General features: G+C 42.4%; 2 protein-coding genes across 7 annotated transcripts; both read left to right on the top strand.

Annotated features, from left to right (window-relative positions):
• The first annotated feature begins 358 nt into the window (after positions 1-358).
• SPI1 (Spi-1 proto-oncogene) lies at positions 359-29,193 on the top strand. 4 transcript variants are annotated; one of them, XM_083458058.1, is made up of 6 exons: positions 473-523; positions 666-756; positions 15,883-15,976; positions 22,099-22,319; positions 25,758-25,911; positions 28,384-29,193. In XM_083458058.1, exons 2-6 carry the CDS (start codon positions 712-714, stop codon positions 28,698-28,700), a joined length of 831 nt encoding a protein of 276 aa, XP_083314184.1. In that variant the 5' UTR covers positions 473-523; positions 666-711; the 3' UTR covers positions 28,701-29,193. The 4 variants fall into 4 exon arrangements, with proteins under 4 accessions (XP_083314185.1, XP_083314186.1, XP_083314187.1 ...); XM_083458059.1 differs by having other exon boundaries at positions 359-756; XM_083458060.1 differs by having other exon boundaries at positions 413-756; positions 22,102-22,319.
• Positions 29,194-35,088: 5,895 nt separating this feature from the next.
• MYBPC3 (myosin binding protein C3) lies at positions 35,089-102,085 on the top strand. Of its 3 annotated transcripts, none has more exons than XM_083456640.1 (33): positions 35,089-35,275; positions 44,100-44,366; positions 45,526-45,657; positions 47,557-47,643; positions 47,763-47,911; positions 48,492-48,609; positions 51,456-51,504; positions 52,738-52,782; positions 54,906-54,962; positions 59,774-59,797; positions 60,514-60,680; positions 62,688-62,820; positions 63,433-63,557; positions 64,085-64,190; positions 67,423-67,589; positions 67,967-68,132; positions 69,233-69,339; positions 73,951-73,980; positions 74,104-74,240; positions 76,394-76,471; positions 77,269-77,428; positions 78,765-78,869; positions 84,258-84,446; positions 88,665-88,799; positions 89,937-90,104; positions 91,462-91,550; positions 92,773-92,968; positions 95,819-95,958; positions 96,699-96,858; positions 98,880-99,016; positions 99,848-100,034; positions 101,330-101,384; positions 102,011-102,085. In XM_083456640.1, exons 1-32 carry the CDS (start codon positions 35,251-35,253, stop codon positions 101,338-101,340), a joined length of 3,846 nt encoding a protein of 1,281 aa, XP_083312766.1. In that variant the 5' UTR covers positions 35,089-35,250; the 3' UTR covers positions 101,341-101,384; positions 102,011-102,085. The 3 variants fall into 3 exon arrangements, with proteins under 3 accessions (XP_083312766.1, XP_083312764.1, XP_083312765.1); XM_083456638.1 differs by having other exon boundaries at positions 76,325-76,471; XM_083456639.1 differs by having other exon boundaries at positions 101,330-102,085.
• Positions 102,086-102,433: the final 348 nt, after the last annotated feature.

Raw genomic sequence — 102,433 nt, 5'->3', positions numbered from 1 at the left:
AGTATGATAAATGTTAATTACCCATTCACCAAGTTTCTTTCTAAATTCTTGCACAATTTTAGATCACATTTTCTGTCTTTTATCACCCTGGCAGAACAGAATCACAAAAAATGGGTTCATGTTCCTGAATGCGTCCTATAGACAGTTGTCACAAATGACAGCCTGCCTAACTTGGTTATTCTGGAGAGAAGTGCAAATATCACAACATAAACTCATCATGGTTTTCATCTAGAAATGTTATCTATCTGTACCAAGTTGCTAGTTGTTGCCGGGACTGGGCAATAATGTTTGCTGTTGGTTATGAAGCAAGTACCCGATCAGGCTGGCGACAGACTTCCTGTTAACAACACCACAACTCCTTAAATGTAATTTATGCAAACTGGTTGAAAGGCCGGGTTTTGTTCTGATGTCACACTGGGCTACAACAGCTCAAGGGCTATCTCCATCCTACAGATATGTAGTGAAATCAGGAACTTCAGATACGTCGAAGGGAAGAACTCACCTCCAGACCTTTTGAGGGAAAGTATGAAAACTAATTAGGGTCCTTCCTGTCCTGAGGTCAATCACTGCAAAGGGCCTTCAAGGAGTTCTGTTTTAATTTTAAAAACAGGATCGGTGTTTTAATTTTTATTTATTTTTATTTTGTTTGATGTCTTTTCACAAAGCTGGATAACTGAAATTAGAAAATTAGTTCACAAAGAAGTTGACTGAATGTTGCAAACTTGCAAGATGGAAGGATTTTCCCTCATTTCCCCTGTGAGTATATGGCATTAATTCCAGTTTTGTGTCTTTGGCTTTGCCAACAGACTGCAAAACAAAATATGTATGATCTGTTGTTGAAAAAATGCCGTTCTTTTGTTATTTATAATACCAGAAAGTTTTCTGCTGGCTCGTGGGTGTATAAAATTAGTGATTTGTTATTTAATGAATGGATGGGAAGTTAGCATTTCCCCTCTGCTTCTTTTATCTCTTCTGCCTTTCACTGATAGGACCCCATACAGTATTATTTTATGGGTATAATAAGCCAGCAGGCATCTAGGGGGGGAAACGTGGCTTTGTGGTTGACTGTTGGGTTTTGTGTGATACTGTAGGTATATTGTAATCTATAGCTAAATATAGGTTTTGGTGTTCATGCTATATAGTTTTAGGCGACAAGGGAGAAAACAAAATACAAAAGAAAGAGAGTTGTGTTCTATGCGTTTTAGGATTGTCCTCTCTTTTTAGGGACTGTATTTTCTTGTCAGTATCCGGATATTTCAGAGGAATTTCACATCTTTGTTTAGAACTCTTAGCTGTTACATTAAACAGAATCAAAATCTGTTGAGCTCATCTGGTTTTCCCAACTCCTCCATCTTAAATGAGACAAAGGGGCAAGACTTTCCGGCTTAGGTTGATCAGATGGAATGTTCAGGGAATAAAAACGATTCTCTCTCTTTCCCCTCCTGCAGACTGAAGCATTTATTAATATTTTACTATATGCTTGTTCCAATATTCTTGGTTGTTTTTATTTTTATTTATGTTAATTAGTATCAAATTAATAATTAATTTGGTTGGTATTTATAGTTTTCTAAGCACACAAATGCTGTCTTATATATTTGGAGTAGATGTTATCCGTGCTTGGAAAACTGGCAGGCCAGAGTTCCATTGAAATACGACCCATTGCTAAACATGTTTTCTCAGAAATACGTCTTTCTTGATCAAGTGGGACTTCCTTGTAAAAATATTTAGGTTTGTAAAATTTAAACAAAGGCATATTTAATTTCAAAGGTGCCAATGAATCTTGCTTCACTGTGTAGGAGTACATATTAGGAAAAACAAGATAAGCAAATTTGATTTTTTTCTTATCACCTGACATATGGCTGTGTGGTTGAGTAGGGCAGGCACATTTTCAGTTGCACTTGCAGTGAAAGTAAGTAGAATACTAAATAATTTTGGATGTATCTTCATCAACATCACCATCACCACTGTAAAGTAGTTAGACTATGTAGAATACTAAATCATTTGGCATATAGTTAAATGCATTTGCAAAACCACCCCTTAAAAAGTCAATATGAACTACTTTGCATTATCTCAGGCTACAATTTTTGCACACTTAGAAGAAAGCCTTACTAAAATAAGTGGGCTTAACTTCTGAATAACCATGTGTAGGTTTGCACTGTAAATTACTTTTATTGCAGAAGATTCTACAAGTTAATATATCTCATTGCACTATTTGCCAGGATGGGAATACTCCATGAATACCGAGAGCCAACAAAACATATACCTATTACTCTGTGTTGCTGGTTTACTTGCCTACTTGGTCTTCAATCTTCAGTCTCTTCCTGGCAACTTTTTAAATCAAGCATTCACTCCGATTTGTTTGGACAAATTTTGCATTGAAGTTATAACGCACCACTGTAGTTGTTTGTAAACTTATTTTATTTAACTTTGCTGTTCATGGAGCATTCATTAAGACTTGCTTGTGCACTGCAATTATTCCACTCTTTTCGGTGCATTTTCCTATCACTTTTCTCATCACAAAAGTTCATGTTTGTTTTTGGTTTGGGTTTTTTAAAAAGCAGTTACATACACCATATTTGTGCAGCATCTGATTTAATCATACCCACAAAATAGTGGTAGTTTGGAAGTGGCCTTTGAGTATTTTCACAAATGATGCTTGGACTGCAATTGCATGTACACTTATTTGGGAGTAGGTTCTATTCTATTCAGTGTTATCAGGTTGCAGTAACTGCTTTGTAATGCGGCATGTGCCGCTTATGAATGGTACACAAAATACGTATCATGACTTTTGAAAATAAAATGTACATTCTAGTCAACGTAGAGATCTCATGGGCAAATGGACTCCTCCTTTGGAAGGGTTTGATATAAATTTGATAAATAGTAATTTTTAAAAGTTCAAGCCATTCCTTGCTAAAAAGAAAAAAGTTACAGAATGTTGAAAAATAATGCTTACTCAGTTTAAAAATGCCAAATTGTGGATAGTCACGAGTGCCAATTGTGACAGCTTCCCATGGAATGACAATTGCATATTGGGATTTTCCTGATTTAAAGATGATTGGAGGTATATTCTGATGAGAAGTTATCTATAATTCATAATCCCCAGCATCTTGTAGCCTTGCGTGTATTTACCCTAGGTTGGGGTTGCAAATACTTCTGTGTGTGTTTGTGTCCACGTAGGATAAGGCAATATCCTGTTTAACAGGATGTAACCAGAAGCAGTCATGGGAGTATATGATATAACTCTTTCCAGTTAAGTGTTACCAAAGTGGCAGCCCTATGGACACTTACCAGAAAGCCGGGCCAGCTCAAAGCATGTCACCACTAGAGGCAGGACAGCAAATTACACTCCCCCCCAAGTCAAAGAAGTTAATAATACAGAAAGTTAAGAACATAAAACAAACCTGCTGGATCAGGCCAATGGCCCATCCAGTCCAGCATCATATTATCACAGTGGAAACAGCACTCAGCTCACCTGCGATTCCCAGCAACTGGTCTTCAGAGGCATTACGCCTCTGACAGTGGAGGTCAAGCATAGGCATTGATCCCCTTATACAGTGGTATCTCTGTTACGAACTTAATTCGTTCCGGAGGTCCATTCTTAACCTGAAACCATTCTTACCCTGAGGTACCACTTTAGCTAATGGGGCCTCCCACTGCCGCCGTGCTGCCGCCGCGTGATTTCTGTTCTCATCCTGAGGTAAAGTTCTTAACCTGAGGTACTATTTCCGGGTTAGTGGAGTCTGTAACCCGAAGTGTTTGTAACCCGAGGTACCACTGTACTGCATGAATTTTTATAATCCTTTTTTTAAGCCATCCAAAATGGTGGCCATTACTGTCTTCTGGGGGAGGAAGTTCCATAGTAATTGCATGCTATATGAAGAAGAGCTTTCTTTTATCTGTCGTGAATCGTCCTACATTCAGCATCATTGGATGTCTATGACTTCTAGTGTTGTGAGAAAGGGAGAAAAAGCTTCTTGACCCACTTTTTCAGTGCTATGGGTGGCAATTTATTTTTCATCTGAGGCAGAGAATTCCACAAGCACCTTTGCCTGGCAATAAAAATGAACATGTCTGAAATCTTAAAAATTGCTATCCTTTCATGATATCCAGAAGGTAGCTGCCCAACTTTGATATTTGGTAGGTTTAACCCTGCTGGAAAGTAAGTTCCACTGAAGTCACTGTAACTTACTTCTGAGTAAAAATGCATACACTTGGACTGAGAGAGCTGTATGGCTGCCAAGACAGGTTTCATGATGTGCCATTACAATTTTTTAGCTCCCTCTAAAGATTAAGTGTGTTTCTGCGCACTTCTTTAAATGTATTTTTTGTTGTTGTTGTCATAGGGGCATTTAAGTGGCTCTATGTGCACATACATGTAGAAATGTTATGAGAGAATTGTCAGTTTGCATAACTTCTCCTGGGCAGATACATTTTTAGAACCCTAAATATATGTTGAAACCTGTTCACAGATTTGTCACTGGAAATGGGACGTGGGCAACCAATTTCCATGTAGCGCCACTTTGGCTAAAAGTTGGGAAACAAATGTAACCAACAAATAAAACAAAGCGTCTGAAAAAGCAAGCCATAGAGCTTGTTTCTGATTTTGCAATGAAACTCCTGTTTTGGTGCTAGTTGAGGGAACAAAAGTCTTTTTCTTTTTATAACCGTTTCAGTCTTTAAAAAAGGGATGCATAAGAGAGCGAGGGCAAGGGAAGGCCCATAAATTGTTCTCCACAATTCCTAGGGTATCTTTTTTGACGTAGATAAAGTACTACAGAAAAGGAAACTTTGTGGGGGGGTGTATGAATTTGACTCTTGCACCTTTAACAATTGAATGACAAGCTATACCTGCTGAAATCCCATCTTTTACACAACTATTAAAAGTGCAGGACCTCTGTCCTCTTTTTTACCTGGCCACCCTAGTCGCCAGTAACACATAGGTGCAAACCCTGCCTTTTCAAATTGTTGCAGCCCCAATAAAATGATAAGCTCCAAGCTTTCTGCCATAGAAATGCTAGGTTAATCCTACAGCCCTAGTGTAAAGCAACCCCATGGTATATGAGGGCAAGAGTGGTTCTGCGTATTCCACTGCCAGTTGGCCGACATGGGTGACAGAACAGATACCCTTGTTGAAGTAGCGTAGATAATATAGTTGACAGGAGTCTTCTGGGGTGGGTTCCTGCCTTTTCCAGGGATATTCCCCACGCTCCCACTTTTATTAGGACACGAATATCTTCATTTCCCCAGGGCAGCCCATCTATTTGTCATTAGCCCCTACGAGGGTCCTTTGCCACCCTACCTGTCAATGATTAGGGCCAGACTGAGTAAGTAAGGTGACTGGCCACAAGCCACACATTTTGAGGTACCATTAAATAGCAGTGACTAGTCAATAGGAACACAGGAAACTGCCTTGTACTGAGTGAGTCCACTGGTCCACCTAGCTCACTAGTGGCTACACTGACTGGTAGCACCTCCAGGACTTCAGGAAGGAGTCTTGCCCAGCCCTACCTTGGAGATGATGGGCTGGTAAAGGTAAAGGACCCCTGACAGTTAAGTCCAGTCATGAACGACTCTGGGGTTGCGGCACTCATCTTGCTTTACTGGCAAAGTAAACCGCAGACAGTTTTTCCAGGTCATGTGGCCAGCATGACTAAGCCGCTTCTGGCAAAACCAGAGCAGTGCACGGAAACACCGTTTACCTTCCCGCCGGAGCGGTACCTATTTATCTACTTGCACTTTATGTGCTTTTGAACTGCTAGGTTGGCAGGAGGAGGGACTGAGCAACGGGAGCTCACCCCGTCGCTGGGATTCGAACCGCCGACCTTCCGATCGGCAAGCCCTAGGCTCAGTGGTTTAGACCACAGCGCCACCCGCTGCGCTGGTACATCCTCCTAATTATTTAAGTTTATGTAGTGCTATATTTTAACACCATTGTATGTGACATTTGGCTTTCCCCTGTCAGGCACCAAAATGCCTTGGCCAGACTGTGGCTGGGTCACAAACCAGAGTAGTGGCTCAGTGTTAAAAAACAGTATTGCCAGCAAAGCTCCCCAGGCTTCTCCTCATATGCCTTCTCATTTGCCTTTCACTGTTAAGTTAATAAATCATTTGTTCCCTGGGGCTTTAAAAAAAACAACAAGCAGAAGTTGCTCCCCTTGTTCTGCTGCTTTTTAAATGTTACTTATATATTTTTTTTAAATTGCTTCAGTTAATTTTTTATTTTCCTTTATTTTTATTTTATGCATTGTTTTTATTGAAGAGGTTAATGGTTGGTTGCAAGTTGCCCTTTGGCAACTTCTTGGGAAGATGATTATGTACCTATCATGCAAATGAAATCTAATTAATGTTTTTGGCTACGTGCTTGAGCACTGAATCCTACCTTTCCCTGAGAAGATGTTTGCTCATGCAGTCAATATCACAGGCACAAAATGTAAGACTTAGCAGGGAAGAAATCCAGGACAAATGATGAGAGATGTGCATAATAAATAAATAATATCCAGAAGTCAGGGAGGTTGATATGCTCTGAGAAGGAACATTTAATTTGATCTTCTAATCCTTTCTAAAAACCATACAGTTATTTTGTAATTCTTTCCAAGGAAATGAGGTTAGGTCTGTCCGTTAAACCAGCCTCAGCTGTGCATCACGGGGAGTCATGTTGGGTATTTCTGAATCATCTGCCAGAGAAAATTCATATCATAATTTAAAATAGCAAGATTAAAATGTGGTGCATTTATGGAGGAATTGGAATTGGCTGTATCTGGAGATGGACAAATCTCTTAAGTTCAGCTCTCCAGGTTTCTCATTTTTCAGTTTTTTTATTCAGTTCTCAACATTTCTGCAACAATGTATAATTTTAAATTCTTCATGAAAATTCATCAGCAAATGTGAGCGCAAATTTCTCCCAATAAACCTATTTTTGTATGCAGTTTTGACTAATATACAAATTTGTGCGAGCAATTTCCCCTAATATAATGCATTTTGTATTCTTCTTTCACTAATATATGCATTTTATGCACACTTTATCCTGGTAAGGTAAAGGTAAAGGACTCCTGACCATTAGGTCCAGTCGTTACCGACTCTGGGGTTGCAACGCTCATCTTGCTTTATTGGCCGAGGGAGCCGGCGTACAGCTTCCGGGTCATGTGGCCAGCATGACTAAGCCGCTTCTGGCAAACCAGAGCAGTGCACGGAAACACCGTTTACCTTCCCGCCGGAGCAGTACCAATTGTACTTTGACGTGCTTTTGAACTGCTAGGTTGGCAGAAGCAGGGACCGAGCAACGCGAGCTCACCCCGTCGCGGGTATTCGAACCGCCGACCTTCTGATCAGCAAGTCCTAGGCTCTGTGGTTTAACCCACAGCGCCACCCGCATCCCTACTTTATCCTGGTATATACACTTATTAGTTCAGATTCGTTTCCTGGAGAACCTCATTACAAATCTGAAGACGTGTGAATTTTGAATGGTAGTTGTGTTTCGGTTTGCATATTATTATTATTTTAAATAGTAGGTTTACCTTTAGATGTGAACAGAATCAATTTTCTCCCCAGCTGTTTCAGATGTTGCATAAGTCATATATTGTTGCCACTCACTGTCTCCCATAGTTATGATCCTGACTAACGTTCAGATTGTGCCCTAAAAAAATCTTCTATATTACAATTTCTCTCAATGCATAAGAACTGACCTTCAGACAAATGCTTTTTAAAAACATACAGTCACAAGTCATTGTCGTAGCTATGGGGGGGGGGAGCTAGCTGGGGGTTTTTTTTGCCCTGGATGAAGTCTCCAGAGGGGCACCCTTGAGGCTCCCAGCCTGTGTAAGCAAATCTGCATGGGTATATGTACCAAATTGGGTATTTGAGCTGGGTAAAATAAAGCCTAGTTTTGCCCGTGCACAATGTAATATGGGATTCCTGCCTGATAGTTTAAGGACTACCAACTTAGAATAGTGGTAGAACAATTAATGCCAAAAATAAAGTGAATCTGTACTATAATGATTTATGCACTGATGTGAATCTAGGAGATTTATGCAGCATGCAGTAGAGCTAATTCTGTGGGGAGGGGCTCGGCGCTCTTGAGAACAGGATTGACATCAAATAAATAACTCCAATTGTACTTAAGAAAATAGGAGCCTAGGAAGAGACTTTCTGGATCAGACCAAAGGCCTATCTAGTCCAGCATTCAATTCTTGCAATAGTCAACCAGAGGTTTACTGTCTCCCTCACATGCCACTGCAGAATGTACTCATCATGATGAGCAGCCATTGAGAGCCTTTTCCTCCATAAATGTGTCCAACAATCTTTTAAAGCCATCCATCATGGTGACTGTGTCTACAGTCTTGTATTCTTGTAGCTCTATAATCTGGTATATGAACTTAAAAGACTCCCTCAGCAACAGCTAGGATGTTCTCACTGAGTAATCTCCCAGCTCGCATTGTCATGGGGTTCCAGTATGAACTTTTTACAGAGTCACTTGCATTCCAGTTTGTTTCCTTGCCAGAATGGCTGCTCGTGATGTTAATAAGGCTTACGATGAAAGAAAGAAACCTACAAGATGGTTAAGCGTTTCACCTTAACTCTGCTTCTTAATGACAACAGGGTCATATGATTTCCTTTACTGTTTGTCATTGCAATATACTTTATGGGGGAAATACAAGCAGACCCCACCAAGACTAGAAATATAAGCAAAGAATGGGGGGGGGGGTAGAATGCAGGAAGCACAGTTGGTGCAACAGTTCAAAGCAAAAAACCACATCAAGCATTACAGTACTTTCTTTCTTTATTTGCATTAGAGAAAGTAAAATCACATGGACTATAAAAAACTATTATCACAATAGGATGCCTTCTAGATATATACTTTCTTGTGATCTGAATAAGAACTGAGATTTAGTTTATGGTAGGAGATGGCTGTTGATCTGCAAGGACCAAATATACCATAAATACATATTTGTGTTTAATATGCATATTTTTTAAAATGCAAACAGCCACTGGCAGAAGCCAGGCAGATAAATGTTTGAGACTGCAGCATATGTGGAGGGAGTGTTTAATTTTTTCCTGCCCTCTTGTTATTCAGATGAAAACTGATCTTCCAAAACTGCACTTGCATTGGGATGGAAGCTCACATGCTTCTATGTATGCAAGAACCCTGCTGAATCAGACCAAAGGTCCATTTAGTCAAGAATCCTGCTTTCTAACAGTAGTCAAACATGCCTTTTGGAAGTTGTGGTGGGACTATACTCTATCCCTATGTGTAAGCATAGGAAATGTTGTGGTACTTTGGGGGGAAGAGCCATAGCTGAGTGGTTCTGATTGTGATTTGTATGCAGGAAGTCCCGGGTTCCACCTCTGCCAACTCCAGGTAGTTCTGGGAAAGACTGTTGCCTTAAGACAGGGATAGCTGCCTCCAGTTAAGAGGAGAAGAACCAATGACCCAATTTGGTATAGGCCAGCTTCCTATATATTGTGAGAATGCAACAGAGCCCATGTTGCACTCCAGTCTGCCCCTCTTGTGGAGTGTTGCCAACCCTTCTCCAGCCTGGTAACTGGAGCCAAAGCCTCCATAAGGTACAGGAAGTTTCAAATGTAGTGTAATATACATAAAAGTGGCACCCAAAGGCTGCCCACCCACCAATGGTTTCAGAGGTATCATTTTCCAGGAGTCTAGATCTTCAGGGTGTGTGAACTCCTGCTGGTTCCTGCCTGTCCACCAGCTGGCACAGATATGGTCCTGTCAGCAAGGCCTTGTGCTGCCTTCGGGGTTTGTTTCCTCAGCTTGTTACAAGGTTGCCCAATGAGAAAACAGACTTTTCCCCAGCTCATTTCCTGAGCTCCTAGTGAAGGCGTGAGAAGCCTCCATCTGGATGAGCCCATAGTCCACAAAGACTGGCCACAAGACCAGAGAGAGGAAACAGCAGGCAACTTTCAGATCCCTTTCTGACTTACAGTTCTTTGAAACGCACATAGGCTTTTCTTTTCTTGGCATTATAAACACAAATGTTGAATGGAAAAAACCTAAGTGGTGACTTGCAGGAGGGTTTTCAGGGCGGACTTTTTATCACCCAACCTCTCCAGTTGTACCTATTTGATTGCCATTGCATCTGCTATCTAACTTCAGTGGTGAGTAGCACGTTCTTAGCATTTATTTGCAGGGGTTTACTGTCACATTCTTAGGCTGAAGGCGCCTCTTCTTGCACAAAACGAGTGCGTGCTGCTGACCCACACCTGCAAAAACATGTGACTCACCAAGCCAAATACTGCAATGTACTGTGGTCCACCAGGTGTTAAGCAACCTTCCTGCTTACACAGTCTTAGTCAGACAGCATGCACAGGTGGTTTCTTGAGCTCCCTGTTGGGTGCTGTGCATGGACTGATGGCCTCTATTCCTCTTGTTTGGTCATGATTTGTAGATGCCCACTTTAGTGCCTGTCACTGCAGTCTGATTGAACCATGGAGCTATGAATAAAAACCCCACTTCAAAACTGCAGAAAAATGCTCAGGGCCTTTAAATAACTAAATAAAAGCTTTACTGAGAATAACAAAATAACTAATAACTAATAACTAATAACTAAATAAAGCTTTACTGAGAATAACAAAAATTGCCCAGAATGTTATAGGGCTCCAGCTACCAACCCTGGATGAGATCTTCACGTCTCGCACTTTGAAGAAGTCACACAATATCCTGAGAGATCCCACCCATCCTGCTCACAACTTCTTTGAACTGTTGCCTTCGGGCAGAAGATATAGGACAATGAAAACACGAACCACACGCCTTCTGAATAGTTTCTATCCAAGAGCTCTGATTGCACTGAATAATGATCTCAGGGCCAGTTGTAAGAAATAGCAAGCAGGGAGTAGGAAGGAATGAGATAGGGTTTAGGTCATGATATGCTTTTAATAGGTCATGTTATATTCTGGATTATGTATGTTTTATAGATTATGTCTGAATGGGATGAGAGTGTTGGAGGTACGTGCAAATGTGTATGTGAAGCCGGTCTTTGGGTGGGTGTTTGATTTTCGTTGTTGTGTATACTGTGTATATACGGACAATGACAATAAAAATTTCATTCATTCATTTCTCCTAGAATTAACATAGTTACTTTGGACTGGAAGGCTGTAAATTAAGTTTCTGTTTTGGTTCCAAGACCATAGATCATTTTAAAGTCTTAGGCTGGTATATCACACTGAAATTACACAGAGGGTGCTAATGAGATCCACTTTTGTGATACCCCAGAGGGCTCTTCTGAAAAATACCAGACACAGGTCAGTTGGAAGCTTATAGTTTCAAGGCATGAGCTTTCAGCCCAGCTGATCTTTCTATATTGAACAGGTTCTTAGAAGCATCTTGTAGACAAAGTCTATGAAAGCCATGTCAATGCCAGTGCTTGAGCATACTGGCTGGGGTGAAAGGGACTGCAGTCAAGCAACTTGGAACACCTCCAGTTGTCCCTTTTATTGTGTGGGGGCAGACCATGTGGATCAGTCCCACCTCCCTGCAGAGGGGAAAGGTCATGGAAAAGTCTAGTTGCACCAGGAAGCGATCTGACCATGGCATTTCTTTGTTATGCTGGAACTTAGTGTCAGATCACCCACGTCCACAGAGGTAAACACCAGATCTAAGGCATGTCCACGGCAATGAGTCAGGCCAAACTTATTCTGGGACAGCCTCATGGAGGCCTTGCTTTCCAGAAAGTCCCGAGCGGCCCCTTGTGAGGTTGTGTTGGCATAGATGTTCTAGAGCATGAGACATAATTTGCTAGGTGTTGTGGATTTAAATTCCTCTGTCACATCATTGTAACTCACTGACAAAGCCAATTCTTGTTCAATGTACAAAATCATGAATGAAGGATGGTCAGGGTGGGGTAGACAACAATGCAAACAAATAAGGACAAGAAAGGGGAAAAGAGGCAAAAAGCTAACAGAGCAACCACAATAAACGGGGTCAAGAAGCCAAAACAGGAGACCAGAGGCAAGGCATATCTGGAGGGATGAGGGTGGGATGGCTCCTCCCCCCTGTTTCATGCTATAAAAGCAGCCCCTCACCCACAAACAGTGGCAAGCAAAGCTCAGATGGAGACAGGGCCATCAGACAGACGTAGACAAAGGCAGAACAAAAAGGCTGGAATGAATCTGTAGCTGCTGTCTATCTCAGGCCATTTCCAGAAGATGCAGATCCATTCCAGCCTTTTTGTTCTGCCTGTGTCTTCTTCCCTGTGAGTCATGCTAGGTGAAGGAGCTGGGTTGTCGCTCCATACTCTGTCCTTCTCATCATGATTACCAGGTGTGTGTTTTTTTGTTTTTTGTTTTAAAAGCTTTGTCAGATGGTCTAAGGCAGGGGTGCCCAAACTTTTTTCAAAGAGGGCCAGATTTGATGAAGTGCACATGCGTGAGGGCCGACCAAAGTTGCTGAGCTTTTTTTAGGCCCCCCCAAAAAATGCACTTTGGACATGCCTGGTCTAAGGCCAGGGTGAAAAGGTGTGTTTTCTTCAGGTGAAAACTACATGATGAGGATGTCAGACACACTTCTGTGGGGAGCAAATTCTACACCTTAGAGGCTATGACAGAGAATGCCCCCTCCTGGACTGCTACCCCCCCCCCCAGCTTCTGAGGGTGGTAAAATGATCAAGGCGGCCCCCTCTGCCTCCCTGAGCCTCTAAACGCTTATAGTTTCTTATTGATTAATAATTGGGTTGGGGGGTGCACATCATGAGATTAAATTCCCCTTCCTACATGATACAGGGAGTTTCAAGAGGGAAGAAAGAGGAAAGAGCACTTTTCCCACCCTCTAGGACTTCCCCTTCCACACTACATAGAAATAAATCAAAAACTCAGATTCAGGGCTGACACTAACAGTCACAAACCTGAGTCCCAAACCCAAAACAGTCCCATAACATTCCCAAACCAAGGCAGGAGAGGTTTCAGAGCAGGGGTAGGGAAAAAAGTATGTTCCCCCACTCTCCTTTCTAAAACTTTTTTGCCCCTCTGCAAATATCCAACAGTCCTTCAAAGTTGCTGTTCCACGATGACTGGATGCTCTTAGAGTCTGGGAAGTACATTGATATATTTTGTGGTATTCTGTGGTTCCCCTTTGTGTGCGTTTGCAATATCCTATCATTTTGTTAGCCTTTTATGTCTCCTTTTTGAATTTTTGCTTTTTAATAACTTATTTGGAGTGTCTATTGCTCCGACACAAACACCCTTTTTTCAGCCTTTGTTCACTTGCCTTCTATGGAGAAATCTAGATATTGTCATCATCGTCATTTATTTATTTTTATGCTGCCCATCTAACTGGGTTGCCCCAGCCACTCTAGTAATAATAATAATAATAATAATAATAAATTTTATTTATACCCCGCCCTCCCCAGCCAAAGCTGGGCTCAGGGCGGCTAACAACAATCAAAATAATCCAACATTCTAAAAACCTTTCATTATAAAAATTAATTAAAATCAAATTGATGGCAACCATTAAGTAAGATTCTGTGCAGATTGCCAGAGGAGGGGGTCAGGCTGCGCCCTGACCAAAGGCCTGGTGGAACAGCTCTGTCTTACAGGCCCTGCGGAAAGATGTCAGGTCCCGCAGGGCCCTAGTCTCTTGTGACAGAGCATTCTACCAGATTGGAGCTGCGGCCGAGAAGGCCCTGGCTCTAGTTGAGGCCAGCCTAACCTCTAGGCAGCTTCCAACAAATTAAAACATCAAACATTAAAAACTTCCCTATACAATCATCACCATCCAACGTTTTCTGTGTTTTCTCTTAAGTGTGGCAATTATTTTTCCGCACAATACAATTCCAGCACCAGCCTGTCCAGTGTGGGCAGGGAAACATACATCTCAGGGCTTCTGTGCCTTTAATTTAATATCTCCTGTTTGCAGATCTAAACTTGCAATTGCTTTTCCCGCAGAGAATTTCTTACAGATAGCTTCCTGTAATTACTCCAGAATCCATTCCCAGAGGTGAGGCTTTGAAAACTGCTTTCTTCTCATTCAGTTTTCTATTTTTGTTTTTCCTCACAGAAAACAGAACTACACTGTAAAAAAACACAAAAAGATGACAAGGAAAGCAGTCATAAAAACCTCCCCTCTACATAAGAACAGAAATGACTTTGCTTCAAGTAACAGAGGTTATTCAAGAGCAAATGAGACCCTATTCTTCATTTGTTGTTGTTTAGTCATTTAGTCGTGTCCGACTCTTCGTGACCCCATGGACCAGAGCACGCCAGGCAGTCCTGTCTTCCATTGCCTCCCGCAGTTTGGTCAAACTCATGCTGGTAGCTTTGAGAACACTGTCCAACCATCTCGTCCTCTGTCATCCCCTTCTCCTTGTGCCCTCCATCTTTCCCAACATCAGGGTCTTTTCCAGGGAGTCTTCTCTTCTCATGAGGTGGCCAAAGTATTGGAGCCTCAGCTTCATGATCTGTCCTTCCAGTGAGCACTCAGGGCTGATTTCCTTAAGAATGGATAGGTTTGATCTTCTTGCAGTCCATGGGACTCTCAAGAGTCTCCTCCAGCACCATAATTCAAAAGCATCAATTCTTTGGCGATCAGCCTTTTTTATGGTCCAGCTCTCACTTCCATACATCACTACTGGGAAAACCATAGCTTTAACTATACGGACCTTTGTTGGGATTAATTCTTCATTAATCCCACCCAACCACAATCAATACCAACCATCAATCAACAGGAAACTAAAACAGGCAGGACCTGCAGGAAACTCTTGTTTCAGGCTAGTCCCAGACTGGTGAGGATCCACAGCAAGGTGTTCAAGCAGTCCAGAGACTGAGTATACAGCAAGCAGTGCAAGCAAAGTCAAGAGCCAGTTCATAGTCTGCTCACACAGAGGTAGTAGTTCAATCAAGGGCCCATAAACAGTAGGCCAAGCTAAGTGTCCAAGAGGAGGCACAGGGTTGATGGGAATACAATGTTCCAGCTTACTCAAATGCTGGATCTAGACACATCAAAGAACACATTGGAAACTTTGTATGAGAAATCGGGTTAGCAAAAACAGAACTCCACAGCACCATCTGGTGTCACAGTGTTAGAATGCATAAACAACGCATATAAACTGCTTTTTCTTTGCCAGTGTAGCTGAGTCCTTCTCTGCAGCTGAGCACTTCTCATTACTGTGAGGACCTCGGTCTGCGTTTTGAGTTGCTATTGCTCTTGGGGGGGGGGGTATTCTGTCTCTGCTTCATAAGAGGAGGCATCTAGTGTGAGCATGACAGGCAATGATCTTTGGCTGAATGGAATTGAGAAGTTGATTCTCTGCCATCTCAAAAATGTTTCCCCAAAAGTTGAAACCCACTTCGAATCCTATGTTTCTAAGAATGTGCTGTTTCCATGAAGTGAAAGATACACAAGCTTTTTGCTGTTGTGTTCTATTGGCATAAGAATAAGGAGATCTCCAGGTGCTCTGTCAAAACTGGGCTGGGACAATCCCCCAATATACTTCCATGATGTGATTTACTTATTAACCCCCTGCATCTGTAATACCAAACTACTTTTAAATTTTAGCTTGGATTCTGTAATCTCCCTAATGATGTTATAGTTTGTACCATTATACCCTTCTGATTGTGGTGATGATACATATTCTGCCCCCTACTGTATTTCCCCCTACTAAAACCACTCTTGCATTGGATCCCTAAAAATTGCTGATATGCCCCAGCTAAGGCTCTCAACTATTCTAAGGTCTAACCACATCGGAGAGATAATGTTTTAATGCTTTCCAAGCACTGCTTCAATACTTTCTCCACCATTCATGCTGATATGTATTGTTCCAGCCGACATACATATCTGCAGTGTTTTGATCTTCCCCAATCCTATCCTTTTCAACTGGCAGAGGACATAATGTTGGTCTTTGAATGCTCATGTCTAACAATTCCTCCCTCTTGCAGCCCTCTGAAGATCTGATATCCTATGAGTCAGACATCTACAGGCAGTCCCATGACAGTTACCAGTATCTGAACAGTGATGCAGATAGTCATGGCGGTAAGTGAGCTGTAAGGCCTCTGGGAAGACTAGAGTGATGGGTTTGGGGACATTTGGAGGAGGAATGATGTGTCTTGTCTATTAAGCACATTTTTCAGTAATGATGTTTTATATGCTTTATGCTAGCACTGCCACTGAGTTAAAGCAATTCCAACCACTTGGATTACATTAAAGAACAAAAGTAACTTTCAGGAAGTGGTTAACTGTTGCACCATCATCTCATAGACCAGGTGCAGGGAATCTTTAGTCCTCCAGATGTTGCAAAACTACAACTCTCATCAACCCCAGTTAGCATGTTCAATGACTAGGAATGATTTGAGTTATAGATCAGCAATGTCTAGGGAGTCAAACATTTCCTGCTCCAGTCATAGACCATAAGCTAGATTGTTTGCTTATTTTCATTGCAGCTCCAACAACACAATATATTGGTGACAAGGGATTGTTTGCTGTAAAGCAGGCATCCCCAAACTTGGCCCTCCAGATGTTTTTGGACTACAACTCCCATCATCCCTAGCTAACAGGACCAGTGTTCAGGGAAGATGGGAACTGTAGTCCAAAAACATCTGAAGGAGTGAGTTTGGGGATGCCTGCTGTAAAGGCACCTCTGGAATTGTTAGAACAACATTCTGAAGTCAGACTAAAGCTGCTTACACACAAAATTTTATTCTAGAATCCATGGAGTCCAAGTACTTATTTTTTTTTCTAGACCACGCAGTCTAGATCTATTGCAGGCATCACCAAACTTGGCCCTCCAGATGTTTTGGGACTACAATTCCCATCATCCCTGACCACTGGTCCTGTTAGTTAGGGATGATGGGAGTTGTAGACCCAAAGCATCTGGAGGGCCAAGTTTGGCCATGCCTGATCTATTGTATATATTTTTGCCCTTGAAAAGCACATACTGAGAAATTATTAAAACTGATTCTGTATTAGCAGTGTATCCATTTGAAAACCACAATAGGGGGCGTATCCACACCTGTCCAATGGCATTGTTGGTGGATGTATACCAAGAGCACAATCACCACTTCCTTCTTTATTCACCTGGGGCATGTTCAGGGAGGAAAAGATGTGGATAATCTAATCAAGGGGAGAATTTTCAAAGGTGTATCAAGAAACCATAACCATCCTTGTGGATGGCAGAGCTAGACTCAATCTAGATTGAAAGCAGCATGTTGAGGACAAACAGGAATGATACCGGATTGAGAAAAACTACATTTTGTGTGTGTGTGCTACAAATGGATTAGTGTGACTGCAGTCTATGTCTGTTAGAAAGGAAGGGAAGTGTTCCCTCCGCCATCTCCACTATGACTAAAATGGCTGCATTAAGCAATATTTGAAGTGAGTAGGCCAGCTTCTTGTGACTATTCTCCTGAGTGGCTTTCCTGTTTCCAAGAAGCTAATGAATGCTATTTCTTAGGAAGAAAAAAAATCCTTTTAACCATTTAGCCCTATTTGGCATTCCCCTCCACAAAACTGTAACTTTTTTGAGAGGGAGAAGAGAACTCAATCAACTAGAGTTGACCCCACCATCTTGTTCCAATGGAGGACACAGTCACATAGAGGATAAGAGAGTGAAAAGGCCTAAAGTAGTGCCCAAACATTTGCTATTGCTAGTTCCCTTTACAGAGCCTTCACGAAATTATAAAGACACAACACAGTTTTATTTACTGAAGAATCTATATATTGCCTTTCAAAAGAGAGTTTTCTCAAGGCGGCTTGCAATTAATAGAAGCATCTAAAACTGATTTCTAAAAATATTTAACTTAAAACAACAGCATATAACACGTTCTAATCAGCCAAAAAGCCTTACATTGTTTTAAAACAGATAAAAGACATATCAAATCCCACCTCATCATTTCAACTGAATTGAAATAAAAAAGGCATTTCAAACCCACTTAAAAGCGAACAGAGACAAAGCACACATTTCTAAACTGGCAAAAATAGCTAGATAGCCAACTATCTAATATGCAGATTGTTGTTGTATCTAATACTCAGGTGGTGGTGTCTAAAATTTCTTGGCCTTGTGAAATAATACAGGTTCTGCCCTTATAGAAGAGAATAGGGAATGGAGCTCTAAATCATGGGCTGTTTCTCCATTCCTGCTAAGGAATAATGCATGTGTCTACAAAAAAGAGCAATGTCTTGATTTAGGTGTTCCTGGACTACAACTCCCATCATCTTTGATCCTGTTGGTCGTACTGGCTAGGGTTGATGTGCATTGGAGTCCAACAGCATCTGGAGGGACACAAGTTCCCCATCCCTGCCTTAATTGGTTCATCTTTAGCTGTCAGACTAAAATGGGTTTATCTGCACACTGTTATCCTGATTGTAAGGAGTCAAGCGTAGGTTAGCAATAAAACACCTGGTGTCAGTGAAGTTAACTTTTTATTCAAAGAAGCCAAAACAACACAGGCCTAGTGATAACAGCAACTCTTCCCAGTAGGTATTGCCCCAATGAGGCAGTTGTGAGGACTGAAGGTCCCTGCCTTCCCACAGCTGCCTAAGTCCCCACCTCTCCCCTCCTCTCCAGCATTTTCTCCAAGCAGTCATAAATCGCGACTGTGTACAACCAATCTCTTTCCATTTCTCTGCGTGTTCTAGGACACCAAGGGGAAGAGGAGTTTGTTGAGGCAGGAGGGGGAGACTCTCTGGCTTCTTCAACAGCTGCCTCATTTCTGCCTCTTGGCCCTCATCCACGTCTGCCTCTGAGCCTGGACTGCTTTCTGCCACAGACTCTTCCTGCTCACTAAACCCTGTTGCCCCTTCAGCTTCTGACACCTCCTCCTTCCAGTCTTCTCCTTTTGACCACTCATCATTGTCCCACAGCCAGTCCCCTGGATCTGAGCCTTCTTTCCCTGGGGGTTCCCTTGGGGGTTCCCCAGCTGGTGCCTCCCACCACTCCTTTGTATCCAGTCAGCCCATAAGACTGATGTGTACAGGCACATGAATATATAAACCTTCTTAAGTGCATGGAATAAAACCCTGCCTCGGGAACACTTTTCATTTTATTATTTGCACAGAAGGAATGCTACAATAAAGTAGCTCTCTTAGGGGACAAGGGACAACTACATGGTAGTAAAGATTGTCCCCAAATGTCAGGCTCAGACACTTGTCATTTGCAGTTTTCTTTCTGTAGGACCAAAAAAAACCTACCCCGAGTTTTGTATTTAGGGTGCTTTTTCATCCAAGGTAATATAATTTTGTTCTAGGCAAAACAAACAAAAAAACACACCCTGACCCAGATAGGCAACTATGAGTGCCCAGATTTCAGATTTTTCTGAAAGATACAAAGGTGCCCGGGACAAAAACAAATCCCAAGAAACCTACTGATTTTTGTCACTGGAGTGCTCCCCACCCTACCCCAATCACAGCCAATGGAAAATATAGAAAAACATTTGATGGGAATTCTCAGACAAACTTAATGTATTCTGCCACCACACATGTGGATTTGTTTTGAGACATTTTACTGTTCCGAGATGCATTTAATTTGGCTTAGGGTAGTAAAATGTCCTCAAACACTGTTTGTGTAAAATATTTTGCCCTGCTTAAGAGGCGAGATTTATATACTGCCACTTAGCAAAGCTTCTGAGGGGCTTACTCACACGCACGCACACACGCGCACACACACACACACCAACTCCAGTCTCCTTTGCCCATAACAGTTGCCCTGTTAATTAACACATGGGAGAAACAAGCCACCTGAGTTGTTCTCTTGTCAAATAACTATGATATACACAGAGGAACTAGACTTCTTTGAAGAAAGAGAAAAGAGAAAGGTCCATGCTAATTTGTATTTCTCTCTCTTGTTGTTGTTCTTTCTCTTCCCACTTTCTGTATCCTTCAGTCTCTCCTCTTGAGTTAAATCTTGTTACTACTGTCAATATGAAAATCTGACCAACTTTTGTTTGAAGTTCTAAAGAAGGAAGGAAGTGGGTTACAGAAACACCCCGCGTGTAGCAGTCACCTAGAAAGAGGGAGGGGTAGGCCACAAAGAATTTTGCCGACCATACCTGACAACAGTCACATTTTGATTTCAGAATGAAATATAAGAAATATGGATGATTTCTGGGTAGCTAGTAGCTAATATTTAATAAAAGACAGAAACATGTAAAAGTCCTCCCGAGGAATGATTTTCTATGTTGCTGCGGACACACATTTAAAGCACATTCAGAACACATCATTTCCCTCAAAGAATTGTGGGCACTGCAGTTTGTTAAGGGTTGCTGGGAATTTTAATTCTCTGAGGGGTAAACTACACTGCCCAGAATTCTTTGAAGGGAAGAATGGGCTTCAAATGTACAGTGTGTACACAGCTGAAGTGGGGAGCAAATATACCACTACTCTACCCCATGGGTAGAGATAGGGGAAGTGGGTCTTGTCCTTCCTTTAACCTTTCACTACATTAGACAAACACTTTCCATGTCTCTACAGCAAACAGTTCTCTCACATCCTCTTTCATTTCACATGACATTTCTCAGAATGACTCTGGCATTTAAAAGCCACCCAACTCGTAGGGATATTTCAATGGAGAACAAACAAACAAAAACTTCACCCTTTCTTCACACCATCTTTAGAGCTGGACATAAGAACCAACTCCTAGAGGCCATAGGGGCTTCAGCCCCCACAATAAAATACTTGAGGGAGCTGGGCCGGGCCCCCAACAAAGTTGATGGGCATTGCCATTCAAATAGTGTGTGTGTATCATGTGATCGATTATGTGGGTCAGGACTCACCTGGGCCCCCCCAATATTTTATTCAGGTTGGCACCCCTGGAGCTAGAAGCGAGGGAAAACAGACAATCACCACCACTGAACATTTGTGAATTGCAAAGAATGTGTAGGAGTGTAAGTGTCATAGCTTAGTAGCAAAACACTTTTGCATGCACAGGGAGTTTCAGATTCAGTCCCTAACATCTCCAGTTGGAAGGATCTCAGGACTGGAGGGCTGGGAAGAACCAGAACTTTCAGTTGGGTTTGGAAATGAATCAGGATCCATCAAAGATAATAAAGTACTGGCATATGATGTTTCTAACACCCGATCTGTTAGCATGCTCAAGTTTCCAACCAACTCAAATTTCTGTACCATATTCAAAGGCAGTCCAAGTGAATAACTCCAACCAGAAGGTTACAAGGTCATAGCTCACTGAAGCCAGGCTCTCTCTGTCTAGATCAGGGGTAGTCAACCTTTTTATACCTACCACCCACTGATGCATCTTTCTTGATAGTAAAATTTCCTTACTGCCCACCAGTGCTCGATGGAAGGAGGATTCAACTTGTGGCGTAGAACCCCCTACCGCCCACCTAGAATCCTGAAAGGCCCACTAGAGGGCGGTAGGGACCAGGTTGACAACCCCTGGTCTAGATTGGTCTATAATTGGCATACCACCCTAAGCCAACAGAAAGTGTTCTGAGCCTTCTTGTTTCTCTAGGGGCCAAGCAGCTCCATACTATGAAACTCCTTCCTTAAACATGAAACCCCCTCTAATATGTTGTACACTACCCAACCAGGCAGACAGATCACACAGTTATGGCACCTATACATTGACTTGGGTTTTGCCATCACCCAATCCATTACCATGGGCAAGAACTGATTTAGCACCCGACCTGAGCGGAACGAAAAAGAGAGATAAGTGTCATCCATCTACACAAGACAGTGCATTCCAAATTGCTGGATCAAAACTGAGATCCAGGCACTGAGTGCCTGTCGTGCTGCTCCCTGTACTTGCTTGGGCCTACCAAACAAGGATTGATCCAGTGGAGAGCGATGGTGAGCCCACTGCCTTTTAAATGTCCAACAATGCTCCAGAGTGGCACTTTATCAGAGCACTGTGGGGAATTTTAAGTGGTGAGCAGCTCACAGCTGCCTGCTGATGATTGCAGTGCTGTTGTTCACTGCCAACAGTAAGTCGCACACGCACAAATGACTCATTGCTCTGAGTTTGTGTTTCAAACCTGTTGAGATCTGCAGAAACCTAAATCCTGCCCCAGATAACAAGATCCAGTTCAAATTCCACGTGTTTGTCTGGAAACAAGATCCATGTTGAACGATACTGGAAAGAGTTGTAGCTAGCTCCTTGGTACTGTTCATAAACAGAGAACTGAATGATTTGCTTCTGTGTTTAGCAGGTGAATTGTTTTTATGTCCATCAGACCACTGCTGGGAATATCACCCCCACCACCTGCACCCGGAGTTTGAGACCTTTGGGGACAACCACTTTGCAGAGCTCCAAAGCGTCCAGCCACCTCAGTTGCAGCAGCTGTACCGGCATATGGAGATAGAACAGATGCATGTTCTAGATCCTGGGATCCCTGCCACACACTTTGGGATCAACCACAACCATCAGGTACAAGCAGCACCTTGTTACGTACATCTGCAGAAATGCCTTATCGCTTTTCTTTTCTTTTTCTTTTCTGAACATCAGGTTTCAGTATGAGGGAGAAGAGACCCTGGCAGGAAAGGTTATGGAAAATCTGATCCACAGTAGAAACTGTTGTTGTACAATCAAACCATGATACTGACATAGATGAACCAAATGAGGGTTGAGATAGATGTTGCCTGCAATAGTTTGTAGCCTTCCCTTGACTTTAACAACAACACAATACAAGCTGTCACTTCAAGAGCCAAATTAAATGCAGCACTTGAAGTTGCATACTTATTTTTTTACTAGAAACAGTAGGCATGAGGACATTAGGACCCAGACTCTAGGGCAGGCATGGCCAAACTTGGCCCTCCAAGTGTTTTGGGACTACAATTCCCATCATCCCTGACCACTAGTCCCGGTAGCTAGGGATGATAGGAGTTGTAGTCCTAAAACAGCTGGAGGGCCAAGTTTGGCCATGCCTGCTCTAGGGCATAGAAGTTTTAATAACCCCTTTCTTCCTTGCTCCTGTCCCAACAATAATCACCCCCCTGAAGGTGCTATTAGCTCCAGAAGGGAAATGCCCATTGGCTCCTTATGGGGAAATGACAGGATGGAAGGAGTTGCATGACATTTCTTTTATCCAATCCAATCCAAATCCCACACATCGCTAAGCTTACCCCCCCCCCCATGCCTTCCCTCCTACCCAGCCTTAGTAGGCTTGCAAAGAGAAGTACAGCGGTACCTCGGGTTACATGTGTTTCAGGTTACATACACTTCAGGTTACAGACTCCGCTAACCCAGAAATAATACCTCTGGTTAAGAACTTTGCTTCAGGATGAGAACAGAAATTGTGCTCCAGTGGCGCGGCGGCAGCGGGAGGCCCCATTAGCTAAAGTGGTGATTCAGGTTAAGAACAGTTTCAGGTTAAGAACAGACCTCCGGAACGAGTTAAGTACGTAACCAGAGGTACCACTGTAGAATGTTTTGCCCAGTGCTTTTTTCCTAAACAAAATGTTTAGGGGTACTCTCATTTTCCTACTCATATTGAAATACTGCCCCTCAATGAGGCCAAACTTAGATTCACAGAATGTTGAGGGGTATGCATACCCCTGTACCCCCCAGAAAAAAACAACCTTGGTTTTGCCTACATGGTGACTCAGAGAGCAGCTGGATTCAGTGACCACTGTTGGGTGTAACCAAACTGTTATGGCTACTCTGTTGTAGAGATGGGGATTTCCTTTCCATGGCAGAGAACACCAGCTCACCAAAAAGAGGAAAGGCACTAATATTTTTGGACTGTAAATTGAAATTGATTTAAAAAAGGAAAAAGTGGAGCAGAAACCTTATAAATAAATAATATGAGCACACAAGAAGAGCAGCTAGGCAGGACAGAGTTAAACATCCTTTCCTTGCGCGATGCAGTCTCGAAGGAAATCTGCCATGCACCCACCTACCTAGAACTCCTCATGACGTAACGTAACGTAACGTAACATAACCACTTCGAGGTTTCAACCACTTTGAGGGTTGTTGTCTTTTTTGCAATCAAGTTGCATATAAATTTTACAAAATATATAGTAAAATAGCATGTAGGCCCTCAGAAACTGGCTGTGTGTTTGTTTGTAAATATTACAAATTAAAACAGAGTTTCTTAACTCCACACTCACTGAATCCTCTTGTGCCTTAGGGCATCACACTAACTTTATCTGCACTCCTTCCCACTTGGCATTGCTGGTGAAGGAATACATTTTCATTGCCTCTAAGAGCTTTCATAGAAAAGCAGATCTGCAGTTCTATGTGAGGGAGAATAAACATGTTACTCACATGGCACAGTGAAACAGTTACATTATCTTGCTGCTGCTCAGCCCAGATGTGAAACCCACAATAGCTTTAATTGAAACCTCTTGAAAATTAATATTCCACTTGCTATCACCTCAGTAAATGATGCTAGAAGGGGAAAAGACAGGCTGGCTGCATGAGGGGCAAAATTTCACAGGCAACATTGTTTTCTCTCTTGGCAGAGAGATATTTTTATTTTTATTTTTATTACACCCTTCATCAGAAACATATATTAGTTAAAATAACTTATAAAAATGCATGAAACTCTCAACTTCCCTTGCCTCTCTACTAACAAACACACACCCCATCTCTAAGGCTGCAGTTTTGTTTAACTATAAGGTGCTCAGTGTGACTCAGTGGATAAGGTCAGTAGTTTTACCCTTGAATATTTGGCAGGAAATGTGCACACACAGTTACCCAATCCCAGCCCTTCCAACCTTACTCATCTCCAGACAATTTGCCAAGTCATTAACCGCTTGTTGCTGTGCCCCTGAAGCAACATAATTGCACATTCTTTACTGAGGCATTTCGGAATAACATCAACAGAAAAACATCAGATGTCCAATGCCTGACCTACTGGGCAACCGAATTCATGGGCAAAGTTCCATTACTTATCTTATCTTTCAAGGTGCCCTTTCTGTCCCTCTTTGTTCCAAACACACTTGTGACATATTTCTTGTACATATGACCAAAGACAAGGATCAGGCATTTGCTTTTATAGACAAATTAAACAGTTCTCTCTCTCTCTCTCTGTTTTCCCCAGCGAACACTACTGTGCCTTTTTTGCAGGTAAATGCACCTGTGAGTTGGCACGCCAATCAAAATGACATATTTCTGAACTGCTCATGAGTTGTTTGTAAGAAAGGGCCACATCTACACTAAGAAGAGAGCTCAAAGCATGCTCACAGTGCTACAAGACCCTTTTAGTATATTATTTTGTTGGAAAGGTCGCGGGTGGCGCTGTGGGTTAAAGCCTCAGCGCCTAGGGCTTGCCAATTGAAAGGTCGGCGGTTCGAATCCCCGCGGCGGGGTGCGCTCCCACTGTTCGGTCCCAGCGTCTGCCAACCTAGCAGTTCGAAAGCACCCCTGGGTGCAAGTAGATAAATAGGGACCGCTTACTAGCGGGAAGGTAAACGGCGTTTCCGTGTGCGGCTCTGGCTCATCAGAGCAGCGATGTCACGCTGGCCACGTGACCCGGAAGTGTCTTCGGACAGCGCTGGCCCTCGGCCTCTTTGAGTGAAATGGGCGCACAACCCTAGAGTCTGGCAAGACTGGCCCGTACGGGCAGGGGTACCTTTACCTTTACCTTATTTTGTTGGAAGCTGCCCAGAGTTGCTGGAGAAACCCAGCCAGATGGGCGGGGTACTATTATTGTTGTTGTTGTTGTTGTTGTTGTTGTTGTTGTTTGTCTGTATGGATCCTGAGCATGGTAATGAAAAGAAATAGCTTAAATGTGATTGACTGAGAGTTCTTTAATTTCCCGTGTCACTCTTGCTGCGACATCCACCTTCTTTACTTGGAGTATTTTCCATTCCCACCACAATCCTTTATCCCCAATCCTTTTTTTGTGTGTGCTTCTGACAGGTTACATTTGTGCCTCGTACCGTGTGTGTGTATCCCTCTCACCACCGCAGTTCTGATGACGAAGATCCAGACAGACAGAGTCCACCACTGGAAGTATCAGATGGGGAGACTGATGTTCGGGAACCTGGCCCTGGGATTATAAGTGGAGAAGCAGGTAGGTGGTCAGCACTAGGGGTGCAACTCACTGTTGTGTACCAGTTCATCTTTTGGTTGGGGCGCGGGTGGCGCGGGGACGTGGGTGGCGCTGTGGGTAAAAGCCTCAGTGCCTAGGGCTTGTCGATCGAAAGGTCGGCGGTTCGAATCTCCGCGGTGGGGTGCGCTCCCGTTGCTCGGTCCCAGCGCCTGCCAACCTAGCAGTTCGAAAGCATGTCAAAGTGCAAGTAGATAAATAGGGACTGCTTACTGGCGGGAAGGTAAACGGCATTTCCGTGTGCTGCGCTGGCTCACCAGATGCAGCTTTGTCACGCTGGCCACGTGACCCGAAGTGTCTCCGGACAGCGCTGGCCCTCGGCCTCTTAAGTGAGATGGGCGCACAACCCTAGAGTCTGTCAAGACTGGCCCGTACAGGCAGGGGTACCTTTACCTTTACCTTTACCTTGGTCTGTTGTGGTTCACATTTCATCAAATTTGGAGCATCCCAGCCTGACATGGTGATTTGCAAAAATAATATTACTTGTTATTCTCTTGACGGTAGCATGTTCCCCTTTTACATAACGGATATCATTATATTCCTATATTTTCACTATTTACAATACTGCTACTGCTATTGATTGCCCATCATCAAGCAGCCGTCCCCGTCCCCCCACAGCAGTTTTACTTTAAGCCATATTTACTTGGAATGGGAAACAAATCTAAAGATATAAAAACATTGCCTGCATGTAAATGACAGGGGTCACTAGCAAGACATCCCTGACGGGAATGGGCATTGTAACACAGCAACAAATCTCTATTGACTCCCCTTCCTCATGCAGAAGAAAAGATGGCAAGGCAATTGCTGCAAAATGCAAAGAAAGCAGCATTTTAAACTGACCTATATTTTGGATTATGGCATGTGTGCAGCGGCGGAGCTTCATGCTCCGGCACCGGGGGGCAGAGAGCAGGCTGGGGCGTGGCTGGCGCACATCCCGGGTGTGTGTGTGTGTGTGCCACCTGCAGGGGTGTGGCACCCAGAGTGGGCGGGACGCCACCAGGATCGCGCTGCCAGGGGCGGTGCGCTCCCCCTGCCCTGCTCTTTCTCCGCCAGTGCATGTGTGTGAGTCTGGTACAGAATGTTCACTGATGATGATGAAAGGAAGGACACAAAGTACACAGATGGGGTAACGTCTCCCTCCACCCAATGAAATGTTGCAGAGGCTGGATGGGTGGATTTTTCCTTAGCATTTTGCAATAGTGAAACTGACATAGCTTTTGTGCAGCAATGTATGAGACGCTCGGAGAAACTCAGAGAATAATCTTTCTCTTTTTTTAAGAATGCATATGTGTTTATAAAACTACTCCCATTCAATGTTATTACTTTGACTCGCTGCCCAAACATTCCCACACACAATGATGCAATGCAGAACTATTTAAGTAGGGAAACAGGGTAAGAAATACAACAATGAATGTTAATGGTTACCATTGTCACCTCAATTAAAATAGAGTTCAATGGGAAATAAACTTCAGCATATCTGAATTGCACAACCAAAACAATGACAATAAAGAGAGTAACGTTAGTTTAAGAAATCATTGTCCAATATGGCAAGGTTTTAAGGAAGCAGCATTGCTCATTCCATCAGATTTTGTGTGTGTGTGTGTGTGTGTGTGTGTGTGTGTGTGATATCAATAAAAACAACCAGCTTGCCTGGTAAGTGAGTGAACTGCTGCAGAACTCGTGTCCCTGTTTGATTATTGCAAAATTCCCTACCATCCCTAATCAACACCTTGCCCCATTCTACCTTTCTGTCCTTATTTCCTTCTCTAGCCTGCCAATGGCCATACTTCCTTCTTCCAACTCATCTATACTGAAAACCTCCTGCTTTCTTGAGTGAATCCCTTGCCATCTCTTGCTGCACATGCAAAAATTCCGGGTTCAATCCTGGCATCCCTACATAGGACTTAGACTCCTGTCTGAAACCCTGGAGAGCTGCAGTCAGTCATTTTAGACAACACTTCAACAAATTGTCTCATTTGGTATAAAGCAGTTTCTAAGGTCCTCACTAGAGCTGTGTGCAATTTGCCTCTCAAAATTCCCCACGTCATTTGTGTGGAGAGAAATTGGGGGGAACCGTTTAACCGAATTACCTCATCATGAAGAGAGTTTCTCTAATTGTTTCTTGAGGGTGGTACTCCCCATTCAGCAGTGGCAGTAATATTGTGCCGTTCACTTTTTGTAAGTTTTTGTGTTTGTGCATTGGCTGCAAGTGGAATCAGTAGCAACTATGATGGCAGTTTTGCAGCCTCTTCCAGTGCTCTGAATCTAGCGTTGTTCTGGGCTGGGGTGGGGGATAGCAGCAGCCGCAAATAGGTGGCCTTTTTTTCTAGAAGAGGGAATGAGAAGAAGAAAAATCCCGGGAATCTTCTTTAAAAGATGTGAAGTTTTGGCTCCTTTTCCATCTTCAGACGCGGCTTACTTTATTTCTTCCTACAGGCAGCAAAAAGAAAATCCGACTGTACCAGTTTCTTCTTGACCTGCTTCGAAGTGGAGATATGAAAGATAGCATCTGGTGGGTGGATAAGGATAAGGGCACTTTCCAGTTCTCCTCCAAGCACAAAGAAGCACTGGCTCACCGCTGGGGCATTCAGAAAGGCAACCGCAAGAAAATGACCTACCAGAAGATGGCACGGGCACTGAGAAACTACGGCAAGACTGGGGAGGTCAAGAAGGTCAAGAAGAAGTTGACCTATCAGTTTAGTGGAGAGGTGATGGGAAGGAGTGGTATGGATAGGAAGCACTATAGTCTTTGAAGGAGAGACCCCGGAATAATGAAAAGCCAGATAATAAAGACACATGAGTTGGACTTAGCAGCAGAGGTTACCAAACACATCTTTCACTATGCTTCCAAAGCCCTCATCTCTATCTCATTGAGGCGAAATTTCAACAGTGTTTCTGGTACGAATTCCCTTCTTCAGCTTTGAAATTCCTACAGAACCCAAATGCAACAGGTTGGACACCACAGGGATTTTTCTTTTTTTAAGGGAATGTATAGATATATTATTTTCAGAAAATATTTCATTGTGCTGTAATTAAAATTTGCAGCTGACGAAGTTTTTTGTCCTTCACAGGCAAGTCGCATTTCACCTTCAAAGACTCTGCCTTAGCTTACAGCTTAAAACTAGCATTAATACAGGCTCTGCTATAGTTCTCCATGGCTAGAGAGAAGTTTGCAGATCTTGGGAATATCTTACTGTGCAAATATTAATAACGTGTAAATATTTAATAAAATCAGGTTTAAGAAAAGCGTATTCCTGAATTAATCTGTAATGGCTCATGAGTAAGTCTTGCCATCATTGAGTATCTATCCACAACACAGACTTATTATTAATTAATTTGTAATGGTGCATATCTGCAGCCCAGATTTATTATTAATCATTCAAGTATAAAATGATTAAATTGTAATGTGGAATTATTCATTTACTTAGAACGAAATATATGATGATTTCAGGTTTTTATTTTCACAGTTTCCTGATATATGATTCATCAGTGGCAATCGTCAGGTTGTTAAAGTGTTGGTTTAACTCTCATATTCTCCCTTTTCCCCCCTTTAAAAAAACTGTAAAGGAAAAATGATTCCCAGTAAGAATACCATAGCAATGAAAGATCCATAAGAACATAGGGAGTTGACTTATAGTACAGTGGTACCTCGGGTTACATACGCTTCAGATTACATACGCTTCAGGTTACAGACTCTGCTAACCCAGAAATAGAACTTTGCTTCAGGATGAGAACAGAAATCGTGCTCCGGCGGCTCAGCAGCAGGAGGCCCCATTAGCTAAAGTGGTGCTTCAGGTTAAAAACAGTTTCAGGTTAAGAACGCACCTCCGGAATGAATTAAGTACTTAACCCGAGGTACCACTGTATACTAAGTCAAAGCAGTGGTCCAATACCAGCAGTATTGTGTACACTCTTAAGGGGTTTTCCACACAAGGCTCCTTCCCTGCACTGTCTGGACATGGAGATAGCAAGGTTTGTACCTAGGGTTTTCTTTTTGCATGTTCAGACCCAGAAACCTCCCCCCTAAATAAATTCACACTTGTCTCAAATTTTGGTTTTGGTTTTTGGCAGAATTTAGGCCACAACTTTATTGATTACAGAAAGTGAATGGTTGCATAGGCTCTGGTTTGACTAGCTCCCTGCCATGCAGGTAGCGCTGACCCAGGGTTCCAGCATAGGTCAGCCAAGGGTGAACACCTGGATAAGCGGAAATCCGGGAACGGGCTAACTCTGCCACCCAAATGTCCCCCTGGACTCAGGCACAACCCCCTCTCAGGGGTTGACCAAACCATCGAGTCCCTGGATTCCTTTAGCGGAATACCCTTCAAATAGGGATGGTGAGAGCATTCTCCCATCCCTATCACCAGAACCAGAGCCTATCCTCAACCTTACAAATTGTGACGATTTGCTAAGCGGTAGAAGAAACCCAAATGGCAACAGCCAATCAGCAAAGTGGGAAAATTCCTGCCGTGCCCCTGTCCCAACGACAGACGACACACGACGGCATAGCAAGGTCAAGCGCAAAGCCCTAAAAATAGGGAGAGGTGGGCGGGTGTTCCGAATGCGTGGGCCGAAAGAGGAAGCTCTGGGTCATGTGCATGGGATAAATAGGTCCCTCAAACTGTTTGGACTGCGTCCCATTGCCAGATTGCACCCAGCTACAAGGGACCTACCAATCAGGTGTTGTGGCTGACCACTCGTACCCACCCACAACACAGGGAGTCGGTTGTCCAGGTCTCACCGCAATACATGCCCTCTTTAAGGGAGGACCTGATGTGCAGATAATGTGCTACAGACCCAGCCCTCAGGCTGTATACACTTTACCACTGTACCATTATGACAAGCCAGAGCAGCCACAGCAGTAGCAGAGCTGGAGCATCTTTTCCACCTGACCTTACACACACATTCCACTCTCCTATATTCATTAGTGTTGTCAAGGTGTGGACACCTTTGCACAAGGGGACGTTGATGGGGCAGGGATGTCTTTACCCTGTGCAAAGGTGTCCACACCTTGACTAGAGATTAATGAGGAACCACTTAAGGATTCCAACTGGAGCAAAGCTTGTTTGAGAAACAACACATCAAAGAGTTTACACTTCTGTGGAACAAATGCTTCGGACAAGCAACACCCCAGCAAAGTGCTTCCTGTGTTCTTAGAGCATCGATGTCTATTACTTTCACAATTCCCATTTCACACATTGGAACAAACAACCTTCTTGAGGAAGACCTTGGGGTTATAATGGATTACATGTTATGTATGAGTCAGCAATATAAATTTCTTCCAAAAAAGGCAAATGCCTTGTTCAGTTGCAGACGTAACGCACGCATGATACAGGAACTGTGACAGAAAGCCTGAAGTCTAACACTGAGGCAAGGACTTCCTTTCACCCTGCTGTTGGTAACGTTAGTTGAGAAGTAACCAGAATGCAATTTGCAAGCTTTTAAGATGGGCATAAACAAATGGAAGGAAGTGAGCCCCACTGAATTCCATGAGATTGCTTCCTGGTAAGTATGTACAGGATTGCAGCCTCAACAGTTCTCAGACTTTTGCAAGTAGAGGAGCCAACTCCAAGGGGCTAAGGGGGCTTCCCCCACAATAAAATATTTGAGGGGGCTGCCCCTCCAAGTTGATGGGCATTGCCATTCAAATAGTGTGTGTGCAGCGCATCATGTTATCGATAGTGTGGGGTGGGGCTTACCTGCCCCCCCTCCATATTTTATTCAGGTTGGCACTCCTGCTTGCAAGTGTTTAACTGCAATTCTTGCAAAAGGTTTGAAGCAAAGCACTGACCTCTGCTGCCTCCCATTGCTACCAAATCCCTTGGGAAGATGACTACATTGAGGCAGGCACTCCCAGAATCTGTCAGATTCTCTCTTTCTACAAAGGTTTGGAATCTGTGGCAAAAATGATAAAGCTTCTAGCCAGGAATTCTGAGACTAGCCCCAGCGCCTGGTAGAGAAAGATGATTTGCTGGGATCCTGGGAGTATTGTTGTAACCCCCACTACCTGGGTAAGTTATTGCTTTAGGGGAAGGGGGAAAGGACTTACAGAATCCATGTAGCACCAGGGATCTGCAGCACCATACTTAAATGCAAAGAATACTGTATAGGACATCTAGCCAAGTCCAACAGACAGCAAGCAATTGCCAACTCTTCTCACTTCTGAGCAGCAGGACCGGGCCTTTCCATCTGTTCCACCTGGCCTGTGAGTAATAGCAGGAGGCCCTTGTGCCCTGGGGGTGGTGATATCAACTAGGCTCTGCAAGCTCACCTGCTGCAATGAGAGTGGCAAGAAATTGACAGATTTGAGCTAGGCCCCAGAAGATTAAGGCTCACCTAAGACCTACTGCTTCTGGTGGCTTAAGAGTCATTTTCTGGGAAGTTGGGGTCACTGTCTTGCCTGGTCTGAGTTCCTGTTGCTGGCCATTTTGGACATGGTAGTCCAACTCTTCGACTCCAAGCGTTTTCTTATCTAGCTAATATGCTGTTCCCAAGCAGCTTTGCTCTTTACATGACAGCCTTTTCTCACCTATAGTCCCCTGGAAAGAGTCATACTCCAGGGGTCTCCACCAAACCAAGTAAGTAGGGTAACCTTTTTGGTAATAGCACTCTATCCCTGGGAGTTTTGTCTGGCACCATCTTCATTGACTTTTCAGGTGAAGCACTCTTTATTCACTCAGACCTAGGCCTCTCTGTTTTAAATTGAGTTTTAAACTGTTTTCATCGTGTTTCAGCTTCTCAAAAATAATTTATTATACTCCCCCCCCCCTTATTTTATACTGTATTTTAATTTAATGTTGTATTCTTTTGCTTTGCGGCAGATGTTATGTGGCAGCTATATAAATGTAATAAATAAATAACAACAACAAATAATAAGTGAATAAATGTATACCCCGTCCTTCCCGGTTCAGAAAACTAGGCTCAGGGCGGCTAACAACAAATTTAAAATACTTAATTGATTCAATAGTAATAATTAATAGCAATAATTTCGTAAAATTTTACATCACTTTCAAGTGCTCAAAATGCCTCATATGCATTATCTACTTATAATCCTTAACCTTAAGTGTAAGGTAAATCAGCATTATTACCCCCCCCCCATTTTTTATTTTTAGGTAGTGGGGTTGAGGCTGGGGACGAGTGGTTTGGAAAAAGCCACTGAGTTCCTGACAGAAACAAGATTTGAGTGGGGAACTTTGAGATTCATAGCTCAGTCTCTTAGCCGTGATAATATGCCACTATGTGTGGTCAATGTCTGGGTGGCAAAAGAAATGTTATCCATTGCACCGAGGCGGATTCTGATGTCTTGAAGCAAACCTTATAAAGTTCAGTGTCCAGTTAATGACCTCAAAACTCCTTACAAAGGGAGAAGAGTGAGCTCTGAAAATCGGAGTATGTCTGTGAAGGAGCCTCAGCACAGACTGGGTAATATGTATTATCATTACAATGCTGCCATCTGGTAGCTAGAAGCACAGTAGCAGCGGGGGGCAGGGGGGGCATAAATCATTCCTTGTCCATGTGTCCTTTGAGCATGAGGACGAGATCTGAGCCAAAGAAATAAATATGTGTTTTAAAACAGAACAGCTGAGAAGTTTATATAAGAGCCACAAATGTGATTGGGCTGCTTGCCAGTTCACAGCCCAATCTTCATAATGGAGGGAGGTGGAGTTAAACTATTTAAGAGGAGTCTGCATTGGCAGGGTAGATATGAAAAAACCCCTAACTCAGTCCTAAACCACGTTTTACAGGTTCACTTTCAAAAGAAGAAACCTTATGCTAGGCAAAAATGAGGCCACTGTCATTCTTTGTGTTCAAGTGCCAATGCACAAAGAGAGGAAAACTTTTGCAAGCATGAAAAGTAAACTTAACTTTTGATAAAAGCCTGACAGCAATCTACAAGGTTGATATAAGTTTTTATAATGTGTGGATCATAGACACCCAACACTCTTCCTGAGTGAACCCCTGTTATACTCCTCTCCCATGCAAGTCTGTTCGAGCTTTGGGAGTCAACTCTCTTTCAACTGTGCTGCAAAGTCAGGACGCTGCTGATGGTCAGGGTTGGGCACCCAAGTCTACCATTTGTCACTGTCGTTCCAAAAACAAAGAAGACAATTCAGCCAACATTAAGCCTGTTTCTATCCCATTGATTTCAGCGGGAGAGATTTGAGCATTCACTCATCACCTCTCCCATTTAAATGAAGGGGACTTGAAAATGCCTAACTTTGGCTGGATCATGCCCATAGTGGGCACTTCCAGGCTGTCACTATTTTTGGATGTGATTAAGCCACATGCCGGCAAATTCAGGTTGTGCAATTAAAGTTCCTCTGACTGTCTTCCACATAAAAAACCCATGTAAAGGTAAAGGTAAAGGTACCCCTGCCCATATGGGCCAGTCTTGCCAGACTCTAGGGTTGTGCGCCCATCTCACTCAAGAGGCCGGGGGCCAGCGCTGTCCGAAGACACTTCCAGGTCACGTGGCCAGCGTGACATCGCTGCTCTGGCGAGCCAGAGCTGCACACGGAAACCTTCCCGCTGGTAAGCGGTCCCTATTTATCTACTTGCACCCGGGGGTGCTTTCGAACTGCTAGGTTGGCAGGCGCTGGGACCGAACAACGGGAGCGCACCCCGCCGCGGGGATTCGAACCACCGACCTTTCGATCGGCAAGCCCTAGGCGCTGAGGCTTTTACCCACAGCGCCACCCGCGTCCCCCCCCCAAAAAAAACCATGTACCCCCCTCCAAAAGAATTTTCTTTTACTTCTTGCAATGCATGGGGAAATGTACTGGAAAGTGTAGGAAAACAATTGCTTGGTGCAACATCATACAACTTCCTTGTAAAGAAATCAGAATGAATGCTCAACAGCTGATGTTATCTGACCTCCTCACAAGCTTCGTGCAAACAAGTCAAGATGGTGCCCAATAAGCAGCGTTGCCTGGAAGAAACCAGTGTATTTAGAGGTTCAGTGTGCGTGGTCACATATAAATATGCAAATTGCATGTGGCAGAGAGGGTGAGGCAAAGAGCATCATGGTGTGCGCTTGAATTTGTCTTCCATCAAATGAGCAGCAGGGCCTGTTCTTGAGTGGTTCACACTCCCTGACGCATGGTACCCAGCTATATTTATCCTGGCTGGAAGAATTCTGTCAAGTGCTCTGTGCTGTTGATAAGGTAGTGGTGCTGACAACAGTTGGGGAACAAGAGGGAGGAGCAGGAGGGGGCATCCCAGTAGTATTTCTTTAGCAGGGGGGCTTGGAAGTCATTCAGTCTCCTTGCAGTCTCAGTCAGCTCCTGGTGAGCCAGCCTTAAGATGCCAGAACCTGTAAAGAAACCAGGTAAGGACTTCAACTAGAGACAGGGAAAAAATGAACATTGCCTTCCTCTTTGGGAGAGAGACTGCTAGGTGGAGCAGGTTTCCTCATCAGGCAGTGAAACAAGATGCCTTAGCAACAACTGTACTGAGGGGGAAACAAACAGGTGGCTTTCTTTTGAAGTAAGCGCATAGAAGCCTAATTCAAGGATAATTAAATTAACTGGGATTAGCTTCATTTAAACAAACACATATCACCACCACACAAACATCTAATCAAGAAGGGCAAAAGTAAAATAGTTTTCATTTCCCAGTTCTTAGGTTCTCCTCATCACCTTCAAGTTGGAGGAAGCAGGGTGTGGTACGTCTCTTGGAAGCGTTCTTTGTGGGGGAGAAAAGTGACTCCCATTGTTGTTATTTTTTCTCCATCACTTTCTTTCAGGCAAATGTAAGTTTACAGCTGAATGAGAAAACGAGGCATTTTCCTCTATAAGATTGGTTCTTGTCTTCCGCTCTGAGATCCCTAAACAGTAAATGTATATCCTTCCTCCTCTTTGAAAGGTGGTATAGGCTCAGAATAGATTTTGTCACCAGGAAAGTCACTTTTATATCTTCTCTGAAAGCCTGGGTAGTGCAGAGAAAGAAAACAAAATTTATGGTTTAAATATTCATCTTCTTTTAATTGTCTACAACTGCAGCATCTAAATAATTTTGGACCTTACCCAGTGCCTTTTTTCTGGGGTGACGCAGGGGTACGTATACCCCTAAACATTTTGTGAATCTACGTTTGGCCTCATTGAGGGGCAGTATTGAAATATGAGTAGGAAAATGAGAGTACCCCTAAACATTTTTTTTTAAAGAAAAAAAGTACTGACCTTACCTATAAGTATTTAACAACTGCTGTTCTGAAAACAGTATTCATACACTCTTCTCAAGTTCTGTCTCTGTAATATAATGACTGGAGAAGGTGGCATTCATTGTTGCATTTGAAATGTTTTATATAATTAATTGTTTAATGTTTGCCAGAATACAAACGCTAGTGAATAAGGCTAGTCTCTTTTTCATTTCCAAGCAGCTGGTAAACAGAGAAAGTACAGTCATCCAACATCTGATATTTCCCTGATTTAAATTAGATTTTTTCCATATAGTGCTTCTGAATATTGCACTTTCTTCTGTGTCGTTCTATCTGTCTGTCTGTCTAGCTACACACACACACACACACACACACACACACACACACACACACTTGATACAGTGTTTGCTGTGTTAACAGGTTGTATCCTTTTGCCTTGTTTGCATGTAAGTATGCTTGAAATATATGATTTGTGTGACTTAAGCTGCCTCACACATTATGTTTTTAAAAGGTATCTGAAAAAGGCTGTATGCATATACATAAAGTGTGATGTATAAGTACATATGGTTATGTAAATCTGTTTATTATAGATGATTTTGTCAGAGGGCTGTGACTTACCATAGTTCTTCACCATGCACACTTAATGGTGAAGAGCTTTGATTGTAATGGTCCTGTTCACACTTTGCAGTAAACTAGAGGTAGCCAGTATGGTACCTTCCAGATTTTGTGTACTACAAGTCCCATCATCCTTGAAATGTGTGTGCTAAGAATTTACAGTCCCTTTCATTTCTATTCCCAGGGCTCTTGAAGGAGGAGCTTTTTTTCTTTTCCTTTTGATCCCTCAGATTGCACAAGACCAAAAAAGCAGAAGCAAACCACATTAAAACTTGTGTGCTGAGAATTTACAGTTGCCTTACTGTATGCTTTTGCACGCATGGGGGTGTTGTTTTTTTAAGACAGTGTGTGCCTGCAAGCTATCTGTGTGCATGCCCAGTTGCAACTTAATCAGCATAATTCAATCAACAAATTAGAAGGCAGGGACACACACAAAATGTGAACACCTACTGGTGTGAACAGGGAAGACTGAAGCTGTTCCTTATACAGTATGTACATTCAACTTGCAGATAACTTAAACAATAGGGAAATATATCTGGGATCCTAAGGGAATTTAGTCTGCTGTCCTAAAATCTGAATCAGTTCCTAGTCTATGGGAACTATGTCATTGCTTCTCTGAGCTTGACCTGTCATGTTATCCCAAGCATTGTGGAACCAAATGCTAAGCCCATGTTTTGCAAGAGCCCTCCAGTTAAAATGCTCCGTTAGCAAGTGATGAGAAATATGTCTGCCAAGAGCTCTAGAGAACTATTGTCAGTCAGAGCAGATAGTCATAATCCAGATGGAGAAATAGTCTGACCTTGGATAAGACATGTCTCTTCCTGTGTTCCAAATCAACTTCCAAAACCAGATCATTTGGGTGATCAGATGCAGTAGAAGTGCATCTTTCTGTATCTTCAAATGTTCTAAAAAAGAAGGAAGGTTTTGCAGCTGCACTTCTGTGGGAATGAGACAAGCTGCACCTTTTGAAAATTCTTTCTTCTGCATAACCATTGAGGTGCAAGACAAGCCCTGCCATTTGCTATATCATGCTGGCAAAAGGGCTTGAAGACTTTCTCACTTACGTAGCAGCTTTGGTGAAAAATTTAAACCTACAGTTTTTTAGGAGTTGCTTCCACACTAGACTAGACACCAGCTCACTCCATTTTTACAAATTATATATATAGTGGTATCTCGGTTTATGAACAGCCCTGCTTACGAACTATTCAGTTTACGAACTCTGAAAAACCGGAAGTAGTGTTCCGGTTTGCGAAGTTTACCTCAGTCTAAGAACAGAATTCAAACAGTGGAAGGGCACCCGTGGCGGGAGGCCTGATTAGGGAAAGCGCGCCTCAGTTTAAGAATGGTTTTGGTTTAAGAACGGACTTCAGGAACGGATTAAGTTCGTAAACCGAGGTACGACTCGTGTGTGTGTGTGTGTGTGTGTCTCCAGATAACATGGCTGCATTCTAGTATTTTTCTCCATTCTCCTGTCTTTTCTCAGAGCTGATCTGGGGAGAATTTTGTCTCCAAATGCATTTGGAGCACCAGCCTGCCCACTTCAGCCTTGCCACTTGGGGCTTATGCTAGGGCTGGCCCAGGGTGTTTTGCCACTGAGAAAATGCCGCCGCCCCACTAGCTGCTCCCCTGCCAATTCTTTCCCTGCCTCTTGCCGATAACACCTCTGCCCCACCCCTGCCCCCTCCCCCCGCTGCTGATGGCTATGCCACCACCAACTCCACAGCCTCCCTCCACCCAAAATCGATGAGACAAAGGAAAAGGAAACTGGGCAGGGAGCTGGTGGTGTTGGTGGCAGTGGGGAGGAGGAAGAAGAGGAAGTGGCAGGTGGCATACCTCTTTATACGAGTTGCTGTTGAGTACAATTGCAAGAGTGCTGTTGTGCTCATATCCTTCTTGTGGGCTTTTCATAGACCTCTAGTTGGGGCCTTGTGAGAACAGGATGCTGGACCAGACAGGTCTCTGAACTGCAGGGCTCTTGTGTTCTCCTGTTGTTATTTATGGGGGCTTACCATCTCTCTCTGGGCTCCCTGATTGTAGTAAGGTTTTGCCCCCTCAAGCAACATACAATATACAATAAAGATAAAGATAAAGGGACCCCGACCATTAGGACCAGTCGTCACCGACTCTGGGGTTGCGGTGCTCATCTCGCTTTATTGGCCAAGGGAGCCAGCGTGCAGCTTCCGGGTCATGTGACCAGCATGACTAGGCCGCTTCTGGCGAACCAGAGCAGCGCACAGAAATGCTGTTTTCCTTCCCGCCGGAGCGGTACCTATTTATCTACTTGCACTTTGACGTGCTTTCAAGCTGCTAGGTTGGTAGGAGCAGGGACCGAGCAACGGGAGCTCACCCCATCGCGGGGATTCAAACCACTGACCTTCTGATTGGCAAGTCCTAGGTTCTGTGGTTTAACCCACAGTGCCACCTGCGTCCCTACAGTATACAATATAGCCTATCAAATATTACCTCAGTCATGCACACACTATTTTCCAGGCTTCTAGTCTCATCCCGGCACCTCCATCTGCAATACAGGATAAGAAGACATATCTAGTGGGTTGCAATGATTTCTGAATTAATGAAGTGCTCTGAAATCATTATTATATCTTTTGTTAATGTATCTCTTATCTTGGGAACAATCACAGGGTCAAACAGGGAAGCGATAAAATGGATTTTCCAAATATGGAATCATCTTATAAAGTTTTGTGGGAAGAGCAGTGATACTTAATAAAATTTGAACTTTAGGCACTGTGAGTGGGTTTTGAAGAAGAAAACTGCTTTTGATAAGTAAATGAGAGAGAGACTTGCAAACAGCAGTTGTGTTCACATTTTTTAGAAAAACCTTTGCATTCTCTGTAATAATTTCCAATGTACGGTAGTTGCTGTGTGAGTTTCGTGGCACTTTTAAAGACTATTGCACTAGTTTTAAGCTTTCAGATTCAGATTCTAGTCTATAAAAGCTTATGCGGTAATACATTTGTTGGCCTTTAACCTGCCGTAAGTCTCTTTGTGCTTTTTAAATTCTTCAGGGAATCTAAGTGAGGCATAATTAGATTCACAGACTGGAATGTTTTACTAGGTTTTCTTTTTGAAGAGCTTGAAGGTTATGTAATTCTTTAGTCATACATTAAGTATTACTTGTTTTTATCTGCAGATTTAGAAGAACTGTAAAAAGGGAGGGGGATATAAATAAAATTATTTTGCATTATTGCACCAGTGGCACAACAGATGTACAGAACAATTATATACACAAGGTTATAAAGTAAGGCTGTGTGTGTGTGTGTGTGTGTGTGTGTGTCCATCTTATTGCTAGCCTTTTACTCATGTTACTGGAATTTACAGCCTCAGCTGCTGAAGGGGAAGAAGAATGTAAGATAGCGAGACTTGACAAGTTGGGATCAAGGGGTAGCTAAGCCTATAAGTGCAGAAAGTGCCTTTGCCTCTTTTCAGCTAAGGAATTTATAGTAACGTTATATAGCTCTGGAGCAAAACACTTAGACAAGTTCCTTCGCTGACACATTTGGAGCATTCAAATGTACATGCCAAACTCATGGGCAGTTATTTTGTTGATTGGAGGCAAATTGGAAGAAAATACCATTATCATTTATTTTCATGTGTGCCATGGCTGTGCTGGAATTCACAGGAAGTAAAACTAAATAAAGGAACATGGATTCTCACATTCAAAAATCTAATCTTTGGAGGGGAGGAATGCATAAAATGAGCCTGAGTGAACTAAAGCCTAGAGCTTTGCCGGGGATCATCAAATTAAGAAGGGCTGGAGGGAAACCCCTTTTAAATGGGCGGAGTGGAGACCATGACTCACCTGAAATTTGGGGGGGGGGGTCAATAATTGGACTACCTTACTTTTTTCTTCTTTAATTCAAGTCCTGGCTAAGGGGAGAGCTATCAGTCTTGAGTGGGTCCAAGGGCAAAATTAAGCAGGACAATCCAGTGACTGTAGTTTTTGGTGAGCCTGGGGCAGAGCCCAGTGAGAAATCACCTAAGGTATGCAGCCTGCATGGGACATTTATGGCCCTGGAGCCAATCAGAGGGGGACCAAGGGGGCATTTGATGCAAGGTTGCAAGCTCAAAGGGGGGGGGGGCTGGAATTAAGGCATGTGTTAATTTGTTGGCTTTTAAGAAGTTCTGGAGCTAGTTTTTATGCTCATTGGATGAAATTGTGACACTCCCTTTCAGCTTAGAAACGCAAATTTAAGCAACCAAGAGGTGTGATTTGGTAAAATACACAGTTTTCTGGTTAATTTGTCATATCCTTAACATTGACTGTAACGTTGCATGAAATCATTTTTTTCCCCCTCAGTAATTAGAATGTTTGCGCAGCTAAAGCTAGATTATCAATTGTGGAATAATTGGAAGTTATCTAAATATTTGATTTAAGATGGTAGCAGCCCAGGGGTTTGCGGACAGCATGGCATAACTGCCATGGAAGAACTGGAGACATCTGAGAAGACACAAATTCTCAGTGTCCTTCTGGCTGGAAGCTGTACTAGTTTACCAGAGTACAACACGAAAGCTTTGTGGACAAGACACTTGACTAATCATTTGGCAGCAACATGTTGACATGGCTATACTTCAGGAAGAACCATTAAGAATTACCTTAAATGGAATGGGACTGGATATTACAAGATGATTCAGAGAAAGAGATATTAGATATCCAAGTCCAGGGAAGGAGACTATTTTTATTTGTGTGTAAAGCTGAGTCATTTCTACAGAGTAGCTGAAGTGAATTATGAGAAGAACAATGTGAGATAATATCATGATAATAGAAAAACATAAAGTGTGAATCTTACCTGTGAGTTGCAGTGTGTTTCAGATCTACAGCAGCTTGATTTTTTAAAAAATAGTATATAAATAAATAGAAAACTTCCCTCTTGTGAATAGCCCTGCAGCACAGCAGGAGGTTCCTGACTGCAGCTGAAAAGATGCCATTTAAAAGTTGGAACTTTTACAGGCTGCATTGTTGTCAAGCAGTTAACATATTTGCAAAAGCTTTTGAGGCTAATAGGATGAGTGATGATGACTGGGCTTCAACAGAAATATTTCCCTAAATCTTTTTAAACCCAATGCTATGGGGAAAGGAGCCAAATGGTAGGTGTTTGTGCTTCCTGGTAATCTTCCAAAATGGCTTGACTCCCAATTGTGCTAGAGAGACTGCGAAAAAGCTCCCTGGTGCATAGCTGCACAGTACCAATCACCGCATATGCTTTGATCTCCCTGTGACCCTGCACCTCCTTTTTCTGTGTTTTAGCACCTGTGATATGTGTAAATTTCTGCATATCATATGAATTTAATGAGCATTAAAAGAGCTACTTAATATCCATTGGAAGGGGATTTTAAATATTAATATCCATGGTGCAAACACAATGGATCAACTTGTCTGGTGCTTTCACTCAGCTGCACAAATAGAGTTCTGCCTTCTGGGGACTTGTTTTGTATGAGTCTTCCCAGAAGTTTAAACAGCAAGAGCACAGGATGGACTGACAAATGCTGCTAGACTGCAGCTCCAGCACTTTGTGGGGCGAATGGGAATTGGAGTCCAATAACACTTGTAAGTTCACAGGTTCCCAACATTGGCTTAGCAAGACACTACAAGGTCGAATGAATGGGTGTATATCTATCATAGTGCTAGGATTTCCATATGTCCAGAATTTTCCTGGCATATCCGGAATACCGCAGCCTCAAGCAGTGTCTGGGTGGAATATCGGCGAAAAGTCCAGGAAGATCTGGATGTATGGTAGTCCATATCGGCAGTGTTGTTTTTGCCAATTTTCCTCAAAAATGCCCAATTTCTTTGTGATTTTGCAATAAAAGCTTAACATCTTTGGCCAAAACTAAATAAAGCTCAACAACTTTTCTGTCCAGATTTTCACTTTTTGAAATATGGCAGCAGACGGTGACCCAGGAACAGCTCTGCCATTAGAGGGAAGTTGGCGGCTGCTCCAATGCAGTGAACCTTGTCCTCATTTCATATTTTGCTATATCCTGTCCCCAGGGTGATGGCATTGCTGTGGAAAAGCAGCCACACTCATTATCCCTATTTCAGAGATGTGCCCTATAGTTTCATTTAGTTTACAGCATTCAGTAAACTAGAAACAGAAAATAAGTTTTAGAAAACTGAAGATCCAACAGAGGCATCATTGGCCACGCTGTAGATACTAGTGTATTTTGTCCTGCTATTGTCTCTAACTAAACATATGATATAGGATGGGGGTTTTTCAACCACTATAAAGGCCTGCAACATCTCTTTGTAGATGATGGTAGCGCAAAATAAATATATGGATATTCTGTGGGAAATGTATGGATGTTCAAAGGCAGACCTGCTAGCGGATAGAATAGGGAGACCACCTCAGGCAGGTTATTTGGGGTATCATGAAAGAACAGCAAACTTATAATTTATTATATTTTTATTATCAGAGAGGAGGAGAGGGGCTTGTGGGATTTTCTGCCTCAGGCACGCCACCATGATAACTTAATCAGCCTTGGGTGCTATGCACTTTGATTTGGGAAATGGGATGTGCAATTGCTGCTCCACCTCAGGAAGAAAATGCTCTTGGCTTTCCCTTGTCAATCAGTCAGCCAGCCATTTATTAAACTGCTTAAAACCAAAGACCAACGCAAAACTGCAAAAGATCCAGTTGCCAGCTAGATAAAAACAAAGGTGTCAGAACAATATACAAATATGTCCTGGGCATAAGTAAGTTCCACTGGAACTTAGAATCACATTGTGCATGGTAGCAGGATGAACTTTGGGTTAGCCCTACAGTCAATAAAATTAATATGAAAATGTTAATTTTTAGAAGAAGTATTCCAAATTAGAAGAAGTATTTAAAACATTATCTATTTCATAGACAAACTATTATGGAAAATATAAACCAATTCTCTCAATAGGGCTTTGCCAGGAATTAATAGAGCTGCTCAAGCAAAAAATAAACAGGATTTGTAGAAACTGGAAACAGTTTAGTGTGAAATAGTGATTTAAACAAATACAAGTTGTGAATGAGGAATTCTACACAAAAATGGGATAAGGTATTGGCAAGCATATGTCAAAATGACCTTAGCAATTCAGCATTTCTGTATTGTGCTTTTATGAGCAGTAAATTTAAAATTGTCAACATTTCTAACTAGACTAAATGAGATTAAATTCCTGCCATCTAAAAAATATCTTAAAAACGCAACAGTCCCCCAAAGGAAGATGTTTCGTGCCCAAGGTATTCTTCTGATTACTCACAGATTAGTCTTATTCTTTTTGTTATCCAATTCAATTTCATATGCACTGTAGGTAGAAGAGTGGGTGGGAAAAAAGGGCAGATCTGCATGCATTTGTCAGCCTTGCTGCGGAAAATAAGCCTTTCCATTCCCTCTTTAGCTTCTGCATTCATCAAGAAGCCAAAGACAACAGATGTCGTCGCAGGAGGTGTTGCTGTTTTTGAAGCAGAGACAGAGAAGACAGGTATCAAGGTGAAGTGGCAGCGAAATGGAATAGAAATCGCTGCAAGTGACAAGTATGTCATCAAGTCAGAGGGGAACAAACACTCACTGACCATCAATAGTGTCGGAAAAGAGGATGATGTGACATACGCTGTCATTGCCGGAAGTTCAAAGGTCAAATTTGAACTCAAAGTCAAAGAACCAGGTAAATGGGGTTCAAGATGGTTCGTGGATGCACACAGCCTCATTAGAGACATTATGATGGAGTGGTTATTTCGTCAGGCCTTTCTCAAAAGCGTTTAAGACATAAATTATTGAGCTAATGGTACTCTCTTCACTGGGAAACTACTTTCTTGCTAACTGGATATAATTTGCAAATAAGGCCATTAGTCCAAATGGAATAAATTATAATGCATGGTACCAGGGTTGTGGTTTTGTCTTGGACGTAAACTCAACAGTCAAGCATTGTTTTATGGCCCTGACAATACGTGAATGACCCATCACTCCACAGCAATCTACCCTGGCATATTGGTCTCTCTGCAGTCAAGCGCATGATTGAGACATCAATTTTAAGGGTGAAAAGACATTTCAGTTTTCCCTGAGAAGGAACAAGCAATAATACTGCCCCAGTTCATTTGCAGTTTTATGCAGCTAAACCATTCCGGACAACAACCCTAAGGGGAACAGGTTTGAGAAAACAATTGTATGATACACTCTTGTCTGGGTGCCTTGACAGAAACAAGACAGCTAATCTGTTTTTTCATTTTCAACTTTTCTCTCATTATATTCCTTCAAAGATATAAAGCCTTCTTCAGAAACTGAGTTGCTTATGTTGCTAGTTGCAGGGCTTAACTGTTCTAAAAAGAGACTACTTTGTTCATTGCAAAGTTCATGTAAGAGCACAAATAATAATCTTGTGCTCTACAGCCACACTTTCCCCACTTTTAGCATCAAGTGTTTTAGCTGCTCTAATATTTCCAAGTTTCTAACTTATATCATTAAAGCCTTCATAAAATAAAATTTCAAACCCTAAAAAGCAAAAATGTAAGACCAGTTCTATTGACAGATGCATAAATGATGCAATTTTGCATCATTTGCTCAAATTATGCATCATCTGAGCATGCATTCTGCTCAAAAAGTATGGATTTATTCATTGCTGATTTGGATCCTATTGTGCACATACCATAGGATCATGCATGTAACATGAGACACCATTTAAAATAATACACTATACTTTGCTGAAATGCACCAGGTTTTCATCATGTCCCTTATTCATTCTTATTGCAAAATTGAAATAAAACATTTCTATATAGAAAATAACATGGGGCTTTTAATTACTTTTCTTTGATTCCCTTCCTTTCTAGAAAAGGTAGAAGAGACCCCTCCTCCTCCTGAACCTGCTCCTCAACCAGCTGTTTCAGATGCCCCTAAAGGAGCAGATACCTCTCAGCCAACTATCTCAAATGAACCCACAGGTGATAGCAAGAGTTCAGAAGGTAAACAAGATGTGATGGTAGTAGTCTCCCTCTAGTTGGAATAATGGAATAATGAAAATAATAAAATAATAGGCTCAATGGGAAAAGTAGGAACAGTTAAAAATAGTAACTAGCAAGAGAAGAACAATAATGAACTTGTGAGCTACATCCAGGGCTATTTTTCTAGAAAAAGAGGTGCTATAACTCACCACGAACACCTCCCTTGTTCTCTTAGAATGGCAATGGCGCCCACCTGAGAGGTGCCGGAATTGAGTTCCAGTGCGTTCCTGCTGGGGAAAAAAGCTCTGGCTATATTAAATGTACAAATGGGCACCAGTTCATATATTACTTCGTACATGTGTCAAATAAATGTGTCTTTGTACCAGAGGGAAAAGCAAAGACACTTGCAGCACCATATATGTATTACAAAATGCAGGCCTGTGCATGCACTTCAACTGTCCCTATTTACTGGTCCAAATACATTGTAAATCACATACTATTTTCCTTTTAAAGGTAGGGGCATAGGAAGCCATCTTCTACAAATATAAGAAGGTATTTTCTGTTCTGCCCTGGATTCGCTGCATGCAACTCTGTTTCCATTCCAAAGCCATATAATGGGTCTATCAAACTCATTTGACTAGCAACAGCTAGAGTTTCAGACAGGAGTCTTTCCCAGGCCTGCCTGGAGATGCCAGGGATTGACCCCAGGGCCTTTCAGTTGCAAATAGGGATGTTGGAGAATCAGTCCAGCAAATACGATCAGTATTTGCTATTGCTTTCAGTCCTCAAACAATATGTAATCAACTTGCATTGTGTTTTCTTTACATTGAAATGAATGGAGTGCAATAATGTAACAATGACATAATGTATGTTACATAATTTTGTCACTACGGACAGCAAGAAATATAACATAGATTTTGGTAGAAGATGAACTCCAGTGGAATGGAAATACAGTTGCATGCAGCGAATCCATGGCGGAACAGAAAATGCCTTCTTATATCCCTAATTGCAAAGCATGTGCTCTGGCACTGAGCTGTCACCCCACTCTAACCTGTCAAAACGTTATCGGTACGCACAAATGTGCACTCAAGTTGTCATCTGTGGAATTTTGGCCCCCTTCCCATAGAATTAAAGGCTGTCAGTGCATTGTAGGAAAGGGGACCATTTTGACAAGTCAACATCTCGAGCACAGCTTGACCAATTGTGTTGTTGCACCCCAATCTCTGAACAGTTTGTGATTCCAGGGGTTCCAGGCAGGGACGCAAACTTGCCCCCCACATTTTGGGGGGCGCATTATGTGACATCACATGACACAGCGCATGCTGTCATGTGATTTGTCCCGCCCAGTGGGACATGCTGCGGGGAGGAGGAGCCGGCGCAGGGCTCTGCGCTCTGCCTCCTCACCACGGCATGTGCCAGGGGGTGGGACACGTGGAGGGCAGGATTTGTTGAAACAGATTAGAAATAGGCCTGCGAAGTGAGAGTTAATGGAGCAGCTCAAAGGGATAGCTCTATACGTAGAAACATATACTGTGGACAGCTTGGAAGTAGCATGAAATATCCACACTATAATCTGGAACACATGACACAATGTAGTGGGCTGGTCCTAAAGACCGTGTATCTCAGATATCAAAGGCCAGGGTCATTCATTCAGGGTCATGAGCCAGTGTGGTGTAGTGGTTAAGAGCGGTAGTCTCGTAATCTGGGGAACCAGGTTCGCGTCTCCGCTCCTCCACATGCAGCTGCTGGGTGACCTTGGGCCAGTCACACTTCTTTGAAGTCTCTCAGCCCCACTCACCTCACAGAGTGTTTGTTGTGGGGGAGGAAGGGAAAGGAGAATGTTAGCCGCTTTGAGACTCCTTAAAGGGAGTGAAAGGCGGGATATCAAATCCAAACTCTTCTTCTTCATTTGCTTTCCAGTTCTTCCTACAGAAGCCCAGCAAGAGGCACCTGTGGATCCTATTGGTGTCTTTGTGACTCGGCCACAAGATGGAGAAGTGACTGTTGGTAAGTGCATAACCTAGAGCTGGGATGGGTGGAAATGATGCTTCTGCTGGCTGGCTGTCTCTCTCTCCAGTTGTTACACCTCAGATCACACGTTCACCTTAATATGTTTCCTTCTCAAGGTGGGAACATTACATTCACTGCCAAAGTGGCAGGCGAAAGCCTCCTGAAGAAGCCTTCTGTGAAATGGTTCAAGGGGAAGTGGATGGACCTGGGAAGCAAAGTGGGGAAACACCTCCAGCTTCATGAGAATTATGACCGAAATAACAAGGTACAACTCACAGACTGACCCTTCCCTCTTTTTATTTTTAGCATACTTTTTTTGCTGTTTCAAGGCTAAAGAGAATCTTTCCTCTGCTGTAGAAATGCCAGGAGTTGCATACACTAGCTAACCTACATTCCTCTTGTGTCACAAAGTTTATTAAAAGCTACGCTTTCTATTGGACAAAAACTGTGCATAGTTAAAAACCATTTCACAGAAGGCTTCTTCAGGAGGCTTTCGCCTGCCACTTTGGCAGTGAATGTAATGTTCCCACCTTGAGAAGGAAACATATTAAGGTGAACGTGTGATCTGAGGTGTAACAACTGGAGAGAGAGACAGCCAGCCAGCAGAAGCATCATTTCCACCCATCCCAGCTCTAGGTTATGCACTTACCAACAGTCACTTCTCCATCTTGTGGCCGAGTCACAAAGACACCAATAGGAATTCAGTGCTCTTGGCAGGCAGGCAGACACACATGGAATCGTGGAATTACAGAGTTGTCATCTAGTCAACCCCCTGCAATGCAGGAGATCTGAATGCAAAATGTCTTGTGTGAAATGGCCCATTTATTTCTTTTTCTTCTTTTAAGATTTATGTCTTTGAAATGCAAATCATTGAAGCAAAAATGGCTTATGCAGGAGCATACAGATGTGAAGCAGCTACAAAGGACAAGTTTGATAGCTGTAATTTTAGCCTCGTTGTCAATGGTAAGATGACTTTTCATAACGGCAGAGGTGCCTTGCATTGCTGGAGTAGCTATCCCTACTTTCTTCATGGTGGTAATATTTCTGAGATAAGCACTGATTGGAAAAAGCTACATAAACTGGGAAGGGGGATCACTGAGGCCACTTGGTAAAAAAGTAAGAATGAGATTTCTGGGTGGGCGAGCGAGAAATGGTACAATTAACTGTAGTTAAAGATTTCCCCCACTTGTCATTTGAGTTGCCAGACATCCCCTGTTGTGGAGATATTTAATATTCAAAGGGTTGCCTTTATTTTAAGTGATACATTTAAGAGCTTCCAAGATCCTTCAAACTAGGAATGGTGAATCAGTCTTATTCTGTTCCATTTCACTTTTGAATGCATCAACATATAAGTCTGTTCCATCCTGTTTCCACATTGATCTGTAAAACTGCACACTTTTTTCATTTAAATACATATTTCTGAACACTTAAAAAAGAAAGAAAATATGCATTTTAAAACAAAACAAATAAATGTTTCCTATCTTTGCAACAGATTTTAAGAAACATAATGTTGGATATCATAATGGATTCAGTTAAGAGAACTGTTAAGTATTTGAATATTAACTAGGCTAACCCTTGACAGGGTTTCTGGATGAACTGTCTCTTCTGCAGTCTAATTTAACAAACCTATCTGAAAAATCAAAGTCAAGTCTTGTTTGTGGTTGTGGTTTTTTAATCTTGGCAATCTTAAAACAAGCAAATTGTTTTAAAACAAGCAATCTTAAAAAAAATGGAACTTGACTGCAAGCAAATTGAATGGAGATGAATTCTGTATCTCCATCTAGTCCTGGTCAGTCAAGTCAGCAAAAGTAAAAAATAAATAAATGTCAGAATATAAACCATGGCTCTATTTGGGTTCAGTTCTAAAGGAGGAAGTGCAAAGAAGGGAAAATGAATTTTACCGCACATAGTGCTTCCCCACACAAGATTTGAAAGAGTAAGTAGGACTGTGCTGGGAGCCTATTTCTCTGACTCCCCTCAAATACAGGAACTTGTAGTATTTTTAGATGACTAGTTTGACCAACAGTTTTACTCCAAAGGCATTGTGCAGTTACCGCTTTTAACGCATCTCAGTTGCAAAAGTTTCTGTCGCTGATTAAAAGGCAAATGAAATGTGTGCACTGTTGTTTCAGCACCTTAGTATAAAACCAGAACAATGAGAGCTAGGCTGTGGTCTATTTACCTATTGTGGGGGGGGGGGGAATATAGGCGCTGATGAGAGGGCCATGCATACAGGAAGAATCACATTTAAACAGATCAAATAGGACACAAAAATCACCTCTGGTATGTTTATCATTAGATATGTTTAAAGCATTTGACTATGTGAAACCAAAGTATTTAATTGGAGTGGTTAAAAAAAAGGATTTGGCCCTAAATGTGTCAGAATATTGGTAAATATTTACGGTATTACATCTGTTCAAATATCATAGCCTTTAGGCAAAATAGCAAAAAAAGCAAAATAACTAATACCATCTTTGTATACATCTGTTATAGATGTTCAATTTTGCTCGCAGCACAATTTGAGAAGATGGTGGGAACTGAATTGGGGCTTAGAAATTGAAGAAGAGGCGTGGAACAGACTGTGGACAAAAGTGCCATACAAAACCATATTGGCAACCCCCAGAGAAAGAGTTCTTAAAATTGTGTATGGCTGGAATTTAACACCTAGGTTTCTAGCCTATATAAAACCAAACAGTTCCCCAATGTGTTGGAGAGGATGTCCCACTATTGGGGAATATCAATGCATGTGGTAGGAGTGTCCAAAAATTGAAAAAAATCAGGAAAAATGTATTTACAGAAATAAATTTGATTATGGGCAGACAGTCCCCATGACCCCAGGACTGGCTCAACTTGTCATGATATGTTGCAAATTAAAAACAAGGAACTTATAATATATCTGTTAACCATTACAAGAAAAATTATTAACCATGGACATATGGTATATTGCAAATTGGCAAACAATATTATTAGAAGAAGTTGCAAGAGGCCAAAAGAAACATATATAAAACTATATAAAACCAAACCGTTCTCCCATGTGTTGGTCGCCAGTCTAAGCAATACATGTCATTATATATCATTTCATATCTGTAACAATTTTGGCAAATATTTATTATTTATTTATTTAATTTTTCATAACATCCTCCATCCGAAGATCTCAGGGCTGTTCACAGCACAAAAATAGAAGATAAAAAACACTAAATGCGCACTAAAAACAAGAACATAAACAAACCAATAACCTACTTCATCCCCTTTGGCACAACTTTGGTAATATATCCTGAAACGTTTATCTGATTGTTTATTTTTTTATTTTAATTTTATGTAATTGTTGCAGGTCATATGCTCTAATGTAAACCAAGATATACCTTAGTGCAGGCATGTCAATCAGTTTAAAAATAAAAATTAATAAAAACTACGTTGCTAAAAGAAGAAAAAGAAGAATGAGAACTAGAACATAAGCAAAATGGGGGTATGATTGCTCAGCTTTTCCCAGTGGGGACAGCTAGAAGAAAAGGAAGGAAAAATCAATGCCAGAACTATAAAAGAGAAAGCCCCCAAGGCTGAAATCTATACACACTCACCAGTGTAGTCCCATTGTGGTTGTGAGTAGAGTAGACACCTATAGGAAGGTGCTGTGGTGAACACAAAAACATAATTTATTCAGCCTCCAAGTTAATAACCAAAACGAAAGGTATGAACATGTTTTTTGAGGGGAAGATTTTGAGAATGTTTCAGGTGTGGCTGTTGGTGCCTTGGATGCAAATATATTTTCATTACTACAATTTTTCTTTTTGCAATCTATGTTGTTTCAGAGGCACCTGCAACAGGGGAGATGGACTTCCGCTCAGCACTCCGACGAGGGTGAGTATCATCAGAAATGTACTGGTCTAATGTGAGTGAACACTTTGGGGGAAGTAAACATGGTTGCTAATATCAAATATGTCCCACCTCTGTGTAAACACGATCCAATGGTAGTTTTAGACACAGGAAAGTGTTGCACTCTAGGCGGCTTCCAACAAAGATGAAAAATACACTAAAATGTCACATATTAAAAACTTCTCTGAACAGGGCTGCCTTCAGATGTCTTCTGCATGTCAGGTAGTTGTTTATCGCTTTGACATCTGATGGGAGGGCGTTCCACAGGGCGGGCGCCACTACCGAGAAGGCCCTCTGCCTGGTTCCCTGTAACTTGGCCCCTCGCAGTGAGGGAACCGCCAGAAGGCCCTCGGAGCTGGACCTCAGTGTCCGGGCAGAACGATGGGGGTGGAGACGCTCCTTCAGATATACTGGACCGAGGCCGTTTAGGGCTTTAAAGGTCAGCACCAACACTTTGAATTGTGCTCGGAAATGTACTGGGAGCCAATGTAGGTCTTTCAAGACCGGTGTTATATGGTCTCGGCAGCCGCTCCCAGTCACCAGTCTAGCTGCCGCATTCTGGATTAGTTGTAGTTTCCGGGTCAAAGTCGTAGAAAACAGGTGAGGATGTGCAACCCATCTGCATCACAAAATGGATATGAAAAATGTGCCCCCATCCAAATCATGCAAGGCTGATAGAGACTCCATTGGCTAGGTCAGGGTAAACAAAAGTAGATCAGAATATACTGATGGGTCCCTGGAGGATTAGTAGGAGGCTGGCAAGGGTTTATGGCTCCTCATTGTTTAGTTCTCACAACCCCAAGCTGTGACGACAAAAAGGCACTTCTTTGCCCTTAAATGGGCTGCTGAAAGAAAGAAAGACTGGGATAACCAGGACTTTTATGTGAAAGGACTGTGAATTCTGTCTCTTTAAATTCCATCCATATGCCTTTAACACCTAGCTCTGCTTAACTGAACTTGGGGTTGTGAGAAATAAGGTTCTGATCCCTTGCTAGCTCAGAGTCACAATCTACTTGGAGACAATTCCCACCACCCGGTTAATTTGAATATTGCCTTGCGATTATTCACAGAATAAAACTTCCTTTGCAAATGTGCTGCTTTTAGAATCCCTAGGTGTTTGTCTGTTGAAGTTGGGAAGATGTTGAGTAAGAAAATGCTGTTGGGACTAAGTGAAGTTGTGCCCAACTGAATTCTGTGTTTTGTGACTCTCTTATTCAGGAGCATGGTGGGAGGAGGGAGACGGATGACTGGAGCTTTCGCCAGGTAGCCACATTTAATCTGGTGTTCAGCCTCGGTCTTCATGATGAACTGTCACTCAATGGCCACGCTGCCTAAATTTTGTGTGTAAAAACGAACCAAAGGACTTAGTTGATGGGTAGTATAGAAATGGGACACAGGTGGTGTTGTGGTCTAAACCACTGAGCCTCTTGGGCTTGTCGATCAGAAGGTCAGCAGTTCGAATCCCCATGATGGGATGAGCTCCCATTGCTTGGTCCCATCTCCTGCCAACCTAGCAGTTCGAAAGTACGCCAAAAAGTGCAAGTAGATGAATAGGTACCACTCCGGCGGGAAGGTAAACAGCGTTTACGTGCACTGCTCTGGTTTCAGTGTTCTGTTGCGCCAGAAGCGGCTTAGTCATGCTGGCCATATGACCCGGAAAAACCGTCTGTGGACAAAGGCCGGCTCCCTCAGCCTGTAAAGCGAGATGAGCGCCGCAACCCCAGAGTCGTCTGCGACTGGACTTAACTGTCAGGGGTCCTTTACCTTTAACTTTTATAGAAATTTAACACTGATTAATTAAAATGCTTGTCCTTTGGAACACATGCATACCTTTAAATCCACCAGCTATACTGCTGATTGGAGCCTTAGCATATAGTCCCTGAATTAGTATGGCTATCACAAGCCATGTATTTATTAATTTATCACATTTGTTACTTGCTTTTTACAAAATAAAGTTTCAAAGCGACTTAACAAGATAAAATACCACAGATGGAGCAATTGGGAGAGGGAGCAGTGGCATCCATGAGAGACAGATTCATTTCCTTGAAGAGAGTGTTCTGGACACACAGTATGGCATGAAATGGTGCTTTCTTAGTGACTGCATGAATGCTTTTTGTATTCACCTATTTCTCTTGAATATGCATGGATTTCACCATTCACATCTTCACCACTACGACCCTGCATTTTGAGAACTGCCACAGAAGCCCTGTTTCCCCCCCAATAGAGTTCCATTCTTTTTGTGATTCTAGGTTGGTATAAACTAGGATAAGGGCTTTCTTAGCAGTTAGCTACAATAATGTAGAATACTGTCCTTGGGAGTAATGTTTGCCTTCATCACTGGCAGCTTTTTGGAAACTGACACTTACCTGTTTCATCTACCCTTTGAGGCTGATAAACTGCTGAATTTCATTCTAGTTAATTTTTTTATTGGTTTGGGCTATTGTATTATTTTTTCACTTTCCCCATAGCAATATATGGATGCCCAAGGCAAGAACAACTCTGGGATAGTTTATGTGGGTAAGGTCTGAAACAATAACGGAAGCAAAATACTGTGGTTTTCCTGGACTATAATTTGAGTCAAACAGGCTTCTGTTTCCTCAATTCTTCCTGCTCTCTCCTGTCAACACAGGATGGCCTGTTGTAGGAAGTGTAACATTTTGTGTGGATGTGGTTTACTGCATGCAAGATCTTTCCTATCCTGAGGGATCAGAGAAAACAAGGCCTAACTGCATTTTAGCCTGAACAAAATATGTACATAAGTCACTTTTAGAGAAGCGGTACTCATATAATGTGGAACGCGGGTGGCGCTGTGGGTAAAACCTCAGCGCCTAGGGCTTGCCGATCGCATGGTCGGCGGTTCAAATCCCCGCGGCGGGGTGAGCTCCCATCTTTCGGTCCCAGCTCCTGCCCACCTAGCAGTTCGAAAGCACCCCTAAGTGCAAGTAGATAAATAGGTACCGCTTTATAGCGGGAAGGTAAACGGCGTTTCCGTGTGCTGCGCTGGTGCTGGCTCGCCAGAGCAGCTTCGTCATGCTGGCCACGTGACCCGGAAGTGTCTCCGGACAGCGCTGGCCCCCGGCCTCTTAAGTGAGATGGGCGCACAACCCTAGAGTTGGACACGACTGGCCCGTACGGGCAGGGGTACCTTTACCTTTACCTTACTTATATAATCACAAAATTCTATGCTACTAATGTTGGATCAGCAGAAGTATATCACTTTTTTGTGTGGGGAGGGGTCTCTTAAAATGCATGTGACACTTATCTGACTTTTATCTTCAGCATGAAGATGCTTTAATCTACATCTTTGTGTGAACTTATTGTTTCTGCTTTTACTGCATTCTGTTTCTGTTCTGTTTCTTATTAATGCTCCTTGCTATACTGCACAGTGCGGATGGACATGAAGAAGGCAGAGAGTTGGATTTCAGTGCCTTGCTGAGAAAGAGGTGAGCACGCTGCCATCTGTAAAATGATGGTACAAAAGGCTAAAGGTCTAGATCAGCCTTTCTCAGCCTTGGGACCCTAGATGTTGTTGGGCTACAACTCCCATCATTACTAGCCAGCATGGCCAGCAGTCAGGGGCATTGGGAGTGTAGTCCAACAACATCTAGGGACCCAAGTTGAGAGAGGCTGATCTAGAGTAACTGTCTTTGTCATTCTTACATTTGTGTTTACGTGGTTGTACTAGGTCTCTCAAGCCTGTCAGCTGTGGCAATCCGTATGGTCTGTGAAAATTACCTGACTAATGCGGGAGTCCCTTTTGCTCATTGTGCATGTGCTTAATTATTCAGTTTGCGAAGAGGGAAGAAACTGAAGCTTTTTAGGACCAAAAGAAAAGTGATCTCTCTTTTTTTGTGCACAGAGAACAAACAGGAGAAACGTCACTCTGCAGAAACTGTTTTACGGTCTCATGTTGGGAGGAGGAAACAAGTTCCAGAAATTATTGAGCAACTGGTGGGGGTGCAGAGAAAGGGGATGAGACTCATAGTCTGTAACAAAGAATTATCAGCTTTGATTAAGATTTCTTTTTCATTCTGACTCCTTATATATATTTTCATTTTCTTTGTCTCCTCTTCCCTTACTCTTCTTCGTCTGCCTCTCTCTCTCTCTCTCTCTCTCTGCCTTATAATCTTCCTGTCTGTACTTTGCTGTCCTGTTGTGTCTTCCATCTGGCAACATATCTTGGAATTCTGATGTCTGGAACAGAGAGTAAGATTTTATTTCTTTTCCTGTGTGAACTGCATGGAACAGGGGAAGTTAAAAGGCTATGGGGTTTGCAGAACGTACAAACCTCCCCTTTTTCTTTTCTTTTTGAAAACTTGGAATATCATAGGTTTCCCATGACATTATTTTAAAATCCAGTTAATACAGATGGAAAGCAGTTAGTTTACTTTCATGAATATTCTAATTATCACTTTTGAAGCAATTTTAAAATTAGGACAGGATTTTCATTTATTTTTCTCCCCAAGCTGTAGAAATGCTGTTATCCAGAACTTTGAGTTATCTCAATGCATCCGCCCCAGAGTGTCGGCCATGTCATTGCAACCCTGCATAACGTCCAACCTTGTTCCTCTGCCTACTGGATTATGCAGACGTTTCTCAGGTCCCTTAACCAACTGAGGTGCTCCTATTTCCCTACTGAATTCCTCATCAAAGGTGGAAAGAGTTTGCTGACCGTGTTTTTGGATTCAATGCAATCCTAAAACATCCCCAATGAAGTAAATTGATTTACAATAATATTTATCAGTGAAATAGCATCTTCCCTGTGACCAGATCCCATGCTGATCCAGTGGTGTTTTGACTGGATCTTAGTTCAGGTGTGCCGATTTGAGATGTGTGGTCATAGTATAAGCCAATGGACCAGAAATTGATGCCAAGTTCTGTTTAATACGAAACTTTGCCTTTCATTTTATTTTTTTGATACAGTGGTCATACAGGTCTTGATATTTTAGCATCTCCATCCTATTATTCAAGCATATCTCACCAAGGAATAAATTGGTGCGATTCTAAAATTGATTGAAAAGTTAATTTATTATGTTAAAGTTTCAAATCCTTGTCTGATGGAACTACTTACTTAGTAGTACTTACTACACTGACTATAACTTTATATCCTGAGATTAATAATATGCTGAATAGCGCCTTCCATCTGATGGCACATAATTAACTCACAGTTAGAGAGAGAATCATTTCAAAACTTGGAGGAATTGTACATGACTGGTGTGTAGCCTAGTTCTCGTTTGTCTAGGACAAAAGAAGAAGTGACACCATTCACACAATTAGTATTATATTATATTAGCAGGTAGTGTGGTCTCAATCCAGACTGAAATGCAGACAGAGGAATAGGGGGGCTTTAACCCTTTGTTCCCTGCATTCCGTCTACTGCATTCTGTCCCCTACACCCTCCCACTTGAGTTCCAAGCTAGATTGGGTGCCCTCTGCCTGCCATTCACCATAAAAAAAACTGCTAATTCTGTGAACGGTGACATGTCTGGTTTGGTCCTTAGAAGTAATCAGCAGGACTTATTTCTGGTTTATTGTGCTTAATTTCCCAGCCTTTGTTAACTAGCCATTACTGTGAATTATTTAATTCAGAAGATGAAGGTTTCCGTTTTAATACTTGCTGCAGCAGAGTATCAAAGGCGTTCCTGGATTTATATTCCATTCTAGTGGTGTTGCAGGAAATGTGCAATGTTTCTTCAAAGGATAGAAATGCAAGTAGACAGAGGAAATCCATGATAAAGAACTCCCCATAGGTGCAGGATATGTCCTGCAGTTGTCACAACCATGGATCTCTCCCAAGTTAATCAGCAAGTGACGCTGTTCCTGGAGCTCCTGCTGGAAAGGGTAAAACTTTATTCATATTGTTCCAGAGTGTGGACCTCTATTTAATGGCAGAATCATTTAGATGACATTGACACAGAGGTGCCATAGGCCAGAAAGAGGTTGGGAGGAAAGGGAACAGTTGTCACTCTGCTTTGACATGGGATGGTGAAGGGAGACCTTGAAGGAGGTGACAGCTGAGAGGTCTGAATCAGTCTAAGGTAATAGGATAGGAAAGGCCCATCGCTGGCGTGTGTGCAACTATTTTTAACTCTCCCGCACATGTTTAGAACACATTGACAGCTTACTTTGTGTGGAACAGGTTCTGTCTAAAACACCTCAATGCCTCCAAGTTCATGGGTAAACTGTGGTGTTCTCGCTGCATCTAATACCCCTCCTTCCCAATATAGAGTGACTAGTTGGAGCCAGTGTGGGAAGGCTAGTGTTTCGAAGAAATCCTGTGTTCCAACATAAACCCGTGCTAGTGCAAATTATTCTTGTGACCCCCAACTCCATATCTCCACTTGTAGCACAGACAAAGTCAAGTCAGGCACAGGACAATCTGGGTGGACTGTGCAGGTCAAATGTGCTTTGGAGTAGACCTGGTGTACAATCAGCCCATTTATTTGTAAAAGTCATGCAAGCTCTAACTGTTACTAACAGAAAGCAGTGGAAGAATCGGCAGGAGGCTAAAGCTAGTGGTATCCTTTGCTTATTACTTGCCCTGTTAGAGCTTAGCAATTGCTCTGTCTTCCATTCTGTTCCCTTTGTTTGTGTGGCAAGCTGATCCGCATGACATTAGCCCTCTTCATGCTGGCATCATAAATTCTCCATATATACTAATATAATGGACTCTATCTGCCTGATCAGGGGCCCTGCCTTCTGCATGGTTCCCAATCTCATGGACACAGCATTGATGTATAAAAATTGACTCTACATAGGATTTCATACATACCTTCATCTGAACGCATGGAGGTTGGGGGCACAGACAGTGAGTACAGTCTGTTGTCTCCTTCATGCACGAAGAGCCATATAATCACTTGGTATGCCATTAGGATGGATACCCTGAAAAATATCTGCAGTCTATGACTCCCCAAGTGTTTCATTTCTTTCCACCAAAACAAATTGTCAGGGATAGCTGGACAGGAGTTGAAATGGAAATGTCGATCTAGCATTGCAAGCTAGTTAGATTCTTGTTTTAATCAGATTTTCTCTGTCTTTACAAACCAAGTTCACTGATTGTAGGCTGAGCAAAGTCCTAAACCCTACTGCATAAATTGTGCTGTGACTGGTCCATTGATGCACATTATAATTAAAAAAGAAACCTCTTCCTAGGAGCTTCTGCTACATTTATGCTTGTTCTTGGCTATGTGAGACCACTTGAGTAGTACGCTTTCCAAAATCGGAAATGAAAAAATGAAAGACTACATATACATGATATATTCCCATTACCCTAAATGAGGCCTGTTTCCAACAAAGCTGTACCTCACGTGGTCCCTCTAGGTTGTTATAAATGTAGGGCCGTGAACACACTATACCTTTAAAGCAGGCACCCCCAAACTCGGCCCTCCAGATGTTTTGGGACTACAACTCCCTTCATCCCTAGCTAACAGGACCAGTGCTCAGGGGTGATGGGAACTGAAGTCCCAAAACATCTGGAGGGCCGAGTTTGGGGGTGCCTGCATTAAATCATATTCTTTTTCTCAAAGAATTCTTGGAACTGTGGTTTACCCCTCACAGAATTACAATTCCCAGCGGCTCTTAATAAACTATGGTGCCCAGAATTCTCTGAGGGTGAAATGCGTTTCAAATGTCCTTTAGAGGTGTAGTATGTACACAACCTAAGACTTATGTAGAACTGACGCGGGTGGCGCTGTGGGTAAAAGCCTCAGCGCCTAGGGCTTGCCGTTCGAAAGGTCGGCGGTTCGAATCCCCGCGGCAGGGTGTGCTCCCATCGTTTGGTCCCAGTGCCTGCCAACCTAGCAGTTCGAAAGCACCTCCAGGTGCAAGTAGATAAATAGGGACCGCTTACTAGCGGGAAGGTAAACGGTGTTTCCGTGTGCTGTGCTGGCTCGCCAGGTGCGGCTTTGTCATGCTGGCCACGTGACCCGGAAGTGTCTCCGGACAGCGCTGGCCCCCGGCCTCTTAAGTGAGATGGGCGCACAACCCTAGAGTCTGTCAAGACTGGCCCGTACGGGCAGGGGTACCTTTACCTTTTTATGTACACAACCTAAGACTTATGTAGAACTGGATTGTTTAATGTGTGCTGTGGCTTCTTTACCATCATTTTTCATTGTAGTAAATCCTTAGTCCTTACCAACAAATGGCTGCCTTCTTCTAGTAATGGCGCTAATGCTAACACATGTTGCCCTCTTTCTTGCTCATGGCGATGCTGCATGCTCATCCAAATGCTTCTCTGCATCGTTCTCAAGTCCAGCAGCTTCTTGCGCTCAGTACATCGGTAAGCTTTCCATTCCCTCGCCTCTGCTAGCTGTTAATCAGTCTCTTACATGACTGCTGTTTTTGTTAATAAATAGATTCACAAAAAGAATATAAACAGATTCATGTGCCCAGAAGATGCCTAAACTGTTTAAGTGAATTATCAGCTCAGGGGGCCCAAAGTTGCTATCTTCCTATCTAGTTTCTTCCATCTATTTGTTTTTAAAATCGGTACATGGTCGATAAATGCCTGTTTCATTTTGAAGACAAATTGACACTTTCTACTCGCAAGACGGAAAAGCCAAATTATTTATTTTTGATACTTATATTCCCCTTCATAGTCATTAAACAAATGAGCTCCTATATAATTAAGAATTGTAAGTCAAGGGAGCTTTCTCACTCAAAACTCACACCCTAAAGCCACACAGAAAACTCACCTGTTGCCTAACATCATGGTCTCCATGACCCCTGTTGCAAGATAGAGGAAACTGGTATTGTTGTTAAGGAATTGATTTAGGAACTTGAAAATAAGGGTCCCCTCATTAACTCTGACACATTATCTGATCTTCACCAAGGCACTTAGTCTTTCTATGCCTTAAGCACCTCACCGACAATGAGTCCCCTAAACTGACAGGTATTTTAATATAAATAGGAATTTATGCAGTAGAGACACAATCTAATAGGCAGGCTATTTGAAGTCCCTTATGAGAAAATGTTCTATATGCCCCTTTTCTACAGAATTGAGGCAAAAACTGAAGCACAGCCAGATGTTGATGTGTGGGAAATCCTCCGGAAAGCTCCTGCATCAGAATATGAGAAAATTGCTTTCCAATATGGTATCACAGATCTGCGAGGTATGTTGAAGCGTCTCAAGCGCATGAAGAAGGAGGAGAAGAAAAGCACAGGTAAGAGAACATGATTGCTTCTCTTCTTTTTTCCTTCATGGGAAAAGCCTCTTTTTTAGGGGGGAATACAATGTATGAAGCAGCTTACAGAAATATTATAAGATAAGGAATGTTTGATGACATCAGATTGATTATAAATGGTTATTAGTAAAAAAGTAAATAGAAAAAGATCCAACATCTTTATATATAAGGAAAAGTAATTATATATTATACATTAAGATGATTATAAGATTAAATTATGACAGAGGGAAAGAATTTGCGGACACAATATATGATTGGGAATACAGAGAAGGGAGGTCTGGGGAAGTCGGGGAAATAAGTTAATGAAAAGAGTATAAGGAGACAGAAATTGTTATTAATATTTTTTATTCTTTATTGCTTTGTGTTTGTGTGTTGTAGTGTTTTTTCTTTGTTAGTTTTTCTTGTTGTGTAATTTCTTGTTTGTTGTTGTTCTGTGTTTATTGTAAAACTCAATAAAAAATTTATTAAAAAAAAATACAATGTATGAAGCAGCTTTCAGACTCTTCCATGGGGGGGGGGGGGTGAAATACCGTTTCACATGTATGTGTCAGTTCCCATGCTTCAATTTACTATCAAGAAAAGAACAGTAGGTTCTAGAGAATTAGAAATGAGGAACTAAGATGAGAAAGGTAGCCATTAAAAGGAAGTATACGAAATTAAGAGATAATAGTGGGTGCTTCTGGCAAGTCTTGTGGAAGAATGCAGCTTCAGCAGAAGAAATGGAATAAGGGAAGAGAGTCGTGGTTTACCATAATCCAATAATGATTTGAAGATATTAATTAGCTGAGAACATAGGTAACTGTCATTAAAACACATAAAGCAGAAAGTTGGGAAGTAGACATTATAATTAAGCCTCTGCCCAGTTACTAGGGGTGGGTGAACCTGTCAATGTTGGTTTCTCTCAATTTCTCATTTTTCCAATCTTAAGTTCAGTTCTCCTTATTTCTACATCAGCTTCTGATTGGTTTTTTTTAAGTCCTCATGATAATTCACCAGCGTTTTAGTGCAAATTTGGGTTAAAGCCTCAGCGCCTAGGGCTTGCCGATCAAGAGGTCGGCGGTTCGAATCCCCACGGCGGGGTGCGCTCCCGTTGTTCGGTCCCAGCGCCTGCCAACCTAGCAGTTCGAAAGCACTCTTGGGTGCAAGTAGATAAATAGGGACCGCTTACTAGCGGGAAGGTAAACGGCGTTTCCGTGTGCGGCTCTGGCTTGCCAGAGCAGCGATGTCACGCTGGCCACGTGACCCAGAAATGTCTTCGGACAGCGCTGGCCCTCGGCCTCTTTGAGTGAGATGGGCGCACAACCCTAGAGTCTGTCAAGACTGGCCCGTACGGGCAGGGGTACCTTTACCTTTACCTTTAGTACAAATATAACATATGGGGGGGGGGCAATTTTGCATAATAATCATATTTTAGCAAAGCAATTTATCCTTATATAATGCATTTTTGTATGTTATTTTCACCAAAATACACAATTTGTGCATCTTTTACCCTACTTTATGTATTTTTTTACACATCAGTGCCTGGAGAACTGCACTGCTACATTTGGAGAATGTTAATGGGTGGGTTTCAGTTCACATGTTTTTATAGAAAATGTGAATCAGATAGATTTGCCTTTATATTTGAACTGAATCAAATTCCTCCCCCATCCCTACCAGTCACTGTCCATTAGCTTTAAACTAAGATAGTACTGTGCTAAATTGTTGTGTGGACAAGCCCTAAAATATAGGAAGATGAAATGGGTATTACATGTCTCCTGGTCCTTTTCCCCCACTCAAAATTACAATGCACAATTAGCAGTATTTGAAGAATCGTAGAATTGTAGAGTTTGAAGAGACCACAAGGGTCATCTAGACCAACCCCCTGCAGGAATCGTTAGCCCAATGTAGGGCTTGAACCCATAAACCTGAGATTAAGAGTCTCATGCTCTACTGACTGAGCTAACCCCTGTGGGCAGAGTTTGATTACATAAACTGTTTCTTCCCCAGCCTTTGCCAAGAGACTGGAACCTGCCTACCAGACTGACAAAGGACAGAAGATCAAATTAATGGTGGAACTTGCTAACCCAGATGATGAAGTGAAATGGCTGAAGAATGGGCAAGAGATCCAAGTCAGCGGCGGGTATTTAAACAAAGCAATAAATACTAATGGAAAAGTGTGGGCTATAGAAGTTCAAGTCATTATTAGAAGGGGGAAAAGAAGAAAATTAGGGTCTATCAGAAAGAAAAGTGGAGAGAATAATGAAGGGTCTAATGTAGTGGATATAATTGGATGGGAGGATATTGAATTAATAGGCAGATTTTTAATGACTGTCTGATTTTATTTCCCCCTCTTTCAATCTCTGCACCTGGAACTGAACCCAATCACTGGTCTGTCTCTTAGCAAGTAAGTTCTCATGTCATGCTTTCCCATTTGTGATTCAGTTAATTTGCCTTTCTTTACGATACCCTGGCAAAGTTGTTATACAATAAGCCCATTATCAACATCACTGTTGTTTGGTCCATAATGTTTGTCTATGCATGTCCCAAGGGGTAAATTACTTCTGTTGGAGCTCTGTGTGCCTTCAGGAAGGCAAAGGGAGGAAGGGATAAGGTGCGTCTTCCCACTTAACCACACCAGGATGGGGGCATCTAGTCAAAAACTCTGCTTTGTGTCATGATAGAAGACAGGGTGATGAAGATTTAGGAACTCCTTCTTTTTTGATACCTTTGAATTCTCTTTGCATTTCACCAGATACATTTTTGAGGCTCTTGGGAACAAGAGGATTCTGACCATCAACCACTGCTCACTGGCTGATGATGCAGCATATCAGTGTGTGATTGGAGAGGAGAAGACTTTCACAGAACTCTTTGTCAGAGGTAAGCATAATTCATAACCACCATTTTATTGGGATCAGAGAAGGGTCCAGCAAATTGGTCTGTAGCAGATTTTGAGGGTTGTGTAGGGGTAGGAGAGGAAATGGAAGTCCTGTTGTGCCAGTGGAGCCCAACATTTTCATTTGAAGGGACTCAGACACTTAACTGCTTCTTCCCTTCCACCTTCCCATTCTCTTTCTTTTGAGACTTTATTCTGGTTTACGCCAGAATTTTCTACATTTTAGTTTTAAGGGAGGATTTAGGCAGTCTTAGGTTACAAAGAACAGTCAAGTGTGCCAAAGTTCTGATTTATAGCTACAAAGAAATGAAGGGAAATGGTTTATGTAAGAAAGTCAGTTATGTAATTTGGCATCTCTGCCAAATTGGAAAGAACTGTGGGAGTGTAAGGACCTGCTATTCATATAGCTACAGCTGACCATCAGCTGGGAAAGCTGGATGAGAGTTCCAAGGGTTTTTGTTTTCCTCTGCATTCCTCTCTCTCTGAAATTAGGTTTCCTCCCCATTTCTAGAGCCTCCTGTCTTGATTACTCATTCTCTGGAAGACCAGGTGGTCATGGTTGGTGAAAGAGTGGAGTTTGAAATTGAAGTCTCAGAAGAAGGGGCTACTGTGAAGTGGTAAGGAGCTGGGAAGTAATGGGGGTTCCTACTTCCTGAATGACTAAGAAACGAGAACAATTGCCCTCCAGAGTCCTAGGGGCTCAAAACTATCACGCAAGTGCCCATCACCCCTCTTGCATGACCAAAGAGAGAAGACAGAACAGGCAATAAGCAGAGGAAGGGGTCCCAAGGCCAGAAAGATATTTTAACTGGTCCCAAGGCCAGACCCTCACATTCCATTTTAAAGATAGGTCTAAAAGCTGTCGTGGTTTTCTAAGAAGATCTACAAGTAGGAAAGAAAACATAACACATTTGAAGTGTGGTGCAAGGATTTATTTATTTGCCTTAAGTTACTTAGTTAAGGGGGTGCTAATGTCTTTGGGTCAGTGGGCACATTTTGAATTTTGAGAAGGGCCCCAGTCACAAAATGGCTGCCATTGCATAACACAAAATGGCTGCCCAGAGCAGAAAAAGACAGATGACCATGAAGTGGAGTGGGCATGCTCTACCCTCAGTGCCCCTTCCTAAATCAATCTGGAAAAGCACTAAAAATCAGCCACACCCATGCTCACTCACAGAGAGAATCTCTTAGCACCAGTTTGGTGTCTGAGAGAAGGACTTGTTGGTTGTGGCACCCACAGAATCTTGATTTTGTTGAGTATTTTGCAGTTTCCCAGGCTTTTTTTTTTAATACCTAAGATGGGTTTTTTAACTGCTGTTGCTTTGTTGTTTTGTTGGTATTGCTTATATGTAAGCCACCTTGTGCACTCTCATTAAAATACAGGGTTTAAATTCATCATCATTATCTGCATAGCAAGCTAATCTGCACCTTCTTTTATTGTTTTATAAAAGCTTAAATACAGCTTTTTGTTCATAAAAAAATATCAAAGCAGTTCACAAGGCACAATACAAAATTCAGTGAAGCAGAAAACAACCATTAAAATCAAGTAAATGTACTGCAGTGGAAACCCCACCCCAACAACCCCCATCGTTGCCTTACAACTGATGTGTGGTGCCATGTGGCTGTTCTAATGTGTCAGCCAGCCCTTCCTGAGGAAAAGGGCAAGAGGGTGCTCCTCGTTACACAAAAGAAGCTGACCAAACTGGCACTTGAGTCTTACTTGAACATTGGCAACGGGACAGTGTCCTCCACTGAACTTGAGGACAGCTTGGAGCAGGTGCAGGGCAGGTTCTTTGCCCTAGACAGTTCTATTAGCAACACTTGCTCACCTCTCTACATGATAGCTGCTTACTGCCTGATCAAACAAATACCGCAATGCATCAAAAGTGGCACCAGAATCTGTCATGGCAGCAGAGTGACATACGCATGCACACACACACAACAGACACTCACACTCTTACAGGGTGCGTGCTGGAGAAGGTGGACAGGGCTGGCTCCCTCTCTGCCTGCTTGCTTAGTCTGTTTTCATTTCTTTTATGAATTTGTTTAGAAAGATTTACAAACCGCTTAAATCACAAAGCTGTGATAAAACGCAGCCAAAACGAAGCCTACAGAACTGTTTAGAACAAATATACATAAGGTAATTGTTAATAAAAACACAGATGGAATCAGTAAAACTTTTGAAACAAGCATAGATGACTAAATTCTGCAGTATATCTGGGTAGGCTTGCTGAAATAAAAATAGTTTTCAGCTGACATCTAAAACAATATAGCCTCACAAGTTAGCCAGCGAGTCAGTCCAGGCCATTAACAAGCAAGCATTACTAAATTATTTATTTACCCCACCCATCTGGCTGGATTTCCCCAGCCACTCTGGGTGGCTTCCAACAGAATATTAAAAACACAATAAAACATCAAACATTAAAAACTTCCCTAAACAGGGTTGCCTTCAGATATATTCTAAGAGTCAGATAGTTGTTTATTTCCTTGACATCTGTCGGGAGGGTTTTTCCACAGGGCGGGCGCCACTGCCAAGTAGGCCCTCTGCCTGGTTCCCTGTAACCTCACTTCTCGCAGCGAGGGAACCGCCAGAAGGCCCTCAGAGCTGGACCTCAGTGTCTGGGCTGAACAATGGGGGTGGAGATGCTCCTACAACCAAGGTGTGGACCTAGGAGGGCAGAAACAACCAGGGAGAAGCATCTGCTGAGCCCCACTACCCCCCGTCTGTGGCCACTGTCTTACTTTGCCTAATGATAGGGCCAACCCAGAGTGCAAGAACAAAACTGCTAGCTGCTCCTGCAATACTTATAGGATTCATCAAACTTAAGTGTTATCATCTGTTCTTTGGGGGGGGGAGAGATAAACAGGCCCATGCAACTGGTGACTGTGTGTACATTACATGTGTGAAAATATAGCACAGATGTACATTTGTTGTTTGGTGTTCATATAAGGATGTCTGGAGATATCATACTGTGTGGGGTGTGTGGGTGTATATGGGTATGGGAGTATCTAATCCTTCCCAAAACATATTGCAGCTGCCACTATCTGATCCTGTGGCTCATGGCTGCTCCCTGAAATATAAATACTCATTATAGAGTATTGATAGCTGTGGAATGGGCAGCAGACAAGGGTAGAAGTGCAGCTGTCCCAGCTTTAAATGGAGTCAAAGCCAGAGGAAGAACTCTCAAATTTTCACCAAACCTCTAAAATAGTTCAGGGTCTGACATCATTCTTCATCATTTCAGGAGTACCAGAAATGAATCCTTGTTGGCGTCAAACATGAAATCAGCATTGAGAAAATATTTTTCCCTTTCTGAAAAGGAAAACCAAAACCATAAAATTATTACAAGAGTGAATATTCAGTCATATATAATGTTTGTGTGCTATATATTATTGTAACCTGGGACCCTATGTGGAGGGTGAATAATAAATTGAAGAAATAATAATAATAATAATAATTAATAAACAATTAGCCCTATGACTGCTACATTCAAATTTCATCCACATGGAAGGTTTTTCTTTCCATACCACATATCTTGGAATAAACTTGTGCTGATTTTACATATGAAGAAGCAGGGAGACATCTGGTTTCACTAGAATCACACAGGGAAGCTAAGATAGCATTTTGATGAGCATGCCTGCACAAAAGTACCAAAAAATGTCTACAATCCTGTCCGCCCAACCTGAGGCTAGATGTGCAGGTTCACAGGTGCATCCACTACTTCTGATAATCCCTCAAAGATCATGGGTAACATACCCATGGACCATGAACTTGTGCTATATAAACAGGAGCCGACTGCCCTGTTGCTGAGCATTACGGCGGGGTGTAACAATATTTCATACCTGTAGGGAGAAGGACGGAGTGGAGCTGACCCGGGAAGAAGCATTCAAATACCGGTTCAAAAAGGATGGGAAAAAGCATTACCTCATCATTAATGAATCCACCAAGGAGGATAATGGGCATTACAAAGCAAAGACTAATGGTGGGGAGTCTGTTGCTGAATTGATCGTGCAAGGTGAGATACGACTTATAATACAAAAGGAACTTTTTTATAATGTACGGCGGCTGGTAAACCACTTTGTGGCCGGGAAACGGCCGATAGCTAGATGGCTAATTGTAGGACAGCTAATTGTGCAGGCCTTCAAAGCATATTATGGGGATTGTTAGGCCCATGTGCCGGATGTAATAGATATCCTGATAACAACAGGTGCTTGCTTATCAAGTCCTGTTAAAGTCCCACGTGCTCTGGATGTCTCTTCCTATTTCACCTTTCCCAAAACAGTTCCTTTAGCCTCTTCTTTTTGTAAAAGACACATCCACAGCTTCGGTGCTTGGTTGACCTCTGACCTTCTGGTGTTTGTGTTGCTCCATCCGCAAAATTCGTGATCTCAGAGAAGAAGCTGGAGGTGTACCAAAGTATTGCAGACCTGACGGTGAAGGCAAGGGACCAGGCTGTGTTCAAGTGTGAGGTTTCTGACGAGAATGTGAAAGGCATCTGGCTGAAAAATGGGAAGGAGGTGATTCCAAATGAGCGGACTAAAATCTCTCATATTGGCAGGTAAGTCGTGCTTCAGAAAATTAAGCCAGGGTGCTGTAAGTTGCTTGAGTAACAAGCTGCTAATAGTAATAGAAGTAGCAATAATAAATTGGTGGTGTTAGTAGTAGTACTTTCCTTCGGGTGGAGAGAATATGTGATAAGATGGTATGTGGTGAGAGAGAGCAGTTGTATATAACCCAATATTATATACTAATTTTACTCAGAGGGAGAATGCAGCCTTCCCTCTGAATGGTAAGGAGATATCTGGGAATGCCTTTGTATTGTGCTTTGTGGGTGTTTAAATTGACGTGAGGAGTGTGTGTGTATTAGTTTGGAAGAGTTGTACAAAGGGTGTGGTTATGTTACAGTGAATGATTCACGAATCTCTGGGAACAGATCTTTCTCCAGTTTTCAGACAAGCCCCTGTGAAGGCTGACGATTTTTGCATTCCGGTCACTGTGGCATTTGTGGTAATACAATTGCCCATAATGTATACTGGAAATGGCTGCTACTTTATGAAATGCCCTCAAACATATAGTAATATACCTAGAGCTCAACCAAGCCCATTGCAGTCCATAGAAGGATGGATTCTCCTATTCTGTGACATGTATGTGCAGACAGTATGCAAGGTTGTTATAGGGAATGGGAGGTGTGTCTACAGTTCTCAAGTTTTTCTCCTTCAACCTGGCCAAGAAAAGTGAATTCCTTCACTAAGCAGAGCATAGAGGGAGACACAAGTGTGCTGAAGGCACACTCAGACACTTCCTATTCCCTACCATGACCTGTAATGATTCAGCACAGTGTTTGTGTATGGATACCATGGAGGAGGAGTGAAATTAGGCTTTTCGTATGCCTTATAAGGATCTCTTTGAGCACAGGTGCCGCACCTGCAGTTCACGGGATTGAAACACTAGTCAAGTTGATTTGAATGAAGTGACATCTTAATAAAGTTTGTGATATAGGTTCCACACTATTTATTTATTATAATATAGAATATGCATACATATATATCCATGTGGCATTCTTTCTTACCTATCCATCTCCTCTGGGGATGGGATTTGTCCTGTACAGAGGTGAGTGGACCCAAACAAAGCTTGTATTTTGTATTTTTGCAATATCAGAATCCATAAACTAACCATTGATGATGTAACTCCAGAAGACGAAGCTGATTATTCTTTTATACCCGAAGGATTTGCATATAATCTCTCAGCCCATCTTCGTTTCTTGGGTAAGTGTTCTGGAATCTAATTTCTGTTCTTGGTGGGAATGTTCACTTTGTGTGAAGATGAAACAGGAGATTCCCGCTTGGTGATGCCTGAGCTTCAAAGCACCTTAGTACTGCGCATCTCTGTGTGTCCACTGTGGCAGTAAGGATGAAATAAGATTATTCTTACCCTAATAGGGATATCTCCAAGCACGGGCATTAGGCCTATGGTGGCCTGGATCAATCCAAATGCTATTATTTAAAATGTCAGCCCACTTTTTGACTGATTTTTTAAATCCCTCTAATTGCCTTATGTAGCACAACAGGAACTCTGTGGATAAATATCTTATACCTTAATAGAGAAAGTTATGAAAAGAATTGTGGTATTGGCCAAAGTATGGGAAGGTCAACACTGGATGCCACAATTAAACTGAAATTAAATATATAGAGAAAAGCGCACACAACAATAATGAGTAGCTTCCATTTTCATATAGTTTTGGCTGTGAACCAGCAGAATTAGGTGCAATTAAGCCTATTGATCTCAGTGGAATTTATGTGCCCATAACTGTGCATTAGATTATCACCATGGTGTAAAGGTTGTTTCTGAATTTAGTTCATAGAAACAATTCCAGCGTTATAAACTGTTGTTTCCTAGAAGCTAATTCTAAAACCCATAAGAGGAAAATCTATCCTTGTTTTGATAATAATAGGCAGGGGCATTCTTCCAGGAGGATATAGCTCAGGGGTCAGCAACCCGCGGCTCCGGAGCCGCATGTGGCTCTTTTACACCTTTGCCGCGGCTCCGGGGTGGATACTAGCGAGGGGAGGAGGCGCATTGTGTGCCCCAACACTCCCCACTGTGGCGGGCGCTGTACTGGCTGTGACGTCACATGGGGACGGTGTGTGCGTTAGTCACGCACCGTCCCGACGTCACCTTCCCGCCCGCTTTCAGATCGGAGGGCAGCAGCGCGCATGCAATGGTTTTGCGGCTCCCAGTTGTTTTTTCTTCGGAAACAGGTCCAAGTGGCTCTTTTTGCCTTAAAGGTTGCAGACCCCTGATATAGCTCATCTGCAAGAAAGTCTTACTCCAAGCCAGCAATCTCTTCTGAATAGCTTTGGTACTGTTTTTGGTGTGGAGGTCCAGTCTTTGTACACAGTCTTCTACTGCAATAAATGGAGAGCCTCAAGTCTGCAGGTGCTCAATGTGTGCATTTACCTCCCCATTATTTTATGGCAAGTCATAGGACAAACAGTTCTGTGCTAGCAATTTATTTCAGCGTTTATATGGAAAATCCATTATAGCTTCTGCTCTCATTCATTTTTATAGGTACTGTATTTCATTCCCATTTGGCAGATATATATGCTCAAAATATAAAGGGTTTTTAATTGTTGATCATTGTGTCATTGGTGCTGTCTAAACTCCCCCCCCCCAACTAGTACAAACCATATCCATTAACCTCATCTATAGGACTGTTTGAAAGGATGTGGATTCTACTGTTCCGGATAAGCCTTGGTCCATCCACACATTAGGGGCATGTGGAAAAATTTGTCTGTTTTGGTTTCTTTCCATTTCTTATTTTTCCAGTCTTAAATCCTCCACATTTCCACAGCAGTGTGCCCATTTAATAAATCCTCATGAAAATTTAGTAGCATTTTTAGTACAATTTCCCCCCAACACCTTGGTATACAGTTTTGACTCAGATACACATTTTTGCAAGCAATTTTTCCCTAATGTATATTACTTCATGGATTTATACATTTAATGCATTTTTTCCTCCAGTACATTCACCAGACTTTTAGAAGACATCTGAAGGCAGCCCTGCTTAGGGAAGCTTTTAATGTTTGGTGCATTACTGTATTTTAATATTTGTTGGAAGCTGCTCAGAGTGGCTGGGGAAGCCCAGCCAGATGGGCGGGGTATAAACAACAACAACTTATTATTATTATTATTATTATTATTATTATTATTATTATTATTATGTAAAGCTGCTCTACAACTTATTATTATTATTATTATTATTATTATTATTATGGTGTAAAGCTGCTCTACAAAATTCAGTGATATGTGAATTTCAAATGATAAAATGTGTTTGGGGTTATGTATAGTTGTGAATTAGTTTCTCATTAAAATATCAAAGAAAGAAAGACAGAAAGAAAGAAAGAAAGAAAGAAAGAAAGAAAAAGAATTTATCCCACAGCCTTGTTCTAGACCCTGGCCTGCAGTTTGGACTAGCAGTGACCAGAAAAGGAATAGGCATGATCCTCAAGTATGCTGAGTGTCAAGTGTGTGCAAGTGCACACCTAATACGAAACAAAAAACAAGAAGTGCCTCCATCCAACTGAGCAGATGGAGAAACAGCTGTTCAAATTAAAAATGAAAACTCTTTTTATGAAAGAAACATGAGTCAGATGGAATTCCAGTAGAGGTCTTGAAGCCAATGGTTGGAGAAGGGTGGTGGCTATCTAATGTCTCAAGAATTCCATTGTAAAAAAGGAGAAGGTGCCAGATGGAGAAGCATTAGGACAGATGGTCATGGCTATGGAAATGTGCAGGTCACTTCTGACCATTCCTAAACCTTGCTGTACTGGCAAGTACATGCCTTAGATATAGCATACTGTGCGCCTGCATTGATGCAACACCACAAAGCCTGAAATAGAAATCTGGGCTACCTGAGCCAATGGAAAAGATCTCTTTGAGCAATCAGCATTGTTTCACAAAATGCTTTCTTTCCCATGGAAATTTATGACAGTGTGCTAACTCCTGCATACTTGCCTATAAGCTAGTTGATGTGAATTAATTGTCTGAGGGGAAGGGATTGATATAAACTATGACAGATGGTTTGATGTATGGAGAATCCAGACTAAGGATAAACATTTGGAGTAGTTAATTTTTTGATCTCTCTCAGCTCCATGGATCTAGGATTCTGTGTTATGCACATTGAACGGATGACATGGTTAAGTTAGCAGCAACAGAAATGCAAATTGGTGAATAAATTAAATTGGGGAGACAAATCTGAGGAGCTTGGATACAGAGAAAGTCAGGAGTGTGTGAGAGTGTTGATTATAGAAACAGGGTCAACATACGGGATGATAGAAGAAGGCACAATATCAAGTGAAAGGCTGAATATGAGAGAGGTAGCACTAGCAAAAGAAAAGAAGCCAGAACTGAAGAAGGTAGAATTCTGGATGGTACAACTCCAAATTGCAGTTGGGGGAGTTATATTTTTGAATGCTTCTTTGTATTTAAAAAAAAAAAGCTTTTAAGGGGTGTGGTAGCCTAGGCCTCTCCTTGATGTGCTTATGTATATGGGGAAGCACTCAAAAATATTCCTGTCTGCAGTCCTATGTAAAAAGTGTAGTTCAGCTCTTATTTACAGCACAGTTCAGACAAAGTTAAGCACTTTTGTCCTTTTAATTTCAACAGGAGAGCTGAACATGTGCTTAAATTTCTCCCATTGAAATTAAATTAATGTGTCTTCAGTGCTTGACTTTGGTGAGATTGTACCCTCACATAAGAAAATTATTTGTCTTTGGTAAAGATTCATAAGTTAACTCAATAAATAAAGTTAACCCCCTCCACCTATCAGGAACCGGATCCTAGCCTGCTTTGGCCAATGAGGATGCAGGATGGGACTTGGGCTATGCCAGGGGATGGAGCCGGCAGAGTGGGTAGGTTTCCCTCAGATCCCTTGCCCATTTAAGCAGCCCACATCTGGGGCACTAGCTGTTCTCAGTTGGCAGTTGGGCATTGGGGAAATCCTTTATTTTGGATGGAGGGGAGGCTGTAATCTCCGCTTGCCCCTCCAAACACTGGGGTATCCCCTTAAAGGGATCCGGGGGGGGAGTGCCTGTGGCCGCATGCTGAGGCAGGGCCAGGCCCAACAGCAAACTCCCAGACAATGGTCCCTGCGTGGGTCACCCTATTTGATGTCTTAGGAACCCCCACCTGGATTGACCACACATCACTTCCAGCGGGTGAGCCGGAAAAATTTAGATGGCCCCATGTCCAAGCCAAACCTTTCATCTGTATTCAATAAAGTTGTGCCCTGTTTTGACCCCAAGCCAGTCTCATTGGTCTCTTATTTATATGGGTTGGAGTACGGGGAACCCGACGCCTGGTCCCACAACAAGCATGCAGCTCTGGTGGTGAAAGGCATGTGACAGGATAGTGTATGAACTGTTTCAGCAGATAGAAAATATAAAATCCCAAGTATTCGCAAAGTACAGTCATTTGTTGTCATAAAGGCACCAGAATTTCTAAGATGAATCGCTTTGGGGCAAAAATTGAGGACAACATTCCTTACATTGTATCCTGATTTTCTTACCTGCTTCTCCTAGTGTTGACAGTTTTACATCATGAGAGGTTATTGTTTATGCATTTTTAAAATGAGCCTATGAATGGTCCATTTTCACATCCAACGGAGGAACTGACTTGGGGGTGCAGTTCTAAAGATATGTTGTTGATTTTACTGTGTTTTATTGTGATTTTATGGCTCTGGTGATGGTTTATTATTGATTGATTTAATTTGTGTTAGCCACTCTTCTCCTGAGTGGAGGAAAGGGTGGGATATAAAAATAATAGATTATAAAATAAAAACTTTCAGATACATTTTATCCTTTTTCTTTCTTTTCCAGAGGTTAAGATTGACTTTGTGCCTAGACACGGTAAGGGCAATATGTTCCATTCACAAGTCAGTGAAATGGGAGAAAGGCAAAATAAAATTGAATCTTTGAGTAATCCTCAGTAATGCTAGAAAATTCTTCTTTGCCTTTATGCTTTTGCTGCAGAACCTCCCAAAATCCGCCTGGACTGCATGGGCCAGTCTCCTGACACCATAATTGTGGTGGCTGGAAACAAGTTGAGACTTGATGTACCCATATCAGGAGATCCAGTACCCACAGTGATCTGGCAGAAAGTAAACAAGGTAAAAATGTCACCGTGTCCAAGATGGTTCAGCTCAAGCACGTATGTTCTTATGCCTTATTTTATTTCAGAATTATAACTGGATTAATAAAATAAAAAGAAATAGTTACTTAAAAAGATATTGACTTTAATGTGTGTTCTAAAATAAAATATATATAACATTTACCATTCCAAGTAAGCACTTTAAAAAAAGGCAACCTCAAAATGGTCAAAGCAGCTTCAGTTCTGAGTTTGTTGAGGATAGCAGTCCAAGCAACAAGGTCAAGTCCCCTTGTGATAGTGGATGTGTTCCCATATTTATGTTCATTGCACTTATCTCCCATCTGATGAACACGTGGAAATGCTACTGTTTATGTTTTGATCATTTATCATGGATCATTGCTTCTTGTGACTAATCCAAACAGTTACTCAACAATGGAAGATCAATCTATGAGGGAATGATCATATATATATCCTTCCTTCCTTCCTTCCTTCCTTCCTTCCTTCCTTCCTTCCGAGTCAGGCCATTGATCCATCCCAATGTTTGCTCTCCAGGGTTTCAGACAGGGGTTTCTCCCAGCCCTACCCAGTGAAGTCAGAGATTGAACATGAAGTCTTTTGCATGCAGAGCACAGCCCTTCCTCTGGGGTTTCACTGCGTATAGAAATCTTTAGAATCCCATTTCTTCTTGTGGGACCATTTCCTTTTTGAAGCATCTTGGCAGCAGTTTTGCTAGACTTTTCCATATAGAGCTCATCTGAAGAACAAGGATGCTGCGAGCTTCGATTGCTTGTGTGAATTTATAAAATGCAGAAGACTTACCCTCAATGAGACTTGGAAGGAGATTTAGGACTATAAAGTAAAACACCCAGCATTATGCGTTTGGAAAAACTGCAGGAAGTTCAAAGGAATATTCTGGACCACAGAGTAATGGGAGAAAATGGAATGGAATCTCCTAAGATTCTGAAGGCCCTCTCATTTTTTAACATTTCTATTTGTGTAGTGCAAGGCTGACCTCTTGTGGCCCTTATTACCAACTGGGCTTCTCTATCCCTTTGAAATCCTGATGCTGTCAAACAAAGTGTGTGGTCATGGAATGGGGAGAAATTCTCCTTCCGTGGCTGTTGCTTTGAGGGTCCAACCCACCTCCTGAGGGTCTTCCTTCCACAGGCTTTTCCCGCTTGCCTGTTGGCAAGGCCAGACACTTCCAGCTGTCAGCATTTATCTCATCTTGGCCCCCACATTGTTTCAAGTGGACATTATTAGAACTTGCACATGCTTAAGGTGAATAAGAGGAGGGGGTCAATGGCAGTTATTTCCCATTCTTTACAGGTCTTTCGTGAACTGGGGAACAGTTTTTGACACCACAATTCTTTTCTGCACATCTTCAGAACATGTGGTTTTATTTAAGCCCTAGAACATTTTTGGGGAAATTCTGATATGTGACTTGGCAAACCCACACAGAACCTGCTAGTTCAATGTTTGTTTATTTATTTATTTAAAATATTGGGCCATTTAAAGGAGATTCTGCATGGTTTAATTCCTTACATCCAACCTTTCTTTTCTATTCAGCTTTCTTTAATTATTATTCTTTCTTTTTTAATTTCCTTTCCTTATACAGTGGAACCTCAGTTCTCGGATGTCTCTGCTGACGAACAATTCAGAACCTGAATGCCAACAACCTGGAAGTGAATGCTTCCATTTTCAAACGCGCCTCAGAAGTTGAACAGCTTCTAAGGCCCGTTTCTCCATTTTTTCAATGGATTTTGCTGACCGCCCTTTGATCTTCGGTTTTCGAACGTTTCGGAAGTCAAACAGTCTTCTGGAACGGTCTTCTGTTGCTCAAAGGGTCTCAGATACTAATGCCAGGAAAGACCTCCATCTTGAAAAGCTGTGGTTTGTTAGAAGGAAGACTGAGCTGGATAAGCCAATGGCCTGATTCAGTAGATGGTAACTGCATATGGCACTAGGCTTGCTGCTTTTTTAAAACCTGAAGGGAGACTCTTATAGCAACCACTGCAGAGAGAAGTGGAATTAGCTACCCTTCCTTTTGCCATTGTACTTCATGGGGGAGAAATTATGTATCTCCTTGCTTATATCTCCTAGTTCAGGGCTAGACAACATGGTGCCTTCCAGATGTTTCCCCACTCTTCCTGTGTTTTGTGTCTCTTCCAGAACAACGAGCTAGTGCTGCTAAGTGACCCATCCAAAGATATTACAGGCACAGGTGGAGATTTAAATAACGACAACAAGGCAAGTTCTTTGTTCTTCAACCAGTCGAACAGAGATATCTGGTCCTTAATAAAGAGTCTTGGTGACTCTGTCATGAATTCAGTAATTAACAATGCTGGAGAAAATAGGAAAGCTCATCTCTTGCATAATAAATTGCTATTTTAAAATATTTGTTTAAGGTATTTTCTTGAAAACTGTCTCTCTTTGGACTCAGAGTTTTTGAACTTGAGGGCTTCTAAACTTACAGGGCTGCCAGCCAAGCACTATTATCTGTTCCACAGCTAAATGTGCAGAGATCCTTGTGGAGAGAGGGAGGGAGGGAGGGAGGGAGCAGAGAATCATGTGTATACAGCCTGCTGCTGTGTGCAAGGATCTGTGGAGTGGCAGTAATCTCACACTGGCATTAGAAGAGTACTAGAGCAGAATACCTCTGAGCCCTTTCTAAAACTGGGCATAGGGAAACCAAAGAACAAAACCAGAAAGTGTTTCAGAACTCCATCCATCCAAAATCACATTGTGATGACTAGGGAGGGAGTGTCTATCCAAATCCAGTGTGGATCAGTTAAGGTCTACTACCAGGAACTATTTGGTCTTCCCAGATCTCTGCTGGTGAGGGAGGAAGTACAAGTGGCTCAATCTGTTCCCAGTACAGATCAATGACACATACAGTGGTACCTCGGTTTAAGAACAGCCCTGTTTATGAACTATTCGGTTTACTCTGCAAAACTGGAAGTAGTGTCCCGGTTTGCGAACTTTACCTCGGTCTAAGAGCAGAAGCAACATAACAAAACAACCTTTCAACCCATAACTGCTCACAGGTCTTCTCTGATTCTGAAGGCCGAGTCCGTGTAGAGATGTATGAAGACCATTGTGTGTTCACCATTGAAGGAGCTGAGAAGGAAGACGAGGGAGTCTACAGAGTTACGCTTAAGAACCCAGCAGGGGAAGATACAGCTGATATCACCGTCAAAGTGATTGGTAAGCAAGGCAGATGGGCACTTTCTAAAGCCTGGTACAAGTGAGCCAAGTCTTCTCTCTGCCAGCCTAACACGCAGTCACAACCATTGATAGAATAATACATTCTCCAATGGAGCAGGAGACCCTGCAGATGATCTTTCTCCTGTCAATGTCCCTCTGGCCTACTGTGGCAAGTAGGACTCCCAAGTGTGCCACATAGCAGGCAGAGTGAAAGGGGGGAAACTTGCCATCTGGTAGTATAGTCAATCAAAAGGATTAATGGACAGATTAGCTGATCAGTGCAGCCCTAATAAGTAGTTGTCTTCATTGTCTAAATACAACATGAAGCACGGTGACCTTCTTAAATGGATGTTGCCCTCTCTCTGTGACTTAGGAGCAGAAGAGATATGAGAAAACTGAGTTTTTAGATGAGATTCACTGTCTCTGTCTTTCTCTTGTTTCCTTCATTCCTTCATTCATTAATTGCTTCAGAGATGTGGCTTTGCCCTGTTGACCAAGCAATATATCATACGCGAATTTATCCCAAAATCAGCTGTGCAATTCATGTATTTGTTTTATCAGGAGGTCACACTTTCTTTGAAATGAAAAAGCTACTTAATGTTAGACACTTTAGATAAAAGTTGCAATGACAAATGCATCAAGACGAAGAATGCTTCCTGCAACGAAGAGGGAGCTTTATGCAGTTTGTTAGAATCATAAATAGGGTTACAGCACATTCATATGGGAACCTCTAAAATGAAGGAGTAAATCTGGTTGTGTGAATAGGGAATACTGAATCGTCAGAAGAGCCCTGCTGGATCGGATCAAAGGTCTGTTTACCATCCACTTCCCCACAGTGGCCAACTGGATGCCTCTAGGAAGCCTATAAGCAGGACTTGCATGCAATAGCCCTTTCCTCTTTGTGTTCCCCAGCAACTGAAGCTGTGTATATGCTATATATTTAAAACATATCACTTCCCCCAAGGAATCCTGGAAACTGTTTTAACCCCCCACAGAACTACCATTCCCAGGACCCTTAAGAAACTACAGTTCCCAGGATTCTTTGTTTAAAGCCATGTGCCTTAAATGTGTGGTGCACATGCATGTAAGCCTTATATTGGCAGGCATAACCCTCAGAAGCTGTGTATAGCTATCATGGCCAGTAGCCATTGATAGCCTCACCCTCTCTGAATTTGTGTTATCCCCTCTTAAACCTGGTGGCTGTTACTACATCTTGTGACAGCAAGTTCCATAGGAATAGATTCTGTGGTGAATTAAACACTAGCAATAGAAATACGGTGTGCATGCGTGTTTTGAAGGAAACAGGTGATCTTGTTACCTCTCTTTCTTTCTCCAGATGTACCTGACCCTCCTGAGGCTCCCGAAATCACTAATGTTGGTGAAGATAACTGTACAGTGCAGTGGCAGCCTCCAAAGTATGATGGAGGACAGCCAGTACTGGGTAAGAATTGCTATAGTGAAAACATCACCTGAAGGACGATGATGATGATAGTAATGATAGTAGTAGTAGTAGTAATTTGTTATTTATACCCCACCCATCTGCCTTGTTTTCCCCAGCCACTCTGGTCAGCTCCCAACAGAATATTAAAAACACAATAAACCATCAAACATTAAAAGCTTCCCTAAACAGGGCTGCCTTCTGATGTCTTCTAAAAGTCAGATAGTTGTTTATCTCTTTGACATCTGATGGGAGGGCGTTCCACAGGGCAGGCGCCACTCCGGAGAAGGCCCTCTGTCTGGTTCCCTGTAACCTCACTTCTCGTAGTGAGGGAACCACCAAAAGGCCCTCAGAGCTGGACCTCAGTGTCCAGGCTGAACGATGGGGATGGAGACACTCCTTCAGGTATACTGGGCCGAGGCTGTATCAAGAATGCGAAGGATTTTCTGTACATTCCCAGAAATACATTTGTACTGTGAATTATTATATTTTACAATATAATCATGACACTGTGAAATAGGCAAAAGTTCCTCAATTATTTCTTTGATTTCCCATATATCTAGTTTTTCTGTCATTTTGAGGACAATATGGGCATTGCTGCTATTTCTGGAAAGGGTGGTTTACTAAATACCCCACCAGTGCTGAAAGAAGATTTGTGGGGAGTGAGTCTTGCTTCCTATGGACCACCTGGAGTGGGAACTGCGTTTTATTTATTCCGTTTAATCAAGTTTTAGCTGGCTTGCTATAAAAACAAACAAACCTTGAATTGGTTTGGAAGAATAAGAGTCAAAACTCTAACACATGGGTAGGTAAACTAAGGCCCGGGGGCTGGATCCAGCCCAATTGCCTTCTAAATCTGGCCCGCAGACAGTCCAAGAATCAGCGTGTTTTTACATGATTAGAAGGTATCCTTTTATTTAAAATAAATCTGAATCTCTGGGTTACTTGTGGGGCCTGCCTGGTGTTTTTACATGAGTAGAATTTGTGCTTTAATTTAAAATGCATCTCTGGGTTATTTGTGGGGCATAGAAATTTGTTCATTTCCCCCCAAAAAATATAGTCCAGCCCCCCCACAAGGTCTGAGGGACAGTGGACTGGCCCCCTGCTCAAAAAGTTTGCTGACCCCTGCTCTAACACAATTCCTGTCTGCAAATATCTACAGGCAGTAACAAGTAAAATTATTCAGAATATGAACGTGCATACAACACCAAGCAGTAAGTTTCTAATAAGCATCTGAAATACGCCAAAGTTAGTGCCTCCTGGGTAGCATTCCAGAGGCATCACTGCAATAAAGGTTTGCCTCTGCATTGCTGCTAGATAGCAGTCAGTCCATCATAGCACAACAAACACGGCATCCTCTGATAATGTTGACTGAACACATCTGTACGAGGCAAGGCCCCAGGTATCCAGGCCTGAGTAGTTAAAGGCATATGTTAATAACAATATTTGAAGGCGGCTCAGTTGCAAATAGGCTAATAGGTAGCTTTTGCATCTTTCTCAGGGGTGCTCAAAGTGGAAACCTGGACTACTGATAAGCATGTGCTCCACATAAACGCCTGCCGATTTCTCCCAATTTCAGCTGTTGTTCAGGAAACACACAAAGAGGAAGCTCAGACCACTTCTACTTCCTCTGGCAGTGCTGCAATGTGCAAAGCTGCTCTCACTCTGGGGCACATTCAATGGAATACCCTTGAACAAGGTCACTAATGGGAATATCAAGTATCAAGATAGAAGGACAGGATGAAACTGTTACCAGAACCAGCTGAAGTTAAAGGACACACACTGCTGGCATGGTTCAGCCGTTGAAACCACTGCCAAACTTTGGGTGAAATGCTAGCCAAAGCCCCACAAAAGTGCTATTTTACAATGGCTACCTGGTTTTAATGGGATAGGGATCACCAACCCTGTGTCCATGGGCACAAAGTTGGTGGCCTTCATGTATTTTGGGGGGATTTGGGGGAGAGATGGATTTTTATCTGGGAATAGCAAGTACTTCTTTCACCTGTGGAAAATTTCTCTGCATTTGAGTGTGGATGCTCAAGGTGTGTGTGGGGGGGTAGGGAGATATGTGTATGTGGAATGTGGGGGGAGATATGGATGTGTGATCTGTATGTGGACGTGGTGAGCTTGTATATGTGGTTTGTGAGAATGAGGGAGAGGTGTATTGTCCAGCTGTTGGTATGTAAAGTGTATGAAAATATAAAGTGGTGTAGAAATGAAATAATAATTTATAATTAATAAGTGTGTGCGGGGAGAGGCGGGGAATGTGTGATTGGTAATCCCAGTAATAAAATAAAAGCTTTCATTAGATAGTATTCTAAACAAAAGAAGAGAATCAAGAGGTGCTTGTATCAGTTTTTGCATTTGTAAATTCCATAGGGATTTATTATGTACATTCAAGTTCCTCCTCTTTTTCACTTATTATATCATATCAACCACCACTATTTTTCTAGAAAAAGAAAACTCACCATGAACACCTCCCTTGTTCTCTTATAATGGCAATAGCACCTGCCTGAGAGGTGCCAGAACTGAGTTCCAGGAAGTTCTGGCTAAAAAAAAAAAAAAGCCCTGATCCATAGTAAAAGGTGTTGGTAACATCATCTATAGAAAATGGCTGTAACCCTAAATACGCTTGCTAAGGAGTAAGCCCCATTGAACACAGTGGGATCAGGGGTGGTGAGCATGATAGGCAGGTGCCATAGAGCTTTTCTCCCAGCAGCAGTGTTGCTACCACTTACCAGGACTGTAGGGTCAGGGCAGGCTACCGATGATGTCAGCACTGTGTGGACACAGCAAAAGAGTCAGTCCAGCAGTCATGACAGAACACCTGCGCAGGCATGAGTTCACCACTGAGTTTGCCTTACCCTTACCTCATCCAGGTAACTAGCTGTGATGTTTTCAGAAGGGTGGGCCTTCAGCAGCACCCCACCATGCCACTCTCTTCTAAGTGAGATACTTCTAAGTAATAGTGTGTCAAGTTGCACTGTACGACGACCACCTGTTATCAAATTCATTCGTAATCTTCAGTTCTGTGTCTTCTTGCTGTAATTAGTCATGGAAATGGCTACCCTTAAATCAAAGTTTGAGTGTGTCCTAGTAGACTGAAACATTCCCCCGCTGCTTTCTGTGTGGTTCTATTTTTAATGCCCAAATCATATCTCTGAGGCAAGTGAACTTCATTGAATTTACTTCTCGGTAAACGTGTATAGAATTGCACTGTTAATTAAGCACTGACCTAATTGGGCTGGTGGCTGATGTCATATATTATTTTAGAAGATGTGCAGGTGAGTGAGCACTTAATAATCTTGTTGACGTTATTAGGTCCTGTAATAGATTTGATGCAGTAAATGTAAAAAAAGGTCTGGTACTTGGGCTTGTTGTAGAGTTTGGTACCTTGAGCCAAGTGATGAGTGGCTATTCTAAGTTGTTAGTCCATCTGTGATCATTAGAGTTTCCTTCAGTTCAACTCTCATTAAGAAGCTAGACCTTTCCCAGAATCGTTGTAAGGCGGCTAAAATGCCTCAGAGGTATGCGTTTTATACAATGTCGTCAGCATTTCCGAAAAGTGAGATTAACAGTGTTGATTAACACAGTGGCCCTGACCTAGCCACTGTGATCCACGCAACGGTCACCTCCAGATTGGATTATTGTAACTCGCTCTACATGGGGCTGCCCTTGAGACTGACCCAGAAACTCCAGCGGGTGCAGAATGCTGCAGCGAGACTCCTTACGGGGTCTTCGCTGCGAGATCACATTCACCCGGTGCTATACCAGCTGCACTGGCTCCCGGTGGAGTACAGGATCAGGTTTAAGGTGCTGGTTTTAACCTTTAAAGCCCTATACGGCCTAGGACCCTCGTACCTACGGGACCGCCTCTCCTGGTATGCCCCACAGAGAAACTTACGGTCCTCAAATAAAAACATATTGAAGGTCCCAGGCCACAGAGAAGTTAGGCTGGCCTCAACTAGAGCCAGGGCTTTTTCGGCCGTGGCTCCGATCTGGTGGAACACTCTGTCACAAGAGACCAGGGCCCTGCGGGACTTGACATCTTTCCGCAGGGCCTGCAAGACAGAACTGTTCCACCAGGCCTTTGGCCAGGGCACAGCCTGACTCCCTCCATCGGCAATCTTCGCAGAGCTCTGGCCCAATGGTTGCCAGTGGCTTGAATTAATTAATTTTATAATGAATGATTTTAAAGTGTTGTTTGTACTGTTTTATTGTTGTTAGCCGCCCTGAGCCCGGCTTCGGCTGGGGAGGGCGGGATATAAATAAAATTTATTATTATTATTGAGTCTCTTTCACAGAACACTATCGTCTCATTTTGACGAACAGCTGAACTTAGCACATTAGGCAGGAGAGTGGTTGTTACTGGGATCCAGAGTGGATCTAAAATAGTCCATACAAGGTTTGAATTGTATCCATTCTAGGGATCAGGCTTTAGTTGGTTCGGGGTACAGTCTTAGGCATGCTTACCTGGGAGTAAGCCTCATGGAAAACAGCGGGACATTTCTGAGTAAACAATTTTAGGATCCACGCCAGTAGATTAAGCAAATAAATCTGAAATGGCTTAATAAACCAGAGCAAATGTTAAATCCATAAAGCTGTGAGTTAAAGGCAAAGCTTATTATCTTAAGACAGGCATAGGCAAAGTTGGCCCTCCAGATGTTTTGGGACTGCAACTCCCTGACCCATCCTGTTAGCTAGGGATGTTGGGAGTTGTAGTTCCAAAATATTTGGAGGGCTGAGTTTGCCTATGCCCATCTTAAGAACTAGTAGGGAAAGAAGGAGAAAATATTAAAGACGGTCTTTCCTTCCAACCATGTTACTTTTACCTTGTTTTCTTATTAAATGGTAAGTTATCTTGTTCTTTGTTCATTCAATAAAAATGGCATAAACTTGTATATTTTTGTAGTATAAAATTGGGGTACACCCAACCTAGCACAAGCATAGAAAAATTCATACGAAAGAATTTTCCACCCCTCTTCCAGTCGTCATCCACCACACCACACCCTGTGCTGTTGCTGAGGATGCCCTGATCAATAGAAGATGCTTTTCAGGGATTGCAACAGGGATACAGCAAGTAGAGGGATGGAGAATTCCCTAGTACAAGGCTGGCTTGTGGAAATGTTAGTGTAGATGTAATACCACACACTTAAATGGAATTGATTGTGTAATTAGCTAAAGGGCAGGTGATTGAGCAGTAAAATATTCTTTATTTTACTGCTTCCCTTAACCTATCTACAGAGCAACTAAATGGGAGAAGCTCTGAAATGTAAATTTGGTAAAACAGAGTCTGCTTTGGGAGTTTCTGTGCAGTAAAAGCAAAATGGCCGTACTTGTGTCTCTTGTAGAACAGGCTCTCTATCCGTGGTGTCTCTTTTCACTTTGTAGGCTACATCTTAGAAAGGAAGAAGAAAAAGAGCTACAGGTGGATGAGGCTGAACTTTGACCTTCTAAAGGACCTGTCATATGAAGCGAAGAGAATGATTGAAGGAGTTGTGTATGAGATGCGAATTTACGCCGTCAACTCGGTTGGTATGTCCCGGCCCAGTGCTGCCTCACAGCCCTTCATGCCAATTGGTGAGTGTCAACACACATTGTGTTACTTCTCAAACATCCAAAGAGACACATGGGCACACAATTACCTTCTCTTTCTCCACTCAGTAGGGACACAGAGTCCATATTTGTAAGACAGGTGGCTCCTTCTTGATCTGTTCTATCTTTTCTAACCTTTTTCTAAAACCCTCTTCACAAATGGGAGTAGCAAGGTTCCAATTTCATGAAATTGCTGATGAATTTCTAACTGTTAAAATTAGAGGTGTGAGAGGCAAGCTGGGTCTCGATGAGAGAGGGGAACTAATTGACAGTGACCTCCCATTGCCTCTCAGCTTCCCCCATTCCCTTATGGGTGCAAATATCACCATATCCCACCCAGTGCTTCATTACTCCCACCCCCTGCGGAGCTGCAAGGATAGCTGATTAAGAAAATATCCATGGAATTATTTTCTATAAATAATCATGATGACCCCACGGTGTTTCTATCAGTCCCTGAACTAAAAGCAAACTGTGGGAGTCTTTGAGGGAGGAAAGAACAATCTGAGCGCCTGAGGTAGAGCAGCAACAGAAATGACTAAAGTGGTGGTTCAACTCACAGAAGACCATAAGGAAGGGGATGAGTTTTGTGAAGAAAAGAATGTGCCACTACAAAACCCCAGCGATGGGCCAACAGAGAACGAGAAAGAGCAGCAGGAGGAGGTTAATTCTGATCTTCAGCCAACACTCAACAGTTGGGCTGTGCAGAGCGAAGAGAGACAAGAACCTCTACAGGAATCAAGTGAACTAAAAGGTTCAGGGTTTTCTTGCAATAAGAAATGATATACTTGATTAGAAATAAGGCTCCACCCTACAACTATGGAGATGAGGCACTGGTTTGTAACATGCGTCATGTGGTAATCCACCCATACTCCTATGTGTGATGCACATGCTTTTAAAGACTGTTTTGAATGTTAGGCTTTAATTATAGTTTAAGAAGTGAGTAAAATGTTGCAGCAGGATGATGTGGGATGCTAACATTAGGTTCTCCTTCTGCTATGTGATATTTATTTATTTTTTAAATGGTGTTATGTGGTAGGGAACATTCTGTATTTTTGAAATATTTAAAATAATGCACACAATGTGTTTAAATACCACAGCTTTCCCTGGCTTATGATAACCACACACATGGCATGGGGGGAAAATTACTTCCGGTATTGTTATTTTTTCTAATACACAGAATCTAAATGATTTGAAAATGAACCAAAATGACTGAGTATCTGTCACTGCATGCAGAGATAGGCCCTTTGCAGTCTTTGTGAAATGTTTTGTCAAGGAGCAGAACAGCTTGGTTTTGCACAGTGGAATCTGAAGGGTGGAAATGGTACTTCTTAAATTCACAGCATCTTTAGATACAGGGAGACTTTTCAAAAGGGCAAATACCAATTCTGACCATGTAGGTAATAATCTTGAACTTCTCCAAACTGACCCACTGCCCCAAATGTGAATTTGTATAGGTATATATATATATATAGTTGGTATACTATAATATTTGGATAGTCCTATACTGTATGTAACCCAAATATCTGCTGTACCCTGTCCTACATATTCTGGAATCACAGACACAAAACTCACATAGTGTTTTCACTCTTTCACACATATGCATTTACACAAATTAGGATAGACTCTGGAGTCCCCCTGTGTCGGGGTGAGGAACCTTGGATCTGGAGGTCCGGTGATCCTCCGGGCCTTTGCAATTCTCCCCAGCCTGCACCCCTCACTGCCCCTGCTTTGCACCCCAAGTGTTTTTGTCTGGATGAAATCCTTAAACTCTTATAATGCCTCTTGTCTGGATGGAGGGTACAGTGGAGTGGGTGAGTTTCAAAACTGCTGTACTGTATAAATTTATATTTGTTTCTCCTCTTATTTTTGCCTCTGGCCTCACCCACCCCTGGCTTTTGGAGGCAGAGGCAGGGCAATGTGAGTTGCATGGTTGCACCAGGTGTGCAGCCAAGGAAGGCGCCTTCTCAAAGCCCAGTAAGCACTTGTTTGGCTTTGGGAAGGAGATGTAACAGCTCTGACAGGGTCCTAGAATTCTGTCTCCTTCCCAAAGCCAGGCAAGAGCTTACTGGGTTTTGGGAATGTGGAAGGAGGGCTCTAGGACCCTGGTAGAGTTCAGCACCTCCTTCCCAATGCCCAGCTTAAGCCAACACCGCAAGGGCTGGTGGGAAGGTGTCAAATGGCCTCACACAGGGCAGCATTTTACCAAGATCCTCAGGAGGAAAAATGTTCCCCTCCCAGTGTTCAAACATGAACACTCTTCTCCCCGGGCTACTGTGGCCAAGAGCAGACAGATGAGCACTGCATATAGGAACTATGGGGTTTTCCACATACCACACAGAAATTATTGTAGATCCATTAGGACTTATGGATCCTACTGGTGTCATACCTGGGGCCCATGCATACTGAATTTCACTGGTCTCGTCAATGTACCCTCAAAGTGAGTTCAAAAACTTAATACTGTATTCCCTGTCTTAGACCAAAAGCTAGCAGGAGATTGGCATTCCCCTAACTTAGCAGAATTCCTACTACCAACTGATGTGCACTGATGTGCACTTTTGCTGTGCATCTACTGAATTCAGGACCTATAGCACTAGGACCACAGCTGCCTTGTATTTATATTCTTTGTTGGCTGCATAAGGCATCGAGGTCTAGTTAGTAGCCATTTGCTAGTTGTGAGGTACAGAAATATGAAGTAAATCACTATTTGTAATTAGGGTACATCTAGTTCTTTTTATGCTATTTTGCGTAATTATGAAGTCTTATGCTATTTATTAACCTACAGCATTTCTATACCACTTATTTGCATTTTAAGCAGTGTACACAAAAACAATCCTAATATCTTTTTGAAATAGGATAAATGGGGGGGGGTGTAAGGCCATTTATATATACTGCTCTTGTGCCTATTATATATCCATATCATTTTGCCAATATTTTAATTTTGTCTGAAATGCATTCATCAAGAGCCATTCAAGCAGAAGCTTGGTGTCTCATTCAGTTATAAATTTAGCAGAAAACATTTGTGTCACAAGAATTCATTCTAGAGAATGATGTTTTCTAATCTCTTGCTAATGCCTTTTCCCTCCTAATATCTCACTTTGAAGATTAGTAATTGCCACATCATTTGTTTAGCAGCTATGAATTCATGACTGCAAGGACTGGCTATTGTGGGACTGTTTAGAAACTGCAATTAGTGCAGATTGCAGTAGCCTTGCTCCTGACAGGAACCAAACACCAACAACATTGATTTGTTTTGTTTCTTTGTTTAATGATTTTTAATTGCTCCCACAAGTGGTAAAGTGGTGATACCCCCTGAACTGGATGACTTAAAAAGACGATGAAGCAAATTAAAGTCCTGCTTTTGGGTTTCCGAAACACCCATATGTATCTGGTTGGCCACTGTGAGATCAGGATGCTGGGCAAGTTGGGCCATTAATCCGATCTCATTGCTCTTCTCATGTTCTTACTCCAGTATTCAGTGGAAAAAGGCTCCCTGACTTCAGGTTTACAGAAATGGGATTGGAAGTGAAAAAGAAAAGGCACCAGTTCTTAGTAAAAATATAGCACCTCCTCCTCCCCTCAAAGAGCAGATGGATGTGTTGCCTTAGGCTGCTCACAGTTCCCAAACAGGCCTCAGCAGGTTGCTTGTATCCAACCTTCTGTTCCTCACAGAATTTGGAATTGATGGCCTTCACAAGGAGGGAGGGGCCTAGCTTGGCCAAGCTGGTGAAAGCAGCAGTGAGAGGAGATAGCAAAAGATGAAGTTTTCTTTAATGTCTATAAGTCCTACCCTGTAGACATTGTATTGCCTGCTGAACAGCTTCCAATCCCAATTTAACCTATAAAGCTCTAGGCTGGATATACAGAACGTATCTTAAAAGATCAATCACGTATCCCAATATGAGCCTTGCTATCCTTTGGAGTAAATAAATATTAAATCAAAAAAAGTACAATGCAGGACTATAATCCGCATTTTGTGGAAGTCAACAATCCGTTGCAGGGATTCTCTTCGCAGGTAGCATTTTTATTCTGACAGGTATTTTGTGATGATGATCATTTTAACTGGATATAGATTGTATTGCTTGTTCTATCTTGCGAAGTTTTAAGCATTTGTACGCCATTTTGATAATTTTAATATGAATGCTACAATATATTATTAGCACTTAAAAAATAACCCAAAGGCTCTGGATTTTCTATTCTGTTTAGCTCCTCCAAGTGAGCCAATGCACTTCACAGTAGAAGACATTTGTGATACTTCTGTTACTTTGAAGTGGAGGCCCCCTGAACGAATTGGAGCAGGAGGCTTGGATGGCTACAACATTGAGTACTGCAAAGAAGGATGTGAGTAAGCCCCTGGTGCCTTCGGAATTGTTGTCACATGCACAGCATACACCAAAAGCCCAAGGCTTCCCCCAATGACTCCTGGAAACTGTAACTTAAGGCTATTGGGAATTGTATTTCTCTGAGAGATAAACTACAGTCCCAGGATTGGTGGGGACCCCATATGCTCTAAACATATTTTAAATGCATGGTGTGGATGTCAACACTTTAACAGTCATGGTTTCCCCAAAAGGATTGTGGGGAGTGGAGTCTGTTTAAAAAAACCACGGTGCTTAGGAGAGCCTTACTAAAAAGTTCCCAGGATGAGTCTTAAAGTGGTTTTAAAAGCAGAGCTGCCCATCCATGAGGCAGCTAAAGTGCAAGCTGTGGTGCTACTCTGGCCCCACTGCTTATGCCACCAAGAGAGAGGTACGGTATTCTGGCATGTGGCATTGCCACTTGTCTTCCACACCCCGAGGCAGAGAAGCCGAGGAGCAATATTTTGAGGAGTGTCCCAGCTCCTACCAAGTTCATCAAGAGCCAGGGCATGGTGGCATTGGATGTGGAGGCACAGTGCAGAAGTAGCAGGTGGCAATTCCCATTTTGCCTCAGGTGGCAAAAAAAGAGCAGGCTGCTGCTGTTTAAGGGTATTGAAGTGGATGGTGTGAGTGATCTAGGTTCTAGGATAACCAGTTTAGCCACCTTTTAACTGAGAAAGGCAGTAGCCTTGGCCAGATAAAGGAGATGGAGGATGGTATTGGTACAGAATGAAAAGCAACGTGCATCTCTCTTCAAACATCTGAGATTAACGGGGACAGAAATATTGTTCTCCAGTAGGGTCAAGCCCCAGAGATTCCCTTTTAAAGGAATTAACCATTACCTATATTTCTGTGATCATCACAATCTTGCATGTCTTTGAAACGTTTTGTGAAGTTGTTGTGTCTTATAGTGCATTGGATGCCATGAGTGCTTTAGCTGTTATTTCAAAAGCTGTAGCTGTGATTCCAAGAGGCTGAATGTCACCATTCTGGAATATATGAAGCAGCAGCACAAATAGAAAACATGAGTAAAAATGCTTGGGATTGTGCCTTCAGGCATAGTTCTGTAAACCTCTGCTTGAAAAGCTTTGCCTAACAGTAAGTGATCTTGCATTTGCAGCCACAGAATGGATCCCAGCACTTCATGGCCTGATTGAGCGCACCTCTGTCCTGGTTAAAGATTTGGTCACAGGAGACAAACTTAATTTCCGCATCACTGCTGTAAACCTGGCAGGTGCAAGTCAGCCAGCTGTTACAAAAGAGCCAGTTACCGTCCGAGAGATCTTGCGTAAGTATCTAGGGAAAGCCAGCACTAGAATCACTGAAATCTCACCTCTTGGAGATCTGGGGTATGGATCCGTATTAACCTGCGGAACTTTGGTTCTGATATGCGATAAACCGGTGTCCCTATTTATTAATACTTAAATTGCACACAGCTTTTAAAAATTACTTTCTTCCTCAGTACAGCTCTCCTTCTCCCTGCGAGGTTACTGTGCATTTATTTCTGATATTTCATGCTTGGTGTGGATTGTTGCTTAGGGGAGTGAGGCCAAACAGCCGGCTGTCAGTCTGGTGAACATTCATGATCTCGGTCATTAATCATCACCTTGTCTGTAGCCCAAGAGTACAAGTGGTCTAATTCATTTGGCCGGAACCCAGAAAGACGGCTCAACTGATATAACTTCTCAATCCTTATTTCTGTCTGGAGTTCTAAAAGACGTGACCCGGATTCTATTAATACCAGAATGACCCAGAGCACTATTATTAAACTACAAGCACAGGGCATCCCAAACCCAGAGGGACTTACTTAAAGGCAGGGGGATCCAGACAGAGTAGCAGCCACAGATAAAGAGAACCTCCTTCAGTGAGTCAGAAGCAAACAGACAACTCATTATTATCCCCATTCTCCCAGCTGTGATCATCCTATATGTTGTTGGACTCCAACTCCCATCATTCCTAGTCAGCATGAGTAGTGGCTGGGGATGATGGGAGTTCAATCTAGAGACCTGCAAATAGGCCACCTTGCTCTAAAACATCAATCACTGGAGACAGCCAACTCTGCAAACCAGAACAAAACGTTGCAGCATCAATTACTCCTGTCCAGTGTTGCAGCCAGCCATGCCCTAGAACACATCCCAGAGTCCCCTATCGTAGGGGTAGGTGATATGTGGCGCTCTGACTAAATCCATGCAGCTGGTAAGGAGGGGAATGTCAAAATTGTTACCAACAACCCTCTCCCCACCCTCCTCTCTCTTTCTCTTTTCCCTCTCCTGAAAGAAAAGAGTCAGGGGTGGTGATCATCTTGGCCCCATATGGCCCACAAGAGATTATGCATGTTAATTGCATGGCTCTTAACGATAATGGCTGTATACTTCTGCCCTGCTGTATAAAGAGGTTCAATGGCTTCTATTTTTCAGATATCATTACAATATTTGCCACTGGTACAAACTCATTTGAAGTCAATAATGTAGAATCATATTCAGCTACTGAGTATCCCTAGTAGGATCACGACAGCTTTCTTTCAGAATTTCTTGGATTTCTACAAACTTTAATTGCTTGCAGTGGACCTTCAATTTTTCTGATACATATGACATATCTAGTAAGTTGGAGAAAAAACCCTGACTTCATAATCCTCTGATCCACAGAGCGTCCCAAAATCTGGTTGCCACGCAATCTCCGACAGACTTTAATGAAGAAAGTGGGCGATACAATCAACATTGTCGTTCCTTTCCAGGTACTCGATTGAATCTGCTATTCAAACTCTTCCCTTCAATCCAGCAATTCCCGGCAGACCACTGTGCTTCAGGAGCTCTCCCCCTGCCCCATTCCAGATTTCCTTATTTGTTTAATGGAAGGGTAGCTTTGTGCATCATTATAAACACACACACACAGATGCAGTTTCCATTTCAGTGAATAAGAAAACAATGTTCACTTCAGAATAGTCTACATGGCTTATATAAACCTGGAGTCCTGTGCTTTCCTAGCTCATTCAATTTGACGGTCATACGGTTTCAAAACCTATATATCGGTTTTAAGGTCTGTTCAGATAATCAAATGTTGCTCACTTATTATGGAGGATTTACTTGGCTTATCTTAAAACTTGTGCTTGAGAGACTAATCACATTTTCCCAGTTCCCAAATGACAGTATTTTGACACTAACAAATATGCTGTCTCATCCAACCACACCACACTGTGGAGATGAAGTTTTGACATATTTTCAGGGAGCTAATATAGGTGAGAACTATTAAGTCAACCCTGTCACAGACAAGACAGGTATAAAAGGGATCCGATGTCTTTATGTGTGTGTTATTACTATGTGCAAAAGTGTCAAATGAATGATACAGGGAATGAGCAAAAATGGAATAGCTGAACAAGAGATAATAATTTTATTCAGATGAAATAGGGGATTAAAGGCACAAACTACTCAAGAATCCACAGCTGGGCAGTAACCTTTATGTGAACCAACCAAAATGTCAAAGAATAGTGAGCAAGCTTTCAAGTTCTCCAGAACTCTTTATCAGGCTGGATGTTATGCAAAGCAGGAAGTGGTAGGGAAGACAAACAAAGAGCCAGCTCAGTCTGGGTAACTTTATGTTTCCAAAAGTGGGGGCTGGCCATTGCTAGGGCAAGCAGAGACCTGCAGTCCCTAGCAGACTAATCCAATCTGTAAACTCCATTTTGAGATTGAGTACAGACCTGATGGCAATAACCAAGCCAGTGCTTTCTTTTTTGTTTGTTTTGCCCTCTTTCCCTTTCCTACCCTACTGCTTTGTGTAGCATCCAAGCTGAGGAAGAATACTGGAGGATTCAAAAGCTTGCTCACTATATTGTGACATTTTGGTTGGTCCTACTAAAATTTTAGTCCAGCTCTGCATTTGGAAGTCCAATATGACTTCCTTTGCACTTTATGTGCCAAGTACTCAGTAGCTTTGCTTTCCATTTTTTTCTTCTGCAGGGAAAACCTAGACCTAAAGTTATCTGGACAAAGGATGGTCAGCCAATAGACTCTAAGGAGGTGGGAATTCGAAACAGCAATACAGACACCATTCTCTTCATCCGAAAGGCTGAGCGCCACCATTCTGGAATATATGAAGTAGAGGTGCAAATAGAAAGCATGATAGATAAGGCTACTATTACCATTCAGATAATGGGTAAGGAACTGTTTGGAGACTTATGAATGTCCCATTTAAACACAGTCACTTGAATGCAGGGATTTGGTGCAGGTGTATGTACAGCACTTCAAGTACTCACAGGAATGCTCCTGTTCTTATACAAAAAGGCAAGTGTAGCTGTATGGTGGCTAACAGACTGAGCTACTTCTAAAATCGTCTCTGCCAGGAACCCACTAGATGGCCTAAGGCACCTAAACCTAAATTTCCCCCCTCCCTGATCTGCAGTACAGTGGTACCTCGGGTTAAGAACTTAATTTGTTCTGGAGGTCCGTTCTTAACCTGAAACAGTTCTTAACCTGAGGTACCACTTTAGCTAATGGGGCCTCCTGCTGCTGCCACATGATTTCTGTTCTCATCCTGAAGCAAAGTTCTTAACCCGAGGTACTATTTCTGGGTTGGCGGAGTCTGTAACCTGAAGCGTCTGTAACCTGAGGTACCACTGTATGTTGCTTTACCTTACAGTAGGAGTGGGGAACTGGTTCTGGCCCCTGTCTCCCTCCACCAGGCCAAGTTAACAGGTGGGCAGGGTTGCCCACATGGCTTCAAACAAAGCCATAAGGGCAAAGACATAGCCCTATGCAAGCATGTTGACCCTATGATCAGATGATCATTGGGGCTTACAAAGTGCTTTGCGAGTGCCTCCAGGTGGACAAAGCAAAAACCAGGGCAGAGAATGAGACTCTGTACTTTCCATCTGTGCTGCTTGTTTAAACCTCCAAGGTTTAAAGCCAGTTTGAATGAGCAGAGCAGCCTTGGAAAGGGCTTTCAAATAGCCTGAGTTGCATTTTGAAGTCTCACCAATCAGGGCTTCTAAGTGCCATATCGTGGGCAGGATGCTGCTTGCCACCCCCCTCCAACCTGCCATCTCTCCCCCTCCCCACCCATATGTGGTGCTGGTCAGGTGTGCATAGCCTTGCAGTCAAATAGTGATGCCTGGCCAGCCTGATTGGACCTGCAGGTCAGGATCACAGTTCATGCATGTGAAGCAATTTGACTACTTGAAAGTGCTGTATACAAATGTCAAGTGATATTTTCTTTTGGACGCATGGAGCAGCTTCTGTCATTGAAATGAATGGGAACAGCCACGTGTACACAAAGGGTGACCCCCCCCCCCAGTACCAGGACAATGAACGTCTGCATGCAATGAATTCAACAAAGCTGTGACTGCATGTAGCAACTGACAAAAACATGAACTTTATTATCTCTAGCTCCCCCCTCCAATGTGGCCCATTTTTATCCAGCCTTTTTGGCAGCAGGAGGCTTGGCAGCAATTAAATGCACAATACTTCAGAACAAAATTTAAAAGCCACTTACACAATTTATAAAGAGAGAGAGAGCAATGAGTGACGTCACTCAAGCAGCTTAACAGCATCAGTTCAGCTAATTGCATTTTCTCCTTCAGATCCCATAAAAACCAGCTGGCTATTAAAATTTCTTACAAAGGCTATTCCATGTGTGTGTGTGTAAATCCTGGTTAACATTACTGACGCCACAGCTCCCAGCTGTAATAACCAATGTAAGATTAGCGCTGTGAGTTTCTTTCTGCTGCTCTCTAAGATTTGAACTACATACATAATGTGAAAAAATATCCATAAGGATGCCAGATTTGGATGAGAGCCACAGTACAGGGTGAAAGGCCTAATCCTTTGCCTGTGCAAAAACACGTCGGGAGCCATGAAATTCACACAACACATGTAGGCTGTTTACACACTCCTGCTTATCCTGCATCCAGTACGCTCCCATCGCTAGTTTGGGACACAGTGTAAACACGACATTTCCCACAATCCATATATATCCTGTCATTTCTTACAAAATACTGTGTTTTGATGGATTTTCCCCAAGCCAGCTTCAATCCAAATTGAGGGTGGGAAAACAACCTAGATGCTTTTTAGGTTGGTAATGTGTACACAGAGCCACAGTTTTATTCTAATTCTGGTTTAAGGAAGTTGCAAGTTCAGTGCTAATAGGCAAGGTTTGCCGCAGCATGGCGTATAATTTTAATCCTCAGTGAAACGCCTGGTTGTCTAAGGCTTGCTTCGCTCAGATTACATTTGTCCCTCCCCAGTACTATCAACTTTCTAGTTTGATTTTTTGTGATAATAATAATAATAATAATAATAATTTCTAATGTATATAAAACAATGATAACAGATCTGTATGATTTGGGAGCAGAAAAGAGGAAGGCAGAACTGAAAGAACTGATTCAGTTACTGTGAAGTGGTGTACATATCATTTGGAAGGCTGAGAACCCAGTCCAACATTCCCAGGGGTAACTAGTGAATTACTCACAGAGCATTTGGAGAGTCTGTTAGAGAGCTAACTTTCTTTGACAGGTGTCTTGCTAAGAAGGGATTAATGGATGTAGCCAATAGACATATGCTGCTGCCTTTTGGATTCAGACATAAATTAAAGCGATGATATGCTGGACTGAATTTCAAGAGAAAGTATTAATTATTCTAAGCTTCCAAACAACCATGGTTACAATAAATGAGAATCTTTCTTAGTTATGGCAATGCTAACAAAAACTGGCATTCATTTGCAAATTGTTGCCAAAGTGGGAGCAAATAATGGAGCAATATTAATTGGAGATGTCAACCTTAAATGGCTGTGGAAGGTATGTGTGCATTGATCTATACAGCAGCCTGCAGGAGTTAGTCTTTATCTTGCCAATATTGTTTTGGGACACTGGCTCAGTTAACAGAACATTTTTGATGTTTGTCTATTACCAGTGGCCATCAGTTAGCAGTAGACGATTTAAGTCTTGCTCCTTTTTCTTCCTGAAGATACTGAGTGGTAGATCTTGAATACCTTTTCTATGACTTTCTGTAGACAAGCCTGGTCCTCCTCAGAATGTAAAGATTGTGGATGTGTGGGGATTCAATGTTGCGCTGGAATGGAAACCACCCCAGGATGATGGCAATGCTCCAATCACAGGATACACTGTCCAGAAGGCTGACAAAAAAACAATGGTAAGGGTAATGGGCTGAATGAGTGTATGAATCCACCCTAAAGTATGTACAGTGAAACCGTAATACCTTGAGTCTTAGCTCATGACTCAAAATCATGTCAGCAGGAGAATGGTGCTTTTAGGCAATTGCACTCCATACAAGTGGCTAGCTTGGAGCTGCACAAAATATAGAAGCGGGGCATAATTGAGAAGCCACACTTGGACTATTTATCCATGATAAATTACAAGATTCGTTGTTGTTTAGTAGTCTTAGTCATGTTCTATTCTCCGTGACCCCATGAACCAGAGCATGCCTTGGAAACTCACTTTCTTCTCAAAGCTTCTCCTTTTTATGTCCATGGAGTTTTCTTGGCAAAATACTGGCGTGGTTTGCCAGTTCCTTCTCCAATTACAAGATAGGCAAAAGCAAAAATGTAAGATGTGAGAAACTCCCTCGGTTCCTATTTATGACTTTAACATCTATGACTGGAGGTCTTTTGCACTGCTGAGAAAACACAAACATACTCAGTGGCAGTCACTGGATTTATTAGAAATTATTTCTGACACAGTGGTTGCCAGAATTCTGGGTTGCCAGTCAGACTGATGGGGAAATCCCGCTATTTCCACTATCCCCCCAGCTGCACCCCAGTATTTCACCTGCCTGTGTTGAACATGTTTTGGTGATTCTACATAATGTTCCAAAAATCCAGACTGTGACCTTCACAAGATCTGATTTTCTGACAATGGATTATTTCATTTCAGGAATGGTATACGGTTTTTGAGCACTATCGGCGCACTAATTGTGTAGCATCAGATTTGATCATGGGAAATGAGTACTATTTCCGGGTCTTCAGTGAAAATCTCTATGGGCTGAGTGAAAATGCTGCCAACACCAAAAATTCTGCCTACATTAAAAAAACAGGTAACAGAGAGTACCTGAATTGACGTTTTCAGGAAGGGGATCTGAAGAACTAAAGCAAATTATACTGGTTGCAAAGCTATCAAGTTCTCTGGGCCTTATTGGTAAATTAAAAATCAAGAAGTGGTTGAGTCACAGGACTCAATTTGAAACTGATTTTCAAATGAAAATATGTATCTTGTTCCTAAGATTGGCCCTTGACTGGAAAAGTGGCCAGTGTAGTAAGATTTCTAGGAAATTAGAAGTGGATTTGGTTCTGGGTAAATTGTAGAAAGCATTTTTAAAGATAACATTATCATGCACATTATCAAGTCTTGCTCAGAAAGAATCAACTTGCACATTGTGGCGGGGGGAAAAAATTCACATAGTGCATAGTTGAACTGTAGGATTCACTACCATAAGCTTAAAGTTGGTTTTGAAACTACCAACTTAAAGACTGTTTTAATGAACTTAAATGTGCACTGCCTGGAGAGAAAGGCACTGGTCCTGTTATGTTTCTTGTGCAAATAAAGTTCATTTCAGATGGGAAAAAAGACAGTTAGATAAATTCATAGTGGATAAGGCTATCAATAGCTACTAGTCATGATAGCTATACTCAAGCCCTAAGTTCAGAAGCTTCATGCTTCTGTATACAAGTCATTGGTAAATAACAGTAGGAAAGAGCTATTGTGCTCAAGGATGATGGGAGACCCATCCCTCCTTTGGGTAGCACTATTAGCTAGTTGTTCCTATGACGACATGGTCAATTCTTTGGTAATGCAGATAGGTTGCTTAATTGACTTGGCCATGGCCATTATCTTAACAAAGGACTTATCCACACTGCCTCTTGTGCTGCTGCTTCTCCTCCAACCCCTCACAAGGAAAACTGCTCTTTAGCACTCATTCAGAGCAAATGGCAATTCAGGGCTTATTCGGATTGAAATTTGCTCCGATTTACAGCTAAGAGCTGGTTTTCCGTGGGGAAAGAGTAGGGTAATGGGGAAACTGTTTAGACCTGTGCTTTTAGACATGAGACAAGTGGACAAGATGCTTGATATGTGTTGAAATAATACAGGTTTCTTGGAAGGTAGTTTTCAAAAGCGGTGGTATTTGATGATTAGCACACCATTGTATTTGGTCTTTGATAGCTGACATGGAATGGAACTTTTTGTTCTTAAATTATTTGATAAGTAACATGCAATAACCATTAGTATTTGATAGTTGCCTGCCAAACTCACAGCAATCAACAAATGCAAACAAGGCTAAAACATTCCAATTCATAATCTGTAACGCAAGGTAGAATTTGGACTTGAAATTTATCATTCATAAATATAGATGGCAGAATTTCAAAAAATTCCAAAGCTTATTATAACATGATGTGGGAGGAATGTGTGAAAGCACAATGTGGGAAGAGTAACAGCTAGTTCCGAACCTTCTGTCACACCAAGGAGACCTTAAAGAAGTGTGATTCTGAATGGCTAGAGCCAACAGGGGGTAGGAATCGGATGAGACCCTGCCCTATTGATGCTCCAAATGCTAGATGTAAATGGCCAGCATTCATTCCTACAGGGAAAATGAGAAGAGAGCCAGCATCAAGGAGTAGGACAGGGGAAGTGAGTGAGTGCTGCAGAGAGGTATAAGGTGGGGGGGGGCAGAGGAATTTAGGAGTGGAGAGTGCTGGAGTCTCCTGCCCTCTTGCTTTTTCAGCTAGGAGGGCAGGAGACCTGGAATGAAGGGGGATGCAGTGATAGAAGATGGAAAGGGGAAATGCTCTGGAGCTCCCAACCCATTCATATTAGGTTCTCCTACTCATGTGCTAAATAAAGGCTGCTGCCTTGCTGATATATCAAGAGAGAAAAGTAGAACACCTTAGAAGACGTTTCTTCTCTTAAAAAAAAAAAATCTGAAGGACAGGCAAAAGATATCATCCTGGTTCTTAATATTTCAGTACAATTTCAGCTGCCAGTTTTAAAATTATGTTAAATCATGGGCAAGATTAAAAGAAGTGTGCGTCTGACTTTGTTTCTACCCACCCTAAACTACAGGCACAGATTATAAACCCCCCAACTACAAAGAACATGATTTCTCTGAAGCACCAAAATTCACTCACCCTCTTCCAGATCGCTCCGTGATCTCTGGGTACAATGCTACGCTCAGCTGTGCTGTAAGAGGAAGCCCAAAGGTACACACACCTCTTTTCTCAATATGCAGTTAAGTGAGCGAGGGGAACATTGGTACCCTTAGTGAGCAAATAATGCCATTCTTCCAGTTGACTTGGCTGAATAAATTATATGGCTTTTGAAGCTGCGGGGGGGGGGGGGGCTTACAGGCAGGTGGACCAGAAATGGGGTGGGAGGGGGTGAGGAGAGCTGCTAAATAGCAGGGAGATCTAGAAAGAGAGCAGGTGAAATACTCTTAACTGCAGTGAGCCTATATGCTGATATTGCAAGATTTCAGGACCAGAAGTCAGCCTAGACATTAATTAATATTAGCAGCAGCAGCTGCTGCTACTATAATCCACCCTTCACTATCAGGTGCCAGGCCAGGCTACAACATTACATGTCTAGGAAGAGCAGAGAGCCTGCACACCTTGTGTGGAGAGCAGCAGGAAAAGAACATGGGGTGGAATTGGAGTGGACTGCAGGAACAGTACTGACGCATAATAGCAAGTGGTTGGATACAGCCAATGAAGACGTCCTGTGGCATCTGTTGACTGAAGAGGGCTAATAGGAAGAGGACTTTCATGCTAATAATGGACTCCCCTCCCCTTTTTGAGGCATTGGTGGGCCTGAACCACCTCCTCAGCAGATCCCCAGGTCTTCTTCAGCTGCACGTTTCAGTAATTTTTACTTTGCAAGGTATTCCTTGGAACAAAGCTGCTCAGATGAAACATTTGTCTCTTACAAGGTTCAAAGAAATGTAGGTATTCCAGTGGTTAAAAATAAACTCTCTCAGTTGGTGGTACCCCTCACCCCATGCTTCATCTTTTCTTTTCCTATTATCATATACTTAGCCAAAAATCTTCTGGTTCAAAAACAAAGTGGACCTTTCTGGAGATGCCAAATACCGCATGTTTAGTAAGCACGGAGTGTTGACTTTGGAAATCCGGAAGCCCAGCCCATTTGATGGAGGCCTCTACACTTGCAAGGCTGTGAATGAATGCGGTGAAGCTGAAATAGAGTGCCGGCTGGATGTCAGAGGTAATGAGGAGGATGCCACACGCTCAGTACTCCAAGCTTAAGCAAAAAAAGTTTCTCCAACATTTGAGAGGTCCCTTTAAACAACAATAGCTAACTAGTGGGGTTCCTTTGGGGTCAAAAGACAGCTTCAATGTTTCTTCCATGACTCGGGTAGGAATGAAGCTGTTTCATAAGAGTGGATGTTGAGCACAACCTATGCAGAGTTGACTGGATTAGATGCTTCCTTGCAGTTTATTAGTCTGTCTTGGAGCCAGGTAGGTATATTACTCATTGTAGAACTTTGCTTACATAGCTTTCAGCATTGTTTCATAGGAGCTTTCCTCTGCAAATTCCAATCCACAGTAGGGGGTTGTAGCAACCAGTAACATGCAGAGAACAAAGCTGTGGGCGGTGCTCTCAAAATGTATACGGGGCTATGTCTATTTTCTGTGCATAGCAGGCTACATGGATATGTATTGTGTGCATCTTCATTTGCACTAAAGGGTTGAGGAAGACAGTATTCAATTATGCTGACCCCACTCCATTCACATATTATATAGGCCACCTTACCTGTATCCAGTGACATCCCATACTGCACAAGCAAGTCAACTGCTGGATAAAGATGACTGTGTCAGGATAAAACATGATGGGTAGTGGAGAGTACAGTACTTTACCCACACACAAGGTAGAAGGTCTTCCCATATCTGGAGGAGCTGTTGGCTGTCCCCCAGATTACAGAGGCCTAGCTGGCCTCAGCTAGGCTACAGCATTTAATATCACCAGTCCCATGCTGTGGAACCCTCTCCCAGCAGAGATTCAGCATGCACCCTTGCTTTTGACTTCCCAGCATCTCTTGAATACCTTTATTCATGAGCATAGCCAGGATTTTTGTTGGGGGAGCAGAAACTCAGATTTGTATTGATTTTGATTCATTTAGGGGGGGCAGCTCCCCCCCCCACTATGCCCATGCCTTTCTTAGCAGGGGTTCAATTAACTATTCACCTTAATATTTTATATATATATTGTTTTTTTAATGGTGTTTTGTATTTTGTTGCTGCAACCTGCCTTGATACTTTATAATATGGCAGTATGGAAATTCTGCTTATAAAAACAGAGACTGTTACTGTGCTGTAACAGTTTTACCTAGCTAAATCCAACATTATGAGAAATGCAGTTACAGTAGTGAGTGAGCAGCACACTGTGCTCACAGTCCTCTGGATCAGGGACACTCAAGTTAGTAGTCATTGTTAAGAAGAAAATACACTTCGTCTGGTTGCAGCATTGTCAGTTAGTATTTCTCTTTTTACCTTCTGCAGTTCCACAGTAGAATTCTGAACTAATGGCTGTCATCGAGTCCAGATGTGGAGGCAAGTAATTCTGTAGCAATCAGATGCTTCTGAAGCAGGTGGTTTAGCAGCAAAGGGATGGAGATTGAGAGAGACAAAAGACCAGACACAAAACCTTCTACTCATTTACAAATTCTGGCTTCTGGCTCCCAGAAACACAAGCTGTACTAGCCCTATGCTTCCTGTAGGGCTCACTCTCAGGAAAGTTAGAATATGCCTACAGATGCCGTCCAATGAGGTAGAAGACTAGACTGTACTAATTCAGAGTACATGTAAGGCACGTTTTTAATATCCCCCTATACCAAAAAACAAACAAACAAAAGCTACATCTCTCTGCAAATAGAAAATCCATACAGAAGGGACAGGGCCCTGATGTGTTAGTTTACAGGGAGCTTTTTATGTGGAATAGTATTCAAGAATGGCATTCCCCACTTGCAGTCTGAAATGGCACCACTCTCTCCACTATTTCATTCTACTTTCCATGTAGACTACGCTTTGCAGTAGTCTAATTTATTAGCTAATTTGTTAGCTAAATGAAAACGTAGGAGTCATGGTATCTATAGTAAAAAAAAAAGAAGGGAAGTATTAATTCACTGTTGAAACATCATACATGCTTGCTTGCAGCACTAAATCCTTCATTCTGTCTTTCAGCTCATACTGGGAATGGAACATAGCAGAAATGCAGAAAATAAGTGAATAAAAGACAACCTGAGATTATCTAAGTAACTATTCGTTTTTCAGTGTCTCATTTGTTAAGTGTGCAATGGGGAAAAGAGAATATATTGTTGCCAAGCAAAACCAGGCAAACCTTGCAACGCAAAATTCTTAATTCTGCTTAGTCAAAAAATTCTCAACATCACATGTGCACATGGAATGCACCAGCACATCCTTCTCCATTAATCCCAAATGGAGGAGCCCTAGCACACACACTTTGTGCACACAGCTTTGAGTTTAGGGAGACACTCTTGTGGATAAGGCAGCACTTTGCAAGGAGCCTCCTCCAGGATCGTCACTTATTCAGCAACAACTGAATACCAGTGGTAGTAGAAGCATCAGCATCCTCAAAAGCACCAC

Source organism: Podarcis tiliguerta, assembly GCF_965153285.1.
Source record: "Podarcis tiliguerta genome assembly, chromosome: 1".
NCBI lineage: Eukaryota > Metazoa > Chordata > Lepidosauria > Squamata > Lacertidae > Podarcis > Podarcis tiliguerta.
Note: the sequence above shows the minus strand (reverse complement) of the source record. Positions and strands in the feature narration are given on the sequence as shown.

Excerpts from the sequence above, each read along its gene's own strand:
- SPI1 (XM_083458059.1), top strand. The coding sequence starts at position 712 with ATGTTGCAAACTTGCAAGATGGAAGGATTTTCCCTCATTTCCCCT. Across the intron at positions 22,320-25,757 it reads GGATCAACCACAACCATCAG|GTTACATTTGTGCCTCGTAC; the intron begins GTACAAGCAGCA and ends TGCTTCTGACAG. Across the intron at positions 25,912-28,383 it reads GATTATAAGTGGAGAAGCAG|GCAGCAAAAAGAAAATCCGA; the intron begins GTAGGTGGTCAG and ends TTCTTCCTACAG.
- MYBPC3 (XM_083456638.1), top strand. The coding sequence starts at position 35,251 with ATGCCAGAACCTGTAAAGAAACCAG. Across the intron at positions 63,558-64,084 it reads CACAGAACTCTTTGTCAGAG|AGCCTCCTGTCTTGATTACT; the intron begins GTAAGCATAATT and ends CCCCATTTCTAG. Across the intron at positions 73,981-74,103 it reads TGACTTTGTGCCTAGACACG|AACCTCCCAAAATCCGCCTG; the intron begins GTAAGGGCAATA and ends CTTTTGCTGCAG.